Here is a 144,179-nt window from a genome sequence, read left to right as displayed (position 1 = left end):
CTCCAATATTGGTGAGTGTCTTAGAGTGAGACACACTCAACACTCCTCCAATATGGTGAGTGTCTACTAGAGTGAGACACACTCAACACTCCTCCAATATAGTGAGTGTCTTTAGAGTGAGACACACTCCAACACTCCTCCAATATTGGTGAGTGTCTTAGAGTGAGACCACTCACACTCCTCCTCCAATATAGTGAGTGTCTTAGAGTGAGACACACTCAACACTCCTCAATATTGGTGAGTGTCTTAGAGTGAGACACACTCAACACTCCTCCAATATGGTGAGTGTCTTAGAGTGAGACACACTCAACACTCCTCCAATATTAGTGAGTGTCTTAGAGTGAGACACACTCAACACTCCTCCAATATTAGTGAGTGTCTTAGAGTGAGACACACTCAACACTCCTCCAATATTAGTGAGTGTCTTAGAGTGAGACACACTCAACACTCCTCCATAATATGTGAGTGTCTTAGAGTGAGACACACTCAACACTCCTCCAATATAGTGAGTGTCTTAGATGTGAGACACACTCAACACTTCCTCCAATATTGGTGAGTGTCTTAGAGTGAGACACACTCAACACTCCTCCAATATGGTGAGTGTCTTAGAGTGAGACACACTCAACACTCCTCACAATATTGGTGAGTGTCTTAGTGTGAGACACACTCAACACTCCTCCAATATTGGTGAGTGTCTTAGAGTGAGACACTCTCAACACTTCCTCCAATATTGGTGAGTGTCTTAGAGTGAGGACACATCATACACTCCTCCAATATTGTGGAGTGTCTTAGAGTGAGACACACTCAACACTCCTCCAATATAGTGAGTGTCTTAGAGTGAGACACACTCAACACTCCTCCAATATAGTGAGTGTCTTAGAGTGAGACACACTCAACACTCCTCCAATATTGGTGAGTGTCTTAGAGTGAGACACACTCAACACTCCTCCAATATTGGTGAGTGTCTTAGAGTGAGACACACTCAACACTCCTCCAATATTAGTGAGTGTCTTAGAGTGAGACACACTCAACACTCCTCCAATATAGTGGAGTGTCTCTTAGAGTGAGACACACTCAACACTCCTCCAATATTGGTGAGTGTCTTAGAGTGAGACACACTCAAACACTCCTCCAATATTGGTGAGTGTCTTAGAGTGAGACACACTCAACACTCCTCCAATATAGTGAGTGTCTTAGAGTGAGACACTCTCAACACTCCTCCAATATTGGTGAGTGTCTTAGAGTGAGACACACTCAACACTCCTCCAATATTGGTGAGTGTCTTAGAGTGAGACACACTCAACCTCCTCCAATATTGTGAGTGGTCTTAGAGTGAGACACACCTCAACACCTCCTCAAATATTAGGTGAGTGTCTTAGAGTGAGACACAACTCAACACTCCTCCAATATAAGTGATGGTCTTAGAGTGAGACACACTCAACACTCCTCAATATTGGTGAGTGTCTTAGAGTGAGACACACTCAAACACTCCTACAATAGGGTGAGTGTCCTTTAGAGTGAGGACACACTCAACACTCCTCCATATAGTGAGTGTCTTAGAGTGAGACACACTCAACACTCCTCCAATATTGTGAGTGTCTTAGAGTGAGACACACTCAACACTCCTCCAATATTGTGAGTGTCTTAGAGTGAGACACACTCAACACTCCTCCAATATTGGTGAGTGTCTTAGAGTGAGACACACTCAACACTCCTCCAATATAGTGAGTGTCTTAGAGTGAGACACACTCAACACTCCTCCAATATAGTGAGTGTCTTAGAGTGAGACACAACTCAACACTCCTCCAAATATAGGTGAGTGGTCTTAGAGTGAGACACCACTCCACACTCCTCCAATATATAGTGAGTGTCTTAGAGTGAGACACACTCGAACACTCCTCCAATATAGTGAGTGTCTTAGAGTGAGACACACTCCACACTCCTCCAATATAGTGAGTGGTCTTAGAGTGAGACACCTCTAACACTCCTCCCCAATATAGTGAGGTGTCTTAGGTGAGAACACACTCAACACTCCTCCAATATAGTGAGTGTCTTAGAGTGAGACACACTCAACACTCCTCCATATATGTGAGTGTCTTAGAGTGAGACCCCTCAACACTCCTCAATATAGTGAGTGTCTTAGAGTGAGACACACTCAACACCTTCCATCCAATATAGTGAGTGTCCTTAGAGTGAGACACACTCAAACTCCTCCAATATTGGAGTGTCTTAGAGTGAGACACACTCAACACCCTCCAATATAGGGAGTGTCTTAGAGTGAGACACACTCAACACTCCTCCAATATAGTGAGTGTCTTAGAGTGAGACACACTCAACACTCCTCCAATATTGTGAGTGTCTTAGAGTGAGACACACTCAACACTCCTCCAATATTGTGAGTGTCTTAGAGTGAGACACACTCAACACTCCTCCAATATAGTGAGTGTCTTAGAGTGAGACACACTCAACACTCCTCCAATATTGTGAGTGTCTTAGAGTGAGACACACTCAACACTCCTCCAATATACTGAGTGTCTTAGAGTGAGACACACTCAACACTCCTCCAATATTGTGAGTGTCTTAGAGTGAGACACACTCAACACTCCTCCAATATAGTGAGTGTCTTAGAGTGAGACACACTCAACACTCCTCCAATATAGTGAGTGTCTTAGAGTGAGACACACTCAACACTCCTCCAATATAGTGAGTGTCTTAGAGTGAGACACACTCAACACTCCTCCAATATAGTGAGTGTCTTAGAGTGAGACACACTCAACACTCCTCCAATATAGTGAGTGTCTTAGAGTGAGACACACTCAACACTCCTCCAATATGGTGAGTGTCTTAGAGTGAGACACACTCAACACTCCTCCAATTAGTGAGTGTCTTAGAGTGAGACACACTCAACACTCCTCCAATATAGTGAGTGTCTTAGAGTGAGACACACTCAACACTCCTCCAATATAGTGAGTGTCTTAGAGTGAGACACACTCAACACTCCTCCAATATGTGAGTGTCTTAGAGTGAGACACACTCAACACTCCTCCAATATAGTGAGTGTCTTAGAGTGAGACACACTCAACACTCCTCCAATATAGTGAGTGTCTTAGAGTGAGACACACTCAACACTCCTCCAATATAGTGAGTGTCTTAGAGTGAGACACACTCAACACTCCTCCAATATAGTGAGTGTCTTAGAGTGAGACACACTCAACACTCCTCCAATATAGTGAGTGTCTTAGAGTGAGACACACTCAACACTCCTCCAATATTGTGAGTGTCTTAGAGTGAGACACACTCAACACTCCTCCAATAGTGAGTGTCTTAGAGTGAGACACACTCAACACTCCTCCAATATAGTGAGTGTCTTAGAGTGAGACACACTCAACACTCCTCCAATATAGTGAGTGTCTTAGAGTGAGACACACTCAACACTCCTCCAATATAGTGAGTGTCTTAGAGTGAGACACACTCAACACTCCTCCAATATAGTGAGTGTCTTAGAGTGAGACACACTCAACACTCCTCCAATATTGGTGAGTGTCTTAGAGTGAGACACACTCAACACTCCTCCAATATAGTGAGTGTCTTAGAGTGAGACACACTCAACACTCCTCCAATATAGTGAGTGTCTTAGAGTGAGACACACTCAACACTCCTCCAATTAGTGAGTGTCTTAGAGTGAGACACACTCAACACTCCTCCAATATTAGTGAGTGTCTTAGAGTGAGACACACTCAACACTCCTCCAATATAGGTGAGTGTCTTAGAGTGAGACACACTCAACACTCCTCCAATATTGGTGAGTGTCTTAGAGTGAGACACACTCAACACTCCTCCAATATAGTGAGTGTCTTAGAGTGAGACACACTCAACACTCCTCCAATATTAGTGAGTGTCTTAGAGTGAGACACACTCAACACTCCTCCAATATAGTGAGTGTCTTAGAGTGAGACACACTCAACACTCCTCCAATATAGTGAGTGTCTTAGAGTGAGACACACTCAACACTCCTCCAATATTGGTGAGTGTCTTAGAGTGAGACACACTCAACACTCCTCCAATATAGTGAGTGTCTTAGAGTGAGACACACTCAACACTCCTCCAATATAGTGAGTGTCTTAGAGTGAGACACACTCAACACTCCTCCAATATTGGTGTGTTTAGAGTGAGACACACTCAACACTCCTCCAATATAGTGAGTGTCTTAGAGTGAGACACACTCAACACTCCTCCAATATAGTGAGTGTCTTAGAGTGAGACACACTCAACACTCCTCCAATAGTGTGAGACACCCTCAACACTCCTCAATATTAGTGAGTGTCTTAGAGTGAGACACACTCAACACTCCTCCAATATAGTGAGTGTCTTAGAGTGAGACACACTCAACCTCTCAATATTGGTGAGTGTCTTAGTGAGACACACTCAACACCCCTCAACTATTAGGTGAGTGTCTTAGAGGGATACACATCTTCAAAAACTCAATATTGGTGAGTGTCTTAGAGTGAGACACACTCAACACTCTCCAATATAGTGAGTGTCTTAGAGTGAGACAACACTCAACACTCCTCCAATATTGGTGAGTGTCTTAGAGTGAGACACACTCAACACTCCTCCAATATTGGTGAGTGTCTTAGAGTGAGACACACTCAACCTCCTCCAATATTGGTGAGTGTCTTAGAGTGAGACACCTCAACACTCCTCCAATATTGGTGAGTGTCTTAGAGTGAGACACACTCAACACTCCTCCATATATGGTGAGTGTCTTAGATGTGAGATCACCTCAACACTCCTCCCAATATAGTGAGTGTCTTAGAGTGAGACACCTCAACACTCCTCCAATATGGTGAGTGTCTTAGAGTGAGACACACTCAAACACTCCCCAATATTTGTGAGTGTCTTAGAGTGAGACACACTCACAACTCCTCTAATATAGGTGAGTGTCTTAGAGTGAGACACACTCAACACTCCTCCAATATAGTGAGTGTCTTAGAGTGAGACACACTCAACACTCCTCCAATATATGTGAGTGTCTTAGAGTGAGACACACTCAACACTCCTCCAATATAGTGAGTGTCTTAGAGTGAGACACACTCAACACTCCTCCAATATAGTGAGTGTCTTAGAGTGAGACACACTCAACACTCCTCCAATATAGTGAGTGTCTTAGAGTGAGACACACTCAACACTCCTCCAATATAGTGAGTGTCTTAGAGTGAGACACACTCAACACTCCTCCAATATAGTGAGTGTCTTAGAGTGAGACACACTCAACACTCCTCCAATATAGTGAGTGTCTTAGAGTGAGACACACTCAACACTCCTCCAATTAGTGAGTGTCTTAGAGTGAGACACACTCAACACTCCTCCAATTAGTGAGTGTCTTAGAGTGAGACACACTCAACACTCCTCCAATATAGTGAGTGTCTTAGAGTGAGACACACTCAACACTCCTCCAATATGGTGAGTGTCTTAGAGTGAGACACACTCAACACTCCTCCAATATAGTGAGTGTCTTAGAGTGAGACACACTCAACACTCCTCCAATATTGGTGAGTGTCTTAGAGTGAGACACACTCAACACTCCTCCATATTGGTGAGTGTCTTAGAGTGAGACACACTCAACCACTCCTCCAATATTGGTGAGTGTCTTAGAGTGAGACACACTCAACACTCCTCCAATATTGGGTGAGTGTCTTAGAGTGAGATACACTCTAACACTCCTCCACTATGGTGAGTGTCTTAGAGTGAGACACACTCACACTCCTCCAATATGTGAGTGTCTTAGAGTGAGACACCTCAACACTCCTCCAATATGGTGAGTGTCTTAGAGTGAGACCCACTCAACACTCCTCCAATATAGTGAGTGTCTTAGAGTGAGACACACTCAACACTCCTCAATATTGGTGAGTGTCTTAGAGTGAGACACACTCAACACTCCTCCAATATAGTGAGTGTCTTAGAGTGAGACACACTCACACTCCTCCAATATTAGGGTTGAGTGACCCTCCCTCCTCCATATTTTTAAGAGTGGAGGGAACACACTCAACACTCCTCACTATAGGTGAGTGTCTTAGAGTGAGACACACTCAACACTCTCCAATATAGGTGAGGCTACACACTCAACACTCCTCAATATAGGTGAGTGTCTTATAGTGATGACACACTCAACACTCCTCCAATATTAGGTGAGTGCTCTTAGATGTGAGACACACTCACCACACTCCTCAATATAGGTGAGTGTCTTAAGTGAGACACACTCAACACTCCTCCAATTATTGGTGAGTGTCTTAGAGCTTGAGGACACTACTAACACTCCTCCAATATTAGGTGAGTGTCTTAGAGTGAGACCACACTTCAACACTCCTGCCAATATTGGTGAGTGTCTTAGATGTGAGACACATCTCAAACACTCCTCCCAATATTGGTGAGTGTCTTAGATGTGAGACACACTCAACACCTCCTCCAATATAGGTGCGTGTCTTTAGAGTGAGACCACACTCAACACTCCTCCAATATGGTGAGTGTCTTACGATGTGAAGACACACTCACACACTCCTCCAATATAGTGAGTTGTCGTGTCTTAAGTGAGACACACTCAACACTCCTCCCAATATTGGTGAGTAGTGTCCTTAGAGTGAGACTACTCTTCTCAACACTCCTCCTCAATAATATTGGTGCGTTGTCTTAGATTGAGACACCACTCAACCCACTCCTCCAATACTAGGTGAGTGTCTTCGATGTGAGACCACATCTCAGACACTCCTCCAATTATTGGTGAGTGTCTAGAGTGAGACACACTCAACACTCCTCCAATATTGGTGAGTGTCTTAGAGTGAGACACACTCAACACTCCTCCAATTATTGCGTGAGTGTCTTTAGAGTGAGACACACTCAACACTCCTCCAATATAGTGAGTGTCTTAGGAGTGAGACACACTTCAACACTCCTCCCAATATTGGTGAGTGTCTTAGAGTGAGACACACTCAACACTCCTCCAATATAGTGAGTGTCTTAGAGTGAGACACACTCAACACTCCTCCAATATAGTGAGTGTCTTAGAGTGAGACACACTCAACACTCCTCCAATATAGTGAGTGTCTTAGAGTGAGACACACTCAACACTCCTCCAATATAGTGAGTGTCTTAGAGTGAGACACACTCAACACTCCTCCAATATTGGTGAGTGTCTTAGTGTGAGACACACTCAACACTCCTCCAATATAGTGAGTGTCTTAAAGTGAGACACACTCAACACTCCTCCAATATAGTGAGTGTCTTAGAGTGAGACACACTCAACACTCCTCCAATATAGTGAGTGTCTTAGAGTGAGACACACTCAACACTCCTCCAATATAGTGAGTGTCTTAGAGTGAGACACACTCAACACTCCTCCAATATAGTGAGTGTCTTAGAGTGAGACACACTCAACACTCCTCCAATATAGTGAGTGTCTTAGAGTGAGACACACTCAACACTCCTCCAATATTGGTGAGTGTCTTAGAGTGAGACACACTCAACACTCCTCCAATATTGGTGAGTGTCTTAGTGTGAGACACACTCAACACTCCTCCAATATTGGTGAGTGTCTTAGAGTGAGACACACTCAACACTCCTCCAATATAGTGAGTGTCTTAGAGTGAGACACACTCAACACTCCTCCAATATTGGTGAGTGTCTTAGAGTGAGACACACTCAACACTCCTCCAATATTGGTGAGTGTCTTAGAGTGAGACACACTCAACACTCCTCCAATATTGGTGAGTGTCTTAGAGTGAGACACACTCAACACTCCTCCAATATTGGTGAGTGTCTTAGAGTGAGACACACTCAACACTCCTCCAATATTGGTGAGTGTCTTAGAGTGAGACACACTCAACACTCCTCCAATATTGGTGAGTGTCTTAGAGTGAGACACACTCAACACTCCTCCAATATTGGTGAGTGTCTTAGAGTGAGACACACTCAACACTCCTCCAATATAGTGAGTGTCTTAGAGTGAGACACACTCAACACTCCTCCAATATAGTGAGTGTCTTAGAGTGAGACACACTCAACACTCCTCCATATAGGTGAGTGTCTTAGAGTGAGACACACTCAACACTCCTCCAATATAGTGAGTGTCTTAGAGTGAGACACACTCAACACTCCTCCAATATAGGTGAGTGTCTTAGAGTGAGACACACTCAACACTCCTCCAATATAGTGAGTGTCTTAGAGTGAGACACACTCAACACTCCTCCAATATTGGTGAGTGTCTAGAGTGAGACACACTCAACACTCCCTCCAATATAGTGAGTGTCTTAGAGTGAGACACACTCAACACTCCTCCAATATAGTGAGTGTCTTAGAGTGAGACACACTCAACACTCCTCCAATATAGTGAGTGTCTTAGAGTGAGACACACTCAACACTCCTCCAATATTGGTGAGTGTCTTAGAGTGAGACACACTCAACACTCCTCCAATATTGGTGAGTGTCTTAGAGTGAGACACACTCAACACTCCTCCAATATTGGTGAGTGTCTTAGAGTGAGACACACTCAACACTCCTCCAATATTGGTGAGTGTCTTAGAGTGAGACACCTCAACACTCCTCCAATATTGGTGAGTGTCTTAGAGTGAGACACACTCAACACTCCTCCAATATTGGTGAGTGTCTTAGAGTGAGACACACTCAACACTCCTCCAATATTGGTGAGTGTCTTAGAGTGAGACACACTCAACACTCCTCCAATATTAGGTGAGTGTCTTAGAGTGAGACACACTCACACTCCTCCAATATTGGTGAGTGTCTTAGAGTGAGACACACTCAACACTCCTCCAATATAGTGAGTGTCTTAGAGTGAGACACACTCAACACTCCTCCAATATTGGTGAGTGTCTTAGAGTGAGACACACTCAACACTCCTCCAATATTGGTGAGTGTCTTAGTGTGAGACACACTCAACACTCCTCCAATATAGTGAGTGTCTTAGAGTGAGACACACTCAACACTCCTCCAACACTCCTCCAATATTGGTGAGTGTCTTAGAGTGAGACACACTCAACACTCCTCCTATATTAGGTGAGTGTCTTATAGTGAGGACACACTCAACACATCCTCCAATATTGGTGAGTGTCTTAGATTGAGACACACTCAACACTCCTCCAATATAGTGAGTGTCTTAGAGTGAGACACACTCAACACTCCTCCAATATAGTGAGTGTCTTAGAGTGAGACACACTTCAACACTCCTCCAATATTGGCTGAGTGTCTTAGAGTGAGACACACTCAACACTCCTCCAATATGGGTGAGTGTCTTATAGTGAGGACACACTCAACACTCCTCAATATTGGTGAGTGGTGTCTTAGAGTGAGACACACTCAACACTCCTCCAATATTGGTGAGTGTCTTAGAGTGAGACACACTCAACACTCCTCCAATATTGGTGAGTGTCTTAGAGTGAGACACACTCAACACTCCTCCAATATTGGTGAGTGTCTTAGAGTGAGACACACTCAACACTCCTCCAATATAGTGAGTGTCTTAGAGTGAGACACACTCAACACTCCTCCAATATAGTGAGTGTCTTAGAGTGAGACACACTCAACACCTCCTCACTATTGGTGAGTGTCTTAGAGTGAGGACACACTCAACACTCCTCCAATATTGGTGAGTGTCTTAGAGTGAGACACACTCAACACTCCTCCAATATAGGTGAGTGTCTTAGAGTGAGGACACTCTCAACACTCCTCCAATATTGGGTGAGTTGTCTTAGAGTGAGACACACTCCAACACTCCTCCCAATATTGTTGAGTGTCTTAGATGTGAGACACACTCAACACTCCTCCAATATTGGTGAGTGTCTTAGAGTGAGACACACTCAACACTCCTCCAATATTGGTGAGTGTAAGTGTGGTGTGGTAAGTGTGGCCGGGCAGGTGTAGAAGTGCAAGTGTGGCATGGTAGGTGTGGCAGGGTAAGTGTCGCATGGTATGTGTGGCAGTGTTAGTGTGCAAGGCAAGTACTCACCTAGTTGTACTCATCTAGTAGTGCTTGCGGGGGTTGAGCTCTGGCTCTTTCGTCCCGCCTCTCAACTGTCAATCAACTGGTGTACAAGTTCATGTGCCTGATGGGTTCTATCATATCTACACTTGAAACTGTGTATGAAGTTTACCTCCACCACGTCAATTCCTCATCCTTTCCATTTGTCAACTACTCTAACACTAAAAAAAATTATAATGTCTCTGTGGCTACTGGGAACTCATTTTCCACCTGTGTTTCCTAGTGCGTGTGCCCCTTGTGATAAATAGTCTGTCTTTCTCTACCCCATAAATTCCTTTGAGAATGTTGAATGTGGTGATCAAAACTCCCCTAACTCTTCTATCTTCCAGCGACGTGAGGTTTAATTCCCGTAGTCTCTCTTCGTAGCTCATACCTCTCAGTTCGGGTACTAGTCTGGTGGCAAGCCTTTGAACATTTTCCTGTTTAATCTTATGCTTGACTAGATATAAACTCCATGCTGGAGCTGCGTATTACAAGATTGGTCTGACATTTGTGGTATACAAATTTCTGAATGACTCCTAACACAAGTTTCTAAAATTCGTTCTTATATTGGACAATCTGGCATATGCCGCTGATATGAAACTGCCTCGTATGGGTCAATAGGCCTTTTGCAGTTACCTTTGTTCTTATGATGTTATCCTCTTGATATGAGCTTAAGAGGACAGGCATGGTGTGATATCAACCCCCAGGTCTTTCTCTCTCTTTGATTCCTGAAGAATTTCAGCTTCCAATTGATACCTTGTATCTGGCTTCCTGCTCCCTACATCTATATTCATTACATTACATTTGCTTGGGTTAAACTCTAACAATCCTTTGTTGAACCATTCCTTTAGTTTGTCCAGATTTTTTTTTGTCCTCCTCTGTCTTAATACCTCTCATAATTTTAGTATCATCAGCAAACCTTGAAAGAAATGAGTCTATACCCTCTGGGAGATAATTTATGTTTATCAGAAACAGGATACATCCGAGTACAGAGCCCTGCGAGATTCCACTGGTGACTTCACGCCAATCTGAGGTCTCACCCCTTAACTGTAACTCTCTGCTTTCCATTTCTTAGGTACTCCCTTTTCCACTGGAGGACCCTACCAAGTACTATCTGCCTCCTATTGCTTAGGTACTCCCTTATCCTCGATTGCATCCCTCCAGTTACTCCTACCTGTTTCATCAGCATATGCACTAGTCTCTTATCAAAGGCTTCCCGACAGTTCAAGAAAATGCAGTCTGCCCATCCTTCTCTTTCTTGCTTAATCTTTGTTACCTGAACATAAAATTCAATTAAGCCAGTGAGGCAAGATTTATCCCTCCCTCAAACCCATGTTGATGGTTTGTCACGAAGCCCCTTCTCTCCAGATGTGTTACTAGTTTTTTTCTCACGATCTTCTCCGTCACTTTTCATGCTATACAAGTTAAGGACACTGGCCTGAGGTTCAGTGCTTCTTGTCTGTCACCCTTTTTGTATATTGGGACTACATTAGTCGTCTTTCATATTTCTGATAGGTCACCCGTCTCTAGTGGCCTATTATATACTATGGAGACTGGCAATCAAAGTGCTTCTACACACTCTTTCAATACCTATGATGAGATTCCGTCCGGACCAACAGCTTTTCTTACGTCCAGATGCAACAGATGCCTCTTGATCTCGTCTCTTGTAATTTCGAACCCTTCCTAGGCTGTGGGAAATTTGGGGCTTGACTCTATTTATTTAATTATTAAAGTAATGAAATCAATTACGAAGGACCACCCGCTTTTAAAGTAAAGAGGGAAACTAATAAAATGTGATCATTAGAAATTCCTAGAGGAACCAGTGGCTATGGATAAATACTAGGAAATATAATCACTTGAATAATTAATGGGCTGTATAAATAATTTACTTGAATCAAAGCCTCAAACACCTACATTGGGGGGTTATTGCTAGAACTTCATATATGTCTAGGAACTAGTGTGGTTCGTACACCAGTTCATTGTGTAATAACCTAATCTTATGAAAAATTTGAGAATCAATAGTAAATTTGTCACCAATAAGAATATAGATCGTAAATAACAGAAATTAATAATTATAATAAGCACGTGTTACTTCCAGTGAACAGTACTCAATAATGACAATCAAATACAGATAATTTGAATAATAAAGAAATACGAAAAATTCTTAGCTTGAAGACGTTTTCAAAGACATCAGTTACGACTCATCCTCGGAATCTCCGGAATTCTTCGTAGAACACTGGGAGATGAATAACACGGGTAGAGTAACAGCTCGTGGAATTCCTCACACGCAAGCTGTAAATTAAGATATATTACGTAGCAATGTATTAGGCTACTAAATACCTATATTCAAGAAATTGGGAATGAAAGTAATAGAAAATTACTAACGTGTGTTTTATTTATGTCGCTCGGCGTGACGACAAGCTACCCTCCTATATACAATCTCTAATGATGCATCAAAAGGGAATTATATGTGTACTTAGCTAATAGGGCACTGTATAAGTTGAAGCTTGCCGAAACTCGCATCCCAGGCTCTAGCGTCACAATGGCGAACACGTGGTGGCTAGCTTGGCTTGGATGTCGACGCGCTTATCTGGCTGGTCATGATGGATTACGTAGAACAAATTGACAAGTTCCGGGCTGAATGTCAGGTTAAATTTTGCTGACGATTCACCACAACGTATCCTAGACTCTGACTCCAAACGAGTTGCTCAATTCCACAACAAGTCTTTACGCCGCACTCAGGCGCCTTCCTCTCACGCAGGCGTCTCCACACGATCTCTAATGGCGTCTCTCCCTCATTCGCCATACAAATTTTTCACCACAAATAATATTATTTCTCGCCGTTGTGGCTAAAATGCTTTGATAATGACGGGGTTATAATTCTAGGGAGCTAAATATTATTATTTTCTCGTCTTACGATGGTAAACGAGAAATGGAGATGATTTTAGTTCTCTCCATGGCATTCACGCGTGACGTTAAATTTATTACCAGATATCAGTTTTAACTAGAAACTCTCGATTTGGCATTATTTGGGAGTCATGTTATCGGTAAATAATTATCACACAGAACACTGTTGTTTTTAGAGAATCAAACTCAATTCTCTAACACACTGGATATAAATGTCTTTATTTTGGTAGAATCTGACGCAATACTGGTTTTTGGTTACATAAGAATTCTAGCATTATTGTACAGATACAATTATTAGTTCATGTGAACACTACTGTTAGTTAATTTTAGTTACTACAGTAATTAGTAGATTTTAGTAATAATTAATAATAATACAACAGTATTGTATTAGTGTTGGAAATTTCCAACATAACTCCGGGGGGAGATTTATCGGGTCGCAGTGTAATGTTGAGTACTGACATACCCATCCCAAAGGTAATATTAATATTAGTATGTTAGTACACACATAACGGATGTCCCGTATTTGTCAAGGACATACAAGAAACTTAAGTCGTGCAGATTTCATGTTAAATGGAACATGCTATTATGAATTATCTAAAGCTAATAACTAAGAAAGCTTACAATAAACTCTGTGACTGGTGTCGCTATGACATGTAATGTTTATGTTACTAAGTCTTAAAGTCTGTAAACTCTCAGATACTCTAGACGAAATGATGTTATTTATAGCCTATACAACAATTAAGAATTAAATCATACAATTCAAATAACTAAGAATGTACTGTGATGTGAATGTTATGCGTCATGGTGACTTGTAACTGTTTTGTTACTTGACATCACACCACAGTATCATCATGATTACTTAAATTGGATGGGAAGGTATTTGCTCTTGGTCAGAGCTATAATAGGCTTGTAGTTTCCGCTTGCATTGTTGAACAACTGCTCTAGTGGAAACATGTATTAAATATTGAAACATTAAATGGTTAAGTTATCGGTAATCAGGAACTCTCTAAAGCTTACAATAAACTCAACAACTAGGGTTGCAGTGACATGTAATGGTATATTATGTAGTTGCTGAATCATAGGTAAACTCAGAAAAAGTTCCTAAGAACTGATAACACTATTGTATAAGTTGTATTCTACATTATTATACAGTAAAGTATTATTTGGCCATTTAAGATCAAGGAGACTATGACACTACAGTAAGGTCACTGTCTAGTGTCGCTGTGACTTGTAACTATTGAGTTACTAGACAATAACATCACGCAGCATCATGATCACCCCAAAATCAAATGATGAAATTGAATTTAATGTGCACTGCCGTGCAGTAGTCATTCTAACTGATGGTACAATTTGCTAACTAATTAATTTGTTAGCAAATTTAAACTACTAACTAATTTGCTAACTAGCTAAGATAGTGTAAAATTAGAGAACTGAAAAGGTTTGTTCATTAAAATCAAGGAAAATTCTGAGTCGACAGTGAGATTAGTAGCCTAGTCATTCTGACTTATGAGTTAATTGAATTGCAGCTCATAGGCTTGACACTGTAAACTCATTAATACGAAATCAACCTTTACATGAAATGGAGTTTATTAAATCAGTCTCTATAAGTATAGTCAACTGTAATTAATTGTGAGTACAGACTAGGCTAGTACTCAGTTGACACTAACTAAAGTCCCTAAACCTACCTAAATAAATGGTTTAAATTTCTAACCTACCTACGTAAGGGACTAAGCTAATTGTGAGCAATAATGTACTCGAATTAACATTGTGAGCTGTATTGAGCTCATTAACAGGTTGAGCTATATTGAGCTCATTAACAGTTAACACAGTGAGCTATATTGAGCTCGTTAACAGGGTGAGCTGTATTAAGCTCGTTAACATGGGGAGCTATATTGAGCTCATTAAGCATGTTAACAGGGTGAGTTATATTGAACTCGTTAACAGAGTTAACAGGGTGAGCTGTATTGAGCTCGTTAACATGGGGAGCTATATTGAGCTCATTAAGCATGTCAACAGGGTGAGTTATATTGAACTCGTTAACAGGGTGAGCTATATTGAGCTCGTTAACATGGGGAGCTATATTGAGCTCGGTAAGCATGTTAACAGAGTGAGTTATATTGAACTCGTTAACAGAGTTAACAGGGTGAGCTGTATTGAGCTCGTTAACATGGGGAGCTATATTGAGCTCGGTAAGCATGTTAACAGGGTGAGTTATATTGAACTCGTTAACAGTGTTAACAGGGTGAGCTATAGTGAGCTCGAATTAACGAGGTAGAGTATTGCATCGTTTAATTATCATGGCGAGCAGTGCTCGTGGCATGGGGAACATCAAAGCGTTCAATTGTCATGGCGAGAAGTGTTAAGCTCGTATTCGCATGGGGAACAATAAGCACTCAATTGTTACGTTAATTCTAAGGTGAGCTATATTGAGCTTATGAAGCATGTAAATTAACAATGTTGATGTTTAATGATAATGCATTAAACAAAGGGAAACCTAAGATTGCTGGAAATTAAATTACTGCTACGATTAATCCTATTCAAGATAATTTGTAACATTTTCCCAACCTAAACGTTTCACGGGTTATTAGTTCTCTGTAGATTCACTTACGTATTGGTAAGTTTGCAAGTTTGTTCGTGCTGCGCTCCTACAATAATTAAGCAGAAACGAAAGAAAAACAACTCAAACAAAATTGATGCAAGTATTTATCACTAACTCTTAGTGCAGAAAACATTGTATTAAGAGGGTTTTCTTGGCAAACCTCAAGCGCAAGTATTGTGGACCAGTGGTCCTAGTGAATTTATAATTACAGAAGTTGCTTGATGACTTCATAGTATTACTAAATTCGGGAAATGCCAGTGGCAGTGAGTGCTAGATTCTCTAGCCTAACATTATTAATTACCTAGGAAGACTGAGTGTGGTCAATTTTTACTTGTCGAAAATAATTCTAGTTCTGCAGTGGATTCAATGGCTTGGTCGCTGTGACTTGTACTTGTTTGAGTACGGACCACTGGTTTTCCACTGAGAGCCATGAAACATCTCGGCGAATACTAATTGCATTACATTCAATCTGAGTTTATTACTCAGCTGTGTTACTCCTTTTAGCTTGCTGCTGGAGAATTGATTTACTGCTGACTAATTTGTTATTGTTGGCAGGCTTAGGCTTGTTCACATTCAGAACTTTACCAGTAAGTAAGTAGCCACCTGCAGATTGGAGCATATTCATGCCCAATCGTTTAACATGTCCAGTTATGAACTGGTAATAGTAGTCTGCTCCTACTAGTACATCCACATTGTTAAGGCGGTCAGACGTTAATTTGTTGTCAGCCAAATTAATTTCACGTTCCTGCAGGAAGTGGGCTGTGTACCCCAGACCCTTAATATTTAAGTCAAAAGGTATTTGATCTACAACAATGGCTTGGACAGCCTTGGCATGACTACCTAGTCGTACAAGCGGTTGAACTACTGAGTATTCATGGGTTCCTCGATTTATCATGAACCCTGACAAGTTTAATTTTACCTGTCTGATTGGTTGTAAATTGAGTGCCTCTGCTGCTTTCTGAGTTATGAAAGTTCTCTGTGAACCTTGATCAAATAGTCCACGTGTGGTGATCTTGGCCCTTTTGTTCTTTACTTGAAGTTGGGCAGTAAGCAAAGCAGCATCCACTTGAGATGCTTGTGAAATTATGCTGTACACATCTCGCACCTTGCAGCACTGTACTGGTGTAGATTCTCTACCTCCTATTCTAGGATTGACATAATTTGTCCTAACTAATTTGCACAGTGCAGCATGATGCTTGCCCCTTCTACACCTATTGCAGGTGTTCAGTGGGGCGTCACAGTTATTAACATTATGTGATTTGAGACACCTAGTACATTTGTGTAACTGTTTGAGTCGTCTGACTCTTGTGTCTCTATTAGGGTAATTGGTACATTTGTACAGAGAATGCTTTTGATTGCAAAACAAGCACATTCCCCCATCCTACAGCTCGTTTAGGGGTTACCGGTTTAGGTAAAACAGTACTTGCAGGTTGTGATGGTTTTGCTGCTTGCATTTGCTTGTTATTTATTCTCTTGTGAGTACTTGGTGTACTCTGGGGAGTCATTACTGGGCTCTTGGGAGTGCTCTTTGGACTATTTGGTCTCTTAGGAGCACCTGTGGAGTTATTGGGAGTGCTCTTTGGACTATTAGGTCTCTTAGGAGCACCTGTGGGGCTCTTGGGCCTTACTGATGAATCAGTGTTTGACTTATTGTTATTACATTGATTATTAGTACCCTTGTTACCAAGTGACAGTGTCACGTTAGGAGTTTCAGATAAGGTAACTGATGTGGGTACAGTTTTGGTGCATTCAGATGAGGCATGAAATGCCTGGTTTGCTGTATGATTACTCATATTGCGCAAACCTGCAAATATATCCTGCATTGACAGGGTATTACCATTCTGGTATACATATAACTTATTAAGTGTATCACCAGACAATTTTCTTTGGACGACAATTTTTGTCATCCACTCAGCAGTTGGGTGATCCACCTCTTTACTGAAGGAATTTAACAGTGACTCAAGCTGAAAACTAAAGGCTTGTAAAGAGTCAACTGATTGTTCTGGTGAAGATAAATCTAATAATTGGTGTACAAGGTTTAGAATAGTCTTCTCATTGTTAGCACTTACTTTAGAAGGCTGGTGTGAGCAATTGTGACCATTATTCGTGTTGCTTAAGGTTTCTTGCTTAGCCTCAGCTTTAATTACAGCTTCGGCTGCTGTTGCAGCATTAGCTTTATCATTTTCTGGTTCAGATTCACTGATCATTGCAGCTTCACTAAGAGTTTCATCTGTAGCTTCACTTGTTTCTCTGGGTTCCTGTGAGGAGCTAGTTAATTCAATAGCCTCCTGCATTGAATTTATAGAATCCAGGGAACATTGAGAAGAGCTGTCTGAAAATTGATCAGACTCTGTAAACAAATCATTACGTGAAGTTGTATTAGATGAGATGTTAGAAAATGAAAGTTGAACTTCAGTTGTTGATCCTGTATAGTGATCAGTATTGATTAGAGGATTCTCCTCATCTTGAGGTAGCTCAAGTATTTCATCTGAGCTGCGTGCTTGCTCGGATGTAGGTCTATGAAAGAACTGTTCTATCCACTCGGGAATATCTTGTCTCGCAAGCACCTTTTTATATCGGTCTAACCTGTCTTGAACGCTACGTTCATAGTCATCAAGATCAGATTCTGTCAGACGCAATTTGTCTGAGTCAGTATTACTGACCTGGAGTAAATTCCTATGAGACTCGATTACAGTCTTTATATAGTCATATTTTTGGTTAGCGTTCCTTGTGGAACTTACTAATCTAAAGACGTCAACTGGGTTAGTTTCTATACAGTTGTCACATCTGATAAGCAGTTCCCATAGGCGAACTTGAAGACATCTCAAGAATCTTGCATTCCTTTCTAGAGGAGTTATTCTTGTGGTAAATTTGAGCCTTATAGGGCTTATATAGCTACTTGTACAGCTATGGTGTCTGCTCCTTGATGTAGAGCAGGTATTATTATTGACAGCCTGGTATTTTCTTGAGGCTGGTTGTAATTTACCTCATTTAGAGGTTAGCTACCTACCTAATAATAAGTAACTAAGATTTGAGTGGTACCTTGGTCTCACTACAGGTGTTCCTCAGCTTAGCTCTTCAAAATCAGCCTCGGATGGGTAGTGAACTTACAGTAACACTCAAAGATGTACATAGAAATATGCAATAAATATAATTACACAATAAATGGTTAATCCCACCCTTGATAGGGTCAGCACAAAAATGAATAATATATATACCACTAACTAGCTCAAACCTAGTCGTGAGAATTTCTACTTAAGAAACTACAAATTTATTTAGTCTGTGTTTGTGCCAAATTCAGCACAATCACAGCCTAAATTGCTACCTAATAAAGGTTGGCAAAGATTATATTGTGGTGCAGTAATGTGCAAATAATTGTGCTGTATTTTTTTTTTTTATAGTTTATATAATATATACACTGGTAGAATTATGTGTATAAGAAATTAAATGAACACAAGAGAATTAATTGTGTTTGGCAAGTATTCTACTGCCGTAAATAATATCTAACTCCTGAATGTACTCCAAATTGTGGAATAAAATGTTATCAGGGTTAGTAATGATTAATTAGTATGGGATCAGCAATTTATATTAATATACTGGATCCTAAATGTTAATGAATCACTGACTTGAGTGAATTAGTAATTATGGAATGAATTCAGACTATAATGGACAGTCTGCTGACAGCCGTACATTGAAATATTTGTATAGCCCAAATAGTTAACACATAATTGGTGTTAGTGATTAATATACAAGTTATGAGCTGTTGCTCCTGGTGACCTAAAGATTCTTACTTCAGTATGAAGTGTAGGCCTAAGTGTTGTGGGCAATTAACTGTGTCCCACGAGTGCTACCTTATACATAAGGTATAAGTAGCAATGACTTGGTGTGACTTAGGCTAACCTGTGTTACGCTGTTGGTAGACACAATTAATTAAAATGGTTAGTCTAGACTACTTCACACATTGATTAGTTATTACTAATTAGTATGTATATTTATATTTTATGTTTATCTGGTTCGATAAGGACCATAATGTGGGACATTTGGGGCTTGACTCTATTTATTTAATTATTAAAGTAATGAAATTAATTACGAAGGACCACCCACTTTTAAAGTAAAGAGGGAAACTAATAAAATGTGATCATTAGAAATTCCTAGAGGAACCAGTGGCTATGGATAAATACTAGGAAATATAATCACTTGAATAATTAATGGGCTGTATAAATAATTTACTTGAATCAAAGCCTCAAACACCTACATTGGGGGGTTATTGCTAGAACTTCATATATGTCTAGGAACTAGTGTGGTTCGTACACCAGTTCATTGTGTAATAACCTAATATTATGAAAAATTAGAGAATCAATAATAAATTTGTCACCAATAAGAATATGGATCGTAAATATCAGAAATTAATAATTATAATAAACACGTGTTACTTCCAGTGCACAGTACTCAATAATGACAATAAAATACAGATAATTTGATTAATAAAGAAATATGAAAAAGTCTTAGCTTGAAGACGTTTTCAAAGACATCAGTTACGAATCATCCTCGGAATCTCCGGAATTCTTCGTAGAACACTGGGAGATGAATAACATGGGTAGAGTAACAGCTCGTGGAATTCCTCACATGCAAGCTGTAAATTAAGATATATTACGTAGCAATGTATTAGGCTACTAAATACCTATATTCAAGAAATTGGGAATGAAAGTAATAGAAAATTGCTAACGTGTGTTTTATTTATGTCGCTCGGCGTGACGACAAGCTACCCTGCTATATACAATCTCTAATGATGCATCAAAAGGGAGTTATATGTGTACTTAGCTAATTGGGCACTGTATAAGTTGAAGCTTGCCGAAACTCGCGTTCCAGGCTCTAGCGTCACAATGGCGAACATGTGGTGGCTAGCTTGGCTTGGATGTCGACGCGCTTATCTGGACGATCATTACGTAGAACAAATTGACAAGTTCCGGGCTGAATGTCAGGTTAAATCTTGCTGACGATTCACCACAACGTATCCTAGACTCTGACACCAAACGAGTTGCTCAATTCCACAACAAGTCTTCACGCCGCACTCAGGCGCCTTCCTCTCATGCTGGCGTCTCCACACGATCTCTAATGGCGTCTCTCCCTCCCCCGCGTCCCGAATTCGCCATACAAATTATTTATTACGAATAATATTATTTCTCGCCGTTGTGGCTAAAATGCTTTGATAATGTCGGGGTTATAATTCTAGGGAGCTAAATATTATTATTTTCTCGTCTTATGATGGTAAACGAGAAATGGAGATGATTTTAGTTCTCTCCATGGCATTCACACGTGATGTTAAATTTATTACCAGATAACAGTTTTAACTAGAAACTCTCGATTTGGCATTATTTGGGAGTCATGTTATCGGTAAATAATTATCACACAGAACACTGTTGTTTTTAGAGAATCAAACTCAATTCTCTAAAACACTGGATATAAATGTCTTTATTTTGGTAGAATCTGACGCAATACTGGTGTTTGGTTACGTAAGAATTCTAGCATTATTGTACAGATACAATTATTAGTTCATGTGAACACTACTGTTAGTTAATTTTAGTTACTACAGTAATTAGTAGATTTTAGTAATAATTAATAATAATACAACAGTATTGTATTAGTGTTGGAAATTTCCAACATAGGCTGCCAGGTTTACTGCCACCTCTTTTAGCGCAATGACTTCACGTGGTTCTATTGTGAAGTCCTCCTGGAACCTCTTTTTGAGTTCTTCACACCACTTTGTCATTCTCTGTGTACCTGTCCTCACCAGTTCTAAGTTTCATTGCCTGTCCTTCCACTGTTGTTTTTCTCTTGATGTGACTTTGGAGTAGCTTTGATTCGGTCTTGGCTTTATTTGCTATATCATTTTCATACTTTTTCTCAGCTTCTCTTCTCACACTAACATACTCATTCCTGGTTCTCTTGTATCTCTCTACTTTCTGGTGTTCTGTTATTTCGGAAGTTCCTCCACACCATTTTGTTCAGTTCCTTTGCTTCAATACATGTCTTATTAAACCATGGATTCTTCTTTCGTTTTTCTTTTTAGGCTGGGATAAACCTGTTTATTGCCTCCTGACACGTTCTGGGACATAGTCAATTATGTCTTGTACGGACTTAGTTCTGAATTCTGTGAGGCATATCCCTTAAGAATTTTTTCATCTCCTCATAGTTTCCCTTTCGATACGCCAGCCCTTTGTTTCCTAGTTCTTTTTTTGTGGAGATAACTCCTAGCTCTAACAGGTACTCAAAGATCAATATACTGTGATCACTCATTCCCAAGGAGGCTTCCAACTTATCTTCCCTTATATCCGACTGATAAGTGCTTATATCAGATCACGCATTGCTGGTTCATCTTTTCTCATTCTTGTCGGTCCCTTGATGTGTTGGCTCATTAGCGAAAGTTTCCTTTTGCCACATCCAGCAGCTTAGCTCTCCATGTATCTGGTCTTCCATGTGGGTCTTCCATGTTCTCCCAATCTGTCTTCCTGTGGTTGAAGTCTCCTACGATTAGTAATACGGATCTGTTTCTGCTAGCGACAGAAGCTGCTCTCTCTCTGCCATTTTAATGGTCATGCAGGTCGGCGTTCAATCCCCGACCGTCCAAGTGGTTGGGGCACCATTCCTTTCCCCCGTCCCATCCCAAATCCTTATCCTGACCCCTTCCCAGTGCTATGTAGTCGTAATAGCTTGGCGCTTTCCCTTGATAATTCCTTCCCTCCTCTTCCTACTCCTCCTCCTTCTCCCCTTTAGTTATATATTTAATTTTTCTATTGTATTCCTGTCCGGGTCTTCTGTCATTTGGTGGGGGGTTATATATATAACTTCTATTATAAGTAGTTATAGTAGTAGTCAACACACCACACCAGGGCCAGAGAATGTCAACACCAGTCGACTCACCACACCAGGAACCAACCCTGATGGGAGAGAGCTCCAATGGGCTCCTTTGAAGTACTCCTATTGGGAACTACAAGTGTGTCAAGGGAAATGTGGTAGGGTAAGTGTGGCAGGGAAAGTGTGGCATGGTAAGTGTGGCAGGATAAGTGTGGCAGGGTAAGTGTGGCAGAATAAGTGTGGCTGGGTAAGTGTGGCAGGGTAAGTGGTCTCTCTTTCTCATACTTATTTTAAAAAAGTATGAGAAAGAGAGAGAGAGAGAGAGAGAGAGAGAGAGAGAGAGAGAGAGAGAGAGAGAGAGAGAGAGAGAGAGAGAGAGAGAGAGAGAGAGAGAGAGAGAGAGACAGACAGACAGACAGACAGACAGACAGACAGACAGACAGACAGACAGACAGACAGACAGACACACACACAGACAGACAGACAGACACACAGACACACAGACAGACAGAGCGAGAGACAGACAGAGCAAGGGACAGATAGAGAGAACGAGAGAGAGAGAGCGAGAGAGAGAGATAGAGAGAGAGACAGACAGACAGAGAGAGCGAGAGAGAGAGAGAGACAGAGAGAGCGAGAGAGAGAGAGAGAGAGAGAGAGAGAGAGAGAGACAGACAGACAAACACAGACAGACAGAGACAGACAGAGAGACAATGATAGAGAGTGAGACAGAGATAGAGAGAGACATAAATAAAGAGAGAGAGAGAGAGAACCCCAGGACTTTTGAAGTGCTTACCTATCTTGAGGTTACCTTGAGATGATTTCGGGGCTTTTTTTTTAGTGTCCCCGCGGCCCGGTCCTCGACCAGGCCTCCACCCCCAGGAAGCAACCCGTGACAGCTGACTAACACCCAGGTACCTATTTTATTGCTAGGTAACAGGGGCATAGGGTGAAAGAAACTCTGCCAATTGTTTCTCGCCGGCGCCGGGGATCGAACCCAGGACCACAGGATCACAAGTCCAGCGTGCTTCATCTTGACAGCAGGGGCCGCAAAACTTTATATGAAGAACAAGTTCGCTCTCATCTAGAGCGTGCATCTATCTCCTGAATTGCCTGCCCTCCATCATTCATCAGACATTTAGACAAAATGGAGAGTCACGCAAGAAAGCTTATCTCAAGTCAATTCCGAATCTGCTGGAAACGGTCTGAACATTATGGCCGGTAAAACCGTCGTGACATTAGTGGTCTTACTGTTATGTACAAGGCCAACATCCTTAATGTTCCGAGTAGTGAAATTGAGGACTAGAGCGACGCGCGCCATCTGGCCAGGTGGGACCCCCGCGACTACGACGACGCGCACCATCTGGCCAGGTGGAGCACAAGGGGTTTTGGGGGATTTTCCCGGAAGTTGTGGCATGTCGGACGCGTGTGAGCGTCCGGTGTTTGGGTATGCGGTCAGGAAAGATGGGGGGTCATGTTGTTGGGGGTTTAGGAGAGCATGTGGGCTATGTGTGGTATGTGGTAGAGTAAGAAATTCGAGGATATGAGTGGAATATGTGGAAAGAGTAATTAAATATGTATGTGTGTTTGCCGTAGACTTAATCCGGTGTGTAGATAATAGTTTTGATTAAAGATGATAGTAAGTAAAGCTATGTAGAGGCTGAGTGTAGGTGTGAGGGGTCCCAACATAGGCGGATATGTTGTTTGGGGTGGGGGATGGATGAGGGAGGGGTGAGGGAAGGGTGAGGGGAGCTTCCCCTCGGTGTGAGAGTGCTTAGGGTCATTTGTGGTTTTTGACATCCATTATTTTCTTGGAGCTATGCACACAGCCGGAAGTGAGAGGAGGAGGGTAGCAGAGAGTAGAGTCCAGGAGGAGATGAGAGCTGCAGCAGGAGGGATGTGGTCCATTACCTTAATCGTTTTTCAATGTCTTCAGAATGGTCTGGAGATGTTCACCCCAACAGGTCTCTCCCAACACCGCGGATTCGTTAAGGAGCGACGTTCTTACTTCCGCCGCCAGCAGGTCCACACCTGTCATCGTCAATCACTCCCACCCCTCATCCCCTCCTCTCCCCATACCATCAGGGCCCCCCTCTCCCTCCCCTCCATTACCTTCTAGAGTGGGGCACCCCTCTCCCCCCACCCCTTACCTTCTAGAGTGGTACGGACCAGGACCACATACCGTCACATCGACCTGAGAAGTGTCACCACATGGTACATCACTTAGTAAACTCAGTCAAAGTCAGTAGGTTAGCGTTTTACTAAAAGTGGGAAACATTTTTTTGGCGGGGAGCGAGCCTGAGGTGTACCATCTCTCTCTCTCTCTCCATCTCCTGACACTCACACTGGGACATAGCAAAGGCGTGCCATGAGCACAACATACAAATTCCATCAAGAACTACCTACATGTTGCTAAACTGTCCAATCTCACACAAGGCAGTGATATGGGCAGTAAAGGCTTGCAGAGACACATAAAGGAGTCCAGGACTGAACCCCATAATTCATTTTTAGCTAAGCAAGTTACAATCATGACGAGCTAGTTACAAAATTCAATATAAGTCAACATATCGTCACGGGAGACGCGATCTCTACCTACAAATTGTTCTTGATAACTGTGATCACAACATCTGCTGGCCCAAAATAAATATCATTGAAATGTATGCGTGTCTACTCAATCTCCATCACCTCTTCTTCCTACACTAATTACTGCTGTGCAGACCTTGTAACACTCAACGGCGTTATCATAGCAAGACAATGTCACAGAATGTTCAAGACTCCTGAATGAGTGAAACAGCAATCCGTCTCGTTAGGGTCTAACCTTCGTGGTGGTTTGAGGCGTAGTGAGATGGACGAGGTACTGGGATGACCTTACCCTCTCCCCATCAACCCCCACCAAACCCCTTCCCCCTCCCAACCCCCTTCCAAGCCCAAACCATCAAGCATCACTTCACCCTTCCCAGACCGGATGTTCTGTGCAAAGCCTTTAGTATTATTTCTGATCATATGTGTAACCTTGTATCGCAACGTGACCAACATGGTATCATCATTCTTTGCTCAAATAGCATTTTTTAAGAATATCGAGAGTCATAAGCTGGTCTTCAATCTTATTATTATAACAAATCATAATTTGTTGTAAACACAACTGCATGGGATACACATAGCAGTCAGTGGTTTCTCTCTCTCTCTCTATTCAGATCATTTAATAGTTGGGGAAAAGTAACATCAATTCCTTTCTCCTACCACCGCTGTTCACATATCTTTTTTCATTTCACTTAGACTGACAGCGCACCAGAGGATGGAAGACTAATGTCAATTTTTCGAGCCCCCATCACTCTCACCCTTATAACCTTGTAACATAACACGACCAACATGATGACATCGTTCTTTGCCCAAAATATCATTAATGTAACGTGACCAATATTGTAACTTCGCTCTTTGCCCAAATATCATTTTAAGAGTAACGAGCAACTTTCTGTCCGATGTCTGAATATTGAAATGTGAACCGTGTTTACCCCTTACACTAACTCAGTAAGTCAAACACCAACACCAACAGTGGACTGAAGACTCTAATATGTTATGTGATAGACTGCTTCTCTCTCGAGTTGAGTCATTAGTGAAATACCCGGCTTCAGTTTGGTAGGACATAGCATCTACAGTTTCGTCAGGCTGACCTTATGCCATTAGTACTGTATGACAGTTTAGCTAGTTTAGTTCATTTATTATGCACCCCATACCCATCTTGCGGGCAGTATTGGAAAGGGTTACAGAGGCACATAATGGGCTCAGGGACTGAACCCCTCAATTCATTTAGCTAAGCAAGTTACAATCTTGATCAGATAGTTACAAAATTCAATATAAGTCGACCCTTCGACAATGGGTTCGAGACCGACCACAAGTACAGTTTCTAAATTAAGAACTGTCAATTTCACTTTGCCTCAGATCTACATGATCTTGTTGAAGATTTAGTTTTAACAAAAAGTGTAACACGAGAACATGAACTAATAGGGCTGAGATAGGAGGAAAGGCTTTGCGGAAGATAAAAGAGCTGAGGAGACATGTTCGCTATCTACATTTCTTCATGTGAGTTCATTTTAGTTTAAAGTTTTCCATCTTAAATTAAATACTACTATCATCATACATGTATCGACTGGCTCAGCCATTCAGTTTACAACTCAGTAAGTGTTTACTGAACGTGGAAATCACTTCATGTGTGATTATTTAGTTTAGTTTAAAGTTTTCCATCTTAAATTAAATACTACTATCATCATCATCAACAACGTATTGGATGTCTTAGACATTCAGTTTACAACTCAATAAGTGTTTACTGAACGTGGGAATCACTTCATGCATGTTCATTTTTTAGTTTAGTTTAAAGTTTTCCATCTTAAATTAAATACTACTATCATCATCCATGTCAGCAATTACTATTCGTATCATCAAAGTCCTTTCAGTCATCAAAGCAAGCAGAGGTGCCGCATAAACCACTAAAGATCTGATGTATGCAAGGTACATCATTTTGACAATTCTGTCACCGACCCGCCTTAGCGAGATGACTGTGCGCAACAGTACCCTAGCACTCTTAATAATTTTATTCAAGCACTGTTAACATAGCATAATGTAAGATTTTTTTTCACATTTCATATCGCGTGTGTAGATTTAGTTTTAACAAAAAGTGAAACACGAGGGCATGAACTAATAGGGTTGAGATAGGAGGAAAGGCTTTGTGGAAGATAAAAGAGCCGAGGAGACATGTTCCCTACCTACATTACTATTATTTCTTGCAGACCTGCAGACCTGACCAGAAAAGCAGTCAGTCAGTCACTCAGTCAAACATTTTTATAGTTAAAAGTTTTTCATCTTAAAAAACAGGGACTACTAGTCTTCATTTTTTTCTTCAATCAAATCAAATAGATGCGAGGGCTACTACCTATTGTTGTTGTCTGTCTGTCTGTCTGTCTATCGCTTGACTAGGTTAAGGACCGCAATATCCCACACCATACATGCTACGGGCTCTCACTAGTCAATAAACACAATTTTGTGTCATTTCTCTACTACATAGCACTCCGAATCATCTTTGCACATTTTAATTTTACATTGTCACGTGCACAGCCATCAAAGGGGAATCTCACTACTGCACGGATGTCGTGTGTGTGTGTGTTAAATAAAAGGTCCTTACATAGCTTATCATTTTCTTTGAGAAACTTATATGTGGTGATCATATCTCCTGAGTCCACACAAATAACCCACACCAACCTACATCCATATTGAGAAAGAGAGAGAAGGCAAACGTAGCTTGGTTATTGCATCTAGTTTTAAAAAGGGGTAAGAATAAGAAGAGTCATGTTCCATAAAATATACTTTACAGCATCCATTATTTATGTGCAATAAGAGGGAAACGGGATCCGCACATACAATTTCCAAGCATTACAACGTGTTACGGACCCGAGCCCAGCGTCCGAGCACGGAGCAGTGACGACCACGCCATCTGTAGGTCAGCTCCCGAAACCCCCTCCAAATGGACAGAGCCATCTAGTGAGGACGAGATATACCGGCCACAGGGCCTGGTTTCCCGCCTTGATCAGCTAGTAACGTAGCCGCTACTGACCTCTGGTGAGGTGACGCTTACCCAGCAAACAATTTTAGGTTGCCACAACATATCTGGAAAGTATTTGAAAGTATTGGAAACGTTTGTTTTATCGTATCAGATACGATATTGTGTGTGGACTTAAATAGGTTTCCAAAACTTATAACCAAGACATATGTATCTAACACTAATTTGAGATGTTGTGGCAACTTTACACTCCTAACATGAGTCATTCATAATCCATTCATATACCAATATGAATCTCTTATGAAAGGTTTGAGCCAATAATCTGAACCCTTTTCACATCTTTGTGTTTAAAGTAAAATTTCTTGAAATTAAATTATATTTTATATTATATTATTTTTATTATATTTTATATTATATTATTATTTTCAATTTAAATATTAAAACCAATTTAAGGGTAAAAAAAATCTAATAATTTATATTTCTTTTATTATTTACTAACAATTATAATTATTTAATAACGGAGAGAGGGGAGGCTGTACGGCGGACAGTGGCGGCGGTGGCGGATAGTGGCGGCGGCGGGCGGACAGTGGCGGCGGGCGGACAGTGGCGGCGGTGGCGGATAGTGGCGGCGGGCGGACAGTGGCGGCGGTGGCGGATAGTGGCGGCGGGCGGACAGTGGCGGCGGGCGGACAGTGGCGGCGGGCGGACAGTGGCGGCTGTGGCGGATAGTGGCGGCGGGCGGACCGTGGCGGCTTTGGCGGCGGTGGTGGACAGTGGCGGCGGGCGGACAGTGGCGGCGGCGGGCGGACAGTGGCGGCGGCGGGCGGACAGTGGCGGCGGCGGGCGGACAGTGGCGGCGGCGGGCGGACAGTGGCGGCGGCGGGCGGACAGTGGCGGCGGCGGGCGGACAGTGGCGGCGGCGGGCGGACAGTGGTGGCGGCGGGCGGACAGTGGTGGCGGCGGGCGGACAGTAGAGGCGGCGGGCGGACAGTGGTGGCAGCGGGCGGACAGTGGTGGCGGCGGGCGGACAGTGGTGGCGGCGGGCGGACAGTGGTGGCGGCGGGCGGACAGTGGTGGCGGCGGGCGGACAGTGGTGGCGGCGGGCGGACAGTGGTGGCGGTGGCAGACAGTGGTGGCGGTGGCAGACAGTGGTGGCGGTGGCAGACAGTGGTGGCGGTGGCGGACAGTGGTGGCGGTGGCGGATAGTGGCAGCGGGCGGACAGTGGCGGCGGGCGGACAGTGGCAGCGGTGGCGGATAGTGGCGGCGGGCGGACAGTGGCGGCGGGCGGACAGTGGCGGCGGTGGCGGATAGTGGCGGCGGGCAGGACAGTGGCGGCGGGCGGACAGTGGCGGCGGTGGCGGATAGTGGTGGCGGGCGGACAGGGCGGCGGCGGGCGGACAGTGGCGGCGGGAGGACAGTGGCGGCGGTGGCGGATAGTGACGGCGGGCGGACAGTGGCGGCGGGCGGACAGTGGCGGCTGTGGCGGATAGTGGCGGCGGGCGGACCGTGGCGGCTTTGGCGGCGGTGGTGGACAGTGGCGGCGGGCGGACAGTGGCGGCGGCGGGCGGACAGTGGCGGCGGCGGGCGGACAGTGGCGGCGGCGGGCGGACAGTGGCGGCGGCGGGCGGACAGTGGAGGCGGCGGGCGGACAGAGGAGGCGGCGGGCGGACAGTGGAGGCGGCGGGCGGACAGTGGTGGCGGCGGGCGGACAGTGGTGGCGGCGGGCGGACAGTGGTGGCGGTGGCAGACAGTGGTGGCGGTGGCGGACAGTGGCGGCGGTGGCGGACAGTGACGGCGGTGGCGGACAGTGGCGGCGGTGGCGGACAGTGGCGGCGGTGGCGGACACTGGCGGCTGTGTCTGGCGGTGGCGGGTGGCGGTGTCTGTGATGAGTGGTGGCGGCTGGCGGTGGTGGGTGGTGGCGGCGGTGGTGGTGGGTGGTGGTGGCGGCGGTGGTGGTGGGTGGTGGTGGGTGGTGGCGGCTGGTGGTGGTGGGTGGTGGTGGCGGCAGCGGCTGGTGGTGGTGGGTGGTGGTGGCGGCGGCGGCTGGTGGTGGTGGGTGGTGGCGGCGGTGGTGGTGGGTGGTGGTGGCGGCGGCGGCGGCTGGTGGTGGTGGGTGGTGGCGGCGGGTGGTGGGTGGCGGCGGCGGGTGGTGAGTGGCGGTGGTGGGTGGCGGTGGCTGGTGGCGGCTGGTGACGGGTGGTGGCGGGTGGCGCTGGTGGTGGGTGGTGGCGGGTGGCGGCTGGTGGCGGGTGGCGGCTGGTGGCGGGTGGCGGCTGGTGGCGGGTGGCGGCTGGTGGCGGGTGGTGGCGGGTGGCGGCTGAGTGGCGGGTGGTGGCGGCGGGTGGTGAGTGGCGGTGGTGGGTGGCGGTGGCTGGTGGTGGGTGGTGGCGGCTGGTGGTGGGTGGTGGCGGGTGGCGGCTGGTGGTGGGTGGTGGCGGGTGGCGGCTGGTGGTGGGTGGCGGCTGGTGGTGGGTGGCGGGTGGTGGCGGGTGGCGGCTGGTGGTGGGTGGTGGCAGGTGGCGGCTGGTGGTGGCTGGTGGCGGCTGGTGGTGGGTGGTGGCGGCGGGTGGTGGGTGGCGGTGGCTGGTGGCGGGTGGCGGCTGGTGGTGGGTGGTGGCGGGTGGCGGCTGGTGGTGGGTGGTAGCGGGTGGCGGCGGGTGGTGGGTGGTGGCGGCGGGTGGTGAGTGGCGGTGGTGGGTGGCGGTGGCTGGTGGCGGGTGGCGGCTGGTGGTGGGTGGTGGCGGCTGGTGGTGGGTGGCGGCGGGTGGCGGCTGGTGGTGGGTGGCGGTGGCGGCTGGTGGTGGGTGGTGGCGGGTGGTGGGTGGTGGCGGGTGGCGGCTGGTGGTGGGTGGTGGCGGGTGGCGGCTGGTGGTGGGTGGTGGCGGGTGGCGGCTGGTGGTGGGTGGTGGCGGGTGGCGGCTGGTGGTGGGTGGCGGCTGGTGGTGGGTGGCTGGTGGCGGGTGGCGGCTGGTGGTGGGTGGTGGCGGCGGGTGGTGAGTGGCGGTGGTGGGTGGCGGTGGCTGGCGGCGGGTGGCGGCTGGTGGCGGGTGGCGGCTGGTGGCGGGTGGTGGCGGGTGGCGGCTGGTGGCGGGTGGTGGCGGGTGGCGGCTGGTGGTGGCGGGTGGCGGGTGGCGGCTGGTGGTGGGTGGTGGCGGGTGGCGGCGGGTGGTGGGGGGTGGTGGCGGCGGGTGGTGAGTGGTGGTGGTGGGTGGCGGTGGCTGGTGGCGGGTGGCGGCTGGTGGTGGCGGGTGGCGGTGGGTGGTGGCGGGTGGTGGCGAGTGGCGGTGGGTGGTGGCGGGTGGCGGTGGGTGGTGGCGGGTGGTGGCGGGTGGCGGTGGGTGGTGGCGGGTGGTGGCGGGTGGCGGTGGGTGGTGGCCGGTGGCGGCGGGTGGCGGTGGGTGGCGGCGGGTGGCGGCGGGTGGCGGGTGGCGGCTGGTGGTGGCAGGTGGCGGTTGGTGGTGGGTGGTGGCGGGTGGCGGCTGGTGGTGGGTGGCGGCTGGTGGTGGGTGGTGGCGGGTGGCGGCAGGTGGTGGGTGGTGGCGGGTGGTGGGTGGGGGCGGCTGGTGGTGGGTGGTGGCGGGTGGCGGCTGGTGGTGGGTGGTGGCGGGTGGCGGCTGGTGGCGGGTGGTGGCGGGTGGCGGCTGGTGGCGGGTGGTGGCGGGTGGCGGCTGGTGGCGGGTGGTGGCGGGTGGCGGCTGGTGGTGGGTGGTGGCGGGTGGCGGCGGGTGGTGGGTGGTGGCGGCGGGTGGTGAGTGGCGGTGGTGGGTGGCGGTGGCTGGTGGCGGGTGGCGGCTGGTGGTGGGTGATGGCGGGTGGCGGTGGGTGGTGGCGGGTGGTGGCGAGTGGCGGTGGGTGGTGGCGGTGGGTGGTGGCGGGTGGTGGCGGGTGGCGGTGGGTGGTGGCGGGTGGTGGCGGGTGGCGGTGGGTGGTGGCCGGTGGCGGCGGGTGGCGGTGGGTGGCGGCGGGTGGCGGCGGGTGGCGGGTGGCGGCTGGTGGTGGCAGGTGGCGGTTGGTGGTGGGTGGTGGCGGGTGGCGGCTGGTGGTGGGTGGCGGCTGGTGGTGGGTGGTGGCGGGTGGCGGCTGGTGGAGGGCGGCGGCGGGTGGCGGCTGGTGGCGGCCAGCTGGGACACACCCTTCACCACTGAAGGTCTGAGCAGAACTAACCATATGTCTCTCTCACCCACCAGCCCAGTGTTGCCAGCTCGCGCTCTCAAAATGTTTCCTTCAAAGATTGTATATTATCTTTGAACAACAAGTTTGATTATCAAGGAAATAATGCATATATTATTGTCACATTAATACTGTGCAATATCTTATTACATTCCTGCTAAATAATTATAATTTGAAACAGGACAAAAAATCCAACATATATATATAAAAAACCAACATTAGAGATCACGAGGCCTAGGCCTCGCCTGTGACCACACATCCTGCCTCCCTGGCCTGCTACTCTCTCACACCTCACACTCTTAACTCTCTCATAATCACTCTCACTCTCTTACTCTGTCACTCTTACTCTCTGTCACTCTTACTCTCTGTCACTCTTACTCTCTGTCACTCTTACTCTGTCACTCTTACTCTGTCACTCTTACACTCTGTCACTCTTAATCTCTGTCACTCTTACTCTGTCACTCTTACTCTCTGTCACTCTTACTCTGTCACTCTTACTCTGTCACTCTTACTCTCTGTCACTCTTACTCTCTGTCACTCTTACTCTCTGTCACTCTTACTCTCTGTCACTCTTACTCTCTGTCACTCTTGCTCTCTGTCACTCTTACTCTCTGTCACTCTTACACTCTGTCACTCTTACTCTCTGTCACTCTTACTCTCTGTCACCCTTACTCTCTGTCACTCTTACTCTCTGTCACTCTTACTCTCTGTCACTCTTACTCTCTGTCACTCTTACTCTGTCACTCTTACTCTCTGTCACTCTTACTCTGTCACTCTTACTCTGTCACTCTTACACTCTGTCACTCTTACTCTCTGTCACTCTTACTCTCTGTCACTCTTACTCTCTGTCACTCTTACTCTGTCACTCTTACTCTCTGTCACTCTTACTCTCTGTCACTCTTACTCTCTGTCACTCTTACTCTCTGTCACTCTTACTCTGTCACTCTTACTCTCTGTCACTCTTACTCTCTGTCACTCTTACTCTCTGTCACTCTTACTCTCTGCCACTCTTACTCTCTGTCACTCTTACTCTGTCACTCTTACTCTCTGTCACTCTTACTCTCTGTCACTCTTACTCTCTGTCACTCTTACTCTGTCACTCTTACTCTGTCACTCTTACTCTGTCACTCTTACACTCTGTCACTCTTACTCTCTGTCACTCTTACTCTCTGTCACTCTTACTCTGTCACTCTTACTCTCTGTCACTCTTACTCTCTGTCTCTCTTACTCTCTGTCACTCTTACTCTCTGTCACTCTTACTCTCTGTCACTCTTACTCTGTCATTCTTACTCACTCTCAGTCACCCTTACCCATTCATACTCACTCTCTCACTCTTACTCTCATACTCTTACTCTCAATTACTCTTACTCTCAATCACTCTTGCTCCCAATCACTCCTACTCCCAATCACTCCTACTCTCAATCACTCCTACTCTCATTCTTACTCTTACTCTTACTCCCAATCACTCTTACTCTCAATCACTCTTATTCTCATTCTTACTCTTACTCTCACTCTTACTCCCAATCACTCTTACTCCCAATCACTCTTACTCTCAATCACTCTTACTCTCAATCACTCTTACTCTCAATCACTCTTATTCTCATTCTTACTCTTACTCACTTACTCCAATCACTCTTTACTCCCAATCTACTCTTACTCTCAATCACTCTTACTCCCAATCACTCTTACTCTCAATCACTCTTACTCTCCAATCACTCTTACTCTCAATCACTCTTACTCTCATTCTTACTCTTTCTCACTCTTACTCTCAATCACTCTTATTCTCATTCTTACTCCTACTCCCAATCATTCTTACTCCCAATCACTCTTACTCTCAATCACTCTTACTCCCAATCACTCTTACTCTCAATCACTCATTACTCTCAATCACTTTTACTCTCAATCACTCTTACTCTCAATCACTCTTACTCTCACTAACTCTCAATCACTCTTACTCTCACTCTAACTCTCAATCACTCTTACGCACTATTACTCACTCTTTCTCTCAGTCATCCTTACTCACTCTCATACTCACTCTTACTCTGTCACTCTTACTCTCTGTCACTCTTACTCTCTGTCACTCTTACTCTCTGTCACTCTTACTCTCTGTCACTCTTACTCTCCGTCACTCTTACTCTGTCACTCTTACTCTCTGTCACTCTTACTCTCTGTCACTTACTCTCTATCACTCTTACTCTGTCATTCTTACTCTGTCACTCTTACTCACTCTCAGTCACCCTTACCCATTTATACTCACTCTCTCACTCTTACTCTCATTCTCTTACTCTCAATTACTCTTACTCTCAATCACTCTTACTCCCAATCACTCCTACTCCCAATCACTCCTACTCTCAATCACTCCTACTCTCATTCTTACTCTTACTCTTACTCCCAATCACTCTTACTCTCAATCACTCTTATTCTCATTCTTACTCTTACTCTCACTCTTACTCTTACTCCCAATCACTCTTACTCCCAATCACTCTTACTCTCAATCACTCTTACTCTCAATCACTCTTACTCTCAATCACTCTTACTCTCATTCTTACTCTTACTCACTCTTATTCTCAATCACTCTTACTCTCATTCTTACTCTTACTCACTCTTACTCTCAATCACTCTTACTCTCAATCACTCTTACTCTCAATCACTCTTACTCTCACTAACTCTCAATCACTCTTACTCTCACTCTAACTCTCAATCACTCTTACTCTCATACTCACCCTTACTCTCAATCACTTTACTCTCACTCTTACTCATTCTGTCACCCTTACTCTCACTCTTACTCACTCTGTCACTCTTACTCACTCTCAGTCACTCCTACTTATACTCACTCTTACTCACACTTACACACTCTCTGGCACTCTCACTCACCTTCAGTCACTCTTACTCACTCTTACCCACTCTCGCTCACTCTTACTCACTCTAGTTAATAAGAACACGCCAATATAAGACAACAAAACGTTTTCAGATTCTTTCTCACCACTTTCCAGCAACTTTTATAATTTATATAAATTATCTTAGGGAATAATACATAAATTATATATTTAAACATGATATTAGTGTTTAGTGGAATGCATAAGGAGTCAAATTGTGTTAAAAAGAGCGATTTTTAGAAAATTTGGAAAACTATTTTTTTCTGTTCATATTATAACTAAATGGATTTTAAAGGTTTCACTCAGCCAATATATATCATTCACAATTTATTAATGAATTTTACAAAAAAACACCATAAATTTTATATTTAAACATGTAAAAACTATTTGTTTTACATTTGGAAGAAAATAATTGTAGAAAAACAATTTATAATTAAACCTTTGTGTTTGGATTTTTTGAGGAAAAGTTTCTCAAAGGCTCTCCTGCACCATTCTCAATGCAAATCATTCCCACACCTATGGGAAGAGATAGGCGAACGTTGTGTAGATGATTTGTGTTTGCTGGGTAGACAGCAACACCATCTACGGAGTGGATAGGTGGGCGTTTGTGTCTAAGCCTGTAAGTGAGGTGCCCTAGAGTGTAACTAGTACTGATGACGTGTCTGATTACAGAGTCGACCTGGGACTGCTGAATCGGACGGTGGATCAGTCTACCCAAGGCAGCCGAAGTATTTCCACGAGTTTGCTGCAGAAGCTGTGAGTCACCCCCCGGATGAACACTGTTGTGTTAGCCTGCCTGTGACGTGGCAGTTGAGGAATTGTCGTACCCGGGGCTGACGGGTGGAGAAGACTAGCCACTGGGGTGTTGTGGTGAGAAGAGTGATCTGTGGAATCACACGAGGCTCCTGCCTAGGGCTCGCAACCCTAGTATTGGTCGTGGAGTGGCCTACGCAGCATAGCTGATTGGAACCTGCCAGCTACAGGCTAGATTTGTAGTTGAATGCCTCCACGACGGCGCACCCAGTGGGACTGTGATTTGGCTGGCCTGTGGCCAGGGTAGACTCGTTTAAGGGAATCTAAGGATTCATCGTAAGGCCACAAGAGAACCAGGACTAAGCATCGTTGAGCACCGTGAAACCTCCTGAGTCTTCGGAAGAAGTCATTGTACATAAGTGTAGTCATAGTAACCGCGTGTGACGGTTTATATATTTATTTATGGTGGTGGTGTAATAATATATTTAAGTTTAGTGCCTTTGTCTCCCTTCCCCTTTAATTTACTTGCGTTACGGAACACACCACTTGAAAGCCACTACTAACTTGGGGCCGGATACCCAAACTCTAATAACATCAGAGAAAGAACCCAGTTGCGACCCAATAGGGCCGTAACACAACGCTATCGAGGTAAACATAACATAAAGGCAATAATGTAGTAGTAGTATGCTATTACTCAGCTAGTCAAAACTTAACATAACAGATATGATTTCACAGAGTTTTTAACCTTTGCAAGTTTTTCAATTTTTCTCTTCACTTGTGCTAAGTGAGTCAGACAAAATGTGACATTTCATTATTAGCCAGGCAATATGCTATTAGCTAGATAGTCAAAACATATAACACGCATTATTTCACTGGAATTTTTTCTAGCAAATATGCTTCCTTTAAGCAGTTCAACACATCAAACACCAGCAGTCTGCGAAATTCCCTTTAGTCAATAATCATCATTTACAGTATTTCTTGACTAAAATAGCACTCCAAAACATAAGTGGTCATTTTTATTCTCACTGCCGCACTTATAGTCAATAATTTGTTTCGCAGAGTGACAAGTTATGCCTAGTGACGAGATTTCACGGTGAGCATAGTTTAAGAGAGTTCACATTGTATTAATTATGGTCATGGATATGTTATGTTATGTTTATGAAGATCATTACTTCTTATTTTTAACCATTTTTCTTGCCCCAGCTTTTCAGTCTTCTCATATTCTTTTCAAATAAAGTTTGCTTACAGTTTTCCAGTAGATTGGCTTCACATTACATATATTAATCAATTTTCAAATTCAGTTCAGTTTCTTTTCAATATCACAGCTTTCTTGTTCCTCCGCCAGTATCTAGTTCAAGACCTCGTATTATCAATGTCATTAATACTACTATCATCAATCATGTATTGGATGTCTCAGACATTCAGTTAACAACTTAGTAAGTGAAAATCACTTCATGTGCGCTCATTTTAGTTTAGTTTAAAGTTTTCCATCTTGAATTGATACTACTATCACCAACTATGTATTGGATAGCTCAGGCATTCAATTAACAACTCAGTAAGTGAAAATCACTTCATGTGAGCTCATTTTTAGTTTACGATAAGGTTTTTCCATCGTGAAATACTATTATCACCAACCATGTATTGGGTGGCACAACCATTCAGTTTACAACTCAGTAACTGTTTACTGAACATAGATATCCCTCCATGTGACCTCATTTTTTAGTTTAAAGTTTCTCCATCGTAAATAAAAAATAAAATATTACTATCACAAACCTTGTATTGGCCGGCTCCGGCATTCAGTTTACAATTCAGTAAGTGTTTACTGAATGCATAATCGCTACATGTGTGGTCATTTAGTTTAAAGTTTCTCAATCTTAAAATATCACTATCATCATCAACCATGCATTGGCTGGCTTAGTCTTTCAGTTTACAACTCAGTGAGTGTTAACTGAACGTGGAAATTATCACATGTGTGAGCATTTAGTTTAGTTTTAAGTTTCACAATCTTAAATTACATACTATCATCAACCCCGTATTGGGCTCTTGGGCATTCAGTTATCCACTCGGTAAGTGTTTACTGAACGTCGAAATCATTTCCTGTGTGCCCATTTTTTACTTGAACCCGTCTCCACTCCAAACCAGTCGGGACCTAGGGTCCCGACTCGGACAGCAGGTCCGGTTTGGTCCGCAGGTCCAGTTCAAATAGCTTCGGCTATCACCTTTTTTTGTCCGGTCGAGATGGTTAAGTGGATTAGGGCGTCCTGTACATACCAGTTGCGTTGCTCCTGGCAGTATGGGTTCGAGTCACTTCTGGGGTGTGAGTTTTCAGTTGCATATAGTCCTGGGGACCATTCAGGCTTGTTCGCATTTGTGTTCCTCATGTGTGCCCCAAAGAATGAGGTTATTTAATAAAATGCTATGCCCAAGATTACCATCCGGGTGCCGGTGCAGGGGTGGTTCAAATAGCTTCGGCTATCACCTCCTTTTGTCTGGTCGAGATGGTCAAGCGGATTAAGGCGTCCTGTATATACCAGTTGCGTTGCTCCTGGCAGTATGGGTTCGAGTCACTTTTGGGGTGTGAGTTTTCAATTGCATATAGTCCTGGGAACCATTCAGGCCGGTTCGCATTTGTGTTCCCCAAAGAATGAGGTGATTTGATAAAATGCCATTCCCAAGATTACCATCTGGGTGCCGACATGGGGCTGGTTCAAATAGCTTCGGCTATCACCTTCTTTTGTACGGTCGAGATGGTCAAGCGGATTTAGGCGTCCTGTACATACCAGTTGCGTTTCTTCTGGCAGTATGGGTTCGAGTCACTTCTGGGGTGTGAGTTTTCAGTTGCATATAGTCCTGGGGACCATTCAGGCTTGTTCGAATTTGTGTTCCTTACATGTGCCCCAAAGAATGAGGTGATTTGATAAAATGCTATGCCCAAAATTACCATCCGGGTGCCGGCGAGGGGGTGGTTCAAATAGCTTCGGCTATCACCTCCTTTTGTCAGGTCGAGATGGTCAAGTGGATAAAGGCGTCCTGTACATACCAGTTGCGTTGCTCCTGGCAGTATGGGTTCAAGTCATTTCTGGGGGTGTGAGTTTTCAGTTGCATATAGTCCTGGGAACCATTCAGGCCTGTTTGCATTAGTGTTCCTCATGTGTTCCCCAAAGAATGAGGTGATTTGATAAAATGCCATGCCCAAGATTACCATCTGGGTGCCGACGTGGGGGTGGTTCAAATAGCTTCAGCTATCACCTTCTTTTGTCCGGTCGAGATGGTCAAGCGGATTAAGGCGTCCTGTACATACCAGTTGCATTGCTCCTGGCAGTATGGGTTCGAGTCACTTTTGGGGTGTGAGTTTTCAGTTGCATATAGTCCTGGGGACCATTCAGGCTTGTTTGCATTTGTGTTCCTCACGTGTGCCCCAAAGAATGAGGTGATTTGATAAAATGCTATGCCCAAGATTACCATCCGTGTGCCAGGGGGGGGGGGTAGTTCTAATAGCTTCGACTATCATCTCCTTTTGTCTGGTCGAGTTGGTCAAGTGGATTAAGGCGTCCTGTACATACCAGTTGCGTTGCTCCTGGCAGTATGGGTTCGAGTCACTTCTGGAGTGTGAGTTTTCAGTTGCATATAGTCCTGGGAACCATTCAGGCCTGTTCGCATTTGTGTTCCTCATGTGTTCCCCAAAGAATGAGGTGATTTGATAAAATGCCATGCCCAAGATTATCATCTGGGTGCCGACGTGGGGGTGGTTCAAATAGCTTCGGCTATCACCTTCTTTTGTCCGGTCGAGATGGTCAAGTGGATTAAGGCGTCCTGTACATACCAGTTGCGTTGCTCCTGGCAGTATGGGTTCGAGTCACTTCTGGGGTGTGAGTTTGCAGTTGCATATAATCCTGGGGACCATTCAGGCTTGTTTGCATATGTGTGTGTGTGTGTATATATTTATATATATATATATATATATATATATATATATATATATATATATATATATATATATATATATATATATATACATATATATATATATATATATATATATTGTGACGATAATCTCCTTCAAGAGATTGAGCCTGCTCTTCCCTCCAAAAATACGTCGCAACAAATATATATAACTACTATGGAAGAAAAGTCCAACAACGACAACAACACCAGCAAGGTTTGCCAGAGCGCAAAACGTATGCAGCCAAGAACACCAGCTCAGACTCAAACCGCCAAACTACCTGTCTTGCTGCCGGCTCCTCTGATTGGTCGCCGGTCGGGCTGCAACTGCACTCCACCCCCCCATACTACTTGATGTCTGGGGCCGCCACGACCTCAGTCCTCAGAATATTCCGTGCTTTCACAGAGTTAACACTTCTCCCTGCTAGACATAAGCTTTGGCGTACGTGTACTAAGAGAGGTGATAGCTTAAAGCCAATATTCCAGCACCTTTCATTTACTTTTATATTGCACTTCTTGTTATTTTGTCTTAACGTAACTTTTCATTGTGTCATTTAATTATTCTTATTATTTTGATTGATTGATTTTATTATACGAATTTGTTTGACCATTTTATTCATGTTTTATTTCTTTAACGTAATTAAAATTTCATTGTTAAAATTTATTTGTGTTTTGTGTGTCTTCTCCTTACCTTACCACAGACGAAGTTCCAGATTTTCTATTTTTTTTTAATACTATGTGACGAGGCCATACCCCTAGCTTTGAACAGCCGAACACCAACGCGTTACCGTCACATATTATATGGGGGCCTGTCCTGGGAGCTTCACTCAGGTACTGGTGCCAAGTGGTAATTTATGGTAAGCGTATTTAACTTTGTTAACGTAGCTTTACTATTTTTCATATTCAATTTCATTTTTATAAGGTGCGGTGTATTGTGCATTACGAGAGTAACATATAGTGAAGGTGAGACAACTTTGGATTACGTGGTGACTGTAGGCCTCAGTCATACTCTTAATTGGTCATCTCTCCCTCCGTGTTATTACTCGTGTTTACCATCTTTGTCCCTTGGATATTTCTCATTTTTGACAGATCATCATATTGGTACCCTGGTACTGTGGTCTGCCCCGGGTCAAGAGTACCCAATCTTCTGCAATCTGACTGTAGGAGGACAAAGAGGGCCATAGTTCCTCTAGCTCGAACTTTAGTTGCTGAATTGGGACCTCAGCAGCAGTTCTCGTCACCAGTTGACACCTCGCACCCCTACACGTCAGTCAGAGATGATGATACATACAACGGTAGGGAATTAGCTTATTTTTTCAGAGCACAAAAGTTCGCTAATTCTGTAAGTATCATATTAAATTCAGTAGGAAAAACTTGCTTTATGTCCTGTAGAGACTTGGCAAGGTATGCCTACATCCTTGGACTACCAATTTTACTTTTGAGGCAATTTACTGTTTCATTTGTTTTCGAAGCTCTGTTTCATTTGTTAGTAGGATTTTCTTGCCCTTATCCTCTTACATGAGTACCGGGTACAAGATTTCCTGCGCCCTTGATTTAATTTAATCATTTAACATCTTTTACTTAACTTTAATTGTTAAAGATCCCACAGGATAGGTACCAGTTGCCACGTTGTCCTGTTTCTGACATTCACTATTGAATATTCGTGTACCTTTATTTGCTAATTTCACCATGTTTCGTCTCCAAGCTTTCCGTGCAAATCCAGCAGGTGAAATAGGGACTTTAAGTCGTGCCAAGAGGACTGAATTACAAACTCTTGCACATGAGTATCAACTAGAAGTTCCCTACCAAGCCAACAAAAATGACCTATACAACCTGTTGCTGGATTACTATTTAGAGCAAGGTAAGATAGACTCTGAAACTCATGAAACTTACTATATTACAGATAAAATTGATTTGGCGACGATGAAACTCAAACTAGAGCTGGCCAAGATTGAAGAACGAACAGCTGCCATACGGAGGGAAGAACAAGAACGAGAAATCACCCTCAGAGAACGCGAAGCTGCTTTGAGGAGAGACGAACAAGAACGCGAGGCTGCTTTGAGGAGAGACGAACAAGAACGCGAGGCTGCTTTGAGGAGAGACGAACAAGAACGCGAGGCCGCCTTGAGGAGAGAAGAACACGAACGTGGAATCGCCCTCCAGGAACGTGAAGTTGCACTACTCCGTGAACGTGAGAGAGTACAGCTTGAAACCAAACAACGCGAGTTAGAGATGCAACGCGAACATGACAAGCAACAAGCGACTCTGGCTCTAGAGTGTCGTCAACGTGAAATCGCCTTGGAAACTTCACACTTCACTCAACGTCAGCAAGCTACTGCCAATCTTCCCGTCAGTTTTAATATATCACATGCAAGTAAGTTAATGCCATCCTTTGTAGAAGCAGAAGTTGATGTGTTCTTTACCACCTTTGAAACCCTTGCTAATCAACTCAGTTGGCCTGTCGACCAATGGGCCACACTTCTCAGAGTCCATCTTACAGGTAGAGCTGCAGTCACACTCAGTACTTTGGCGTCTGAGAATGACTACCACACTCTGAAACAAGCAGTGTTGGACGCCTACCTCCTCTCTACTGAAAGTTATAGAAGGAAATTCCGTACCCACCTGAAGGCAAGTACCACTACCTTCCTCGAGTTTGCTAACACGAAACGGAGGTATTTCATGAAATGGCTGGAAGCAGCACATGTCTCTACTTTTGCAGAACTCGTCAACCTGATGCTTGTTGAAGAATTCTTGAGACGTGTGCCGCCTCCTGTCCGCCTCTACTTAGCAGATAAAGAAGAAACCGACTACCTGAAGTGTGCTAAGTCGGCTGACACTTACAGCCTCATCCACCGGCTGACACCCGAACCATCCTCCAGTAAGAAGTCGTGGTACAGTTACGAGAAAGTGAGCCCCGATCTAGCTGGTTCACAACTGTACTGCAAGTATTGTAGACTCTATGGACATACCATAGACAAGTGTGGTAAGTCTCAATACAAGGGAACCACTGAACAACAAAAACCCAAACCAACTCCTCCTAAGTCCGGTAAGCCTGTGATGAATGTTGGTGTTAATGTTAATGATCTTTCCCTTTTCAGTAACCACCTGTATACTGGAACTGTCTCTGCCAACGGTTCAAATCCGGAGGGACGTTTCAAATTGAAGATCTTGAGGGACACAGCGGCTCTTCAATCGATCATCTTGAAGTCGGCTGTGCCCAACATCACCTACACCGGAGAAACTGTCTTCATCACTGACCTCACTGCTACCACTCCATACCCTCTCGCCAGAGTCCACCTGGATTGTCCCTACGTGAAAGGAGAAGTCCGAGTCGCCGTCAGGGAAAAGCCTTTTCCCATGCCTGGAGTGCAACTTCTCCTAGGCAACGACTTGGCAGAAGACCTGCAACCGACCAACCTGATCGTCATGGACAAACCCCAGGTGTGTAACTCTGTGCCAATAAACCCTATTCTAGAGTATGTTCCAGCAGAGGTTCAAGAGAGTGATGAAGTTTCTCCTCCGGTTCTCGTGACCACCCATGCACAAGCCGCACGTCCACAGCCAGCTGACTCTACTGCGACCGCTGTCCCTCAAGACCCTCAGAAACTCCCCCCGCATCTGACCAAGTTGGAGTTCCGTAAGTTGCAGAGGGAAGATCTTACTTTAACACCATTGTTTTTCCAGGCTGAGACTCAACCCGACAGTATTCCTGGGTTCTTCCTAGAGAACGACTTGCTCTACCGCAGATATAGACCCAGTAAACTGAAGGAGGAGGACGATTGGGCCAACATCGAACAACTTGTGATTCCCACCAGCCTGCGGCCCCCTATTCTACACCTGGCCCACGGAGCGTTCTCCCACTACGGCTTCAACAAGACTTACCATGGAATTCGTCAAGACTACTACTGGCCAGGTATGGTAAATAACGTCAAACAGTACGAAAAAACAGTGTCATACATGTCAGATGGCAGGCAAACTGAACATCTCCATTCCCAGAGCGCCACTGATTCCCATACAGGTGCCTGCGGAACCTTTCCACAGACTCATAATAGACTGTGTTGGTCCTTTACCTCGGACCAGTTCAGGTAACGCCTACATCCTAACCATCCTGTGTCCTACCACCAGATTTCCCATAGCAGTTCCAGTGAAGAACATCATGGCTGCTACGGTTATAAAACATCTATTGAAGATCTTCACTCAATACGGATTTCCCAGGGAGATTCAGAGCGACTGTGGTACCAACTTCACCAGTGATCTCTTCAAAAGGACACTGGAGGAGTTCAACATCAAACAGGTATTGTCCAGCCCCTATCATCCTGCTTCACAGGGTTCTCTTGAACGTAGTCATCAGACAATCAAAGCACTCTTGAAAAAGTTTTGTAGTGAAACCTCTAAGGATTGGGATAAGCAGATTGACCTTATAATGTGTATTTACAGAAGTCTCCCCAATGAGTCCCTAGGAGTATCTCATTATGAGATGCTCTACGGCCGTAAGTGCCGTACTCCCCTTAAGGCTTTCAAAGACTCTCTCAGAGATGCCACCTTCAGTGAGCATCAGAATGTGCCCCAGTTTCTTCAAAACCTTCAACACATTCTAGAGTGAGTCCACCGTTTTGCCCATGATAATCTATTGAAAGCCCAGGAGAAGATGAAAACTCATTACAACCAGACCAGCAAAGTACGAAAATTTAAGCCGGGAGACTTCGTGCTTGCATATTTCCCTATCCCAGGTTCACCTTTACAAAACAGGTTTTCAGGACCCTACCGAGTCAAAGAGTGCAGAAATAACAACAACTACGTCATAGAGACTCCAGATAGGCGGCGGAAGACCCAGCTGTGCCACGTCAACCTCCTGAAGCAATATAATGGTACTCCTCCCACTGTCCTAACTAACTGTTCTACCTTCACAGAACCCTACATCCACAGTGAGACCTTCCCAGCTTCTCCTCCCGAAAGCACTGACAAGGAGTCAGCGCTTTCTAATTCCGAAATCCTTAATGATCTTCCCAAATGCTTTCAGGATAATAATCGTGCTCCTTTGCCCTATTCTAATTCCACTCTCACCTCGTCAGATAAGCCCTTCATCCTCCATGTCGACGCCAATGGTACCGACATTGGTGGTGTCGTGATGCAGCAACGAGGCGAGGAGAACACACCTGTCAGCGACTACTGCTACAAGGAACTACGGAACAATTGGCAAGGAGCTACTCCTCCTCATCCTGAAGCTCCAGCACTTCACTCCACACCTGAAAAGTGCTCGGTCCACCATCAACACGGACCACACCACTCCACACCTGCAAAGTGCTCGGTCCACCATCAACACGGACCACACCACCCTACACCTCCTGCAGCACCTCCACTTCTCATCTCAACGTCTTCTACTATGGGCTTGCTAACTGCAGAAAATCCACCTGGAGACACGCTATACCAAGATTCCGACAACATCTTAGCCCATGATCTCTCCAGAGTTTATGAAGTAGAAGCGACTCCATCTATTACTCCACCACATAACGACGTACTTCTTCCAGAACCGCAGGCTTCGGGGGAGAGTTGTGACGATAATCTCCTTCAAGAGATTGAGCCTGCTCTTCCCTCCAAAAATACGTTGCAACAAATATATATAACTACTATGGAAGAAATGTCCAACAACGACAACAACACCAGCAAGGTTTGCCAGAGCGCAAAACGTATGCAGCCAAGAACACCTGCTCAGACTCAAACCGCCAAACTACCTGTCTTGCTGCCGGCTCCTCTGATTGGTCGCCGGTCGGGCTGCAACTGCACACCACCCCCCCCATACTACTTGATGTCTGGGGCCGCCACGACCTCAGTCCTCAGAATATTCCGTGCTTTCACAGAGTTAACACTTCTCCCTGCTAGACGTAAGCTTTGGCGTACGTGTACTAAGAGAGGTGATAGCTTAAAGCCAATATTCCAGCACCTTTCATTTACTTTTATATTGCACTTCTTGTTATTTTGTCTTAACGTAACTTTTCATTGTGTCATTTAATTATTCTTATTATTTTGATTGATTTATTTTATTATACGAATTTGTTTGACTATTTTATTCATGTTTTATTTCTTTAACGTAATTAAAATTTCATTGTTAAAATTTATTTGTGTTTTTTGTGTCTTCTCCTTATCTTACTACAGACGAAGTTCCAGATTTTCTATTTTTTTTTAATACTATGTGACGAGGCCATACCCCTAGCTTTGAACAGCCGAACACCAACGCGCTACCGTCACAATATATATATATATATATATATATATATATATATATATATATATATTAGTATATTTTGGTAGCAGTCTTTCCTGTAGACATATTTTATTAAATATGACCGAAAAAGTAAGATTAATAATTCTAACACGAATTTTCTCAATCTTTCGTACATTATGCTTCACTGTTGGAGGTAAATCAAAAATCACTTCTCCAAAATTCATTTTTATTTCTAGTCTGACGCGACACGGGCGCGTTTCGTAAAACTTATTACATTTTCAAAGACTTCACAAATACACAACTGATTAGAACTTGCATTTCCCTGATTTTATATCTACATTTGAGTGAGGTGGGAAGGGTGATGTGGCATTACATTTGAGTGAGGTGGGAAGGATGATGTGGCATTAGAGGATATTAATAGGGTATTAAAAGTATCAACACAAGACAGAACACGAAACAATGGATATTGAATAGAAGTGTTTGTAGAAAGCCTATTGGTCCATATTTCTTGATGCTTCTATATTGGAGCGGAGTCTTGAGGTGGGTAGAATATAGTTGTGCAATAATTGGCTGTTGATTGCTGGTGTTGACTTCTTGATGTGTAGTGCCTCGCAAACGTCAAGCCGCCTGCTATCGCTGTATCTATCGATGATTTCTGTGTTGTTTACTAGGATTTCTCTGGCGATGGTTTGGTTATGGGAAGAGATTATATGTTCCTTAATGGAGCCCTGTTGTTTATGCATCGTTAAACGCCTAGAAAGAGATGTTGTTGTCTTGCCTATATACTGGGTTTTTTGGAGCTTACAGTCCCCAAGTGGGCATTTGAAGGCATAGACGACGTTAGTCTCTTTTAAAGCGTTCTGTTTCGTGTCTGGAGAGTTTCTCATGAGTAGGCTGGCCGTTTTTCTGGTTTTATAGTAAATCGTCAGTTGTATCCTCTGATTTTTGTCTGTAGGGATAACGTTTCTATTAACAATATCTTTCAGGACCCTTTCCTCTGTTTTATGAGCTGTGGAAAAGAAGTTCCTGTAAAATAGTCTAATAGGGGGTATAGGTGTTGTGTTAGTTGTCTCTTCGGAGGTTGCATGGCTTTTCACTTTCCTTCTTATGATGTCTTCGATGAAACCATTGGAGAAGCCGTTATTGACTAGAACCTGCCTTACTCTACAGAGTTCTTCGTCGACTTGCTTCCATTCTGAGCTGTGGCCGAGAGCACGGTCGACGTATGCGTTAACAACACTCCTCTTGTACCTGTCAGGGCAGTCGCTGTTGGCATTTAGGCACATTCCTATGTTTGTTTCCTTTGTGTAGACTGCAGTGTGGAAACCTCCGCCCTTTTCCATGACTGTTACATCTAGAAAAGGCAGCTTCCCATCCTTTTCCGTCTCGTAAGTGAAACGCAGCACGGAACTCTGCTCAAATGCCTCCTTCAGCTCCTGCAGATGTCTGACATCAGGTACCTGTGTAAAAATGTCGTCAACATACCTGCAGTATATGGCCGGTTTCAAGTTCATGTCGACTAAGACTTTTTGCTCGATGGTACCCATGTAGAAGTTTGCAAACAGGACACCTAGGGGAGAACCCATAGCGACCCCATCTACTTGCTTATACATATGCCCATCCGGGCTCAAGAAGGGTGCCTCTTTAGTACAAGCTTGGAGTAGTTTCCTCAGAATACTTTCTGGCATGTCAAGAGGAGTACAGGCTGGATCACGATACACTCTGTCGGCTATCATTCCGATTGTCTCGTCCACAGGTACGTTGGTAAACAGCGATTCTACGTCCAACGAGGCTCTTATCCCTGTGGCCCGTGCGCCCCGCAGTAAGTCCACAAATTCCTTTGGAGACTTCAGGCTGAAGGCGCAAGGAACATAAGGAGTCAGCAGGCCGTTGAGTCGCTTTGCCAATCTGTACGTGGGTGTGGGTATCTGGCTAATGATTGGCCGAAGTGGGTTTCCAGGCTTGTGCGTCTTGACATTTCCATACGCATATCCAGGTTTATATTCCCCAATGATCTTTGGCAGGTGGAGCCCGGATTTCTTGGCGTTCACAGTTTCGATCAGTTTGTTGACCTTTGCTTTTAATTCGGCTGTAGTGTCCTTCGTTACCCTTTGGAACTTAGTTTGGTCAGAGAGTATGATGTTCATTTTCGCCAGATATTCGTCTTTTTTAAGAATGACATATATTGGCGACTTGTCACCTCTCCTGACAACTATCTCCTTGTTCTCACGAAGGCTTTTAGCTGCCGCTCTAAGCTCGGGGGACAGTATGGTGCTTCTGTATACAGAAGCACCATACTGTCCCCCGAGCTTAGAGCGGCAGCTAAAAGCCTTCGTGAGAACAAGGAGATAGTTGTCAGGAGAGGTGACAAGTCGCCAATATATGTCATTCTTAAAAAAGACGAATATCTGGCGAAAATGAACATCATACTCTCTGACCAAACTAAGTTCCAAAGGGTAACGAAGGACACTACAGCCGAATTAAAAGCAAAGGTCAACAAACTGATCGAAACTGTGAACGCCAAGAAATCCGGACTCCACCTGCCAAAGATCATTGGGGAATATAAACCTGGATATGCGTATGGAAATGTCAAGACGCACAAGCCTGGAAACCCACTTCGGCCAATCATTAGCCAGATACCCACACCCACGTACAGATTGGCAAAGCGACTCAACGGCCTGCTGACTCCTTATGTTCCTTGCGCCTTCAGCCTGAAGTCTCCAAAGGAATTTGTGGACTTACTGCGGGGCGCACGGGCCACAGGGATAAGAGCCTCGTTGGACGTAGAATCGCTGTTTACCAACGTACCTGTGGACGAGACAATCGGAATGATAGCCGACAGAGTGTATCGTGATCCAGCCTGTACTCCTCTTGACATGCCAGAAAGTATTCTGAGGAAACTACTCCAAGCTTGTACTAAAGAGGCACCCTTCTTGAGCCCGGATGGGCATATGTATAAGCAAGTAGATGGGGTCGCTATGGGTTCTCCCCTAGGTGTCCTGTTTGCAAACTTCTACATGGGTACCATCGAGCAAAAAGTCTTAGTCGACATGAACTTGAAACCGGCCATATACTGCAGGTATGTTGACGACATTTTTACACAGGTACCTGATGTCAGACATCTGCAGGAGCTGAAGGAGGCATTTGAGCAGAGTTCCGTGCTGCGTTTCACTTACGAGACGGAAAAGGATGGGAAGCTGCCTTTTCTAGATGTAACAGTCATGGAAAAGGGCGGAGGTTTCCACACTGCAGTCTACACAAAGGAAACAAACATAGGAATGTGCCTAAATGCCAACAGCGACTGCCCTGACAGGTACAAGAGGAGTGTTGTTAACGCATACGTCGACCGTGCTCTCGGCCACAGCTCAGAATGGAAGCAAGTCGACGAAGAACTCTGTAGGGTAAGGCAGGTTCTAGTCAATAACGGCTTCTCCAATGGTTTCATCGAAGACATCATAAGAAGGAAAGTGAAAAGCCATGCAACCTCCGAAGAGACAACTAACACAACACCTATACCCCCTATTAGACTATTTTACAGGAACTTCTTTTCCACAGCTCATAAAACAGAGGAAAGGGTCCTGAAAGATATTGTTAATAGAAACGTTATCCCTACAGACAAAAATCAGAGGATACAACTGACGATTTACTATAAAACCAGAAAAACGGCCAGCCTACTCATGAGAAACTCTCCAGACACGAAACAGAACGCTTTAAAAGAGACTAACGTCGTCTATGCCTTCAAATGCCCACTTGGGGACTGTAAGCTCCAAAAAACCCAGTATATAGGCAAGACAACAACATCTCTTTCTAGGCGTTTAACGATGCATAAACAACAGGGCTCCATTAAGGAACATATAATCTCTTCCCATAACCAAACCATCGCCAGAGAAATCCTAGTAAACAACACAGAAATCATCGATAGATACAGCGATAGCAGGCGGCTTGACGTTTGCGAGGCACTACACATCAAGAAGTCAACACCAGCAATCAACAGCCAATTATTGCACAACTATATTCTACCCACCTCAAGACTCCGCTCCAATATAGAAGCATCAAGAAATATGGACCAATAGGCTTTCTACAAACACTTCTATTCAATATCCATTGTTTCGTGTTCTGTCTTGTGTTGATACTTTTAATACCCTATTAATATCCTCTAATGCCACATCATCCTTCCCACCTCACTCAAATGTAATGCCACATCACCCTTCCCACCTCACTCAAATGTAGATATAAAATCAGGGAAATGCAAGTTCTAATCAGTTGTGTATTTGTGAAGTCTTTGAAAATGTAATAAGTTTTACGAAACGCGCCCGTGTCGCGTCAGACTAGAAATAAAAATGAATTTTGGAGAAGTGATTTTTGATTTACCTCCAACAGTGAAGCATAATGTACGAAAGATTGAGAAAATTCGTGTTAGAATTATTAATCTTACTTTTTCGGTCATATTTAATAAAATATATATATATATATATATATATATACATGGGGTGTGAGTTTTCAGTATATATATATATATATATATATATATATATATATATATATATATATATATATATATATATATATATATATATATATATATATATATATGTGTGTCTATCACGAAAATAAACACGTGATTAAGAATGTGACAATGTCAGACCACGAAGGAAAAATGAAACAGGAAATTTCCTTAAGTACTTTCGTATATTAACCTTCTGAAGATGTATATAAGACCTTCTGAAGATGTATTTAATATACGAAAGTACTTAAGGAAATTTCCTGTTTCATTTTTCCTTCGTGGTCTGACATTGTCATATATATATATATATATATATATATATATATATATATATATATATATATATATATATATATATATATATATATATATATATATATATATATATATATATATATATATATTATATATATAGTGCTTGTGTCAGGCCTCATGTAAACTGTCTATAGTGATTGTGTCAGGCCTACTGTGAACTGTCAATAATAATTAAATAATTATGTCAGACCTGTGAACTGTCTATAGTGATTCTGTCAGGCCTCGTCTTAACGGTCTATAATGATTGTTCCAGTCTTCCTGTAAACTGTCTGTAATAGCGGATGAGGAGTCACACTAACGTGTCTGAAAAATGTTAACCAAAGCACACACTAGAAAGTGTAGACACGACGAAGTTTCGTTCCGTCCTGGACCATTATCAAGTCGATTTTGATGAGAGGAACGAGGCAATGGCGCAATGAATAGGCAGGAGAGTGGTGAGAAGATGGAAATCATAGAGGAAGAAATAGCAAGGCAACAGGAACGGAAGGTAAGGTGTAAAAAAGGTGGGTAATATTAGGAATAAGAAATCGTAGGAGAAAACAAGGGAAGGAAACAAAAGGAAGATCAAAGGAAGAGTTAGGCTTATGTTAGGTCACGTTTGCTAGAAATTTTAGAGCTTTTGAGTATAACAGCAACAAAGCCAGGACTCAGGTTCATGTTGGGTACGTTGTGTATCAGAGCCGATTCAACGAGACGGCGTCTGTGTAGAGTAGAGGCAGGAAAAATTATTTTGGATGAAGACCAATCAATAGGATGGTTAGCATCCCTAGCATGACAGAAGAGAGCATTGTTTGTGTCTGCAGATTTAACACTTCTTTTGTGTTCCTTAAGTCTGTCATTAAGTGTGAAACAGAAGGAGCAGTGTGAAATAAACTGCTTCGAAGAGTGTTAGTTTGTCGAAAGGCGAGCTTTATGTCAAGAGGACGAAAGATATTAGTAAATGTCTATAATAATTGTGTAAGGCCTTCTGTAAACTGTCTATAGTAATTATGTCAGGCCTTCTGTCAACTGTCTATAATAATTGTGTCAGGCCTTCTATAAACTGTGTATAGCAATTTGTCAATCGTCCTATAAGTTTTGTATAGTGACTGTGTCATGTGTCATGTAAATTGAGTATGGTTTTTGTGTATGGTTCCTGAAAACTGTGTATAGTAATTGCGTCAGTGTTTCGGTAAACTAAATGTGGAGTTTGTCAGGAGCTCCTGTAAACTCCGTATAATGATTGTGTCAAGGCTAATGTAATCTGTGTATAGGGACTGTATCAGGGTTCCATTAACTGTGCATAGATATTGTGTCAAAGTTCCTGAAAACTGTGTATAGTGCTTGTCACAGTTCATTTAAAGCGTGTTTACTGTTTACTTCAGGACTCCTGTAAACTATGTATAGTAATTAAGCCTGGCATCCTGTATCATGTGTATAATGATTTTGTCATGGGCCTTGTAAACTATTCTCAGTGGTTCTGTCGGGGCTCCTGGAAACTATGTGTGTGATGCTTGTGTCACGTCTCCTGTAAACTGTGTATAGTAATTTTGTGTGAGCTTCTGAAACTGTGTAGTTATTATATGAAGACTCCTGTAAAATCAGTATGGTGTTTATGTCTGGAGTCCTGTAAGCTCAGTATGGTGCTTGTATCAGGACTCCTGTAAACTGTATATAGTGATTGTGTTAGGTATCCTGTAAGCTGTTTATAGTGATTGTATCAGGGTTACTGTAAACTGAATATGGCTTTTAGTAACAGGGCTCCTGCAAATAATCTTGGGTGCGTGAATCAAGGCTCCTGTAAACTGTAGATGGTGTTTGTTGCAGGGTTCGTGTAATCAATGGTACTTGTGTCTGGGCTCCTGTAACCTCGATATTACTTGTGGTAGGGCTCCAGTAATTTCTGGATATTATTTGTGTAAAGGCTCCTATAATTTCTGGATATTATTTGTGTAAGGGCTCCTATAATTTCTGGATATTATTTGTGTAAAGGCTCCTATAATTTCTGGATATTATTTGTGTAAAGGCTCCTATAATTTCTGGATATTATTTGTGTAAAGGCTCCTATAATTTCTGGATATTATTTGTGTAAAGGCTCCTATAATTTCTGGATATTATTTGTGTAAAGGCTCCTATAATTTCTGGATATTATTTGTGTCAAGGCTCCTGTAATTTCTCGATATTACTTGTGTCAGGGGCTCCTGTAAATTGCATATAATAATTGTCATGGCTTATCTAATCTAGTCCGCAGAATTACCCAAAGCTACCCAAAGCCTCCTAGCATTACGTAAGTAATGAAGAAATATGGTATACTTCTTCAATGTGCATTATTATTTCTTCATTATTTCTCCTTACTTAATGATGGTGCTGAATATAGTATACACAACAAATATTTGAACTCTGAAATAATTTCATTTCATAACTAAGGCGAAAATATGTGGCAGGTGACGCCATAGGTAGTCAACTGTCCAAGGCACACTGTTATGGCGCGACTTATGCAAGATATATTTTTGCCTGGAGAGTAATTGCTGATATATAGGCCTCCTGTACACAGTGATCCTATCGTCACACTTCTCTTCCCATATAGTCGCAAATTTAATTCGTAATATTAACTTGTAAAATTCATATTAACAATAGTATTTAGCATAAATTACCACAAAACATTTAGGATTTACTAAGAAAATGTATCTGGAAGTTAAATTAACTTCATAGGACAATGGTATGTGTTCGCTCTTTAAACTATTATGTACTGCAATGTACTGTCTATAATGATTGTGTCTATAATGATCTGATCTCTCTGATATATTGCTTAATTAATATAGATTCACATATAACGCTTATATCTTGATGTTAGCAGAAAGACAGGGATAAAATCGTTTTGTAAATCCATCACAGGGATTATATCTTATGAGAGAGAAAAGAGATTCATATTTTTAAAGAAGGTTTCTTTGCCGACGCTCTCCCTGTCGATGGGAACTATGACCTTTCGAAGATCAATGTTACTTCTATTTAGTACTGAAATAAATGCAAGTAATCTATGTCATCAGAAAGGCAGAAATATAAGCTACATCTTAAATCCTTTGCCATAAATATAACTGATGTGAAAGTGAAAATTTATGCCGTTTTAAAGTTACTTGATGGCCCGCTCTGGGAGTGAAAAGCTCTACACACCAACAATCAATTGAGTAATTAACTTGCATATATGCTAATTAACCTTAAAGATCCATATGTCTGAAGAAAAACAGAGATGTAGAAGTTAATGAGAAATTAGCATTTCAAGAAATATATGTTAAGTGAAAGGCAGGATATGGTTTAATAAACAGTACAACACAATCTTACCTTAGTTTACCTGAGAGAGCCACTTACACTAATAGCCTCGACGAGGACAGGAAGTTGGCGGCTTGTCGAAGGTCCCTCCCCATTTGCCTTGATGATCCTTTCCAGCTGTACTTAAAAAGTTAACAGAGCTTTGGCATTTACGGCTTCGGTGGGTAGGCGGTTCCAAGAATTACTAACCTTGTGGGTAAAAATCTCTGTCCTACTTTGTTGCTTGTTGAACTTGAAACCGTTGTTTCTTGCTTATATTACATCTTACCTTTTGAAAAAAAATTCCGGATCAACTTCCTCCAAATTGTTCGTTATTTTAAGTTTCAATAAGATCCGCCCTGTCAATCTGATCAATAAGATCCGAAATAATCCACAGGAGCTTGGTTTGCAGTGTTGTTACCTGTGCTCCTCAACCATTCCTGATATGTGAGTTGACTTAGCTCTAGAATCATTTTTGTTGTCCAGTGTTGCATTTTCTCCAGAGCAGCTATAACCTTCTGAAGATGAGGTCTCCATGCTTGAATACAGTAATCCAATTGGGGGCGCATCAGAGATTTATGCAATTGAATCACAATCCTTTTTTTTCTTGAAGTCTTGATTATTCTAAGTGCTTGGTTAGTTTTTTTTACGGCTGCCTCTACCTGCTGTTTAACTTTCATTGAGTGGTGGATTTTTACTCTGAGATTTTTTTTTCATCTATCTGATGTAAAGTAATGGCGTTAATTTGGTAGTAGAAATAATCTTATAAAATTTTGTCACCTTAATACACAAAACAGAAGGAAAGAAATGCGTACTAACCTAGTTTTACTCACGTAGTTGTGCTTGCGGGCTCTTTGGTCACGCCTCTCAACTGTAAACTGTTGTACAGATTCTTGAGATTACTGGGTTCTATCAAATCTACTTTTGAAGCTGTGTATGGAGTCTGCCTCCACCACATCATTGCTTAATGCATTCCATTTGTTAACTACTCTGACACAGAAAAAATTATTTCTATTATCTCTGTGGCTCATTTGGGTACTAAGTTTTCACCTGTGTCCCCTTGTTCGTGTTCCACCCATGCTAAAGAGTTTGTTTTTGTCCACAATATCCATTGGCCCGAGACTGTTCAACATGCTTCCACTACACATAAGGGGCATAACTGGCAGACCCATCACAGTGTTCAAGAGAGATCTCAATAAGTACCTCCAAAGGATACCTGATCAACCAGGTTGTGATTCATGCGTCAGGCTGCGAGCAGCCGCGTACAACAGCCTGATTGACCAGTCCAGCAACAAGTAGGCTATGTAGACGACCGGGCCCTCGGGATGCTAAGCCCCGAAAACACCTCAAGGTAAAGTAACCCTGTCAATTCCCCTGAGATTTTTGTAGGTGGATATCATGTCTCCCCTTACTGTTCTGTTTTCAAGGGACGTGAGGTTTAGCTCCCTTAGCCTTTCCTCGTAGCTCATACTTCTCAATTCTGAGACTAGTCTGGTGGACTACCTTTGAATCTTCTCTAACATTGTCTTGTGTTTAACTAGGTATGGACTCCAGGCTGGAGCTGCATATTCCAGGATTGGTCTGACATAAGTGGTATACAAGATCCTGAACGATTCCAGAGACAAGCTTTTAAAGGCAGTTCTTATGGTGGCCAATCTAGCATATGCCGCGGATGATATCATTTTGTTGTGAGCTTCTAGGAACAGGTTCGTTGAAATCAACCCCCAGATCTTTCTCTCTATTTGACGCTTGCAGGATACCACCTTCCTGATGGTACCTTCTGTTCTGCCTTCTGTTCCCTTCACCTAGTTTCATTACTTCACACTTTCCTGAGTTGAACTTTAGTAGCCATTTTCTAGACAATTCCTCGAGTTTGTCCAGGTCATCCTGTAGTCTCAGTCTATCTTCATCTGTCTTGATTCTTCTTATAATTTTTGCATCATAAGCAAACATTGCTAGGAATGAGTCTATACCCTTTGGAAGATCGTTAACATATATTAGAAACAGGATGGGGGCCAAGTACAGAGTCCTGTGGGACGCCGCTGGTGACATCTCGCCACTCTGATGTCTCCCTCCTCACAGCTATTCGCTGTTTCCTGTTGCTTAGATACTCCCTTATCCACTGAAGCACCTTACCTTTTATTCCTTCTTGTTGCTCCAACGGTTGTAACAGCATTTTATAGGGTTCTGTGTCAAAGGCTTTTTGACAGTCCAAGAAAATGCCCACCCTTCTCTTTCTTGTCTAATTTTTGTTACTTGGTCATATAATTATATTAAGCCTGTGAGGCACGATTTACCATTACTGAACCCAAGCTGGTGGTGTGTTACAAAGCTATTTATCACGAGATTCTCTATGAGCCTTTTTCTCGCTATCTTCTCCATCACCGTGCATGATATACAAGTTAAGGAGAATGGCCTGTAATTAAGTGGCTCGTGCCTGTCCCCCTTTTTGTATATTGGGACTACAATAGCTGCCCTCCAGCTTTCCGGTATGTCTCCTGTTTCCAGTAACCTGTTATACACCATAGAGAGTGGCAATCTTAGTGCTTCTGCACCTTCTTTTAGTATCCACGGTGAGATTCTGTCAGGCCCAGCAGCCTTTGTCACATTCAGTTCCAACAGATACCTTTTGACCTCATCACTGGTGAGGTAAAATTCCTCCAAGGTTGCTTGGTTTGCCGGCTCATCATTTAGTGCAGGGGGGCTTCTCCTTGTTCTATTGTGAAGACCTCTTGGAATCTCTTGTTGAGTTCTTCACACACTTTGTCATTCTCTGTGTATCTGTTCTCCCCTTTCCTCAGTATCATCACTTGTTCCTTCGCTGCTGTTTTCCTCCTGATGTAGCTGTGGAGCAGCTTTGGTTGGGTCTTAGCTTTATTCGCAATGTCATTTTCATACTCTCTCTCTGCTTCTCTCCTCACTCCAAAGGTACTCATTCCAGGCCTTCTAGTATCTCTCCCTGCCTTCTGGTGTTCTGTTATTCCTGTAGTTTCTCCATGTTCTTGTACACAATTGCTTTGCCACCTTACATTCCTGACTGAATCATGGATTCTTCTATTTCTTTTCATTTTCTTCTTTAGGGCCGGGATAAACCTGTCTGCAGCTTCCTGGCACTCCTGGGTGACGTAGTTCATCATAATCTGTTCAGTCTTTTTTTATGAGTTCTGTTTCCCATGGCATTCCCATTAGGAAGTCCCTCATCTCGTCATATTTTCCTCTTCGGTAATTTAGCCTTTTCCCTTCCAATCCCTTCCTTGGATAGGTTATCCCTACCTCTACCAGATACTCAAATGTCAATACACTGTGGTCACTCATTCCTATGGGGGCTTCAAATTTTATTTCCCTTATTCCTGACTCATTCAAGGTAAATATGGTCGAGTCTAGCTGGTTCGCCATTGCCTCTCATTCTTGAGGATCCCTTAACATGTTGGCTCAGTATGTTCCTTGTTGCCACTTCCTAGAGTTTAGCTCTCCATGTATCTGTACCTCCATGTGGGTCCCCATTCTCCCAGTCTATCTTTCCATGGGTTGAAATCGCCTATGAAACAGAAATATTATTTCTATTTCACCCTCTTTCCCACGAGTGTAGTTTCTGTCTCACCCACGCTCCCAGGAGTATAGTTTCTGTCACACACACGCTCCTAGAAGTACACTTTCCGTCTCATCCACTGTCCCATGATTTCTGTCTCACCCACATTCCCAAGAACGTTGGTGAGTTTCTGTCTTATTGTCTCACCCGTGCTCCCAGGATTATAGTTTCTTTCCCACCAACGCTACAGGAATATAGTTTGTCACACCCACGCTCCTAAGAGTGTAGATTCTGGTTCACCAATGCTTCTCATTTTCGCTCACAGGATTATAGTTTCAATCTCGCCCTCACTTGTAGTATGTTCCTGCCTTACCATGCTCCCAGGAGCATAGTTTCTGTCTCCTCCATGATCCCATGATTATATCTTCGGTTTCACTTATGCTCTCAGCAGTAAATTTTTTTCTCAACAACGCTACTACGAGTATAGTTGCTGTCTCACTCACGCTCCCAGGAGTATAGTTTTTTGTCACCCGTGCTCCTAGGCATATTGTTTCTGTGTCACTAACGCTCCCAGATGAATAGTTTCAGTCTTAACCACGCTCACAGAAGTATGGTTTTGGCCTCACTCGCTACTTCCAGAAGCATTCCCCTTGGTGTAGTGGTAAAACGCTTGCTCTCCGCTTTGCAAGCGCTTTAGCCATGGTTCATATCCTGACTGGGGAGGATTTACATGGTGCCAATCCTTAGCTGTAGCCTCTGTTCACCCAGAAGTGAATGGGTGCCTGGTTGTTAAACGATTCGGCTGGTCACATTCCGGGTTAAATTAGGATTAAGGAACTCCCGAAACGCTATGCGTGATAGTGACTGTACACTAGTGCAAGAACTCTTGTATATATCTAAATACAAATACAAATAGTAAAACAAATATTATTTATTTCTGTTTCACCAGCGCTCCCACGAATATTGTTTCTGCTTGACCCACGCTCTCAGGGGAATAGTTTCTGTCCCCACATATGCTCCCAGGATAATAGTTTCTGTCTCACCCACGCTCCCAGAGCCCAATTTCTGGCTCACCCACGCTCCTTGAAATATATTTTCGATCTCAATCGCGCTTATAGAAGCATATTTTGTCTCACCCGTGCTTACAAAACCATAGTTTGTCTCACCAAGGCTCCCTTGAGTATAGTTTCTGTCTCACACACGCTCCCAGGACCATAGCCTCATCCACGCTCTGAGGAGTATAGTTTGTCTCACTGCGCTCCCAGGAATATAGTTCCTGGTTCACCCACGATTCCAGGAATATAGTTTATATCTCACACGCGCTCCCAGGTGTATAGTTTCCGTCTCACTCGCCTTCACAGGATTAGGGTCTAGGTCAAACACGCCCCCAGGAGTATAGTTTCCGTTCCATCCACGCTCCCAAAAGTATAGTTTCTGGGTCACGCTCACTCCCAGGAGTACAGTTTCTTTCTCACCCACGCTCCCAGAAGTATTGTTTCATTTTCACTGACGCTCTCATGAGTGTAGTTTCAGTTTCACCCACGTTCACATTAGGATAGTTCCTGTAACACCCGCGCTTCTTGGAGTACAGTTTCCATCTCACCCAACCTCCTAGGAGAATAGTTTCTCTCTCATCCACGCTCCTATGAATATAGTTTCTTTCTCACACGCGCTCCCAGAAGTATAGTCTCTACCTCACTCACGCTCTCACTAGTATAGTTTCTGTATTACCCACTCTCCCAGGAGTATAGTTTCTGTATTACCCACTCTCCCAGGAGTATAGTTACTGGTTCCCCCCACAATCCTATGTGTATACATACAGAAATCACAATAGCGTTGTTACGGACCATTCGTAACCGGGTTCCTTTACACTCTATGATTCTGCTCAAGTTCAGAAGACTCCTAACCTTGATGGATAAATAATGTAATGTTTAAGGTAAATAAAAATAATAACACTTAAAATTAGCCGTTATTATTACCCATCACCATAATAATTTATATAAGTTGCTATGTGATGTCATCCGGAGCGGCATCACTAGCCCTCACGCCAGCTAGCTTCCCAGATGACGGACACTATATGCCTCTAATGAGGTTTTCACCGTACCACTAGCCCTTATGCTAGCTGCAGTCATGGAGACGCCTTCAAGGGCTCCCCCTCCGTAGCGCACTTGACGGTATGCTCAATTAGTGAAGTCAACAACGCTCAACTAGCCCCAATAGCTAGTACCTCCAGGAGTGAAGTCCACAGCGCTCAACTAGCCCCACTGACTAGCACCTTCCAAGAGTGAAGTCCACAGAGCTTAACTAGCCCACTTGGCTAGCACCTTCAGGTCGACCCAAGTACTCTTACACTCTCCTGGGTTCACTGACTTCCATTGCTTGTCCCTAGTTGGTCATCACCTTCAAGCCCTGCCGACAAGAAAATGGGGAACTACGATTAATGGGAGGTCTGAAAATGGACTCTGTTGAAAATTGAGTCTAAAATAATCTCTGTCTTATTTAGGTCCTCAAATGGTCTCTGTCATATTTTGGTCATAAATGGACTCTGAAGAAAATCAGTCTTCAAATGGTCTCTGAATAATTTTTGGTGTTTAAACGGATCTCTGTTCAATTTCGGTCTTTTACAGGTGAAAAAGCTCTAAATGGATACAAAACTAAAAATCATGGCTAAGATGTCTGTTTTCTTTAACAAAACTTCTATGAACATATTCTCTGAAAATGGTCGTTTTTCTAAATTTTGGTCATAAACTCATAAATAAACTCCTATGATAATATGAACTCTAAAATATTTTCATAAAACTGAACTCTGAAAATTTTTAAATTTTCCCTATATGAACTCTTAACAATCTTATGAAATTATTTTCCTCATAAGAACACTTAATAAACTTTCATGATCGCTTTATCCGAAAATGGTCTTTGGAAAATGCGCGATTTTGAAAACAAACTAAAATTATCCTGGAACCCCCGACGCCCAACACACGATTTTTAAAATTACCTGGAAATCCGTGTCTAGATCCGCTTTTTTTCCAAAAACAAAAATCACTGCTGGGGTGTCATCCCTATGTCCGGGATGATCCCAGACGCGTCTTAGTCGATTGCACCACGACATGGTCAAAGAATTGCAACCGGGAGTGCTACTGCCCTCACACAGATCCCGCAGACACTAACTCCGAGACACTAACCGGGGTTTTGCACAATTCCCCCAAGCACCCGGGCTGTGTCAACATGCTGTTTTACCTCTTTGCCCTTACTTCAATACATACAGAAATCACAATAGCGTGATACATGAATGTATCACGATGATACAATATCAATGTATCAATAGCGTGATGTATTACGCTATTGTGATTTTTGTGTCTATTGAAGTATGAGCGAAGGGGTAGAGCAACTTGTTGACAGAGCCCAGGTGCATGGGGGAACTGTGTAACACCCTGGTTTGTGTTTCGAAGAGGCTGCGGGATCTGTGCGAGGGCAGTAGCAATCCCGGTTTCAATTCTTTTACCATGTTGTGGCGCAATCGATTATATAAGGCGCATCTGGGATCATCCCGAACGTAAGTTAAACCCTCAAAACAGCCCTTGTGGATTTGTTCAGTGTGTACTGTTTTTGTCTCACTCGAGTTCACAGGATTATAGTTTCTAGGTTACATACTCTCCCTGGAGAATAGTTTCTGCTCCCACCCACGCTCCCGGTGGTATAGTTTCTGTCCCATTCACGATCACAGAAGTATAGTTTCAGCTGCCCTATGATCGCAAGAGTATAGTTTCTGGCTATCTTACAATCCAAGGTATATAGTTTCTGTCTCATTCGTGTTCCCAGGATTATAGTTTCTAGGTCACACACGTTCCCCCAGGGGCATAGTTTCCGTCCCACTCTCCCAAGCTCCCAGGGGCATAGTTTCCGTCTCACCCTCCCAAGCTCCCAGGGGTATAGTTTCCGTCCCACTCTCCCAAGCTCCCAGGGGTATAGTTTCCGTCACACCCTCCCAAGCTCCCAGGGGTATAGTTTCCGTCCCACTCTCCCAAGCTCCCAGGAGTATAGTTTCCGTCCCACCCTACCAAGCTCCCAGGGGTATAGTTTCTCTCTCATCCACACTCCCAGGAGTAGAGTTTCTGGTTTACTCTAGCTCCCCATGTGTACAGTTTGTGTCTCTCCCACGCTCACAGAAGTGTAGTTTCTTTTTCATCAACGCTCATTGTAGTATAGTTTCTGTCTCTCCCCGCTCCCAGGTATATAGTTCCTTTCTCACCAGTACTCCCTGGAGATTAGTTTTTGTCTCACTAGTACTCACAGGAGTATATTTTTTGTCTCACCCACGCTATCTGGAGTATAATTTCTGTCTCATGCATGCTTACTCCTAGGTGTATTCTTTCTGTCTCAGCCCACGCACCCAGATATATAGTTTAATTCTCACCGACGCGCCCGTGAGCAGAGTTTATGTCTCGTGCTTCTAGGAGAATCGTTTCTGTCTTACCCATACTACAATGAATGCAGTTTCTGTCTCACCCACGCTGCCAGTAGTATAGTTTTTTTCTCGCTCACGCTCTCAAGAGTGTAATTTCAGTCTCATCCACGCTTCCAGAAATATAGCTTCTTCCTCACCCACGCTCCTAGACGCATAGTTACTGTCTCATCCGCTAGTTGTATAGTAATTGATAGTATAATTGTATAGTCATCAGATAGTTTCCGTCTCACGCTCCTAGGATTAAAGTTGCTTTCTCACTCACGCTTCCAGAAGTATAGTTTTGGCTTTATCCACGGTCCCATGATTATAGTTTCTGTCTCATTCACGCTCTCAAGAGTATATTTTCTTTCTCACCCACACCCCCAGGGGTATAGTTACTGACTCCCTCTTTCCCAGGATTATAGTTTCTGACTCACACCCTCATTCGGAGTATAGTTTCTATCTCACCCACACTCCTAGGAGGATAGTTTCTGTCACACTTACGCACACAGGAGTAAAGTTTCTATCTCACAACGCACCCATAAGTATAGTTTCAGTCTCACTCGCCCAACCAGAAGTAAAGTTTCTGTCTCTCTCACGCTCTCAGGAGTATAGTTTCAGTCTCGCCCACTCTTCGATGAGAATAGCCTCTGGCTCATCCAGCCTCGAGTCATAGGTATGTTATTCAGAACTGGCCCTAATAGTCAAGCCAACGGGAAAATGGGTTAACAACATTAAAGAAAACCATCACAAAATGTACGTCTTTACTATATATACACATATGTACAGCACATAACACCGCAGGTGTGACTTTCACACAGGGCATACCAAAGAACTTCTGAAATCTTCTTTCCCAACGAGTGCACTTCTATCTTCCAGCGTACAACACACATGGTACCCTCCCTGAGAGCTTTATATCCGGTACTCATGCTGGCAAGTCCACTTTTATCAATAAATTATTGACCAGTTCTCCACAGTATCATCACAAAATCAAAACATCACTATCACCCGCCGGGCAACGCTCTGGCAGGGGGGCCGCCGGCAACGCGCTGGCAGGGGGCCGTCGGCAAGGCGCTGGCAGGGGGCCGCCGGCAACGCGCTGACAGGGGGCCGTCGGCAAGGCGCTGGCAGGGGGCCGCCGGCAACGCGCTGGCAGGGGGCCGTCGGCAAGGCGCTGGCAGGGGGCCGCCGGCAAGGCGCTGGCAGGGGGCCGTCGGCAACGCGCTGGCAGGGGGCCGTCGGCAAGGCGCTGGCAGGGGGCCGCCGGCAACGCGCTGACAGGGGGCCGCCGGCAACGCGCTGGCAGGGGTCGCCGGCAAGGCGTTGGCAGGGTGCCGCCGGCAACGCGCTGGCAGGGAACCGCCGGCAACGCGCTGGCAGGGGGCCGCCGGCAACGCGCTGGCAGGGGGCCGCCGGCAACGCGCTGGCAGGGGGTCGCCGGCAACGCGCTGGCAAGTGGCCGCCGGCAAGGCGCTGGCAGGGGGCCGCCGGCAACGCGCTGGCAGGGGGCCGTCGGCAAGGCGCTGGCAGGGGGCCGCCGGCAACGCGCTGGCAGGGGGCCGAAGGCAACGCGCTGTCAGGGGGTCGCCGGCAACGCGCTGGCAGGGGCCGCCGGTAACGCGCTGGCAGGGGGCCACCGGCAACGCGCTGGCAGGGGGCCGCCGGCAACGCGCTGGCAGGAGGCCGCCGGCAACGCGCTGGCAGGGGGCCGCCGGCAAAGCGCTGGCAGGGGGCCGCCGGCAACGCGCTGGCAGGGGGCCGCCGGCAAAGCGCTGGCAGGGGGCCGCCGGCAACGCGCTGGCAGGGGGCCACAGGCAACGCGCTGGCAGGGGGCCGCCTGCAACGCGTTGGCAAGAGGGCCGCCGGCATCGCGCTGGCAGGGGGTCGCCGGCAACGCGCTGGCAGGGGCCGCCGGTAACGCGCTGGCAGGGGGCCGCCGGCAACGCGCTGGTAGGGGGCCGCCGGCAACGCGCTGGCAGGGGGCCGCCGGCAACGCGCTGGCAAGAGGGCCGCCGGCAACGTGCTGGCAGGGGGCCGCCGGCAACGCGCTGGCTGGAGGCCGCCGGCAACGCGCTGGCAGGGGGCCGCCGGCAAAGCGCTGGCAGGGGGCCGCCGGCAACGCGCTGGCAAGAGGGCCGCCGGCAAGTCGCTGGCAGGGGGCCGCCGGCAACGCGCTGGCAAGGGGCCGCCGGCAACGCGCTGACAGGAGGGCCGCTGGCAAGGCGCTGGTAGGGGGCCGCGGGCAAGGCGCTGGCAGGGGGCCCCCGGCAAGGCGCTGGCAGGGGGCCGCCAGCAACGCGCTGGCAGGGGGCCGCCGGCAAGGCGCTGGCAGGGGGCCGCCTGCAACGCGTTGGCAAGAGGGCCGCCGGCAACGCGCTGGCAGGGGGTCGCCGGCAACGCGCTGGCAGGGGCCGCCGGTAACGCGCTGGCAGGGGGCCGCCGGCAACGCGCTGGCAGGGGGCCGCCGGCAACGCGCTGGCAGGGGGCCGCCGGCAACGCGCTGGCAGGGGGCCGCCGGCAACGCGCTGGCAGGGGGCCGCCGGCAACGCGCTGGCAGGGGACCACCGGCAACGCGCCGACAGGAGGGCCGCTGGCAAGGCGCTGGTAGGGGGCCGCGGGCAAGGCGCTGGCAGGGGGCCGCGGGCAACGCGCTGACAGCAGGGCCACTGGCAAGGCGCTGGCAGGGGACCGCCGGCAACGCGCTGGCAGGGGGCCGCGGGCAAGGCGCTGGCAGGAAGCCCCCGGCAACGCGCTGGCAGGGGACCTGCGGCAATGCGCTGGCAGGGGGGGGCCGCCGGCAACACACTGGCAGGTCTCCAGCAATAAACTGGCAGGTCTCCAGCAGCACACTGGCAGGTCTCCAGCAACTTACTGGCAGGGGACCTCCAGCAACACACTGGCTGGCTTCCTCTAAAAAGTTTCAACCATAAAAAGTCTTAAGATAGGGGACAGACGGATTGATTCCATCTCATAACTCAACTGGGGGCCATCTTGGGATACGTGGTCCAATCAACAATACTTCACTGGTTATCCCAGACGAATCACAGCCTCCACCTACGCGGCCTACTTGTTCCCACTGGAACAAGTCATGAGTTCAGGACTGCCCTGGTTGAACCGATTATTGTCGACCATGATACCTAACACATCACTTCAGAGGAGTTAAAGTCGTATAGTAAGAAGAAAACTACACAGGTGTCAGTAAGATCACAGCCTTCCACCGGGGAACTGGAAATGGGGTCGGGTGTGCTCATCAGATGGTGTTGACATCGCAACACACTTGCTCCCAAGAGAATAGTTTGTTTCACCCACGGTCCCGGGAGTAAAATTTTTGTTTTCACGCACACTCCCAAGAGTACAGTTAGATATCTTAGTTCATCAAACTTATTCTTAGAGACATCTAAAGTTAATCTCGATCATCAAAGTTGTTCTCTACATTATACAAGTTATTTGCTAAGTAACCTTTCGTTCGTCAGAAATGCTTTCTAAGACATCTTCGCCCATCAAAGTTAATCTCAGAGATATCTAAAGTTATTCTCAGAGACATAAAAGTTATTCTCAGAGACATCTAAAGTTAATCTTGGTCATCAAAGTTAATCTCTATGTCACCTTCGTTATTCAGAGAAGCTTTCTGAGACATCCTCATTCAACAAAGCTGTCCTCAGAGCCATCAAAAAGTTAAATACAGTCATCAAAGTTAATCTCTAAGTAACCTTCAGTTCATCAGAGAAGTTTCTAAGATATCTTCGTTCATCAAAGTTATTCTCAGAGACATCTAAACTTATTCTCAGAGACATCAAAGTTATTCTCAGAGTCATCAAAACTTATTCACAGAGCTACCAAAAGTTATTTTCAGAGTCATCATAAGTGTTGCCAGAGTCATCAAAGGTATTCTCAGAGTCATCTAAGGTAATTTCTAACTCACTCTCGTTCATCAAAAGTTGTTCTATAAGACATCAAAGTCATCAAAAGTTATTCTCTGAGCAATCAAAAAATACTACTCATGTTCTCAAAAGTTATTCTCAAAGTCATCAAAGATATTCTCAGAGTCATCAAATGTAATCTCTAACTAACCTTCGTTCATTATAGTCATTCTCTAAGTCATCAAAGTTGTTCTCTACCCACATCAATATTGTTCTCCAAGACATAAAAGTTAATCTCAGAGTCGTCAAAAGTATTCTCAGAGTAATCAAAGTTATTCTCAGAGCTAGCAAAAGAAGTTAATCTCAGTCATCAAAGTTATTCTCAGAGCTAGCAAAAGTTAATCTCAGTCATCAAAGTTGTTCTCTAAGTCACCAAAGCTATTTCAGTGTCATCCAAGGTAATCTCTAACTCACCTTCGTTCATCAAAAGTTGTTCTCTAAGACTCCTTCGTACATCAAAGAAACTCTCCTTCTTCCATCAAGTTATTCTTAGGACGTCAATGTTGTTCCCTAAGACATCGTCAGTCATAAAATTCCTCTCCAAAATGTAACTAGCTTTTTATATCAATCTTGCACTTCTGTTAAAATATATTTTCTTAGACACTTTACCTTTAAAACTGTTCTCTGTACAACACTGCATATAATTGCCTAACCTATCCTCCCCACCCAGTGTTACTTACCTAACAAAACGTTCCTAAACCTAACCTAGCTTTCATAACCTAACCTAACTAACCAACCCTAACCTAACCTAACTAACCAACCCTAACCTAACCTAACTTACATAACCTAACCTAACTTAACCTAACCTAACTTACCTAACCTAACTAAACTAAGCTAACCTAACCTAACTTACCTAACCTAACCTAACCTAATTTACCTAACCGAGCTTACATATCCTAACCTAACTAACCAAACCTCACCTACCTATCCTATCTTAAAAAACCCGAACCGAACTTAACATAACTTACCTTACCTAACCTATCTTAACCTAACTTACCTATCCTAACTTAACTTGCAAAACCCAACCCAACCTAACCTAACTTACCTAACCTAGCTTACCTACCCTAACTTACCTAACCTCGCTTACATAACCTAACCTAACCTAACTTACCTATCCTAACTTAACTAACCTAACCTAACTTAACTTGCATAACCTAACCTATCCAAACCTAACTTACCTATCCTAACTTAACCTAACTTACATAACCTAGCTTATCTAACCTAACTTACCTAACCTAGCTTACATAACCTAACCTAACCTAACTTACCTATCCTAACTTAACTAACCTAACCTAACTTAACTTGCATAACCTAATCTAACCTAACTTACCTAACCTTAGATACCTTACCTATCTTAATCTAACCTAACTTACCTAACCTAAAATAACTTAACTAACCTATCCTTACCTAACCTAACTTGCATAACCTAACTTACCGTAACCTATTTTAAAGTAAATTACCTAACATTACCTTACATACCCAAACTGACGTAACCTAACTTACCTAGTCCAACCAGACATGATCTAACTTACATAATTATTCCTGCTTGTCTTTTGTGTTTTGTCAGTGTCTCATATTCATTTGTTTGTTTCAATAGTTAATTTCTCAAATGGTCATTTATGCATTTCAAGTGCTATTTGTTAAAGATTAGGTATTTAAGCATTTCAAAGGATTTTTGTTACATATGGGCATTTGTTCGTTTCAAGGGTTAATTTCTCAAATGGTCATTTATGAATTTCAAGTGGTATTTGTTATATATGGGCATTTACTCGTTTCAAGGGTTAATTTCTCAAATGGTCATTTTTGCATTTTAAGGGTTATGCTTTAAAGTTCATCAAGTTACTCATAAGTTGTATTTATTATGTTTGTTATAATTGTTCTCATTCCCACCTCTTGTGATCTTAGTGTATTTATAAGGTTTTTTATCATATGTTCTTATTCCCCACCCTTTAACCTAACCTTTCAGATATAGTTTATTTGTTTATTGTGCTTTTGATGTATTTGTTGAATATATTATCCTTATCTTAACCTTTCAAATGTAGTTTTCTTTCTCCTTTTTGTATATTTTACCCAAACCCACCATCCCACTTAACCTTCCTTCCTTCTTCTACTTTGTTTTTCCTACTCCTTCTCTCCCACTTTTTCTCTCTATTTTCCTCCTTCTATCCCCCCTTTTTCTCTCTATCTTTCTCCTTCTCTTTCCCTTCTATCACTCTCTCTCATTCTCTTATTTTTCTTTTTCTCAAATTCAAGTCTTAATGCTCCCATGCTCTCACTCTCCCTCATTCTCTTTCTTCCTCCGACTCGCTCTTACTCCTTGCTCCCACTCCCTTGCTCTCTTTTTTTTTCTCAATTTCAAGTCTTAGTAGATCTGATTCTGTAAAACTGTACTTATATTATTACTAAGATAAAGAATAAACTTATATGTGAAAACAAAGTAAAAGAAGGAAGGAAGGTTAAGTGGGATGGTGGGTTTGGGTAAAATATACAAAAAGGAGAAAGAAAACTACATCTGAAAGGTTAAGATAAGGATAATGTATTCAACAAATACGTCAAAAGAACAATAAACAAATAAACTATATATGAAAAGTTAGGTTAAAGGGTGGGGAATAAGAACAATTATAACAAACATAATAAATACAACTTATTAGCAGCTCGATGAGCTTTAACGCATAACCCTTAAAATGCAAAAATGACCATTAAAGAAATTAACCCTTGAAACGAGTAAATGCCCATTTATAACAAATAGCACTTGAAATGCATAAATGACCATTTGAGAAATTAACCCCTAAACGAACAAATGCCCATATATAACAAAAATCCTTTGAAATGCTTAAATACCCAATCTTTAACAAATAACACTTGAAATGTATAAACGACCATTTGAGAAATTCACTATTGAAACGAACAAATGCACATATATAACAAAAATCCATTGAAATGCTTAAATACCCAATCTTTAACAAATAGCACTTGAAATGCATAAATGATCATTTGAGAAAATAACTAATGAAACAAACAAATGAATATGAGACACTGACGAAACACAAAAGACAAGCAGGAATAATTATGTAAGTTAGGTCATGTCTGGTTGGACTAGGTAAGTTAGGTTACGTCAGTTTGGGTATTTAAGGTTACGATAGGTAATTTACTTTAAGTTAGGTTAGGTTAAGTTAGGTTATGCAAGTTAGGTTAGGTTAAGTTAGGTAAGGATAGGTTAGTTAAGTTAGGTTAGGTTAGGTAAGTTAGATTAGGTTAAGATAGGTAAGGTAAGGTACATTAGGTTAGGTTAGGTAAGGGGCCATAGTACCAGGATATAAGAAATTGTTGTAGGGTATTCATAATTTATTATCCTGATACATGTGAAAGGTGCTGCACCTAGGCCAAGTTTCAGCATCTCAGCCTAAATAGAAACGGAGAAAAAAAATAAAAAAAAGAAGAAGAATTTTTCAACCATGTTCAATTGATTTCACAGCCCACAATTGTGAACCAAAATCATTGATACGACACTCAGCTATGACCTTACTATATAATAAAGATTTGCATGTCACATCATTATCCCAGATGTATTTAGTGCAATAATACAGATTTATAAAAGTTTCCCAAAAACGTATGCAACAAAATGAAGTGTATCATTATTTATAACATCAATAAATCTACGTAGATAAGAATAATGACATGCGTTTATAGAGGCGTAAACTCTACATATAATGTGCAAGTTTCATGTAAATTGAATAATAAATAAAGGCTGTGAAACCAGATCTAATTGTAAAAGTTGGAGTTGCGTAGCGCGCGCGACAAGTTACTCTACTCGCGGTCACTCGTGACCGCGAGTATGAGCCAGCTCGTACCTTCTATGGAGAGCTCGCATGCATCTAGCTTTCAATGCTTTCCTCTTGTTCGTTTGGTAAGTCATATTGCAGTACAAATAGCAATAATAGCATGAGTTCTGGGAGATATTGTGAGAGCGCGTCAGCGATATATCCTCTCTCCAAAAGAGACACAGAGTCAATGAGGGGCCTGAGCCACGTACCACCCTCTCTCTCTCACGATACTGTTGCCACTGAGTGAGTTTATATTCATTTTATGCATAACATGTTATTTTCAACGCTATTACGAAAAATAAGACTTTTACAACATAAGATACAATACCCCGCCGCGAACCAGATTCACGAAAGTTGCAGCGGGAAATTTGACTCTAATTACGTTATTTTTCAAGATATCATTAAGCGGTTTGGACCACAGTGTTGCCAGAACGTTGTAGTATTTTTCGTAATTTATCGTAAATATTCCATTTTTCTTCGGATTTTCGGTTGATATGGCCCCTAAGTTAGGTTAGGTTAGGTTATGCAAGTTAAGTTAGGTTAGGTTAGTTAAGTTAGGATAAGTAAGTTCGGTTAGGTGAGTTAAGTTAGGATAGGTTAGTTAGGTTAGGTAAGCTAGGTTAGGTAAGTTAGGTTATGTAAGCTAGGTTAGGTTAGTTAGGTTAGGTAAGCTAGGTTAGGTAAGTTAGGTTACGTTAGGTTATGCAAGTTATGTTAGGTTACATTAGGTTAGTTAAGTTAGGAGAGGTAAGTTAGGTTAGGTTATGTAAGCTAAGTTAGGGTAGGTAAGCTAGGTTAGGTAAGTTAGGTTAGATTATGCAAGTTAAGTTAAGATAGGTAAGTTAGGTTAGGTTAGGTTAAGATAGGTTAGGTAAGTTAGGTTAAGTTCGGTTCGGTTAGTTAAGATAGGATAGGTAGGTTAGGTTAGGTTATGTAAGCTCGGTTAGGAAAGTTAGGTTACGTTAGGTAAGTTAGGTTAGGCTAGCTTAGTTAAGTTAGGATAGGTAAGTTAGGTTAGGTAAGTTAGGTTAGATTAGGGTTAGTAAGTTAGGTTAGGTTATGTAAGCTAGGTTAGGTTTAGGAACGTTATGTTAGGTAAGTAACATTAGGTGGGGAGGATAGGTTAGGTAGGTTTATGCAGTGTTGTACAGGGAACAGTTTTAAAGGTAAAGTGTCTAAGAAAATATATTTTAACAGAAGTGCAAGTTTGATATGGAAAGGTGAACTAGTTACATTTTGGAGAGAAATTTTATGACTGACGATGTCTTAGAGAACAACATTGATGTTTTAGGAATAACGATGGAACAAGGAGAGTTTCTTTGATGAACGAAGGAGTCTTAGAGAACAACTTTTGATGAACGAAGGAGTCTTAGAGAACAACTTTTGATGAACGAAGGTGAATTCCAGATTAGCTTTGATGACTCTGAGATTAACATTGATGAACAAAAGTGAGTTAGAGATTACCTTTGATGACATTGAAATAGCTTTGGTGACTTAGAGAACAACTTTGATGACTGAGATTAACTTTTGCTAGCTCTGAGAATAACTTTGATTACTCTGAGAATAACTTTGATTACTCTGAGAATACTTTTCACGACTCTAAGATTTACTTTGATTTCTTAAAGAACAACATTGATGTGTTGAGCAACTTAGAGAAAAACTTTGATGACATAGAATGACTATGATGAACGAAGGTGAGCTAGAGATTACCTTTGATGACTTTGAGAATAACTTTTGAGAACATGAGTAGTATTTTTTTATAGCTCAGAGAATAACTTTTGATGACTTTGATGTCTTATAGAACAACTTTTGACGAACGAGAGTGAGTTAGAGATTACCTTAGATGACTGAGAATACCTTTGATGACTCTGGCAACACCTATGATGACTCTGAGAATAACTTTTGGTACCTCTGTGAATAAGTTTTGATGACTCTGATGTCTCTGAGAATAACTTTGATGTCTCTGAGAATAACTTTAGATGTTTCTGAGAATAACTTTGATGAATGAAGATATCTTAGAATGGAGGATGGAGGGGGAAGGGCTTAGGATTTTTGAGGGTACATTCGTCTTATACTGCGTGGTGGTTACATAGATCTTTTCTTAAGGATTTTAGGTACTTGGTTTACGGTGGAGTATGTCAGGTGTGCTGCTTTGGTGTAGGTGCTTTGTTCATGGTGGGTGTGATTGTGTGTGTACTCACCTAGTTGTACTAACCTAGTTGTGCTTGCGGGGGTTCAGCTCGGGCTCTTTGGTCCAGCCTCTCAACCGTCAATAAACAGGTGTACAGGTTCCTGAGCCTATTGGGCTCTATCATATCTACACTTGAAACTGTGTATGGAGTCAGCCTCCACCACATCACTTCCTAATGCATTCCATTTGTCAACCACTCTGACACTAAAAAAGTTCTTTCTAATATCTCTGTGGCTCATTTGGGCACTCAGTTTCCACCTGTGTCCCCTAGTGCGTGTGCCCCTTGTGGTAAATAGCCTGTCTTTATCAACCCTGCCGATTCCTTTGAGAATCTTGAATGTGGTGATCATGTACCCCCAACTCTTCTATCTTCCAATGAAGTGAGGTTTAATTCCCGTAGTCTCTCCTCGTAGCTCATACCACTCAGCTCGGGTACTAGTCTGGTGGCAAACCTTTGAACCTTTTCCAGTTTAGTCTTATGCTTGACTAGATATGGACTCCATGCTGGAGCCGCATACTCCAGGATTGGTCTGACATATGTGGTATATAATGTTCTGAAAGATTCCTTACACAAATTTCTAAAGGCCGTTCTTATGTTAGCCAACCTGGCATATGCTGCTGATGTTATCCTCTTGATATGAGCTTCAGGGACAGGTCTGGCGTGATATCAACCCCCAGGTCTTTCTCTCTCTCTCTGACTCTTGGAGTTTTTCATCTCCCAGATGATACCTTGTATCTGGTTTCCTGCTGCCTACCCCTATCTTCATTACATTACATTTGCTTGGGTTAAACTCTAACAGCTATTTGTTCGACCATTCCTGCAGCTTGTCCAGGTCTTCTTGAAGCCTCAAGCTGTCCTCCTCTGTCTTAATCCTTCTCATAATTTTGGCGTCGTCAGCAAACATTGAGAGGAATGAGTCTATACCCTCTGGGAGATCATTTACGTATATCAGAAACAGGATAGGTCCAAGTACAGAGCCCTGTGGGACTCCACTGGTGACTTCACGCCATTCTGAGGTCTCACCCCTCACTGCATCTCTCTGCTTCCTATTGCTTAGGTACTCCCTTATCCACTGGAGCGCCCTACCAGTTACTCCTGCCTGTTTCTCCAGCTTATGCATCAACCTTTTATGGGGTACAGTGTCAAAGGCTTTCCGGCAGTCCAAAAAAATTCAATCTGCCCATCCTTCTCTTTCTTGCTTAATCTTTGTCACCTGATCGTAGAATTCTATCAAGCCTGTAAGGCAAGATTTACCCTCCCTGAACCTATGTTGATGAGTTGTCATGAAGTCTCTTCTCTCCAGATGTGTTACTAGGTTTTTTCTCACAATCTTCTCCATGACCTTGCATGGTAAGCAAGTTAAGGACACTGGCCTGTAGTTCAGTGCCTCTTGTCTGTCACCCTTTTTGCATATTGGTACTACATTAGCAGTCTTCCATATTTCTGGTAGGTCTCCCGTTTCCAGTGACCTACTATACACTATGTAGAGTGGCAAGCAAAGTGCTCCTGCACACTCTTTCAATACCCATGGTGAGATTCCGTCCGGCCCAACAGCTTTTCTCACATCCAGCTCCAATAGGTTCTTCTTGACCTCATCTCTTGTAATTTCGAACCTATCCAAGGTCACCTGGTTTGCTGCCACCTTTCCTAGCGCCGTGACTTCTCCTTGTTCTATTGTAAAGACCTCCTGGAACCTTTTGTTGAATTCTTCACACACCTCTTTGTCATTCTCTGTGTACCTGTCCTCGCCCACTCTAAGTTTCATCACCTGTTCCTTCACTGTTGTCTTCCTCCTGATGTGACTGTGTAGTAGCTTCGGTTCGGTCTTGGCTTTATTAGCTATATCATTTCATACCTTTTCTCAGCTGCTCTTCTCACACTAACATACTCGTTCCTGGTTCTCTGGTATCTCTCTCTCTACTTTCTGGTGTTCTGTTATTACAGAAGTTCCTCCATGCCTTTTGTTCAGCTCCTTTGCTTTCATACATTCCCTATTAAACCACGGATTCTTCCTTTGCTTCTCTGTTTTTTCCTGTCGGGCTAAGACAAACCTGCTTACAGCCTCCTTACATTTTTGGTTGACATAGTCCATCATGTCTTGTACGGACTTGGTTCCGAGTTCTGTGTCCCAATGTATATCCCATAGGAATCTATTCATCCCTTGTGTGCGTGTGTGTGTCTGTGCATGTTCTTTTTTTTTGGGGGGGGTTCCCTCTGGTGGGTGTTTTTGGGGGTCTGTGTGTGTCTAGGGGTGGGTTGTGTGCGGGTGCTCATGTGTTGTCTTTGGGGTTTTGTGTGTGTGTTTTGGTATCTTAGGTTGTCTGATTGTGTGGCAGGTGTTTGTGTAGTGTGTGTATTGTGGTATGCGTGTGCTGGTGCAGATGTGTGGTATGTATATCTCTTTCTTGTTGCTACAGTGTGTGTAGGTGTTTTTTCTGTTGGCAGCTGGCCCATCCTCTGTATGTGGGGGTCGGGTTTGTGTGCTGTGCGGCTGTGTTGAGTGTGTGGCCTTTTGTATGATGGCAGTGTGTGTCGGTTCGCTAGTTTTATGTGCTTTCTGTTATGTGTCCTGTTGGCACGCCCCGTCTGGGTGGTGCGGGGATTTTCCATGTGTGTGTTCCTGTGTAACTTTATACTGTTTTGTTTGCGTTTTTACATTTGTGTTGTATTGCTCTGTTCGCCATGTTTTCTGTGGTTCATTGTTACTTTTTTTTTTTGGGGGGGGGGGGCTGTGTTACTTTGTATGTTTTGTGTTGTGTTTCTGTATTATGGTGTTTGTTGATGTGTGGTGTGGAGCTTCTGCTTCGTTTTATTTGGTGCTTCGGTGCCTTTTATTTTACATTTACTTTTGGTTTACAATTAAAAGAAAAAACTTGGACGGTCTGAGACTGAACGCCGACCTACATAAAGCGAGATCGTTGCTCTACCGTCCAGCCCAGGTGCCAAGGTGAAAGGGTATGCGCCCAACTATTTTTGTCCCGCCCGGGATTCGAACCAGAAAGTCTCGATTTTGCGTCGAGAACGAACCCGACTGTACTACCTGGACCATTAATTCACCTTCACTACCGGGACCATTAATTCACCTTCACTACCGGGACCCTTGATCAATTCACAAAGTCTTGTGAACTATGTGAATGTGATTCACATAATTTAATTAATTAACAATTAAAAATATAATAAAAATGAATTAATTTAATCAATTCACATCGATACACAAATCTATGTGAATTGAGAATGTGATTCACGTGGAGGTTCACCGTTAACAAGGTAATGAGGAGTTGCTGCACTTGTACATAGACACAAAATAACCTGTAAGTGTAGATCTTGTTAATGTTGATATTGATAATGCTTGGTGGGGTGTTGTAGAACTTGACCAGAATCGAACCGTCGGAGAGAATATTTAACTTAAATTTAGCAAAGGGACGGACTATTGTCTATTTGAATTTAGCATAGGGACGGACACCAAGACTTAGTGCTGTGAACCTTTGGATAAGTGGCAGGGCTCCTTTCTGTTCAAGCGCGGCTGATTGGCCTTCTATGTTGCTGTCGGCTGCAGCAGTTTTGTGATGGCATGTGTGAAAGGGGTTTGCCGGAGGTCACTGTCCGCATGTTTGGAGTTTGCTCGGCAGATGGACTCTGCAACGCCTGTGTGAAGTCGTTATCAATGACTTCTATATCAAGATAGATTACCTCTGTGTGATTTTGAAGTTACGGAACGGAAGGGTGATTTTGAAGATTGGGAACTCCTCGATGTTACGATGCTTCATGGAGTCGCATGTACGTAGGAAAGGCCGGTACTTGGCAGTGTAGGGAATGTGAAAATTGGAGACGCTGGGAAGTACACTTAAGCGTTGAATATGAGATGGACCCTTTGAGATGCAGATAGCGTGCTGAAGGTGGCACTCTCCCAGTATGGTAGCGTCCTAGATATTCATCTGCATTGGTTTACATCGGAGCCTGCAAGACTTCTCACGGGCCAGAGAATGGTGGTAATGAAAATAATGAGGGGATCCTTTCATCACTGAAGATCGCTGGCTGTATGGTACATACTTTTTACCAGGGTCAGGAACGGGCATGTTTTAAGGGCGGAATGCCCGGAGACATGGCTGCTTTGTGTCGAGTTGCCCCAGAAGATCGGGCGAATGTGTTTTCAGAAGATGACTTTCCGCTGATAAAGGAACTGGGTCACAAGATAATAATGGGAAGGTTGGCGAAGCTGTGAAGAAATCAGGTAATGATCCTGTGAAAGAGGGCTGTGTTGGTAGAGTTTTTAGGCCGGCCCAGTCGCCAGTCACTGGTATCGTTGAGAATAAATCTCGACACTCGTGTGTAGTACCGACACTCTGGTGTGATATTTGCTGGTTGTGATTAAGGTAGGTTGATGTTACCAAGATGGTGACTTTGTTTTCTAGAGGTGAATTGCAACATCGAAAAAGTGAACAATTGCGACGAGAGACGCTCGAAAATATGCCACAGAATAGAAAGTATATGGCTGGGGGCTCAGGTGCTGAGGGAGATTTGGTTCAGAAGTTCAAGAAAAGAAGAGAGGGTCCCTCTCTCTTGGTTCAGGAGAGAGAGAGACTCTCGTCCCTCCCGGCTCCTCTAGAAGTAAGGGAGGGTGAGAAGTTAGGTGTGTCCACTGCTGTGGTTAATGTTGAGGCATTTGAGGTTGACATATGTCGGGAGGTTGGAGTGAGTGAGCGTTTATGTGAGGATTGCACGGTGATTGTCTATCGGAATTGCTCTTTGATTGTCTATGGGGATTGCTCCCGGAAGTTAGTGAAGGGTGTGCTATATCGTTATTCAGGGTTTTATGGTGATGGAGAGGCTGATATGGATGGATGGAAAGCAGATTCAGGGTCTGGTGTGGTGGTTGTGCAAAGTGGGGTAAAGGGCGGAGATGGTGGTGATGCAGAAGGTGGCGGTTTAAGAGTCAGCTGCTTGGTTGTTTGAATTATGGTGGCGTAGTATCGGTGTTTCACATTGAATGTATACTGTCAGTGTGACGCCCGGAATCAAGATCTCTTGAGTGTGTTCTTCCGGTCCCCTCTCTCTCTTGATGCTCAATAGGTATAGGAACACAATGTTAGTGACTTGAACCGTTTACGATAGTTATCACAATTCTTTCAACTGGCCTTTCAGGTGTAGCACCAGTTGAAGAGAGGAGTGTTGTTTAAGAGTCTACCTAGTTCTGGGATGATTTTTATTGTTGGTGTTGAACTTTCTCTAAAGCAGAAACGGTTTACTGGAAATGAGGTCCCCTGTTTGGATACAATAGTTGAAATGAGCATCAGAGACTTAAACAGTTATAGAACTACTTACTTTTTCTTCATGTCAAAGGTGCTCTTGACTATTCCTAGGGTTTGGTTGGTTTTTAGTGACTAGTGGATTCTGACTCCAAGATCCTTGATTTAATCAATCTTCGGCAAGGAGGTACTATTGATGATTTAGTAGATTTTCGGGGGTCATTTTTATGCCCCAAATGCAAGGCCTTGCACTATTTCATATTAAAAAGAATTTTCCAGTCTTCCGATCATTTGTGGAGTTCACGTATATCTCTGTAAGGTTTTTGTAAGGCCTCAATTTAACTTTCAATTCCCTCATTTCTATAAGTCCAACCCATGATCCTCTTCAAATAGTAGTTGTCGTAACTATGCGGACCACCATATATATTGTATTAACACATTGGACAATTAGGTAAAAGAATTTGGTACAATTCACTTTATAGAGTCCAGAAAATAAGCTAAAATACAAATCTTAAATATTCCTAGGCCTAGTATATCACACATATATCTACTCAATTAGACCTCTTACAGCATGTGGCCTAGAATGGTTAGGTTAGACTACGTTTTGTTAGCAACACAAATACGAAACCTTTTTTTTTTGCTTATACAAATTTAGTAGTACCAAATTTTACTGTCTAACTGTCCAGTATGTCAAAATATGTACAATTATCCTCGTCGTTACTGTAAGTACTATCTAAACAGGTGGATGGGCTACATAAAACTTAAAAGTCATCTACAATTATGATAAAGTGGCTTGTAATATTCTCGTCTATGTGACTCATGAATATGAGAAAAGGGGTTCACCCCCAATAACCTTGCGGCACCCCACTCACTACATTCCTCCAGTTAGATATATTTCCATTTAACTCAAAGGCAGGGATAGATAGCTGAAAATATCGATTGATAGATAGGTGGATGGATAGATAGGTGAATAAATTGATGGATAGATAGATGGATATTGTGACGTTGTCCCACCCTACGTCTTTCCTATCCCGGCGTAAAGAGTCATATCTCTTCGACCCGCACGTTCTCTGATGCTCAGGGAACATTTTGGTGTATATAAAGGTATTCAAAGTATTCAAAGTTCAGCTCAATTCCAACGCAATGTCACACAAAATAATTAAATCAAAATGAAAATAAATTAAAATCTATGAAAATTCAATTTATCAATGAAATAGGAAACACTGAAATGGAATCGTAACATAATTGGTTTAGCATGTGTTGGTCTAATGTCCAACAGATGGAACTGTTTTTCAAAAACGCATGTTTTTTGCCTGTCTCAGGGGTGGCATCTATATAGAAGGTATATAAAAAGACGCGCCTTTTCGAATGCAACATTGTGTTCAAATTTCAAAGCAATCGGTAAAGAACTTTCGAAGATTACAGTGTGTGTTGCTCTTACATTCAACAGATGGCGCTGTTTAAAAAAAAAATAATGTTTTTTCCTGTCACAAGAAATATTGATATTGTATATTGTAGACATATAAAAAGATGCGCCTATTCGAATGCAATGTTGAGTCAAAATTTCAAAGCAATCGGTAGAGGTTTCGAAGATTTCCCTCACATGAAAAACACAGTTTTTCAGAAAACGCATGTTTTTTTAACGTCACAGACGTGACATCTATTTAGTATGTATATGAAAACGTACTCGGATGCAAATGGAACGTTGTGTGAAAATTTCAAAGCAATCGGTGAAGAACTTTCGGAGATTAGCGGTTATTTACAAACGAACATTTCCATTTATATTTATATAGATAATGATCTTGGGTCAGATTCGTTCAGAAGAGGACGAGGGCTATGATAACTATATATGCAGAACTTCAATATATTGGTTAACAGGACTGACAATACAGCATCATTTAAATCTATTTATAGTTACTAATCTTCCAGTTTAAATTAAATAGAAATCTCTAAATATTACAAGCAAAATGTTATGATCTAAGCTGAGGCATAACCTAAAGTGACAATATAACACCATGAAAACGTCAAGCCTAACATTAATACAAGTATAATGCAAGAGTTAATACCGCTAGGAATATGTCAAGCTCTCTCTTAATACATATATAATGTAAGTGATAGTATTACTAGGAAAATGTCAAGCTTAATCTTTATACAAAATTAAAGGTTTGGATACACAAACTAAAAACTCCACAAATTTTTAAAAGATTATCTTATGGTGGTGTTCTGTTCTACCTTTATTGTGTGCTGTTTTTCATTTATTGTGGGCTGTTCTCCATTTATTGTGCCTTTTTTCTGCATGTCTTGTGCATTGTTTTGCATATCTTGATACGTTCATGTCAGTTGGGCCATCTTGAGGTTGATAGTCGCTGGGAGATCACTGTGGAGTCAAGGTGTCAACTCGTCCAAGTGAGCTAAAGCATCTTAGGGTGTTTTCCCTGCACCGGTTCCAAGCACTCTTGATAGATGAAAATATTCTGGACGTGTGTAATGCTGGTTTTGTTAAGGAATGTTTCACAGCGCCTCTACTGGCTGATCTAACCACTTGGGCTGGACGGTATAGCGACGGTCTCGCGTCATGCGGGTCGGCGTTCGATTCCCGACCGTACAGGTGGATGGGCACCATTCCATTTCCCCCGCCCCATCCCAAATCCATATTCTGACCCAAGTGCTATATAGTCATAATAGCTTTGCACTGTCACCTGATAATTCCCTAATTCTATTGGCTGAAATCATTTCATAGATAATATGAAAATGCTCTTACATAAGGCTTCTATTGCGTGCCCTACTGCAGTATGCCCTTCTGCCCCTCTTCCAACGTACCCTTTGTTCCTCCTGACCTTAGTTTATGCACTCCTTGTGCACTTATGCACACCTTATGCACTTATGCACCTATGCACACAGCCAACAACACAACACTTGTTGCCCCTGCGACACTCCTGGTCATAATGACACTCATCGTGGTATTGAGTGCAGACCCTTCCGAACGAGTTGGGATCCGGACAGCTTTTCCTGTGGGAAGTTTTTATTGGAAGATGGAAATGGAAGAAAATGGGTTATGGAAACTGATAATTAGGTTGCATTAAATTAATACTTAATCGAGCGAATAAGTGAAATGCGTTTAATGATTTTTTTCTCAAGCGTTGCCATCTCCAATATAGAACATTCACTGCTGGAAGATTTGGCAAGGAAATCAAGTTATTACAAGGACTTGTGATCGTTGAATTCTTTCAAGTTTAGGTCAGACATACATATGAATGTATTTGGGAGGATATAAATAGGATATGCCTGGAAATAGTCGTCACTTGGACTATTTACTGTGGTGGACTGTATACTCCTCCTGAGGTTGATAGGCCATAAGACCAAAACTATACTCGCTAGTTCATCAGGAAGCTATTGTGGTGACCTTGCGGGATTATGTGGGTAAAGTTAATATTTCAGTAATTTATCTTACCTTTAATGGACTGAATAAACGGTTTGTTATGTGTTCCACTCACCTCCACAGGGTTTTAATTTATTAGTGTCATATATTATTAATTTAGAATTAGTCCATTCAGTACAGAATTGTTTAATTAAACCTAAACTTAAGTATTTTGTCTGCTCAGTTGACCGAAGATAACTCTAATGTTATTTAACGTTTTAAGGATCAGCATTTTTCCATTGACTCCTACGTCCTGTATGTATGATTGTTACTGAATGGGTTAAATATTATTTGTGAATTAATAATTACTTGATTATGGTTTAGTTCATGTAAATTACTAAAATAATAGTTAGAACGAGACTATCTGAGCTACAAGTGTGTGACGCCCCCGGGGTGGTGAAGCGAGTCACCCACGATGGTTACTGTCGGCTGGTGTGGCACTCTGGAACGTGCCAATAACCTCGGACACCACCTGCCACCAGTTGTAACATTATGCTCACAATATTAATGTGTGATTACTTGTGTGTTGTAACACTAAAAACATAGTGTTTAATAAAGAGGTGAAACACACTGGTGTGTTGTATTCATGTATTATAACCAGCCCAACCTCTCCCTTACTCCCAGGATGTACTAACTGCCCAGATGATATAGAACCAAAAGAGCTAGAGGACTTAATGTTTGAACGAGGGTCAGAGAGGAACTGTTTCCGTCCTGGACGTGTAGAACGACTGTAAACTAACAAGCTGAGCTATAGTTACAGTGTAAAATCATCCACAATTTAAGCTTCAGTTCACCCCGTGAACAACGATGAACAATGAACAATGGCATCGAACCATCCTCATTTACCCACCTCCAGCGGGAGAGAGAAGAGTTTCATGTTTTATAATTAATCGAATCACAAAGCCGCTCCTTTGGTGAGCACACTCACGTAGACACTCACGGGGCCAAAGTACAAAACAGGCACACATGAGGGCAAAGTACTCACATGACGCTCGCTGGAACCAAGTACTAACTAGAAACTCACGGAGACAAAGTACCAACCAAGGCACTCAGGGGGGCAAAGTACTCATCTGGCACTCAAGGGGACTAAGTACCAGCCAGGCACTTATGGGGGGGGGCAAAGTACTCACCTGGCACTCACTGGAAGAAAGTACCAAACCAGGCATTCATGCGTACATAATACAAATCAGGCACTCATGGTGGCAAAGTACAAACCTGGCGCTCATTGGGGTAAATTCCCAACAAGGCACTATCGGGAGCAAAGTATCAAGGTACTCACGGGAGGAAAGTATCAAGGTACTCACGGGAGGAAAGTATCAAGGTACTCACGGGAGGAAAGTATCAAGGTACTCACGGGAGGAAAGTGTCAAGGTACTCACGGGAGGAAAGTATCAAGGTACTCACGGGAGGAAAGTAACAAGGTACTCACGGGAGCAAAGTATCAAGGTACTCACGGGAGGAAAGTGTCAAGGTACTCACGGGAGGAAAGTATCGAGGTACTCACGGGAGGAAAGTATCAAGGTACTCACGGGAGGAAAGTATCAAGGTACTCACGGGAGGAAAGTATCAAGGTACTCACGGGAGCAAAGTATCAAGGTACTCACGGGAGGAAAGTATCAAGGTACTCACGGGAGGAAAGTATCAAGGTACTCACGGGAGCACAGTATCAAGGTACTCACGGGAGGAAAGTATCGAGGTACTCACGGGAGGAAAGTATCAAGGTACTCACGGGAGCAAACTACAAACCTGGCACTCACAGGGGTAAATTACCAACCAAACACTCAAGGGGTCATACAAAGGAACAAAGTACCACCAACAAGACACTCATGGGAAGTCTAACTAATACAAAGTGCCAACTAGACACTCAAGGGATCACGCAAAAGGATAAAGGGTCGACCAGACACTCAAGGGCTCACACACGAGAACAAAGTAAGAAACAGACACGCAAGGAGTAACACAATTGGACAAAGTACGACCAGACCCTCAAGGGGCTCGCACACAGGAACAAAGTACCAACCAAACACTCAAGTGGTAACACACACGGTTAAGAGACTACATTACAGGCACCATGAAGATGGGAGGACCAAGAGTAGTATTAGCAGTGATATATAGCCCTCCACCAAACAACAGAAGACCCAGGCAAGAGTATGACAGAAACAACATGGCAGTCAACACTATAACTGAGAGAGCATCCACTGCTGCCTGTAGAAATAGCTCCCATTTTCTCGTCATGGTGGACTTCAATCATGGAAGGGTAGACTGGGGAAACAAAGAACCACATGGGGATGAGGAAACATGGAGAGCTAAACTGTTGGAAGTGGTGACAAGAGGCGTTTTAAGTCAGCATGTCAGGGGACCCACAAGAATGAGAGGCAACGATGAACCAGCGAGACTCGAGCTAGTCTTCACTCTGAATGTCTCCGACATAAGGAAATCGGTTTCAAAGCCCCCGTGGGAATGAACGATCACTGTGTAATGTTGTTTGAGTATTTGATCGAAGAAGGGTTAATGTACCCAAGGAAGGGCCCAGAAAACAAAAGAATGGCATTCCGAAAGGGCAACTAAGATGAGATAATTCCTAACAGATATAACTTGAGAAACATATCTTAGAGGAAAGACGGCCCAAGGCATGATGGACTACATCACACAAAAGTGTAAGTAGGCAACAGACAAGTCGTCCCAATCCAAAAGCAAAGAAATGAAATGCAGACGAGAAACTCATGGTTTAATCAGAGGTGTAAGCTAGCAAAGCAACTAAGTACAAGTGCGTGGAGAAACTGTATAAATAATAGGACACTAGTGAGCATTGAAAGATACCAGAGCGCCATGAATGAATACGTCAGGTGAGAAGAGAGGCAGAAAAACAATATGAAAATGACATAGCAACAAGGCAAAGACTCAACTTAAATTGCTGCACAGCCCATCAGTAGAAAAACATCAGTGAATGAACAGGTAATAAAACTGAGGATAGGGGTAGACAAATTGATTACAAATGACAAGAAAGAGTGCGAGGAACTCAATAAGAATTCCAGGAGATTTTCACAGTAGAGCAAGGGGACGTCCTAGAGATAAGAGAGGGAATATCTAACCAAACACCACTAGATTAGTTTATGATTACCAGTGGGAAGATGAGGAAGCATCTGCTAGAGTTGGAAGTGACAAAGGCTTAGCTATAGGCCCGGATGGAATCTCACCCGGATGAAACATCTAGAGCAGACGAACTTTGTATAACAACATCAGCATGGGTTCAGGAATGGCAGATCGTGCCTTACAGGATTGATTGAATTGTATTACCAGACAACTAAAATCAGGCAAGAAAGAGAGGGGTGGGCAGATTGCATATGTTTGGATTGCCAGAAAGCCTTTGACAGAGTACCCTATAAGAGACCTGTGCACAATCTGGAGATGCAGGAAGGATGAAAGGAAAGGTACTCCACTGGATAGGGGAGAACCTAAGCAACAGAAGACAGCTAGCCACTGTGAGGGATCAGGTCTCGGAGTAGCGTGGGGTCACCAGTGGAGTCCTTTAGGGATCAGTTCTTGGACCTATACAGTTCCTGAAATAGGTAAATGATCTTCCAGAGGGAATAGACTCGTTCTTCTCAATGTTTGTTGATGACGAAAAAATTATGAGGAGGATTAAGACAGGATGATAGTAGGAGGCTACAAGATGACCTAAACAAACTGAAGGAATGGTCCAACAAATGGCTACTACCGTTCAACCCAAGTAAATGTAAGGTAATGAAACTAGGCAGAGGAAATAGGAGGCCAGACACTGGATACCGAATTGGAGATGAAGTCCTTCACGAAATGGAAAGAGAGAAAGAGCTAGGAGTTGATATCACGCCAAGCCTGTCACCTGTAGACCACATCAAAAGAATAACATCGGCGGCGTATGCGAAGCTGGCTAACATCAGAACCTCCTTCGGAAATCTGAGTAAGGAATCATTCAGAACTTTGTATACCACGTATGTAAGGATAAGCATCTCAAATCCTGGAGTATGCGGCCCCAGCATGGAGCCCGAACGTTTTCAAGCACAAGACGAAGCAAGAAAATGTTCAGAGGTATGCCACTAGGCTAGTCCCAGAACTAAGAGGCATGAGTGACGAGGAAAGGCTGAGTGAACTGCACCTCACGTCGCTGAAAGAGAGAAGAACTCGGAAAGACATGATCACCAAATACAAAATTCTCAATGGAATTGACAGGGTACAAGGATGAATTATTTAACACGGGTTGTACATGCACAAGAGGACACAGGTGGGAGCTGAGTACCCAAAAGAGTCACAAAGACATTAGAAAAAAACTTTTTTAGTGTCAGAGTTGTTAGTAAATGGAAAGCACTAGGAAACAATGTGGTGGAGGCTGACTCCATACACAGTTTCAAATGTAGATATGATAGAGCCCAGTAGGCTCAGGAATATGTACACCAGTTGATTGATGGTTGAGAGGCGGGACCAAAGAGCCAAAGCTTAACCCCCGCAAGCACAACTAGGTGAGTACACGAGAACAACGTACCAAACAGAAACTCAAGGATCACTAACACGGACAACGTGCCAATCAGACACTCAAGGAACACTAACAAGGGCAACATACCAACCAGACACTCAAGGATCACTAACACGGACCACGTGCCAATCAGACACTCAAGGAACACTAACAAGGGGAACATACCAACCAGTCACTCAATGATCATTGAAAAGGACTACGTACCAACCAGACACTCAAGGATCACTAACAAGAACAACATACAAACAGTGTACTTACCCAGGGTGAGCGGTTTTTCCCACAACAACAATCTGATAAAACAACAAAACATTTAATATTAATTAATATGTCTCGTATAACTGCAAGTAATTTCAGATGATTTTATAACTTTAACATTTGTTAATTGTTTTCAAAGTCCATCTGGTCATACTTACCCAGTCTCTCTCCCAAAGTCTTGTCCAACCTCTAGTCCAGTCTCTCGCCCAGTGTATTGTCCAACCTCTAGTCCAGTCTCTCACCCAATGTCTTGTCCAACCTCTAGTCCAATCTCTCACCCAATGTCTTCTCCAACCTCTAGTCCAGTCTCTCTCCCAATGTCTTGTCCAACCACTGACTTAGTCTCTTGCTGAATCTCTTGTCCAATCTTTTGCACAATCTTTTGTATAACCTTTTACATGGTCATTTGCATAACCTTTTCCCTCACTTTCTTGTCCCCTTTCATACCTAATCTCTTGAATAATCTTTTCCGTAATCTCTGGCTCAACCTCCTGCTCAATTTGTTGTCACTCTTTTGTTCATTCTATTACTCAATCTGTTGGCTCAGTCTCTTGCAAAATTTTATACCCAGTGTCTTGCTCAATCACTTGCCAATAAATTTCTTAATCTCTAGCTCAGTCTCTCAACTAATTTCTTGCTCATTTGCATAATCCAATCTCTTGTTCAATCGGGTAATCAATCTCTTCCACGATAACTTCAACCAATCTCCTGCTCAATCTGATGATCAATCTCCTGGCCAATCTTTGGCTCAATCTCTTGCATATTTTTTTTGCTTTCTCAGTGGTATAGTGCTGTACCACTGAACTATCACACCACAAATTTGAGTATTGTTCGACTGAACCATCACTCCACAATGGTTGGCTGCTGTACCACTGAACCACCACTCCACAATAGTTGGCTGCTGTACCAATGAACCATCACTCCACAATGGTTGGCTGCTGTACCAATGAACCACCACTCCACAATGGTTGGCTGCTGTACCAATGAACCACCACTCCACAGTGGTTGATTGCTGTACCACTGAACCATCACTCCACAATGGTTGGCTGCTGTACCATTGAACCACCACTCCACAATGGTTGGCTGCTGTACCAATGAACCATCACTCCACAATGGTTGGCTGCTGTACCAATGAACCACCACTCCACAATGGTTGGCTGCTGTACCAATGAACCATCACTCCACAATGGTTGGCTGCTGTACCACTGAACCACCACTCCACAATGGTTGGCTGCTGTACCACTGAACCATCAATCCACAATGGTTGGCTGCTGTACCACTGAACCATCACTCCACAATGGTTGGCTGCTGTACCAATGAACCATCACTCCACAATGGTTGGCTGCTGTACCACTGAACCATCAATCCACAATGGTTGGCTGCTGTACCAATGAACCACCACTCCACAATGGTTGGGTGCTGTACCACTGAACCATCAATCCACAATGGTTGGCTGCTGTACCAATGAACCACCACTCCACAATGGTGACTCCTGTACCAATGAACCACCACTCCACAATGGTTGACTGCTGTACCAATGAACCACCACTCCACAATGGTTGGCTGCTGTACCAATGAGTCATCACCCAACAATGGTTGACTGCTGTACCACTGATCCTTCGCTCCAGAGAGCTGACTGCTGTACCATTCAACTCTTTCAATCTGTCGTCACAGAAAGAGTATTGGATGCACTGCCACACAGGATAGGTGTGGGAAAGCCTAGCTCTAAATATTAATAATAATCAATTTTAATTGAATACAACGATAGCTTCGAAGGACCACCTCTTTTTATACAAAAAAGAGGAAAAATAAATAAAGGAATCTGAAAATATAATCCAGGAATCAGTGTCCTAAGGATCTAGATTAATTCAATAAAATATTAAGAGAGCATTAAATGAACTGTAGTTATAATTAATTAAAGAGCTACCTTAACACATAAATCTGCGAGGTTACATACTAAAAGATAAATATATCCCTAGTATTATTCCGACGCTGGTAATTCGTCAGAATAATTATTGAATATTAGTTAAGTAAATAGTTGCATGAATTAATAAATGCAGATTTCTATCAGAGCTTTTCTTCACTGTCGAGGGTAATTATGAAATTACCTCTCCAAAGTTCATTACCATTCACAATGCAATTTATGGTTCAATACCATAAATAAAAATGTGAAAATGAACTTTGGAGAGTTAATTTTTCAATTACCCTTGACAGTGAAGAAAAACGTAAGATATATTGAGAAGATTTGTCTTAGAATCATTAATCTTACCCTTTCGGTAATATTTAACAACATATCTTTACAAGAAAGACTGCTACCAAAATATACTAATATGTATATATATATATATATATATATATATATATATATATATATATATATATATATATATATATATATATATATATATATATATATATATATATATATATAACATTAACAATTGTGTAACTAGCTTCAAAAGATTGCCACTTGCTTAGCTAAATGAACTATGGTGTTCAGTTCCTGAACCCATTATATTCCTCTGTAACCCTTTCCTTTATAGGGAAAGGATAGGGGATCTATAACCACTTAAAGGAAATGGGTATGGATCCCCTCAAAAGAATGGTTTTAGAAACCACTGCCACTCACATGATTGGTATGGAATTCAGTACTGTTCGCAGGACGGGTATGGGATTCTCTACTGCTCGCAGGATAGGTATAGGGTTCACTACCGCTCGCAGGATGGGTATGGGGTTCACTACCGCTCGCAGGATGGGTATGGGGTTCATTACTGCACGCAGGATGAGTATGAGGTTCATTAATGCACGCAGGACGAGTATGGGGTTCTCTACTGCTCGCAGGATAGGTATGGGGTTCACTACCGCTCGCAGGATGGGTATGGGGTTCATTACTGCACGCAGGATGAGTATGAGGTTCATTAATGCACGCAGGACGAGTATGGGGTTCTCTACTGCTCGCAGGATAGGTGTAGGGTTCACTACCGCTCGCAGGATGGGTATGGGGTTCTCTGTCGGTCGCAGGATTGGTATAGATTCACTACCGCTCGTAGGATGGGTATGGGAGTTCACTACCACTCGTAGGATGGGTATAGGGTTCACTACCACTCGCAGGATGGGTATAGGGTTCTCTGCCGGTCGTAGGAGTGGTATAGATTCACTACCGGTCGCAGGATGGGTATGGGGCTCACTACCGCTCGCAAGAAGATTATTGGATACAATACAATACACAGGAAGGGGATAGTGTCTAATACTACTCACAGAATTGGCATGGGGTTCACTACCGCTCACAGAATGGGTTGACCAAGCCACACACTAGAAGGTGAAGGAGCGACATTTCGGTCCGTGCTGGACCATTTTCAAGTCATTCTCAAGTCATCTACATATTTCAGCCACGTTATTATGACTCCTCATCTCCACAGAATGGTATTGGATGCATAATAAAAGACTCATAGGATGCATAAGTCAACAAACACTATTAAATTATATTGATTGATTCTTTCATTATTATGTACCCCCATACCAATCCCGTGGGCAGTGGTGGAAAGGGTTACAGAGGTACATAATGGGTTCAGGAACTGAACACCATAGTTCATTTAGCTAAGCAAGTGACAATCTTTTGAAGCTAGTTACACAATTGCTAATGTTATATATACGTGTACATATATATTCAGTCATTTACACAAATACATATACACATCGATAACCGTTTTTATATCACAAGTGATTCAACAAGAGGCTCACAACAGTCACTATACAAGGCACTTTACATATATGGTGAGTCACACAGTTACAAGTCTTACTCTACACCCACCCAACTGGCCGACAGCTTTACAGTTATGTGAAGGCTGCACTTACAGAAAACAAATTTTGGATACTTAGCTAAGATTCCCAGCAGTTCATTATTGTGAATAAAGTACATACACATTTCTTGCACTCCACTGATGGTGGAGTCCAAGAAATGCAAACTCTCAAGAAATGCAACACTGCATTTCTCGAATTTTTAACATTCCTTTATACTTATACTTATTATAATACTTATTATACCATTATTATTAAATCATATTGTGATTGAATACTGACCTTGTCCCACAGGAACCAAGGTATTAAAAAGCTCCACTCACCGTCAGCAACAGAGCTGAGAGCAGCAAGAACTTCATCGTGACTTCTGCTGGAGAGGTGAAGGTGTTGACGACTGCTTGAGAGGAGGTGATACTGACCAAGACCTGTGGCAGGTGAATGGTTCAGTAGGTGTTGCTGGCGGGACACGTGTGGCTGGTGTGGGGTTCCCCGGGCGCTTAAGGATATATTGAGAGATGTTCCCCAAGGAGAGCGCTGGCACCTCTCACAGTTTCCTGGGTCCTCGCTGCGTAAAAACTGAAGCTGTGTTGTCAAGCCGGAGCCGCAGCTAACCAGTCCTGGACGACGAATATTATGACTCGTTTCCTTAACACATTGGTCGACCTGGCAACCTCTGGGTTCCTGAAACACTGCTGAGTCTCTCCAGAACGTGTTCCTCTTTCCCAACACTGATTACCTCACACTGCATACCTAACTTTGTTTATATAGCAGTCTTACCCTAACAGTGCTTATAGCAGTGTTACCCTAACAGTGCTTATAGCAGTGTTACCTAACAGTGCTTATAGCAGTGTTACCCTAACAGTGCCTATAGCAGTGTTACCCTAACAGTGCTTATAGCAGTGTTACCCTAACAGTGCTTATAGCAGTGTTACCCTAACAGTGCATATAGCAGTGTTACCCTAACAGTGCTTATAGCAGTGATACCCTAACAGTGCTTATAGCAGTGATACCCTAACAGTGCTTATAGCAGTGTTACCTAACAGTGCTAAAAGCAGTGTTACCCTAACAGTGCTTATAGCAGTGTTACCCTAACAGTGCTTATAGCAGTGTTACCCTAACAGTGCTTATAGCATTCTTTGTATGATAGTGCTTATATATCAGTGTTAGCCTAACATTGTCCATTTTGCTGTACTCACCTAGTTGTGCTTGCGGGGGTTGAGCTTTGGCTCTTTCGTCCCGGCTATCAACTGTCTATCAACTGATGTACAGGTTTCTGAGCCTACTGGGCTCTGCCATATATACAATTGTATGTGTACAATTGTATTATACTGTATATGGAGTCAGCCTCCGCCACATCACTGCCTAATGCATTCAATTTGTTAACTACTCTGATACTGAAAAAGTTCTTTCTAATGTCTCTGTGGCTCATTTGGGTACTCAGCTTCCACCTGTGTCCCCTTGTTCGTGTACCGCCCGTGCTAAAGAGTTTATCTTTGTCCACACTGACAATTCCCCTGAGAATTTTTTAATAGACTATCATGTCTCCGTCTTACTATTACGTCTTCCAGGGACGTGAGTTTCAGCTCCTCTAGCCTTTCCTCGTAGCTCATACCTCTCAGTTCCGGGACCAGTCTGGTGGCATACCGCTGAATCTTCTCTAACTTTGTATTGTGTTTAACTAGGTATGGACTCCAGGCTGGAGCTGCATATTCCAGGATATATATGGCATAAGTGGTATACAGGGGCCTGAACGATTCCTAACATAAGTTTCTAAAGCCATTTCTTATGTTGGCCAGTCTAGCATGTGCCGCTGAGGATATCCTTTTGATGTGAGCCTCTGAGGACAGGTTCGGTGGGATATCAACCCCCAGATCCTTCTCCCTATTTGACTCTTGTAGGATTTCACCTCCCTGATGGTACCTTGTGTTCAGCCTTCTGCTCCCTTCACCTAATTTCATTACCTTGCACTTTCCTGAGTTGAACTTTAATAGCCATTTTCTAGACCACTTCTCTAGGCTGTCCAGGTCCTCCTGTAGTCTCTGTCTATCATCATCTGTCTTGATTCTTTTCATAATTTTTGCTTCCTCAGCAAACATTGAGAAGACTGAGTCTATACCCTTTGCAAGATTGTTTACATATATTAGAAACAGGATGGGTCCAAGTATAGATCCCCCCCCCTCACAGTTACTCGTTGTTTCCTGTTGCTTAGATACTCCCTTATCCACTGGAGCACCTTCCATTTTACTTCTGCCTGTTGCTCCAACTTTCGTAACAGCCTTTTATGGGGTACTGTGTCAAAAGCTTTCTGACAGTTTAAGAAAATGCAGTCTGCCCACCCTTTTCTTTCTTGCCTAATTTTTGTTGTTTGGTCATAGAATTCTATTAACCCAGTGAGGCACGATTTACCATTTCTGAACCCATGCTGGTGGTACATTACAAAGTTATTTCCCTCCTGATGTTCTACGAGCGTTTTCCTCACGATCTTCTCCACCACCTTGCATGGTAAACAGGTTGGGAAAGCTGGCCTGTAATTCAGTGCCTCTTGCCTGTCACCCTTTTTGTATGTTGGGACTACATTAGCTCTCTTCCAGCTTTCCGGTAGGTCTCCTGTTTATAGTGACTTGTTATACACCATAGAGAGTGGCACGCTTAGGACTTCTGCACCTTCTTTTAGTATCCACGGTGAGATTCTGTCAGGCCCAACAGCCTCTGTCACATTCAGCTCCAACAGATTCCTTTTGACCTCATCACTATTGAGGTCAAAATCCTCCAAGGCTGCTTGGTTTCCTCCTCCTCCACATTTAGCGCATTGGCTTCTCCTTGTTCTTTTGTGAAGACCTCCTGGAATCTTTTGTTGAGTTCTTCACACATCTCCTTGTCATTCTCTGTGTATCTATTCTCCCCTTTTCTCAGTTTCCTCACTTGTTCCTTCACCGCTGTTTTCCTCCTGATGTGGCTGTGGAGCCGCTTTGGTCGGGTCTTAGCTTTACTCGCGTAGTCATTTTCATACTGTCTCTCTACTTCTCTCTCTCACTCTGAGGTACTTATTTCTTGCCCTCTGGTATCTCTCCCTGCTCTCTGGTGTTCTGTTATTCCTGTAATTTCTCCATTTTCTTTTACTCACTTGCTTCGCTACCTAACATTCCTGGTTGAACCATGGATTCTTCTGTTGCTCCTAGCTTTTCTCCTTTTAGACCGGGATAAATCTATCTGCAGCTTCCTGGTATTTCTGTATGACATAGTCCATCATATCCTGTATATTCTTCTCTCTGAGTTCTGTTTTCCATGATATTCCCCCTTAGGAAGTTCCTCATCTTCATATTTTCCTCTTCAGTAATACAGTCTTTTCCCTTCCGATCCCATCCTTGGATAGGATATCCGCCTCCACCAGATACTCAAATGTCAATATACTGTGGTCACTCATTTCTATGGGGGCTACAAATTTGACTTCTCTTATTTCTGACTTATTCAAGGTGAATATAAATTCGAATGTAGCTGGTTTGCCATTGCCTCTCATTCTAGTGGGTTCCCTGACATGCTGGCTCAGAAAGTTCTTTGTTGCTACTTCCAAGAGTATAGCTCTCCATGTTTTGCACCTCATGTGGGTCCTTATTCTTTCAGTCTATCTTTCCATGGTTGAAATTGTTCATGATTAAGACTCTGGAGCCATTCCTGCAGGCAACTGAAGCTGCTCTCTCTATTATATTATTGGTTGCCATGCTGTTCCTATCACACAACATCATCAACAACATCATATGTCTGGGTCTTCTGTCATTTAATGGAAGGTTGTAAATGACTGCCACTATTATCCTCGGTCTACCCATTGTCATAGTTCCTGTTATGTAATCTCTGAAACCGTCAGAGCCCGGAATTTCCATCTCATCAAAGCTCCAGTCCTTCCTTATCAGCTGGGCCACTCCTCCACCTCCTCTCCCTTCCCTAACTTTCCTTACTATATAGTAGTCCTTTGGAAACAGAGCATCTTTTATGACTCCTGACAATTTTGTTTCCATGAATCCTATTGCATCTGGGTTTTTTCCTGCACCCTTTCCGTCAGTTCACTTGCTTTATTGGTAATCCAATCGATGTTTGAGTACATTACCTTGAAGCTTACTTTCCTATATCCATTTTCACCCTCCCTCCCTATAAGTGTAGGAAGTTGATCCACGGGCATTTCTACTTGGGTAGGGTCCTCCTCCTCCTGTAGAGAAGTTGCCAGTGGTTCAGGAGGAGGTGAGGTGGAAAACAAAAGGCTTAAGTCTTGCCTTGGTCTGTTTGGGACAGGAAGAAGTCGTGAGGGGGAGGGGAAAAGTAGTACTTGGGGTTGGGGGGCAGGGATTGCTTGAGGTGAGGGCCTGCCCTCCTATGGAGTAGTTAACAGGGGTTTGGGGGGAGGCGGGGTGGGGGATGGAGGGCCTAATTCTTGCCAGGGCCTGCTTGTGGCAGGAGGAAGACCAGGGGATGGGAAGGTATAGGATACTCGGGGTAAGGAGGAGAGGGAGGATTTGGGTGATATGTGTGTACTCACCTATTTGTGCTTATGGGGGTTGATCTCTGGCTATTTGGTCCTGCCTCTCAACTGTCAATCAACTGTGTATAGGTTCCTGAGCCTACTGGGCTCTATTATATTGACACTTAAAACTGAATATGAAGGCTGCCTCCACCACATCACTTCCTAATGCGTTCCATTTGTCAACCACTCTGACACTAAAAAAGTTCTTTCTAATATCTCTGTGGCTCATTTGGGCCATCAGTTTCCACCTTAGTCCCCTAGTGCGTGTGCTTGTGTTAAATAGCATGTTCTTATCTACCCTATTAATTCCTTTGAGAATCTTGTACGTGGTGATCATATCCCCCTAACCCTTCTGTCTTCCAGCGACGTGAGGTTTAATTCCTGTAGTCTCTCCTCATAGCTCATACCTCTCAGCTCGGGTACTAGTCTGGTGGCAAACCTTTGAACCTTCTTCAGTTTAGTCTTATGCTTGACTAAATATGGACTCCATGTTGGAGCTGCATACTCCGGGATTGGTCTGACATATGTGGTTGTTACGACCCTGGGTTCCTTAGTTGGAAACCAGAGGTCAAAGTGAACTCTAAATAATTACTATACATTCATAGAATTGGATCATGTGAGAAGGATATTTAATTACAATAACATTTATATTATGGCTCCTTAAAACTGGGGGTATGCCTTATTCCCGTCGCCCTTGCCAAACGTAAGATGAATCTTGTTTCTCACAGAACATTCAGACTCTGAGCTCGTTGTTGATTAAATATAATAATGAACTAGTTATCAGCTATTCTTAGAACAAATAAAGTAACTAGTAACGAAGGCCGGTGAAGACTTGTATTGTTTGAAGCTGCACGATCAACTAGGTAGCTTCCCGGCAACAACACCATGAGAGAGCTCAAGGACTAAGTGCTGGTTCCTCCTCCTCTGGCCTAGCTGTGCTTGTGGCAACATCTTTCCTTTGTGGCTCTGTCTCCATTCTCTTCCTCCCTCTCACTTTCCCTTACCTTAGTCTACAGTGATTCTCTAAGGTAAGTATAACCCTGTGTAACCGGTCTCTGGCAAAAGTTGTAGTTATTGAGTATTCTAAGCCAGTGTTTTGGGCATCCCTAAGTGTATTGTGTTGTGACTAGGGTACCACGTGGGGCTTAGCTACCCCAGGCTGCTTCAAGCCTTTCATGTGCCTATATTCAAGTAGACTTTACCCTAGTTTTGCCCAAGTGTAAGCCTTGTATCCTGCCTATGTGGACCAAGGTAGTTAACGTAAGATAGTGTGGTAAAGTGTTGTTATTATAGTAATGTATATGGGGGGTTGTTAGAGGGTTTAATAAATAAGTTACTTTCTGAGGTGTATCCATTAATCCTGTTGAATTGGTGTAGATGATTGTATACTAGACAACAGACCTGTAGTCTAAAGCCTTGAAGCATTAGCAGGAACCTATGTTCCTTGGGGGCCGGGCCTATCTACCCCACTGTTTTTGTTACATCTTGATTCTAGCTATTGGCCCTCTCAGTAATACCTCATACCCCCCATAACAAGTAACTTTTTCATAACAGTGGTATACAAAGTTATGAATGATTCCTTATACAAGTTTCTTAATGCCGTTCATATGTTGGCCAACCTGGAATATGCCGCTGATGTTATCCTCTTTATACGCACTTCTGCAGGGGGACAGGTCTGGCGTGATATCAACCCCCAAGTCTTTCTTTCTCTCTCTCTCTCTCTGACTCTTTGAAGAATTTCATCTCCCAAATGATACCTTGTATCTGGCCTCCTGCTTCTTACAACTATCTTTTTTACATTACATTTGTTTGGGTTAAATTCTAACAACCAAATATTCAACCATTCATTCAGTTTGTCTAGGTCTTCTTGAAGCCTCAAGCATTCCTCCTCTGTCCTTCTCTTCCTTCTCATAATTTTGGCATCGTCAGCAAACATTGAGAGGAAGGAGTCTATACCCTCCAGGAGATCATTTAAGTATATCAGAAACAGGATTGGGCCGAGTACAGAGCCCTCTAGGACCCCACTGGTGACTTCACGCCAAACTGAGGTCTCACCCCTCACTTTAACTGTCTGTTTCCTTTTGCCTAGGTACTCCCTTATCCACTGAATCACCTTACCAGTCACTCCTGCTTCTCTCTGAAAACTTATGTACCAGTCTCTTATGGGGTACTGTGTCAAAAGTTTTCCGACAGTCCAAGAAAATGCAGTCCCCCCATCCTTCTCTTTCTTGCTTAATCTTTGTCACCTGGTCGTAGAATTATATTAAGCCAATAAGGCAAGATTTACCTTCCCTGAACCCATGTTGGCGATTTGTCACGAAGTCCCTTCTCTCCAGATGTGTTACTAGGTTTTTTCTCATGATCTTCTCCATCACCTTGCATGGTATAGAAGTCAAGGACACTGGCCTGTAGTCTGTCACCTTTTTTATATATTGGGACCAAATTAGCCGTCTTCCATATTTCTGGTAGGTCTCCCGTCTCCAGTGACTCCAGTATGGAGAGTGGCAAGCAAAGTGTGTGTGTGTGTGTGTCTGTATTCATCTAGTTGTGTTTGCGGGGGTTGAGCTCTGCTCTTTCGGCCCGCCTCTCAACTGTCAATCAACTGTTACTAACTACTTTTTTTTCCTACAACACACACACACACACACACACCAGGAAGCAGCCCGTGACAGCTGACTAACTCCCAGGTACCTATTTTCTGCTAGGTAACAGGCGCATTAGGGTGAAAGAAGCACTGCCCATTGTTTCTCGCCGGCGCCCGGGATCGAACCCGGTACCACAGGATCACATGTCCAGCGTGCTGTCCGCTCGGCCACTGGCCCGTGTGTGTGTGTGTGTGTGGAAAAAAGCTAGTTAGTAGTTAGTAATAGTTGATTGATTGACAGTTGAGAGGCGAGCCGAAAGAGCAGAGCTTCACCCCTGCAAGCACAATTAGGTGAATGCAACTAGGTGTATACAATAGACAGAAATACAGATATTCCATCATTTAGAGATATATACAATGCTTCGCTGATGTATAATTGATGTCTATTGTCTATATCTGTCGTCTGTGTTTCTCAGATAACGTAAAGAAACACAACACAGATAACCAAGAGGAACCCTGCACAGATAACCAAGAGGAACGCAGCATAAATATCCAAGAGAAACACAGCACAGATAACCAAGAGGAACGGCACAGATAACAAGACGAACAGCACAAAAAAAAGGAACACAACATAGATAACCAAGAGAAACACAGCACATATAACCAAGTAGAACACGGCACACACAAAATAAGAGGAACACAACACAGAGAACCAAGAGGAACACAGCACAGCTAACCATGAGGAACACAGCACAGATAACCAAGAGGAACACAGCACAGATAACCAAGAGGAACACAGCACAGATAACCAAGAAGAACACAGTACAGATAACCAGGAGGAACACAGTGCAGATAACCAGGAGGAACACAGTGCAGATAACCAAGAGGAACACAGCGCAGATAACCAAGAGGAACACAGTGCAGATAACCAACAGGAACACAGCACAGATAACCAAGTGGAACACAGCACAGATAACCAAGAGGAACACAGCACAGATAACCAAGAGGAACACAGCACAGATAACCAAGAGGAACACAGTACAGATAACCAGGAGGAACACAGTGCAGATAACCAAGAGGAACACAGTGCAGATAACCAAGAGGAACACAGTGCAGATAACCAAGAGGAACACAGTGCAGATAACCAAGAGGAACACAGCGCAGATAACCAACAGGAACACAGTGCAGATAACCAATAGGAACACAGCGCAGATAACCAAGAGGAACACAGTGCAGATAACCAACAGGAACACAGCAGAGATAACCAAGTGGAACACAGCACAGATAACCAAGAGGAACATTGAGAATAACCAAGTGAGAATGCTGGGAATGAAAATGTTAGGGAGGGAGAATTTTAGGAAAGAGAACGTTAGGAAAGAGAATGCTAGGAAGTGAGAATGTTGGGGAGTGAGAATGTTCGGGAGAGAGAATGCCAGGAAAGAGAATGTTAGGGAATGAGAATATTGAGAAGAGAGAATGTTATGTAGTGAGAATATTAGTGTGGGAGCATGTTATGTAGGGAGAACGTTAAGGAGTGAGAATGATTTGGGAGTGAAAATGTTTGGTAGGCAGAATGTTTGGGAGTGTTACGGCCACTATGGGTCACAACCGGGTTCTTTGCTGGAGGAACCAAAGTATCCGACCCCAAGTCAGTAGTGGCTTTCAAGGAGTGAGCTTGGTAATGCAAGTAAAAAAAAACAAGGGGGGAGTTGAAAGGAATATGACAGTTCATCCTTTATCAATATATTCACATATTATCACTTTCCCATCACCTTAAATAGAATCATAAACGAAGTATTACTACACTGATATATATACATGTGTCGCTCTCATAGGACACTAAGCGCTCCTCGATGCTCATACAATGCAGCCTTGTCAACTTCCGTGTTAGCTCAACACACAGTACCGTCCTCAACCAGTACTGGGAAACACCAACGAGTCTACCCTAACCATGGGCCAGACTATTTACAGTATCACTAGGTGCTCCTTGTGAATGCCCACAATTACTCTCCAGCCTGGTGCTGGCAGAGAATATCAGCCTCGCGCTGCTGGGCTTCTACACGAACAAATACAAGGGTAGCAAACCCCTGGCATGAGCTTCTTGCAACTAGCTAGTTACACTCCTCCGTAGCACCTCACTGTCGGTCGTCTCTTCCTCTAGCCAGTCCCGGGATACGCCGAATTCTGTCACTGCCACTTCACAGGCAGACAGCAAAAACTACTCAGTTCCTCTTCGGCGGCAGCTCACTGCTCACGTAAAGCAGAATGGAGTAGAGATATAATAGGGTAGATTTATTATCTTCGTACCACTGCAGTCCTACGTCGCCTCTGTGGACTCATGGTTCAACCTTGACGACGAGCGGATGTCTGAACACCTCCGCCTGGGAGCCGCCACTTCACGTCCTGTTTCCGCGTTTTGGCTTTGTTACTGCCGTTTGGCATTCCTTTTCACCAGTCCAATTGTGCGACGCCTGGCGCACATATCGCCTTGGTTCACGGGATTGTTGATAGATTTTTTTTTGTGTGTGTGTGTTTGTCTGGTTCTCCCGGCGGGGTGACGGTGTTCGGGGGCCGGCTTGGCCGAGAGGTGCCGGGGGTTGGCGGGTCTTGGTTGGTTCCTGGTGTGCCCTCAGTCGTGGTGGGCGGCTGGCTTCTGCTCTGCCGAAGGACACTGGATGACGTTTTGCATTTTAGTTGGGGGCCGAGTTTTGGTTTTGCTACCTGTTGTTCTCTGTGTGGGGCGGGGCCGGTGCTTGTCACCCTGAGGGACTCTTGGGGCTCCCCAATCATCTGCCCGTCTGTGCGTTTATATGCCGTATTAGTTTATAGTGTTTGGCATCACTTGTTTTGCGATTTGGCTTCGCGATTCACACATCACGGGTACGCCAGGGCGCATCCGATCCCACGACCGTCGTCGCCCCTAAATCAACAACAACAACAACGTCGCCTCTGTGGATACTGACACGTCATCAGTAAACTGGCCGGTACTTGTGAAACTAGGACATGCCACTTACGGACTCTGACATTGACATGCAACTGATATCATAACAGATGGCGCTTATTTCGAGGCGCCACCTCACCAAAAGTCAGCTACAGCGACTCTACGGGCTGACCAGGGCAGGAATCTAGAGTCTCTTGCAGGTATCATTCTGCCACCGCCAGTTGGCGCCGTCAATTTTGTGGGGGTTTCGGGAGCGGACTCACAGATGGCGTTGACGTCGCTGCTCCATGCTCCGACGATGGGGTCGGGTTAGTAACAGGAGGGAGAATGTTAGGGAGGCAGAAAGTTTGGGAGTTAGAATGTTAGTGAGGGAGAATGTTGGGAGAGTGAGAATGTTTTGGGAGTGAAAATGTTTAGGAAGGAGAATGTTAGGAAGTGAGACTATTTAGGAGTGAGAATGATAGGGAGGGAGAATGTTAGGGAATGATAATTAGGGAGGGAGAATGTTAGGGAGTGATAATTAGGTAGGGAGAATGTTAGGGAGTGATAATTAAGGAGGGAGGACGGGAAATATTCCAGCCAGGGTTCACAACGGAGTAGTCGCGAGATTGGCTCCACGGCAACACAAGACCTTTGTGCATGATTCTTTGAAAACAAATTTGTATAGATATTCGTAGCATTAAGTAAGTATTCCGGGAGTTAATCTCCTGTTGTGATTTACATCATGGAGAAGGTCAGTCGTTGGCCAGAGTTATCTTACTCCTGAATCTCCTGTTCACCTTGCAGTAAGTAGTGACCTTGGAGATAGGCTACTGTTGTTGGTTGCGTCCTGGGGAACGTGAGTCACCTCCCTACAATGACCTCGATAACCCCGAAGGTCACAAGCCCACTACGGGCTCACCATAGCCCGTGCTACTTGGGACTTTTGTTTCGAGTTGCTGAATCTTAACCAACAACAACAACCTAACAAGTTTCCCTGACCATGAATGTAATTGGCATTTATCAGAGTATTTATTCTGTGGCTTTCTGCATATGCTCGTGTGTGTAGGAACCCTGCCTGAACCTTAACAATAATGTCAACACTATTTACTCCTCAAACACTGGCGAGATTTCACACTAGGAAAATAGTAAATTTCCTGGACGACAATCATCAAAACAAGACAGGTTGGCCACCACCTGGGAGGATATAATCTGCTGTGTTCCTCTTGTTTTTCTGTGCTGTGTTCCTCTTGGTTGTCAATGTTGTGTTGCTCTTAGTTATGTGTGCTGTGTTCCTCTTGGTTATCTGCGCTGTGTTTCTCTTGGTTTCTCCTCTTCCTCCTACTTGTGGGCGGAGTTTAGCTCCCAGATTCGCAATAAATACCCAGAGAACTGTACACTGGAGAGGATACCCCCAGCATCAGCAGGGAACAGAACAGAACAGACAGAGAGGCTGGACGATTGAACAGCAGCCAGTCAAGGCTGGCAGGCTGGGTGGGGACTCTGCCTGTCAACCCCTTCCTCCCCCTCTCTATTCAAATTAGGCTCAGACCCTTGGTGAGTAAACGTTAAGGTGACTTATTTCTTGTTTTCCAAACTTAACATTTTGTGTGATTTCAGGGGCAGTCAGTTGTAGTATTCTCGAATTCTTGTGAGGGTGAATCACATTGTATATTAATCTTGACAACATTAACATTAAGTTAAATTGCTTGAATTATGATACTTATCATCTATATAAATAAAAATGGTAATGTTCGTTTGTTCAAAATCGTTAATCTCCGAAAGTTCTTCACCGATTGCTTTGAAATTTTCTCACAATGTTCCATTCGCATCCAAGCGGGTTTTTATATATATTCTATATGAATGTTACATCTGTGACGGGGAAAAAAATGCCTTTTTTGTAAAACTGTGTTTTTTATTTGTTTTCATGTGAGGGAATCTTCAAAATCTCTTTCTTCACCGCAATTGATTTCAAAGCAATCTTCACCAATTGCTTTGAAATATTGTGACTACGTTGCATGTGTATAGGTGCATGTTTTTATATACCTATTATATACATGCCTCACCTGTGACAGGAAAAAACATGCTTTTTTGAAAAACAGTGCCATCTCTTGGATGTAAGAACAACACACTCTATAATCTCTGAAAGTTCTTCACCAATTGCTTTAAAATTTTGACACAACATTCCATTCGAATACACACGTGTTTTTATATACTTACTATATAGATGACACACCTGTGAAAGGTAAAAACAGTTTTCTTTTAAACAGTGCCATCTGCTGCACATAATCGCAACTCACATACAATACGAAATATGTTGTGTTTCCATGTCAATGTTTCTGATTGCAATGAATTTCAAAGAAATTGAATTTTCAAAGATTTCAATTTATTTGCATTGGGATTTTATTATTATGTGTGACATTGTATTGGAATTCAGCTGTGTTGTTTACCACACTGTTCATTTAGTGAATATAAGTGCAGATGACACACCTGTGACAGGTAAAAATATGGTTAAAAAAAAAAGTGCACATAAGAGCAACACATGCTATACTATATATGTTACGATTCCATTTCAATGTTTTGGGTTTCATTGATAAATTAAATTTTCATAGATGTCTATTTATTTTCATTTTGATTTAATTATTTTGTGTGACATTGTATTGCAATTGAGCTGTGTTGTTTACCATATCGTTCATTTCGTGAGTATAGTTTATTTTTTATTTTTTCGTTGTTTTTCATTTCGTTTTTTAATTTTTTTCTTAATTCATGGGGAATGGTAGTGAGGACGAGGGGATAGTGAAGGGGGTAATGATGGGGAGGATGAGTGGATAGGGAGTTGGGGCTGATGGGGATGAGGGGACAGGGGAATGGTGAATGGTGGGGAAGGGGACAGATGAGTAGGAGGATGGTGGGGAGGACGAGGGGACAGGGGAGTGGGAACTGGTTGAGAGGACGCGTGGATGGGGGAGTGAGGAATTGTTGGAAGGGCGAGGGAACGAGGGAGGGGGAATGGTGGGGAGGACTGGGAGACAGGGAAAGGTTGCTGTGGCTAAGTAACGCACATGCGTTGCTGAGCCACAGCAATGCGTGGCCGGGTACAGCTAGTGTTAAATAAGTACTTGATTAACTTACTTTTTAATCTGACTTTAATTGTGTTCCATAGATCTTGGATTTTTCTGATATATTGCAAACTAGAGTTTGGAGCACTCTGATCTTACCGGTTTAAAGATTATGGGTATATGCTTACAGCAGATGTCTTTGATACATTCCTAACAGTTAATAACAGCTTAAAGTACAGACAAGTTCCATTCCTTGTCTAATTTGTACTAAGTTTAGAATGGATGGTGGCAGCTACTTTCTTCAACTACTACTTCTAACTATGTACCTTCTACTTCCCTCAGTGTTCCTATTCTCTTCCTCTCTCTAACTTTCCCTTTCCCCTGACCACTCCTTCCTTTCTCCTCCCTCCTACCTCTCTACCTGACCCCTCCTCGCTACTCCCATACTCCTTCCTCTTACCTCCCTCACCCTTTCTCTTCCTCCCTCGCCCCAAACATCCACCCATTACTTTATTATTCTTTTCATTTCATCATTCATTTTCCGACCCCCCGGTATAATGTTAGCGAATGTGAATATTAGTGAGAGAGAGTGTTGGGGAGTTAGAATCTTAGGGAGTGAGAATGTCAGGAAAGGACAAGGTTTGAATTTGCACCGAAAATGTGTGCAGTGACTACCAGCTGATGAGAGGGGGAGGAGCGCCCCGCCATGGGGCGGAGTTCCTGAGCTCATGGTACGAGAGACGGATGCATCACTGTGCTCTCCAGATAGACGCCATATTTGTGCTTATAACCGCAGAATTGTCTCACTCAGAGGTGCAAATTGTACAGCAGAGTCGTGCCGTCAAACGAATTGCTACATATCGAGCTGTTGCATTCTCCAAGGACGCGTCCCGGTTGTATCTAAAAATCATTTATTTTGTTGTGAGCTCCTAACATTAGAATTTCAACCGAGATAAGAGGCATAATTTACTGAAAATCCCAGAAAGCCTCTCTCATTTCCTTAGGTATAATTTCCTATGCTATATTATTAATATATTAGACTGTTGCAGTTGGTACAGTGTAATTCCCCGGTAGATCTACATTGGCGACGTAGGAGAGTGTTCTACCGGTTTCAACATATTGGAGTTTTGGCCTGGAGTACAGGACGCAGTGACCCGGAGTCAACATTTACTGCATAACCCACATGATGACTACTCTAGTGTTATTGCTGGTCTAGGAGGAAATCTTCAGTCCACAGTACAAAAGTCATTGGTAGCTGAGGATATATCCCCAACGACCTAACAGCACTTGGTGGTAAGCTTGGGCATAGATATTTCACCGAATCATCTCACTTTGTGGGGCCATGTGAACAACACAAATATGAACATGCTTGAATGGTCCTCAAGCCAATATGCAACTGAAAACTCCACACCCCAGAAGGATTCGAACTCAGACGGCCAGGAGCACTATGCACCTTGGCGTACCTGGTATGCCAAGGTTCATAGCAGAACAGGAACCATTCAAGTTTGTTCGCACTTGTGTTGCTCACATGGTAACACAAAGTGAGGTTATTCGATAAAATATCTATGCCCAAGCTTACCGCCAAGTGCTGTTGGGCCGTTGTGGATATTGCCTCGGCTACCAACGACTTTTGCACTGTCATGGTGGGGTCGAGTGGTTAAGGTACCAGGTATGCAAAGGCATGCACAAACACACACACATACACACACACACACACACACACACACACACACACACACACACACACACACACACACACACACACACACACACACACACTGTGTGTGTGTGTGTCCTTTCCAGCAGTTGGCTAGTGGAGCGTGCCGCCTCCTGTGAGGTGGCTGCTTTCATGGCCACCTCCATCACTGCAGTCATTACTTCAGAGTTATTTTTTTTTACCGGAAATACTAAAAAAAAATAACTCTGAAGTAATGATTGCAGTGATGGAGGTGGCCATGAAAGCAGCCACCTCACAGGAGGCGGCACGCTCCACTAGCCAACTGCTGGAAAGGAACAGATCAGTGGTTGCTGTGGGTATTAAAGAGCAGGAAGGATCCAATAGGACAGAGTGGAATGACAAGGACAAAGCAGCAGTGAATGAAGTACTAAGGGCACTAGACATGGAAGGGGCTGAGCATAGCATTGAGAAGGTTTTCAGGCTAGGCTGGTACAACAAAGACCGAGACCGAATGATAAAGATAGTGTTTGCAAACGAAAACACAAAAGTGAAGATCCTATCAAGGAAGAGTTCCCTGAAAAACGTGGGATAATTCAAAAATGTATTCCTCCAGAGAGACATGACAAGGGAGGAGATAGCCGTGGCGGCAGAAGCAAGGAAGAGGCGCAGGGCGAGAGGGGAAAACCAGGAAGTCACAGCTCCCAACACAACACCCCCAGAGGCGAGGGGGGAACCCACAACCAGCTACCCAGTAACACCAGAAGGGAGGACAACCCCGCCCCCCTCCTCTGCATAGAAAACCCCCTACCCCAAACCCTCCCTGCCCCCACTCAAATGTTCAGCCAAATCTCCCTTTCCCCACACCCAATCCCCACCCTTCTACCCCTCCCCTCCTCCCGAGTCCTCCCTCCCCCCTTTCCTTCCCGTCCTCCCTCCCCTTTCACCCCATACCCTCCCTGTCCCTCTCCCTTCACTGAATCCCCCGCCCCTCATCCCAATATCCTCTGAGACCCTGTTATCCACCTCACGGGTCCTCACACCCATGGCACAGCCTCCCCTACCAGCAGAACACTCACCAAGGAGGCGATTTGAGAAGGGACAGAAGAAAGTGAGCCTCAAAGCGATGTACACTAACATAGATGGAATTACAAATAAAGGAAATGAGCGTGGAGAACTGGTACTAGAGGAAAACCCAGACATAATAGCCCTCACAGAAACAAAGATCACGAAAACGATAACAAATGCAGTGTTCCCACAGGACTATTATGTTATGAGGAAAGAGAGGGAAGGAAGAGGTGGGGGTGGTGTAGCTATGCTGGTAAGAAAAGGCTGGGATTTTGAGGAGATGGATATTCAGGGCTGTGAAAGTTTCAATGACTACATAGCAGGTACTGTAACAAATGGAGGGAACAAAATTATAGTCGTAGTCATATATAATCCACCACCAAATGACAGAAGACCTAGACATGAATATGATAGAAACAACATGCCACCATTAACATAATAGAAAGAGCAGCTTCTGTTGCTAGCAGGAATGGATCTGGACTACTAATTATGGAGGACTTCAACCATGGGAAGATAGATTGGAAGAACAGAGACCCACATGGAGGACCAGAAACATGGAGAGCTAAGCTGCTGGACGTGGCAACAAGAAACTTTCTAAGCCAGCACATCAAAGAACCAACAAGAATGAGAGGAGAAGATGAACCAGCAATGCTCGATTTGATATTTACCCTAAATGAGTGGGATATAAGGGTAGTTAAGATGGAAGCGCCCTTGGGAATGAGTGACCACAGTGTATTGAAATTTGAGTACCTGGTAGAGCTAGGACTTATCTCCCCCCAAAAAGAACTAGGAATCAAAAGGCTGGCATACCGAAAGGGGAATTATGAACAGATGAGAAGTTTCCTAAGTGAAATACCTTGGGACACAGACCTCAGAGACAGGTCTGTACAGGGTATGATGGACTATGTTACCCAAAAGTGTCAGGAGGCAGTAAACAGGTTCATCCCGGCCCAAAGGGAAAAATCCGTGAAGCAACAGAAGAATCCATGGTATAATAGGGCATGTATGGAAGCGAAGAAACTGAACAAAAAGGCGTGGAGGAACTTCCGGAATAACAGAACACCAGAAAGCAGAGAGAGATACCAGAGAACCAGGAATCAGTACGTCAGGGTGAGAAGAGAAGCAGAGAAAATTTTTGAAAATGATATACCAAATAAAGCCAAGACCGAACCAAAGCTACTCCACAGTCACATCAGAAGGAAAACAACAGTGAAAGAACAGGTATTGAAACTTAGAACAGGCGAGGACAGGTATACAGAGAATGACAGAAAGGTGTGTGAGGAACTCAACAAGAGGTTCCAGGAGGTCTTCACAATAGAACAAGGTGAGGTCACTGTGCTAGGAGAAAGGGAGGTAAACCAGGCGGCCTTGGAAGAGTTCGAAATTACGAGAGAGGAGGTCAAGAGACACCTGCTGGATCTGGATGTTAGAAAGGCTGTTGGTCCAGATGGGATCTCACCATGGGTACTGAAAGAGTGTGCAGAGGCACTTTGCTTGCCACTCTCCATAGTGTATAGTAAGTCACTGGAGATGGGAGACCTACCAGAAATATGGAAGACGGCGAATGTGGTCCCAATATACAAAAAGGGCGACAGACAAGAGGCACTGAACTACAGGCCAGTGTCCTTGACTTGTATACCATGCAAGATGATGGAGAAGATCGTGAGAAAAAACCTGGTAACACATCTGGAGAGAAGGGACTTCGTGACAAATCGCCAACATGGGTTCAGGGAGGGTAAATCATGCCTTACAGGCTTGATAGAATTCTACGATCAGGTGACAAAGATTAAGCAAGAAAGAGAGGGCTGGGCGGACTGTATTTTCTTGGATTGTCGGAAAGCCTTTGACACAGTACCGCATAAGAGGCTGGTACATAAGCTGGAGAGACAGGCAGGTGTAGCTGGTAAGGTGCTCCAGTGGATAAGGGAGTATCTAAGCAATAGGAAGCAGAGAGTTACGGTGAGGGGTAAGACCTCCGATTGGCGTGAAGTCACCAGTGGAGTCCCACAGGGCTCTGTACTCGGTCCTATCTTGTTTCTGATATATGTTAATGATCTCCCGGAGGGTATCGATTCATTTCTCTCAATGTTTGCGGACGATGCTAAAATTATGAGAAGGATTAAAACAGAAGAGGACTGTTTGAGGCTTCAAGAAGACCTAGACAAGCTGAAGGAATGGTCGAACAAATGGTTGTTAGAGTTTAACCCAACCAAATGTAATGTAATGAAGATAGGTGTAGGGAGCATGAGGCCAGATACAAGGTATCATCTGGGAGAGGAAATTCTTCAGGAGTCAGAGAAGGAAAAAGTTTTGGGGGTTGATATCACGTCAGACCTGTCTCCTGCAGCACATATCAAACGAATAACATCAGCGGCATATGCCAGGCTGGCCAACATACGAACGGCATTCAGAAACTTGTGTAAAGAATCATTCAGAACTTTGTATACCACATATGTCAGGCCAATCCTGGAGTATGCAGCCCCAGCATGGAGTCCATATCTAGTCAAGGATAAGACTAAACTGGAAAAGGTTCAAAGGTTTGCCACCAGACTAGTATCCGAGCTGAGAGGTATGAGCTACGAGGAGAGACTACGGGAATTAAACCTCATTTCGCTGGAAGACAGAAGAGTTAAGGGGACATGATCACCACATTCAAGATTCTCAAGGGAATTGATAGGGTAGATAAAGACAGGCTATTTAACACAAGGGGCACACGCACTAGAGGACACAGGTGGAAACTGAGCGCCCAAATGTGCCACAGAGATATTAGAAATAACTTTTTTAGTGTCAGAGTGGTTGACAAATGGAATGCATTGGGAGGTGATGTGGTGGAGGCTGACACCATACACAGTTTCAAGTGTAGATATGATAGAGCCCAGTAGGCTCAGGAATCTGTACACCTGTTGATGGACGGTTGAGAGGCGGGACCAAAGAGCCAGAGCTCAACCCCCGCAAATACAACTAGGTTAGTACAACTAGGTGAGTACACACACACACACACCCAAACACACACACACACACACACACACACACACACACACACACACACACACACACACACACACACACACACACACACACACACACACACACACACAAGGCTATGTGGGGCCTATGGGGCCTCGTAGCCTGGTGGATGCACGCAGGACTCGTAATTCTGTGGCGCGGGTTCGATTCCCGTACGAGGCAGAAACAAATGGGCAAAGTTTCTTTCACCCTGAATGCCCCTGTTACCTAGCAGTAAATAGGTACCTGGGAGTTAGTCAGCTGTCACCGGCTGCTTCCTGGTGTGTGTGTGTGTGTGTGTGTGGTGTGAAAAAAATAAAGTAGTTAGTATAGTTAGTAAACAGTTGATTGACAGTTGAGAGGCGGGCTGAAAGAGCAAAACTCAACCCCCGCAAACACAACTAGGTGAATACAACTAGGTGAATACACACACACACACACACACACACACACACACACACACACACACACACACACACACACACACACACACACACACACATGGTATAATAGGTATGTATATAATAGAATCCACGGTATAATAGGGCATGTATAGAAGCGAAGAAACTGAACGAAAGGGCGTGGAGGAACTTCCGGAATAACAGAACACCAGAAAGCAGAGGGAGATACCAGAGAACCAGGAATGAGTACGTCAGGGTGAGAAGAGAAGCAGAGAAAAGTTTTGAAAATGATACAGCAAACAAAGCCAAGACCAAACCAAAGCTACTCCACAGTCACATCAGAAGGAAAACAACAGTGAAAGAACAGGTATAGAAACTTAGAACAGGCGAGGACAGGTATACAGAGAAAGACAAAGAGGTGTGTGAAGAACTCAACAAGAGGTTCCAGGAGGTCTTCACAATAGAACAAGGTGAGGTCACTGTGCTAGGAGAAAGGGAGGTAAACCAGGCGGCCTTGGAAGAGTTCGAAATTATGAGAGAGGAGGTCAAGAGACACCTGCTGTATCTGGATGTTAGAAAGGCTGTTGGTCTAGACGGGATCTCACCATGGATACTGAAAAAGTGTGCAGAGGCACTTTGCTTGCCACTCTCCATAGTGTGTAGTAAGTTACTGGAGACGGGAGACCTACCAGAAATATGGAAGAAGGCGAATGTGGTCCCAATATACAAAAAGGGCGACAGGCAAGAGGCACTGAACTACAGGCCAGTGTCCTTGACTTGTATACCATGCAAGGTGATGGAGAAGATCATGAGAAAAAACTTGGTAACACATCTGGAGAGAAGGGACTTCGTGACAAATCGCCAACATGGGTTCAGGGAGGGAAAATCTTGCCTTACAGGCTTGATAGAATTCTACGATCAGGTGACAAAGATTAAGCAAGAAAAAGAGGGCTGGGCGGACTGCATTTTCTTGAATTGTCGGAAAGCCTTTGACACAGTACAGCATAAGAGGCTTGTACATAAGCTGGAAAGACAGGCAGATGTAGCTGGTAAGGTGCTCCAGTGGATAAGGGAGTACCTAAGCAATAGGAAGCAGAGAGTTACGGTGAGAGGTGAGACCTCCGATTGGCGTGAAGTCACCAGTGGAGTCCCAAAGAGCTCTGTACTCGGTCCTATCTTGTTTCTGATATATATAAATGATCTCCCGGAGGGTATAGATTAATTTCTCTCAATGTTTGCGGACGATGCCAAAATTATGAGAAGGATTAAAACAGAAGAGGACTGTTTGAGGCTTCAAAAAGACCTAGACAAGCTGCAGGAACGGTCGAATAAATGGCTGTTAGAGTTTAACCCAAGCAAATGTAATGTAATGAAGATAGGGGTGGGAAAAAGGGCACCAGATACAAGGTATCATCTGGAACAGGAAATTCTTCAGGAGTCAGAGAAAGAAAAAGACTTGGAGGTTGATATCACGCCAGACCTGTTCTCACAAGCTCATATCAGGAGGATAACATCAGCGACATATGCCAGGTTGGCTAACATAAAAACGGCATTTAGAAACTTGTGTAAGGAATCTTTCAGAACATTATATACTACATATGTCAGACCAATCCTGGAGTATGCGGCTCCAGCATGGAGTACATATCTAGTCAAGCATAAGACTAAACTGGAAAAGGTTCAAAGGTTTGCCACCAGACTAGTACCCGAGCTGAGAGGTATGAGCTACGAGGAGAGACTACGGAAATTAAACCTCACTTCGTTGGAAGACAGAAGAGTTAGGGGGGATTATGATCACCACATTCAAGATTCTCAAGGGAATCGACAGGGTTGATAAAGACAGGCTATTTAACACAAGGGGCACACGCACTAGGGGGCACAGGTGGAAACTGAGTGCCCAAATGGGCCACAGAGATATTACAAAGACCATTTTTAGTGTCAGAGTGGTTGACAAATGGAATGCATTAGGAAGTAATGTGGTGGAGGCCGACTCCATACACAGTTTCAAGTCTAGATATGATGGAGCCCAATAGGCTCAGGAACCTGTACACCTGTTGATTGATGGTTGAGAGGCAGGACCAAAGAGCCAGAGCTGAACCCCCGCCACAACTAGGTAAGTACAACTAGGTGAGTACACACACATACACACACACACACACACACACACACACACACACAAAATGGAAAATGGAAGATAGGGAAATGGGACAGGAGTCATTGCTGTAAACAACCGATAGCTGGAAAGGCGGGATCCAAGAGTCAATGCTCGATCCTGCAAGCACAAATAGGTGAGTACAAATAGGTGAGTACACATACACACACACGCAAATCTGGAGTATGCAGCCCCAGCATGGTGTCCATATCTAGTCAAGGATAAGACTAAACTGGAAAAGGTTCAAAGATTTGCCACCAGACTAGTACCCGAGCTGAGAGGTATGAGCTACGAGGAGAGACTGCAGGAATTGAACCTCACTTCGCTGGAAGACAGAAGAGTTTGGGGACATGATCACTACATTCAAGATTCTCAAGGGAATTGATAGGGTAGATAAAGACAGGCTATTTAACACAAGGGACACACGCACAAGGGGACACAGGTGGAAACTGAGCGCCCAAATGAGCCACAGAGATATTAGAAAGAACTTTTTTAGCGTCAGAGTGGTTGACAAATGGAATGCATGTGGTGGAGGCTGACTCCATACACAGTTTCAAGTGTAGATATGATAGAGACCAATAGGCTCTGGAATCTGTACACCTGTTGATTGACGGTTGAGAGGCGGGACCAAAGAGCCAGAGCTCAACCCCTGCGGACACAACTAGGTGATTACAAGTAGGTGAGTACACACACACACACACACACATATATATATATATATATATATATATATATATATATATATATATATATATATATATATATATATATATATATATATATATATATATATATATATATGTCGTATCTAGTAGCCAGAACGCACTTCTCAGCCTACTATGCAAGGCCCGATTTGCCTAATAAGCCAAGTTTTCATGAATTAATTGTTTTTCGACTACCTAACCTACCTAACCTAACTTTTTCGGCTACCTAACCTAACCTAACCTATAAAGATAGGTTAGGTTAAGTTACAAAACAAATGTACGAAAGATTGAGAAAATTCGTGTTAGAATTATTAATCTTACTTTTTCGGTCATATTTAATAATATATATATATATATAAATATATATATAAATATATATATATAAATATATATATATATGTAAATTGATCTCATACATAATGAAATGGGTAGCTTTATCATTTCATAAGAAAAAAATTAGAGAAAATATATTAATTCAGTAAAACTTGGCTTATTAGGCAAATCGGGCTTTGCATAGTAGGCTGAGAAGTGCGTTCTGGCTACTTGGTACGACATATATATATATATATATATATATATATATATATATATATATATATATATATATATATATATATATATATATATATATATATATATATATGCGAGCAAGCCTGAATGGTCCCCAGGACAATATGCAACTGAAAACTCACCCCCCAGAAGTGACTCGAACCCATACTCCCAGGAGCAATGCAACTGGTATGTACAAGACGCCTTAATCCACTTGACCATCATGACCGGACATAATGAGGTGATAGCCGAAGCTATTTGAACCACCCCACCGCCGGCACTCGGATGGTAATCTTGGGCATAGCATTTTACCAAATCACCTCATTCTTTGGGGCACACGTGAGGAACACAAATGTGAACAAGCCTGAATGGTCCCCAGGACAATATGCAACTGAAAACTCACCCCCAGAAGTGACTCGAACCCATACTCCCAGGAGCAACGCAACTGGTATGTACAAGACGCCTTAATCCACTTGACCATCACGACCGGACATAATGAGGTGATAGCCGAAGCTATTTGAACCACCCCACCACCGGCACTCGGATGGTAATCTTGGGCATAGCATTTTACCAAATCACCTCATTCTTTGGGGCACACGTGAGGAACACAAATGCGAACAAGCCTGAATGGTCCCCAGGACAATATGCAACTGAAAACTCACACCCCAGAAGTGACTCGAACCCATACTCCCAGGAGCAACGCAACTGGTATGTACAAGACGCCTTAATCCACTTGACCATCACGACCGGACATAATGAGGTGATAGCCGAATCTATTTGAACCACCCCACCGCCGGCACTCGGATGGTAATCTTGGGCATAGCATTTTACCAAATCACCTCATTCTTTGGGGCACACGTGAGGAACACAAATGCGAACAAGCCTGAATGGTCCCCAGGACAATATGCAACTGAAAACTCACACCCCAGAAGTTACTCGAACCCATACTCCCAGGAGCAACGCAACTGGTATGTACAAGACGCCTTAATCCACCTGACCATCACGACCGGACATAATGAGGTGATAGCCGAAGCTATTTGAACCACCCCACCGCCGGCACTCGGATGGTAATCTTGGGCATAGCATTTTACCAAATCACCTCATTCTTTGGGGCACACGTGAGGAACACAAATGCAAACAAGCCTGAATGGTCCCCAGGACAATATGCAACTGAAAACTCACACCCCAGAAGTGACTCGAACCCATACTCCCAGAAGCAACGCATCTGGTATGTACAAGACGCCTTAATCCACTTGACCATCACGACCGGACAAAATGAGGTGATAGCCGAGGCTATTTGAACCACCCCACCGCCGGCACTCGGATAGTTATCTTGGGCATAGCATTTTACCAAATCACCTCATTCTTTGGGGCAACACGTGAGGAACACAAATGCGAACAAGCCTGAATGGTCCCCAGGACATATGCAACTGAAAACTCACACCCCAGAAGTGACTCGAACCCATACTCCCAGAAGCAACGCATCTGGTATGTACAAGACGCCTTAATCCACTTGACCATCACGACCGGACAAAATGAGGTGATAGCCGAAGCTATTTGAACCACCCCACCGCCGGCACTCGGATAGTTATCTTGGGCATAGCATTTTACCAAATTACCTCATTCTTTGGGGCACACGTGAGGAACACAAATGCGAACAAGCCTGAATGGTCCCCAGGACAATATGCAACTGAAAACTCACTAATGAGTTTTCGTACGACCGGACATAATGAGGCTATCACCTCATTATGTCCGGTCGTGATGGTCAAGTGGATTAAGGCGTCTTGTACATACCAGTTGCGTTGCTCCTGGGAGTATGGGTTCGAGTCACTTCTGGGGTGTGAGTTTTCAGTTATATATATATATATATATATATATATATATATATATATATATATATATATATATATATATATATATATATATATATATATATATATATATATATATATATATATATATATATATATATATATATATACATATATATATATATATATATATATATATATATATATATATATATATATATATATATATATATATATATATATATATATATATATATATATATATATATATATATATATATATATGTATATATATATATATATATATATATATATATATATATGTATATATATATATATATATATATATATATATATATATATATATATATATATATATATATATATATATATATATATATATATATATATATATATATATATATATATATATATATGCAACAATGATCACAAAAACACTGATCCAAGTATGCAGAATAACCACATGTGAAAAATAGAACATGCTTAACGCGTTTTCGGCTAATTCGCCTTCATCAGAGCAAAGTAGAATGAAGATAAGATTGCTGATCAGACCTTTATATCCGCCTGGGCAGATCACCTGACCACCAAAAATAAGTGGAGGAAAGGAATTATAAGAAAGAAGGATACTGCAGAAGGCCTATTGGCCCATACGAGGCAGCTCCTATTAATATCTCCAAGTGACATACGTGTTAAATGATTGCCATATTGTTTTGACGTGCTATATTGAGGCTTAAATAGGGATCCAACTTGTACATACCGGGGCTCACATTAAGGCTGTTTTTACAATGTTTGATCAGAGCAGACTCGATCACGTTTCGTTCAACAAAATCCTTACTTTTAACAATACATTTTGCCCCTGTGAAGTCGATAGAATGATTACATAAACTGGAATGTAATTACAATGCACTGGATTGCTGGGCTGTACGAATAGCATATGAATGCTGTTTTAAACGCGAGGAAAGAGATTTACCTGTCTGGCCGATGTAAACACATGCACACTCATTACAAGGGATGGAATACACACATCCTGCTACAGACGAGGGCGAGTTTTTAATTAACATGGACTTAACTGTATTATCATTTTTGAACACTAGATTAATATTAAGGTTCTTCAGGGCTGGGGCAAGATTTACTAGACCCTCAGAATATGGTAATACCAACGAATTTTTCAGTTCTGGTTTAGACTTAGTAGTCTGTTTGTAGAAAGTCCAAAGCAAAAAGGTCAAGCAAAAAGGATATATATATATATATATATATATATATATATATATATATATATATATATATATATATATATATTGTGACGGTAAAGTGTTGTTGTTCGGCTGTTTCAAAAGCTAGGGGCAGGGCCTCGTCACATTAGAGAAAAAAAAAGAGAAAAGCTGGAACTTTCGTCTGTGGTAAGGTAATGGGAAGACACACAAAACACAAGTAAATTTAACAATGAAATTTTAATTACGTTAGAAAAACAAGACATGAATAAAGTTAAGCATAAAATATAAAAGGTAAGTCAACAAACAACATAATATTAATAATCACTGGCAAATGAAAAGTTACGTTAAGACAAGAGAGTTACAGTGATAGCAAAATAAATATGAATGGAGCTGGAATATTGGCTTCGAGCTGCCACCTCCCTTAGTACACGAAAGCCAAGGCTTAGTCTACCAGCGAGAGATGTCAACTGCAAGGAGCACTGAGATATTCTGACAATACTGGGCCACTGCAGCCCAGACATCAACTTGTGGCGGAGGGCGGAGGGCAGGTGCGACGGGACACCAGCCAATCAGCGACAGGCAGGCAATGGACAAGCAGTTTGCCGGTTTACGGTGGCGGTAGGTAGCAGGTGTGCCAGTGTGCTGGATACGTTTTGCTCTCTGGGCAAAATGTTTTGGAGATACTTGCTGTACGTATCTTCTATATTATCTTTTGTTACGTACTTTGAAGGGAAGAGCAGGCTCAATCTCTCTTGAAAGAGATTATCGTCACAATATATATAAACATATATATATATTTATATATATATATATATATATATATATATATATATATATATATATATATATATATATATATATATATATATATATATATATATATATATATATGTGTGTGTGTGTATATCACGAAAATAAACACGTGATTAAGAATGTGACAATGTCAGACCACGGAGGAAAAATGAAACAGGAAATTTCCTTAAGTACTTTCGTATATTAAATACATCTTCAGAAGGTCATTTTACAGATCGAGTGATGGGTATAAATAGGCAGGAGAGAGTGGTGAAGTAAGGTGAGGTACAATACTTGGACAACGCAGAAGGCCCATTGGCCCATCAGATGCACCCAATTGGCCCATCCGATGTAGCCCAATGGCCCATCTGATACAGCAGACATACAAGCATAATGCATAGGTAATTATAACATAAAGAGGTAAATATATAGAATAAATTAGTGAGACAAATGTTTTTCAATGATTCTACTTAAATCGCCCTTTAGCTGATCTATTAGAAATGGATCTAAGTTATATAGACCACTGCTAATATTCAAATTACTTTCTTTGGTGATCTGTATCAAAGCGGATTCAATTATGTTTCTGTTATAGGTGCTTTTACAATTTGTTATTGAAGACGCACTCTCCCAATCAATTTGGTGAGCTTTTTCTGACAAATGCACAAACAAAGCATTAGATAATTGGCCATGTCTTACAGAGTATTTATGTTGCGATATTCTACATTTTAAATCTTTAGATGTTTGCCCGACATAGAACTTATTACATTCCTTACAAGGTATTTTATAAATGACGCAATTATCACTACGAGGGCTGTTCCTTACTAATAGCTTACCAACAGTGTTTTCGTAGCTAAACATTACATCTATATTAAAAAGTTTCAAGGCCTTGACAATATTCTCAAACCCAGAGAAATATGGTAAACATAACACATTCTTTGGGCGAGTCCTTTCACTGCATACATTATTATAATATGTACGACGAGCTTTGTTACGACAAACTTCCAAAAAATTTCAGTGGGTAACAAAGCTTAAGACCAGTCGAATCAATATTCTTAAATTCTTCATCTAAGAATTCTGGACTCACAACTCGAAGAGCTCTTAAATACATTGAAGAAAAAATATCCCTTCTGATGATGTATATATATATATATATATATATGCGAACAAGCCTGAATGGTCCCCAGGACATATGCAACTGAAAACTCACACCCCAGAAGTGACTCGAACCCATACTCCCAGAAGCAACGCATCTGGTATGTACAAGACGCCTTAATCCACTTGACCATCACGACCGGACAAAATGAGGTGATAGCCGAGGCTATTTGAACCACCCCACCGCCGGCACTCGGATAGTTATCTTGGGCATAGCATTTTACCAAATCACCTCATTCTTTGGGGCAACACGTGAGGAACACAAATGCGAACAAGCCTGAATGGTCCCCAGGACATATGCAACTGAAAACTCACACCCCAGAAGTGACTCGAACCCATACTCCCAGGAGCAACGCAACTGGTATGTACAAGACGCCTTAATCCACTTGACCATCACGACCGGACATAATGAGGTGATAGCCGAAGCTATTTGAACCACCCCACCGCCGGCACTCGGATGGTAATCTTGGGCATAGCATTTTACCAAATTACCTCATTCTTTGGGGCACACGTGAGGAACACAAATGCGAACAAGCCTGAATGGTCCCCAGGACATATGCAACTGAAAACTCACACCCCAGAAGTGACTCGAACCCATACTCCCAGAAGCAACGCATCTGGTATGTACAAGACGCCTTAATCCACTTGACCATCACGACCGGACAAAATGAGGTGATAGCCGAGGCTATTTGAACCACCCCACCGCCGGCACTCGGATAGTTATCTTGGGCATAGCATTTTACCAAATCACCTCATTCTTTGGGGCAACACGTGAGGAACACAAATGCGAACAAGCCTGAATGGTCCCCAGGACATATGCAACTGAAAACTCACACCCCAGAAGTGACTCGAACCCATACTCCCAGAAGCAACGCATCTGGTATGTACAAGACGCCTTAATCCACTTGACCATCACGACCGGACAAAATGAGGTGATAGCCGAGGCTATTTGAACCACCCCACCGCCGGCACTCGGATAGTTATCTTGGGCATAGCATTTTACCAAATCACCTCATTCTTTGGGGCAACACGTGAGGAACACAAATGCGAACAAGCCTGAATGGTCCCCAGGACATATGCAACTGAAAACTCACACCCCAGAAGTGACTCGAACCCATACTCCCAGAAGCAACGCATCTGGTATGTACAAGACGCCTTAATCCACTTGACCATCACGACCGGACAAAATGAGGTGATAGCCGAGGCTATTTGAACCACCCCACCGCCGGCACTCGGATAGTTATCTTGGGCATAGCATTTTACCAAATCACCTCATTCTTTGGGGCAACACGTGAGGAACACAAATGCGAACAAGCCTGAATGGTCCCCAGGACATATGCAACTGAAAACTCACACCCCAGAAGTGACTCGAACCCATACTCCCAGAAGCAACGCATCTGGTATGTACAAGACGCCTTAATCCACTTGACCATCACGACCGGACAAAATGAGGTGATAGCCGAGGCTATTTGAACCACCCCACCGCCGGCACTCGGATAGTTATCTTGGGCATAGCATTTTACCAAATCACCTCATTCTTTGGGGCAACACGTGAGGAACACAAATGCGAACAAGCCTGAATGGTCCCCAGGACATATGCAACTGAAAACTCACACCCCAGAAGTGACTCGAACCCATACTCCCAGAAGCAACGCATCTGGTATGTACAAGACGCCTTAATCCACTTGACCATCACGACCGGACAAAATGAGGTGATAGCCGAGGCTATTTGAACCACCCCACCGCCGGCACTCGGATAGTTATCTTGGGCATAGCATTTTACCAAATCACCTCATTCTTTGGGGCAACACGTGAGGAACACAAATGCGAACAAGCCTGAATGGTCCCCAGGACATATGCAACTGAAAACTCACACCCCAGAAGTGACTCGAACCCATACTCCCAGAAGCAACGCATCTGGTATGTACAAGACGCCTTAATCCACTTGACCATCACGACCGGACAAAATGAGGTGATAGCCGAGGCTATTTGAACCACCCCACCGCCGGCACTCGGATAGTTATCTTGGGCATAGCATTTTACCAAATCACCTCATTCTTTGGGGCAACACGTGAGGAACACAAATGCGAACAAGCCTGAATGGTCCCCAGGACATATGCAACTGAAAACTCACACCCCAGAAGTGACTCGAACCCATACTCCCAGAAGCAACGCATCTGGTATGTACAAGACGCCTTAATCCACTTGACCATCACGACCGGACAAAATGAGGTGATAGCCGAGGCTATTTGAACCACCCCACCGCCGGCACTCGGATAGTTATCTTGGGCATAGCATTTTACCAAATCACCTCATTCTTTGGGGCAACACGTGAGGAACACAAATGCGAACAAGCCTGAATGGTCCCCAGGACATATGCAACTGAAAACTCACACCCCAGAAGTGACTCGAACCCATACTCCCAGAAGCAACGCATCTGGTATGTACAAGACGCCTTAATCCACTTGACCATCACGACCGGACAAAATGAGGTGATAGCCGAGGCTATTTGAACCACCCCACCGCCGGCACTCGGATAGTTATCTTGGGCATAGCATTTTACCAAATCACCTCATTCTTTGGGGCAACACGTGAGGAACACAAATGCGAACAAGCCTGAATGGTCCCCAGGACATATGCAACTGAAAACTCACACCCCAGAAGTGACTCGAACCCATACTCCCAGAAGCAACGCATCTGGTATGTACAAGACGCCTTAATCCACTTGACCATCACGACCGGACAAAATGAGGTGATAGCCGAGGCTATTTGAACCACCCCACCGCCGGCACTCGGATAGTTATCTTGGGCATAGCATTTTACCAAATCACCTCATTCTTTGGGGCAACACGTGAGGAACACAAATGCGAACAAGCCTGAATGGTCCCCAGGACATATGCAACTGAAAACTCACACCCCAGAAGTGACTCGAACCCATACTCCCAGAAGCAACGCATCTGGTATGTACAAGACGCCTTAATCCACTTGACCATCACGACCGGACAAAATGAGGTGATAGCCGAGGCTATTTGAACCACCCCACCGCCGGCACTCGGATAGTTATCTTGGGCATAGCATTTTACCAAATCACCTCATTCTTTGGGGCAACACGTGAGGAACACAAATGCGAACAAGCCTGAATGGTCCCCAGGACATATGCAACTGAAAACTCACACCCCAGAAGTGACTCGAACCCATACTCCCAGAAGCAACGCATCTGGTATGTACAAGACGCCTTAATCCACTTGACCATCACGACCGGACAAAATGAGGTGATAGCCGAGGCTATTTGAACCACCCCACCGCCGGCACTCGGATAGTTATCTTGGGCATAGCATTTTACCAAATCACCTCATTCTTTGGGGCAACACGTGAGGAACACAAATGCGAACAAGCCTGAATGGTCCCCAGGACATATGCAACTGAAAACTCACACCCCAGAAGTGACTCGAACCCATACTCCCAGAAGCAACGCATCTGGTATGTACAAGACGCCTTAATCCACTTGACCATCACGACCGGACAAAATGAGGTGATAGCCGAGGCTATCACCCCAAGATAACTATCCGAGTGCCGGCGGTGGGGTGGTTCAAATAGCCTCGGCTATCACCTCATTTTGTCCGGTCGTGATGGTCAAGTGGATTAAGGCGTCTTGTACATACCAGATGCGTTGCTTCTGGGAGTATGGGTTCGAGTCACTTCTGGGGTGTGAGTTTTCAGTTGCATATGTCCTGGGGACCATTCAGGCTTGTTCGCATTTGTGTTCCTCACGTGTTGCCCCAAAGAATGAGGTGATTTGGTAAAATGCTATGCCCAAGATAACTATCCGAGTGCCGGCGGTGGGGTGGTTCAAATAGCCTCGGCTATCACCTCATTTTGTCCGGTCGTGATGGTCAAGTGGATTAAGGCGTCTTGTACATACCAGATGCGTTGCTTCTGGGAGTATGGGTTCGAGTCACTTCTGGGGTGTGAGTTTTCAGTTGCATATGTCCTGGGGACCATTCAGGCTTGTTCGCATTTGTGTTCCTCACGTGTTGCCCCAAAGAATGAGGTGATTTGGTAAAATGCTATGCCCAAGATAACTATCCGAGTGCCGGCGGTGGGGTGGTTCAAATAGCCTCGGCTATCACCTCATTTTGTCCGGTCGTGATGGTCAAGTGGATTAAGGCGTCTTGTACATACCAGATGCGTTGCTTCTGGGAGTATGGGTTCGAGTCACTTCTGGGGTGTGAGTTTTCAGTTGCATATGTCCTGGGGACCATTCAGGCTTGTTCGCATTTGTGTTCCTCACGTGTTGCCCCAAAGAATGAGGTGATTTGGTAAAATGCTATGCCCAAGATAACTATCCGAGTGCCGGCGGTGGGGTGGTTCAAATAGCCTCGGCTATCACCTCATTTTGTCCGGTCGTGATGGTCAAGTGGATTAAGGCGTCTTGTACATACCAGATGCGTTGCTTCTGGGAGTATGGGTTCGAGTCACTTCTGGGGTGTGAGTTTTCAGTTGCATATGTCCTGGGGACCATTCAGGCTTGTTCGCATTTGTGTTCCTCACGTGTTGCCCCAAAGAATGAGGTGATTTGGTAAAATGCTATGCCCAAGATAACTATCCGAGTGCCGGCGGTGGGGTGGTTCAAATAGCCTCGGCTATCACCTCATTTTGTCCGGTCGTGATGGTCAAGTGGATTAAGGCGTCTTGTACATACCAGATGCGTTGCTTCTGGGAGTATGGGTTCGAGTCACTTCTGGGGTGTGAGTTTTCAGTTATATATATATATATATATATATATATATATATATATATATATATATATATATATATATATATATTTATACCCATCATATACCCATCATTATTTATACCCATCATTATTTATACCCATCACTCGATCTGTAAAATGACCTTCTGAAGATGTATTTAATATACGAAAGTACTTAAGGAAATTTCCTGTTTCATTTTTCCTCCGTGGTCTGACATTGTCATATATATATATATATATATATATATATATATATATATATATATATATATATATATATATATACATAGGCTACACAGGGGTAAGACCTCAACATGTGAAGGAAATAGTGAACCCTGTTCTTGGCCCAGCTGCAGAAGCGCTCCTGACAGAAATCACAACGTATGTCAACAACTGCCTCGCCGGGTTAATCCCTGATGAAATCAAACCATTCTTCTTTGGTGCATCCCTATGTGCCCTGAAAAAGAAGGGGGGAGGGATCAGACCCATTGCCGTTGGTAATACCCTTCGCCGCCTAGTTGCAAGGGCTGCTGTCAGAAGTATCCGAATGGAAGCAGCCACCATGCTGCAACCCAACCAGCTGGGGTTTGGAGTCCCCCAAGGCTGTGAAGCACCGGCTCATGCTGCACGAGCCTACATTAGCTCTCTTACTGAAGACCAGGCAGTAGTAAAATTAGATTTTAAAAACGCTTTCAACTCGGTCAAAAAGGGAAGCAATCCTCACTGCAGTCCAGGAACATTGCCCAAGCATTCTCCCGTTTGTGTCAGCAGGCTACAGCAAAGACTCAACCCTCCTGTTTGGCAAACATAAAGTCACCTCAGCAGAGGGAATTCAATCGGGTGACCCAATTGCACCGTTCCTCTTTTGCATAGCGGTTCGAGAAATTACAACCAGACTGCCCAGTGAGCTCAACATCTGGTTCCTGAATGATGGCACACTGGCAGGCACACAAGATTCCCTGCTAGAAGACCTACAGCTGGTGAAGACACGGGGGGAGTCCATGGGTCTCGGTCTTAACCCCTCCAAGTGCGAAATTATTGCATCCAATGAAGTAATCATTAATCTGATGATATATATCTGATGATATATATATATCCCTTCTGATGATGTATATATATATATATATATATATATATATATATATATATGTCGTACCTAGTAGCCAGAACTCACTTCTCAGCATACTATTCAAGGCCCGATTTGCCTAATAAGCCAAGTTTTCCTGAATTAATATATTTACTATAATTTTTTTCTTATGAAATGATAAAGCAACCCTTTTCTCTATGTATGAGGTCAATTTTTTTTTATTGGAGTTAAAATTAACGTAGATATATGACCGAACCTAACCAACCCTACCTAACCTAACCTAACCTATATTTATAGGTAAGGTTAGGTTAGGTAGCCAAAAAAAGCTAGGTTAGGTTAGGTTAGGTAGGTTAGGTAGACGAAAAAACATTAATTCATGAAAACTTGGCTTATTAGGCAAATCGGGCCTTGAATAGTAGGCTGAGAAGTGCGTTCTGGCTATTAGGTATGACATATATATATATATATATATATATATATATATATATATATATATATATATATATATATATATATATATATATATATATATCATCAGAAGGGATATATATATATCATCAGATATATATCATCAGAAGGGATATACATATACATATATATATATATATATATATATATATATATATATATATATATATATATATATATATATATATATATATATATATATAAAATAGGAAGGGAGTACCACCTCTAGCTGGAAGAAGGGGGACCCATAGCCTCGGAGGAAACCACGCATAACGCATTAGAGGGAATGTTTAGATCCCCTCCAATACAGTTTCTGTGTGCTTTTCTCCTACCACCCCCTTCCTTGAATATTTTTTGTGCTTTATTATGCATTTGATGGTTACAAGATATACATTGGTTGATACAAAAATAATAATGCAAAAAGGTGCTTAAAGGTTATGGATCTCTTGAAGAACACAACAATGGGAAACATTGATGAATGTCACAGACGGGTTCGATCATTGTTGCAAGTCAAACACTTCTTCGAATTCCTCTGAAGTTGGACTAGTGCCCAAGACGCAACAGGCATTTCCCCTCTGAATCGCAACACTGAGGCGCTGGAACAAGAAACTTTTTGCTCTCTGGTCTTTTGTAGCGCTGATCAATTTGTCCCCCAATTCCTTCAGGAACTTCAATGTATATATATATATATATATATATATATATATATATATATATATATATATATATATATATATATATGTCGTACCTAGTAGCCAGAATGCACTTCTCAGCCTACTATGCAAGGCCCGATTTGCCTAATAGGCCAAGTTTTCCTTTAACAATATATTTTCTCTAATTTTTTTCTTATGAAATGATAAAGCTACCCATTTCATTATGTATGTGGTCATTTTTTTTTATTGGAGTTAAAATTAACTTTGATATATGACCGAACCTAACCAACCCTACCTAACCTAACCTAACCTATGTTTATAGGTTAGGTTTGGTTAGGTAGCCGAAAATTTAGGATAGGTAGTCGAAAAACAATTAATTCATGAAAACTTGGCTTGTTAGGCAAATCGGGCCTAGAATAGTAGGCTGAGAAGTGCGTTCTGGCTACTAGGCACAACATATATATATATATATATATATATATATATATATATATATATATATGTCGTACCTAGTAGCCAGAACGCACTTGTCAGCCTACTATGCAAGGCCCGATTTGCCTAATAAGCCAAGTTTTCATGAATTAATTGTTTTTCGACAACCTAACCTACCTAACCTAACCTAACTTTTTCGGCTACCTAACCTAACCTAACCTATAAAGATAGGTTAGGTTAGGTTAGGTAGGGTTGGTTAGGTTCGGTCATATATCTAGGTTAATTTTACCTCCAATAAAAAAAAATTGACCTCATACATAATGAAATTGGTAGCTTTATCATTTCATAAGAAAAAATTAGAGAAAATATATTAATTCAGGAAAACTTGGCTTATTAGGCAAATCAGGCCTTGCATAGTAGGCCAAAAAGTGCGTTCTGGCTACTAGGCACAACATATATATATATATATATATATATATATATATATATATATATATATATATATATATATATATATATATATATATATATATATATATATATATATATATATATATATGTCGTACCTAGTAGCCAGAACTCACTTCTGAGCCTACTATGCAAGGCCCAATTTGCCTAATAAGCCAAGTTTTCATGAATTAATTGTTTTTCGACTACCTAACCTACCTAACCTAACCTAACTTTTTCCGCTACCTAACCTACCTAACCTAACCTAACCTAACTTTTTCCGCTACCTAACCTAACCTAACCTTTAAAGATATGTTAGGTTAGGTTAGGTAGGGTTGGGTAGGTTCGGTCATATATCTACGTTAATTTTAACTCCAATAAAAAAAAATTGACCTCATACATAATGAAATGGGTTTCTTTATCATTCCATAAGAAAAAAACTAGAGAAAATATATTAATTCAGGAAAACTTGGCTTATTAGGCAAATCGGGCCTTGCATAGTAGGCCGATAAGTGCGTTCTGGCTACTAGGTACGACATATATATATATATATATATATATATATATATATATATATATGTCGTACCTAGTAGCCAGAACTCACTTCTCAGCCAACTATTCAAGGCCCGATTTGCCTAATAAGCCAAGTTTTCACGAATTAATATATTTACTATATTTTTTTTCTTATGAAATGATAAAGCAACCCTTTTCTCTATGTATTAGGTCAATTTTTTTTTATTGGAGTTAAAATTAACGTAGATATATGACCGAACCTAACCAACCCTACCTAACCTAACCTAACCTATATTTATCGGTAAGGTTAGGTTAGGTAGCCAAAAAAAGCTAGGTTAGGTTAGGTTAGGTAGGTTAGGTAGACGAAAAAACATTAATTCGTGAAAACTTGGCTTATTAGGCAAATCGGGCCTTGAATAGTAGGCTGAGAAGTGCGTTCTGGCTATTAGGTACGACATATATATATATATATATATATATATATATATATATATATATATATATATATATATATATATATATATATATATATATATATATATATATATATATTCCTGAATATATATATATATATATATATATATATATATATATATATATATATATATATATATATATATATATATATATATATATATATATATATATATATATGTGTCGTACCTAGTAGCCAGAACGCACTTGTCAGCCTACTATGCAAGGCCCGATTTGCCTAATAAGCCAAGTTTTCATGAATTAATTGTTTTTCGACAACCTAACCTACCTAACCTAACCTAACTTTTTCGGCTACCTAACCTAACCTAACCTATAAAGATAGGTTAGGTTAGGTTAGGTAGGGTTGGTTAGGTTCGGTCATATATCTAGGTTAATTTTACCTCCAATAAAAAAAAATTGACCTCATACATAATGAAATTGGTAGCTTTATCATTTCATAAGAAAAAAATTAGAGAAAATATATTAATTCAGGAAAACTTGGCTTATTAGGCAAATCAGGCCTTGCATAGTAGGCCAAAAAGTGCGTTCTGGCTACTAGGTACGACATATATATATATATATATATATATATATATATATATATATATATATATATATATATATATATATATATATATATATATATACATATATATATATATACATATATATATATATATATATATATATATATATATATATATATATATATATATATATATATATATATATATATATATATATATATATATATATATATATATATATATTTATATATATATATATATATATATATATATATATATATATATATATATACATATATATATATATATATATATATATATATATATATATATATATATATATATATATGTATAGTATATGTATATATATATATATATATATATATATATATATATATATATATATATATATATATATATATATATATGTATATATATATATATATATATATTGTTCCCATTGCTTCTGAGACACTCGGCGCCTGGGGTAAAAGTGCTACCAGTTTTTTGAAGGAACTGGGTTCTAGGCTCATTGAAACAACAAGGGAACCGAGAGCTGCAAGCTTTCTTTTCCAGCGCCTCCGTGTGGCAATACAGAGGGGAAATGCGCACTGCATCCAGGGTTCCTGCCCGCCATCTGAGGAGCTGGAGGAACTCGACAACCTATGATAACCATCTTTGTAACCCATATGTAACTCCTTTTTTGTAACAAAGTTCAAGTAAAGTAAATATATATGTGTACATAAAAAAGAATGGCGGTGGTAGGAGAAGATAATATTAGTGTTCAGTGAGAAACCACAAGGTCTCCTCTGAATACTTTTTATTTTCTTCTCCGAGGCTATGGGTCCCCACATTGGCACCAGAGGTGGTACCCTCACAAACTTTTTTTATATGTATATATATATATATATATATATATATATATATATATATATATATATATATATATATATATATATATATATATATATATGCACAGACTACCCAACAATATTGTGCCACGATGACCAACAATACTGTGCCACTGTTACCAACAATACTGTGCCACTGTGACCAACAATACTGGGCCATTGCGATCAACAATACTGAGCCACTGTGACCAACAATACTGTGCCACTGTGACCAACAATACTGTGTCACTGTGACCAACAATGCTGTGCCACAGTGGCCAACAATATTGTGCCACTGTGACCAACAATACTGTGCCACTGTGACCAACAATACTGTGCCACTGTGACCAACAATACTGTGCCACTGTGACCAACAATACTGTGCCACTTTGACCAACAATACTGTGCCACTGTGACCAACAATACTGTGCCACAGTGATCAACAATACTGTGTCACAGTGATCAACAATACTGTGTCATTGTGACCAACAATACTGTGCCACCAATACTGTGCAACTATGACCAACAATACTGTGCCATTGTGACCAACAATACTGTGCCATTGTGACCTACAATACTGTGACCAACAATACTGTGCCACTGTGACCAACAATACTGTGCCACTCTAACCACAATACTGTGCCAGTATGACCAACAATACTGTGCCATTGTGACCAACAATACTGTGCCATTGTGACCAGCAATACTGTGCCATTGTGACCAACAATACTGTGCCATTGTGACCAACAATACTGTGCCATTGTGACCAACAATACTGTGCCACTGTGACCAACAATACTGTGCCACTGTGACCTACAATACTGTGCCACTGTGACCAACAATGCTGTGCCACTGTGACCAACAATACTGTGCCACTGTAACCACAATACTGTGCCAGTATGACCAACAATACTGTGCCATTGTGACCAACAATACTGTGCCATTGTGACCAACAATACTGTGCCACTGTGACCAACAATACTGTGCCACTGTGACCAACAATACTGTGCAATTGTGACCAACAATACTGTGCCACTGTGACCAACAATACTGTGCCACTGTGACCAACAATACTGTGTCATTGTGACCAACAATACTGGGCCAGTATGACCACCATTGCTGTGCCATTGTGACCAACAATACTTCACAGTTTGTGTCTATGTATGTGCGTGTGAGTGTGTGTGAGTGTGAGTGTGTCAGTATTCACCTAGTTGTACTCACCTAGTTGTGCTTGCGGGGGTTCAGCTCTGGCTCTTTGGCCCCGCCTCTCAACCGTCAATCAACAGGTGTACAGGTTCCTGAGCCTATTGGGCTCTATCATATCTACACTTGAAACTGTGTATGGAGTCAGCCTCCACCACATTGCTTCCTAATGCATTCCATTTGTCAACCACTCTGACACTAAAAAAGTTCTTTCTAATATCTCTGTGGCTCATTTGGGCACTCAGTTTCCACCTGTGTCCCCTAGTGCGTGTGCCCCTTGTGTTAAATAGCCTGTCTTTATCAACCCTGTCGATTCCCTTGAGAATCTTGAATGTGGTGATCATGTCCCCCCTAACTCTTCTGTCTTCCAACGAAGTGAGGTTCAATTCCCGTAGTCTCTCCTCGTAGCTCATACCTCTCAGCTCGGGTACTAGTCTGGTGGCAAACCTTTGAACCTTTTCCAGTTTAGTCTTATGCTTGACTAGATATGGACTCCATGCTGGAGCCGCATACTCCAGGGTTGGTCTGACATATGTGGTATATAATGTTCTGAAAGATTCCTTACACAAGTTTCTAAAGGCCGTTCTTATGTTAGCCAACCTGGCCTATGCTGCTGATGTTATCCTCTTGATATGAGCTTCAGGGGATAGGTCTGGCGTGATATCGACCCCCAGGTCTTTCTCTCTCTCTGACTCTTGAAGTATCTCGTCTCCCAAGTGATACCTTGTATCTGGTCTCCTGCTTCCTACCCCTATCTTCATTACATTACATTTGCTTGGGTTAAACTCTAACATCCATTTGTTCGACCATTCCTGCAGTCTGTCCAGGTCTTCTTGAAGCCTCAAGCTGTCCTCCTCTGTCTTAATCCTTCTCATAATTTTGGCGTCGTCAGCAAAAATTGAGAGGAATGAGTCTATACCCTCTGGGAGATCATTTACGTATATCAGAAACAGAATAGGTCCAAGCACAGAGCCCTGTGGGACTCCACTGGTGACTTCACGCCATTCTGAGGTCTCACCCCTCACTATAACTCTCTGCTTCCTATTGCTTAGGTACTCCCTTATCCACTGGAGCGCCCTACCAGTTACTCCTGCCTTTTTCTCCAGCTTATGCATCAATCTTTTATGGGGTACTGTGTCAAAGGCTTTCCGACAGTCCAAAAAAATGCAGTCCGCCCATCCTTCTCGTTCTTGCTTAATCTTTGTCACCTGATCATAGAATTCTATCAAGCCTGTAAGGCAAGATTTACCCTCCCTGAACCCATGTTGATGGGTTGTCACGAAGTCTCTTCTCTCCAGATGTGTTACAAGGTTTTTTCTCACAATCTTCTCCATCACCTTGCATGGTACACAAGTTAAGGACACTGGCCTGTAGTTCAGTGCCTCTTGTCTGTCACCCTTTTTAAATATTGGTACTACATTAGCAGTCTTCTATACTTCTGGTAGGTCTCCCGTTTCCAGTGACCTACTATACACTATGGATAGTGGCAAGCAAAGTACTCCTGCACACTCTTTCAATACCTATGGTGAGATTCCATCCGGCCCAACAGCTTTTCTCACATCCAGCTCTAATAGGTGCTTCTTGACCTCATCTCTTGTAATTTCGAACGTTTCCAAGGTCACCTGGTTTGCTGCCACCTCTCCTAGCGCCGTGACTTCTCCCTGTTCTATTGTAAAGACCTCCTGGAATCTTTTGTTGAGTTCTTCACACACCTCTTTCTCATTCTCTGTGTACCTGTCCTCGCCCACCCTGAGTTTCATCACCTGTTCCTTCACTGTTGTCTTCCTCCTGATGTGACTATGTAGTAGCTTTTGTTCGGTCTTGGCTTTATTAGCTATATCATTTTCATACCTTTTCTCAGCTGCTCTTCTCACACTAACATACTCGTTCCTGGTTCTCTGGTATCTCTCTCTACTTTCTGATGTTCTGTTATTACGGAAGTTCCTCCATGCCCTTTTGTTCAGCTCCTTTGCTTTCATATATTCCCTATTAAACCACGGATTCTTCCTTTGCTTCACTGTTTTTTCCTGTTGGGCTGGGACAAACCTGCTTACAGCCTCCTGACATTTTTGGGTGACATAGTCCATCATGTCTTGTACGGACTTGGTTCCGAGTTCTGTGTCCCAATGTATATCCCATAGGAATTTATTCATCTCCTCATTGTTTCTCTTTCGGTACGCCAGCCCTTTGTTTCCCAGTTCTCTTTTGGGGGTGATAATTCCTAGCTCAACCAGGTACTGAAAGCTCAATACACTATGATCACTCATTCCCAAGGGGGCTTCCAACTTAACTTCCCTTATATCCGCCTCATTTAGGGTAAATATCAGATCAAGCAAGGCTGGTTCATCCCCTCCTCTCGTTCTTGTCGGTCCCTTGACGTGTTGACTTAGAAAGTTTCTTGTTGCCACATCCAGCAGCTTAGCTCTCCATGTGTCTGGGCCACCATGTGGGTCTCTGTTTCCCCAATCTATCTTTCCATGGTTGAAGTCTCTCATGATTAGTAGCCTGGAACCGTTCCTGCTAGCCACAGAAGCTGCTCTCTCTATTATATTGATGGTGGCCAAGTTGTTTCTATCATATTCCTGTCTGGGTCCTCTGACATTCGGTGGGGGGTTATATGTCTACTACTATAATTTTCTGTCCTCCAGTTGCTATGGTGCCTGATATGTAGTCACTGAAACCTTCACAGTTCTGAATTACAATCTCTTCGAAACTCCAACCTTCTCTTAGTAGCAAAGCTACACCACCTCCTCCTCTCCCTTCTCTCTCTTTCCTCACTAAATAGTAGCCTTGTGGAAACACTGCATTTGTTATGGTGTTTGTTAGTTTTGTTTCTGTGAGTGCTATTATGTCTGGGTTTTCTTCTAGTGCCCGTTCTCCGAGTTCACTTGTTTTATTAGTAATTCCATCTATGTTAGTGTACATTGCCTTGAAGCTCACTTTCTTCAGTTCATTTTCTTGTCCCTTTCTTGGCGAGCATTCAGTTGGTGTGGGAAGCTTTTCAGTGGGTGAGATGATCTGTAAGGTGGTTTGCAGGGTTTCAGGGGAGTTTGGGGTGAGGGGTGGGGGTTTCATGGAAGGGGGGGACAGGTAGGGTGTGGGTTAAGGAGATAGGGTGGACATGGAGGATACGGTTTGAGGAGGGATAGGGAGGGTATGGGATGAAGGGGGAGAGGGGACAGGGGGGAAAGGTGGGAGGGGGGACATGATGGGAATGGGGAAGGGATGACAGGGTAAGAATGGGGTAGGGGGGGAGGGAGGGTTGGGTGGGGGCAGGTAGGGTGAGGGGAAGGGAGGGTTTCTATGCAGAGGGGGGTGGTGTGGTTGCCCTCCCCTCTGGTGTTGCTGGGATGCTGGTTTTGGGTTCGCCTCTTGTCTCTAGGACTGTTGTGTTGGGGGCTGTGATTTCCTGGTTTGCTTCCTCCCTGCGCTTCCTCTTTGCCTCTGCTGCCCTGGCTCTCTCCTCCTTCGACCTGTCCCTCTGCAGGAATACTTTCTTGTATCTCTCCACATGCTGCAGTCGATTCTTCCTTTCGAGAATATCCTCCTTCGTGGTTTCGTTTGTAAACACCACCTTTACAAGTCGGTTTCTGTCCTTGTTGTACCAGCCCAACCTGAAAACCTTCTTAATGTTTCGTTCAGCCCCTTCCATCTGTAACCCCTTCAGTAGCCCCTGTACTGCCTCTCTATCCTTGCTATTCCATTCTTGCCTGTTGGATCCTTCCTGTTCTTTGATGCCTACAACTACCACTGATCTTTTCCTCTCCAGCAGCTGAGTGGTGCATCTTGCTGCTTCCTGTGAGGTGGCTGCTTGCATCGCTACCTCCCTCACTGTGTCCATTGCTTCTGAGCTCTTTTTCAGTATGTCTGCAAATGTTTCAGGGACAGAGGCATTTCCTTCCAATGTAATATTCCCCCCTTCCCTTTGGATGATAATCTGATGCTCGGTCTTTTTATTTTTTTCTGTGAGGGATTTGATCTCCCTTGCTGATGTCAGCTCACTTTGCAGGTTGTTAATTGTAATCCTCATTTCCTGCATCTCCTTCCTGAATTCCTCCAGAACTTGGGTTAACATGTCCCTCATTTGATCAATTTGGCTGTTCCCTGTGTGTGTCCCTGTTGCGTCCACCTGCCATTTTGCCCTTGTCAAGAGAGAGAGAGCATGAGAGAGAGCAAGAATAGTCCTAGTGTGAGTGGGTGTGGTGGTGGGAGGGGGGTGGTGTGTTTTGGGTGATTGGGAGTGGTGGGGGGGGGAGTGTGTTGGGAGAGTGAGATGAGGGGTTAAGTGATGGGTGAGGTGTAGTCTTCAGATTACGGCGGGAGGGGGAGGATTAGCGGCTTATCTGGGTTCCCAGTGAGCTCACAGTTGTTGTCCCTGTTACCTGTCTACCACGATTGTATTATTACGATTGTATTATTGAATGGAATGCAATAGTGTCAATGATATGATATTATATAAACCTTGTACACTGTTGGAGACTTATGAGAGACACTTACCAGCCAGCCCCCCACAAGCACTCTAGGTGAATACACGGCGTGTCGTCGGTAATCCTGTGAGGTCTTCAGGTCTCCACATGGGTCCCAGCTGATGCGACTGATGCTTCCTCAAGAAGTCGATCTTCACTAGCTATCTTCTCTAAATTCACTAAGATAATTCACGACGAGATGTGATCAATGTGTTGCATTACAATGCCACTGTTCAATTTACACGGTCCCGATTCTCACTGCACAGTACACCCGCTCCCTTGAACCCTATTGTTCCCTGGTTAACGCGGACCGCTGACCTTACACGTCTGCTCACGATCAAAGCTGACCCAAGACTCAGTGCGAGTGTCCGGGTGAGTGTGTGTCCGTTTATACCTGTAGGTCCACGAGGCCATCTGTGTCCCCTCAAATGATCTCCATTATCACAGTTTGTGTCTATGAATGTGTGTGTCCGTGTGTGTGTGCGGGGGGGGGGGGGTGTATCAATGTGTCAGTGTCTTTGTGTCCGGATGAGTGTGTGTTCGTTTATGTGTGGTTTGAGTTCTGGAATAATTTGTTCACCCCCCCCCCCCAATTCATCCCTAATCCCCACCGTGGGTTCGAATCCCAGGTGTAAAGACCTGCCCTAGGTCTATTGAGCCAAGATAACCATTCGTGGGCCCAACAGATTTCACCCTGATTTGATTGATTGTTGCCGCAGGAGGCGGCTAGTTTATTGTGCACCCCATACTCATCCTGTGAGCGGTAGCGCAAAAAGCATTACAGAGGGCACAAAAGGTCTTTATCAGACCTCATCTTAGATTATTACATAAACAATTTCATCTATCCTTCACACCTTATAGTTACAATGTCAGCTAGTTATAGAGAACGTGCTATTTCAAGAGCTATATATTTACAGTAAGTCATTATATATTAATGGTTGGTCTTATCGCTAATACATAATAGTTGGACTAATGAAGATAGTTATAGGGTAACTTCTGTTTATTATTAGTCTTCACAATACACTCTTGTTTCTTCATATCATATGTCGTTTATCTACAGGAAGCGAAATATGAATACAGTGCAAGGATTTCAGGAAATTTATCCATGGTAATAAGACAGGTTGCCATATCATACAGAGTGAGCTTAGATTTATATCTAAATGGTTCAATTTTACTACAATCCAAGATATAGTGTTCGAGTGTGTGTGTCCCTGTCTTTGTCCACACACTTTACACTTTACTTCATCTAGATCCCTATACAAGCCGAACTGCCAGAGATACTTGTAGCCAAGTCTTATACTAGCTGTGACAACATCTGTTAGTCTACTTACTTTGTTACTTGCCCCATACACATATTTTACTTCACAAATTTCATTGTGATGAACAATGGACCTGCCAGTTCCAGTTTGCACAGTTCTACTTTCTTCAAATCCATCCAGGAGTTCTCGTCTAATGACATTTTTAAGGGACCTATTTGATAACTCAAAATTCCGTTCAATACTGTCTTTATGTACTGCAACCTTAGCAAGAGCGTCAACTTTGCCATGTTCCTGCAAGCCAATGTGAGAAGGAATCCACAACATTTTTATATTTACTCTCTTGCTAAGTATTCTTATATATCTACGTCTAGCTTCCAAGACAGGCACGTTTTTACTTGATTGCAAACTGTTTATTGCTCGTAGTGAAGAAAGGGAGTCGGAAATAATTAAGCTGTCTACTTCAGTGTTGTCAATAATTTCGAGTGCTACCAACTTGGCTTGCATTATGGATGCCCAGTTACTAATTCGGATATTCCTTTGAATTGTGCTGCCATCGGGCTGATGAGCAATAACAGCACTTCCTGCCCTCCATGTAGCTGTATTGAGTGATCCGTCAGTGTATATGGTCTGTGCTATGTTGTTTTCAGCTTGTATATTGTGAATGCGTTCTATGGTGCTTAATTTAGCAGCAAGCTGAGCATGAGGGTTGTTTGTGATTAGTTTCTTGGAGGGGTATGCAGGGGTCAGGATGTCAAAGGGTACTATCTGCCAGGGTGGAAGGAAGTGCTGTACTCTTTCATCTGTATATACATTGTGCAGTTCTTTGAATCCATTTAGACTCGCTGGTGCCATTTCGTACGTGTTCTAACAGTTCAACTGACACAATGTTGTTTTTGTTATCACGCAGAAGCTTTAGTCCCATCATAAGAGTAATTTCAAATTTTATGTCTCGAATGCTAAGGATATTTAATTCTTTCTGCATGTTGAGAACTTTAGTAGTTATAGGACAGCCAAGTATAATTCTGAGTGCTTCATTTTACATTTTTTCTAGTCTATCAATACTTTTGCCATTTTGCAGGACCAAAGCTGGTGCATGATAGTCTATCAGAGACCTTATATATAGAGACCTTATATGCCGCTGATGATATCCTTTTGATATGATACGATGTGATATCAACCCTCAGATCTTTCTCTCTAATTGACTCTTTCAGAATTTCACTTCCCAGATGGTACCATGTGTTCAGCTTTCTGCTCCCATCGCCTAATTTCATTACTTTATACTTTCCTGAGTTGAACTTTTGTAGCCATTTTCTAGACCATTTCTCCAGTTTGTCCAGGTGGTCCTGTAGTCTGGCTATCTTCATCTGTATTGATTCTTATCATAATTTTTGTATCATCATCAAACATTGAGAGGAATGAGTTTATACCCTCTGGAAGATTATTTACATATATTAAAAAGAGGATGGGTCCAAGTTCAGAGCCCTGTGGGACTCTGCTGGTGACATCCTGCCACTCTGAAGTTTGCCTCCTCACAGTTACTCACTGTTTCCGTTTCTTAGATTCTCCCTTATCCACTCGAGCACCTTACCTTTCACTCCTGCCTGTTGCTCCATCTTTTGTAACAGCCTTTTATTGGATACTGTCATAGGCTTTCTGACAATCCAAGAAAATGCAGTCTGCCCAATTCTCTCTTTCTTTCCAAATTGTTCTTGCTTGGACATAGAATTCTTTTAAACCGGTGAGGCAGGATTTACCCTCTATGAACCCATGCTGGTGATGTATTGTTGTAATCCACAAGTTAGTAGGAATTATTAGCTAGAGGATCATTACTACAACACTTAACGAATGATGATTGGAAGTACATGTTAAGTAGACAGACTATGGATCACATATCTAAGAAAGGTCAATGGATTAAGTCCGAAGCTGTTTAGCCAAATTAATAATTCCTGGAAAGAGGAATTATTCTTCATCAGGCTTCTAAGATCAAGGTTACCGCTCTAGGGATAAGGTTAATCGGATTATACCTTCCTTGAGAGGAAGTGGGGCGTGGAGCGTATTGGTGAAATGTTTGAGGCCATGGTTGGCTAAAGTCAGTCTGATTGTGGGAGTTGAACTGAGAAGTCCTCTGGATCTCCGTTTGCGGCAGCAGCGAAGTGTAGCAGACAGCTATGCGAGAACCTGATGTGATCTTAGTGACCAAGTTAAGTCTGCAGTATGTGAGTATTGAATGTAAGACTAACCGGGTGTGGAGCGTTGAAGTAATCATTCCGTATTAGGGACTTAGGCGGAAGTAACGAGTGTGGGTGGTGATCGCGGAGGTCAAGTGGTCTATGGGTATTGGAAGTGTATTGACCTAATAGAGTATGTTAATATGTTATTATTTGTCAGAGTCTATTCTTTATAATTAAATGACACAACCCGACGGCCTTTAAATACATTTCGATATGTCCCTTCATAGTGTTCCTGGTTTGGTTGGTGAGGGAATGGTAGGGAATTGGTAGACGACATATTTGGTGGCAGCGCAAACAGGTTTTGGAACACTTTGCGAGATGAAGGAAGTGTGGTTCTGGTTTAGTTGGTGAGGGAATGTTCGGGAAATGGTAGACGTCGGGTTGTGGTGAGAATGGTGGTTACTAGACGGAGGAAAGAAGGGACAGGTGAGACCAGGTCAGAGGAGTTAGTTAATTAAAGGGACTAGACCATTGTGGGGCACATGTGGGGTTTATTTCTTTCTTTCCAGATTCCCGCAACGAGAGACGGCTAAGAGGCAAGTCTGAACCACTGAAGCATCGGAATCCAAAACAAGTGCAGTGTTCGTAGTGCGGATTATACGGTGTTCGTAGTGCGGATTATACAGTGTCCGTAGTGCGGATTATACAGTGTTCATAGTGCGGATTATACAGTGTCCGTAGTGCGGATTATACAGAGTAGCGAGGTAAACTAGCGCGGGTGAATGTGGGCCAGCGTGGGCCATGTGCGGCCATGTGCGGGCCAAGCGATGGGTGGGCCAAGCGAGCCGCACCATGGAGTTTGTTTTTATATCGTCGGTAAGGTGGTAATAGTGAGAAACCGTTGCTAAGGACAAATCAAGCGTGAAATCTACGTAATTTGAAGTCAATTAAATATCATGTAAAGTGTAGATCGAATATTTTAAATATTATTAAATATTACTTAAAGATTTGAGCGATTTCCGGCGTTGTCAGACGTAAATACAGAAAACAGACGCAGTGAATTATGAACGCCTAGGCATAGCGAGTGACGCGTAATTTGCCGTCTGGGGTTCGCCGTCTAGTGTACCCTGGAGAGGGCCATGGAGATTTTTAGTGGGTGCAGGTAGCATTATGGAGAGTGTTACCTTGGGACACGGGGAGCGTGTCCCGTTGGTGGGGGTGTGTGGCGCGGGAGTAGTGCATGGTTGTGTATTGGTGTTTGGACGCCAAGTGTAGTGCATGGTTGTGTATTGGCGTTTGTACGCCGGGGTGTGTAGTGTAATGCACGTGTAGTGGCTTATTAAACGCCAGCGTAATGTATAGTATTTACTGTAGTGAAATGTGCATGTTTTGACTGTGGATATCATGGATGTAGTATAGTGCATGACATTGTTGGGATTGTAGCGCCAAGGTGTAGCATGTGTAACATTACTGGTTGTTGTAACACCGGGTGTTATGTTGAGGGCGTTGGGGACGCCGTGTGTTGTGTTGAGGGCGTTGGGGACGCCGGGTGTTGTGTTGAGGGCGTTGGGGACGCCGGGTGTTGTGTTGAGGGCGTTGGGGACGCCGGGTGTTGTGTTGAGGGCGTTGGGGACGCCGCGTGTTGTGTTGAGGGCGTTGGGGACGCCGTGTGTTGTGTTGAGGGCGTTGGGGACGCCGGGTGTTGTGTTGAGGGCGTTGGGGACGCCATTGGGTGGTGTAGTGTAGTGGCGTTTGGACGCCTGGTATGGAGTGTGGTGTTGTGGAGTATATGGTGGCGCAGGGGCGCCAGGTAGTGGTCGGTAAGGTGAGTATTGGCGTAGCAAGGTCGGTGCGTTAGGACGCAGGAAGTGGTTGTGGGGATGTGTGGCGTTATAATGAGGTCATCAGTGGTTGGGATGACCAGAGGTGATGGTGTGTCGGAGTGGGTAAGTCTTATGGATAAGATGAAATGTGGATAATTGCAGGAGTTGGTGGCTGCAGTAGGCGAGCCAAGTCGATATATCTAGCAAGACTCATAAAAGACTAATCAAATTTCATTATTTTTATTAAAATTTTCATTAATTAAGTCGGAATGGGTAAGTCTTATGGATAAGATTGCAAGGTAGAATTTCAAAATTTCAGGTGTTGGTGGTTGCAGTGGGCGAGTCAAGTAGATATACTAATTTCTTATTAATTAAGATGTTACAGGAATCTCGCTAGAGGCGAGCCAGTGGCAGTATGATGCTTTAGTGACATTAGTTGTGAAATTATTTTAATGAGGGATTTATTGTGATAATGTATGTGTATGTATATACTGTATATTACCTCATCGGCACCATTACTGAGTGTTAGGCTTGAGAAGGTCCCCCGGGATCATGTCACAGAGCTTCAGGTAGAGTAGAAGGGAAGCCATGAGGCTACACTCAGTAATTCTAGAAAAAAAAAGGGGGAGGAAGTGAAGCCAACGTGACGTTATAGGCGAAATTCGCCCCCTGACATCAAAGCAGGGATAAGGGCCAGCTGCAATGGTTTTGCAGCTGCGCTCAGGCTATATACGGGGAGAGAGTAAGGAGCCGAGGGGGTTATGTAATAATGGGATCGAGCCAGGGGGCTCCGAGGGAATATTTTGTAGGTACAGCGGTCGGGAAGGTGTGAATACGGGTGGACACACTCTGGGCAGATGGGCCTAGAGTAGTGTGCTACAGCTGTGGTGAGCACAGCAAGGAAGGAAGACCAGAGAGCGGTGAAGTATCTACAGCGTTCTGGTGTTGGTGCCCTGGAACGAGATGGCAGCATAGACCCGAGGGAACATGTCCCTGGGATAGGAATCTCCGTTGCTCTGGAGGCCAGGATCACGTTAGCTCAGAGCAACGATGGGACATTGACAACACTCACCAGGCTGGACAGCCTGGGTTTTGTCTGGGTCATGGAGGATCTATGACCTAGCAACCATGGGACACGAAGACAAGAGAAGTGATGCTGCCAATTGTGGAGGAGGCCAGTGAAACATTGTGTGACCATTGTAAGCCCTTATGTCAACAGTACAAGGCAAGATGTTAAGTTGTTAGTAACTTATTACTAAGGATGAAGAACCTTAGATATATATGTGTGTGTATATATTAATGACTAGTGTCATTTCTGTTTAAGTGCCAGCATTCTGGTCCATGTAATTTTATGGTTATGTTTGTATGTAATTATATGTCAGCAGTTTAGGTATATGTGCATTGTTGGAGATGGGAAAAATTATTACAGACTATTTTACCTGTGCTATGATGTGAATATAATGTATATGTTGGAGAAGTGTTGTGAGTCATCTCGGGGAAAATTTTAATTTATTTCATCGTGTGTATAATGAACTTATCGGATGATTTTTTAGTTGTACATATATGGTGGGTGCATCCTCCAGGTCCTTGCACTAATGGAACCATTGCAATGATGCATATGGGGACATATGCGTATTTAAGGAGGGGAGTGGTGTTGTAATCCACAAGTTAGTAGGAATTATTAGCTAGAGGATCATTACTACAACACTTAACGAATGATGATTGGAAGTACATGTTAAGTAGACAGACTATGGATCACATACCTAAGAAAGGTCAATGGATTAAGACCGAAGCTGTTTAGCCAAATTAATAATTCCTGGAAAGAGGAATTATTCTTCGTCAGGCTTCTAAGATCAAGGTACCGCTCTATGGATAAGGTTAATCGGATTATACCTTCCTTGAGAGGCGTGGTGAAATGTTTGAGGCCATGGTTGGCTAAAGTCAGTCTGATTGTGGGAGTTGAACTGAGAAGTCCTCTGGATCTCCGTTTGCAGCAGCAGCGAAGTGTAGCAGACAGCTATGCGAGAACCTGATGTGATCTTAGTGACCAAGTTAAGTCTGCAGTATGTGAGTATTGAATGTAAGACTAACCGGGTGTGGAGCGTTGTAGTAATCATTCCGTATTAGGGACTTAGGCGGAAGTAACGAGTGTGGGTGGTGATCGCGGAGGTCAAGTGGTCTATGGGTATTGGAAGTTTATTGACCTAATAGAGTATGTTAATATGTTATTATTTGTCAGAGTCTATTCTTTGTAATTAAATGACAAAACCCGACGGCCTTTAAATACCTTCCATATGTTCACTCATTGTGTTCCAGTACAAACCTAGTGGTACGCCTCAAGGGTCTGGGGTGTGTAGGAGTACACGGTGGTAGTAACGGTTGCTGAGGCAAGGTGTTATGTGTTGTGTAATCGCTGTGTTCGGAATGAACCGGGATTCAGCGTCACGACAGTGTTACTAAGCTATTTCCCTCCAGATACTCTATGAGCCTTTTCTTCACGATCTTCTCCATCACCTTGCATGGTATACAGGTTAGGAAACTGGTCTATAGTTCAGTGCCTCTTGCCTGTCACCCCTTTTTCTTAATAGGGACTATATTAGCTGTCTTCCAGCTTTCTGGTACATCTCCTGTTTCCAGTAACCTGTTATACACCATAGAGAGTGGCACTCTTACTGTTTCTGCACCTTCTATTAGTACCCATGGTAAGATTCTGAAAGGCCCAACAGCCTTTGTCACATTCTGCTCCAACAGATTTATTTTGACCTCATCACTGGTGAGGCCAAATTCCTACAAGGTTTCTTGGTTTGCCTCTTCCTCATTTAGTGCACTGGCTTCTCCTTGTTCTATTGTGAAGACCTCCTGGAATCTCTAGTTGAGTTCTTCACACACCTATTTGGCCCATATTTAACCCATGTCAATATGGGTTAAAACAATTAGGTGTTTGCAAGTGAAACTGTTTTCACAGTTTCATTACTTGTTCCTTCCCTGCTGTTTTCCTCGTGGTGTGGTTTTGGAGCAGTTTTGGTTGGGTCTTGACTTTACGTATGATGTCATTTTCATACTGTCTCTGCTTCTCTCCTCACTCTGAAGTACTCATTTCTTGCCCTCTGGTATCTCTCCCTGCTCTCTGGTGTTCTGTTACGTGTAGTTTCTCCATGTTCTTGTACTCAATTGCTTCGCTACCTTACATACCTGATTAAACCATGGATTATTCTTTTGCTTATAATTTTTTTTTTTTGGCCAGGATAAATGTGTCTGCAGCCTCCTGGTACTTCTGGATTACATAATCCATTATATTTTGTACAGTTTTCTCTTTGAGTTATGTTTCCAATGGTATTCCCATTAGAAAATTCCTCGTCTCGTCATGTTTCCCTCTTCGGTAATTTAGTCTTTTCCCCTCCAATCCCATCCTTGGATAGGTTATCCTTGTCTCTACCATATACTCAAATGTCAATATACTGTGGGCACTCAATCTCATAGAGGCTTCAAATTTGACTTCTCTTATTTCTGACTTATTCAAGGTGAATATCAGGTCGAGTCTAGATGGTTTGTCATTCTTGTGGGTTCCCTGACATGTTGGCCCAGAAAGTTCCTTGTTGCCTCTTCCAAGAGTTTAGCTCTCAAAGTATCTGCACTTCTATGTGGTCCCCATTCTCCCAGTCTATCTTTCCATGGTTGAAATCGCCCATGGTTAATAGTCTGGATCCATTCCTGCAGGCACCTGAAGCTGCTCTCTCCATTATATTATTGATTGCCATGTTATTCTTATCGAACTCCTGTCTAGGTCTTCTGTCATTCAGTAGAGGGTTGTAAATGACTGTTATTGTTATGTTAGGTCCACCCATTGTCATAGATCCTGTTATGTAGTCTCTGACTAATTCACGGCCCGGAATTTCCATCTCTTCAAAACTCCAGTCATTCCTTATCAGCAAGGCCACTCATCTTCTTCTCCCTTCCCTCTCTTTCCTTACTATATAGTAGTCCTTTGGAAACACAGCGTTTGTCATGACTCCTGACAATTTTGTTTTTGCGAGTCCTATTACATTTGTGTTTTCTTCCTGCGCCTTTTCCGCCAATTCACTTGGTTTATTGGTAATCCCATCGATGTTTGAGTACATTACCTTGAAGCTCACTTTCATATATCCATTTTCACCCACCCTCCCCAGTAGTGTAGGAAGCCATTCCATGGGCATGGTTACTTGGGTAAGCTGATCCTCCTGTGGGGTAGTTACCAGGGGTTCAGGGGAGTGGGCAGTGGTGTATGTATGTAGGGCTTAAATCTTGCCCAGGCCTGCTTGCGACAGGAAGAAGTTCTGGGGGTGGGGGAGCAGGGAGTGCTCTGGGTTGAGGGGCAGACAGTGCTCGGGGTGAGTGTTCGTCCTCCTGTAATGTAGTTAACAGGGGCTTCAGGGGAGGTGGGGCGGGGGATGGAGAGCTTAGATCTTGCATGGGCCTGCTTGGAGCAGGAAGAAGACCAGGGGGATGGGAAGGCAGGGGATGCTTGGGGTATAGGGGGGGTGAAGAAGGATTTGGGTGTTATGGTGAGCATTGTGTAGGGGAAAGGGAAGATTTGTGCTTAGGGATGGGGTGGGTGGGAGCTCCTATTGGGTGGGGAAGTTCCAGTCCAGTCTGGGTTTCCTGAATTACTGGATTGAGGTTCCCCACTCCCCTCTGGGATTGCTGGGTTGGAGGCTGAGGTTCACTGGCTCCCTTCCCTCAGCCTGCACCGTTTCCTTACAATTGTGGCTGGTATTATCTCATCCCTTGTCATGTCCCTCTGAAGGAATAGCTTGTTGTATTTCCTTACATTTTTCAGTTTGCTCTTCTTTACTAGAAGGTCCAATTTGGTGGCCTCGTTCCTGAAAACTTCCTTGATCAATCGATTTTTGTCTTTGTTGTACTGGGCAACCCAGATTTTTTTTTTATGTCTTGTTGAGCACCTACCATTCCTATCTCCTTTAGTATCCCTGACATTGCAGCTTAGTCAATAGCCCTCCATTCCTCCTGCTTGGGACCTTCTTGTTCCTTAATACCTACCATGACTACAGCTCTTTTTCCTTTCCATTAGCTGGCTCGTGCATCTTGCTGCCTCCTGTGAAGTTACTACTTTCATTGCCACTTCTTTGATTGTAGACATGGCTCTTGGGCACTTCCCCAGCATTTCAGCAAAGGTGGCCCCCCCATTGTAGAGGCCACTGTTACATCCCCTGCTAGCTGGGGGTTGGTTGGCTGGGCCAGAGTCGGAGGAGGGCTTGTTTTTATTTTTTTTATTTATCTCCTCTTGTGCTTTACTGAGTTCCATCTGCAGTTAATTAAGGTTTCCCTCATGTCTTTATATTCCTCACTGATTTCCCTCCATACACGAGCAGTCATCTCCATGCATGACTCGCCCTTTTCCTCTCCTCCAACTGTGGAGAGGAACCAAGAAAACAGGAACTGTTTTCTTACTATCTTGCTTTATCCCTTTTTTGTTCCCCAGGGTTAGTGTTAATCTACAATGATCAGTGTGTGTGTATTCACCTAGTTGTGCTTGTGGGGGTTGAGCTCTGCTCTTTCGGCTCGCCTCTCAACTGTCACTAACTATTAACTATTTAATTTCCCCCCCCCCCCCCCACACACACCCCACCCAAGAAGCAGCCAGAAACAGCTGTCTAACTCCCAAGAACCTATTTGCTGCTAGGAAACAGAACAGGCACATCAGGGTGAAAGAAACTCTGTCCATTTTGTTTCTGCCATCACCGGGGATCGAACCCAGACCAAAGGATTATATGTACAGCGTGCTATCTACACAGCCACCGGCGCCCACAGGTATTCACCTAGTTGTATTCACCTAGCTGTGTTTGCGGGGGTTGAGCTTTGCTCTTTCGGCCCGCCTCTCAACTGTCAATCAACTGTTTACTAACTACTTTTTTTCACACCACACACACACACACCCCAGGAAGCAGCCCGCTGACTAACTCCCAGGTACCTATTTACTGCTAGGTAACAGGGGCATTCAGGGTGAAAGAAACTTTGCCAATTTGTTTCTGCCTCGTGCGGAGATCGAACCCGCGCCACAGAATTACGAGTTCTGCGTGCTATCCACCAGGCTATGAGGCCCACAGGTGAGTGTGTGTGTGTGTGTGTGTGTGTGTATTCACCTAGTTGTACTCACCTAGTTGTGTTTGCAGGGGTTGAGCTCTGGCTCTTTGGTCCCGCCTCTCAACCGTCAATCAACAGGTGCACAGATCCCTGAGCCTATCGGGCTCTA

At 43.4% G+C, this 144,179-nt stretch overlaps 1 protein-coding gene and 1 long non-coding RNA gene across 2 annotated transcripts; one reads left to right on the top strand and one right to left on the bottom strand.

Moving 5' to 3' along the window:
- Positions 1 to 59,494: 59,494 nt before the first annotated feature.
- LOC138355582 (uncharacterized) lies at positions 59,495 to 89,677 on the bottom strand. Its single transcript, XR_011223976.1, has 3 exons — positions 89,466 to 89,677; positions 85,348 to 85,379; positions 59,495 to 59,947 (listed from the first exon to the last, which is right to left on the bottom strand). It is a non-coding gene; the product is annotated as an uncharacterized lncRNA (long non-coding RNA).
- A 1,003-nt stretch (positions 89,678 to 90,680) lies between these two features.
- On the top strand, positions 90,681 to 97,438 carry LOC138355688 (ring-infected erythrocyte surface antigen-like). The gene is made up of 3 exons (XM_069311012.1): positions 90,681 to 90,714; positions 96,933 to 97,157; positions 97,212 to 97,438. Exons 1-3 carry the CDS (start codon positions 90,681 to 90,683, stop codon positions 97,436 to 97,438), a joined length of 486 nt encoding a protein of 161 aa, XP_069167113.1.
- Positions 97,439 to 144,179: the final 46,741 nt, after the last annotated feature.

The sequence above is a fragment of the Procambarus clarkii genome, chromosome 68 (assembly GCF_040958095.1).
Source record: "Procambarus clarkii isolate CNS0578487 chromosome 68, FALCON_Pclarkii_2.0, whole genome shotgun sequence".
Classification (NCBI taxonomy): Eukaryota; Metazoa; Arthropoda; class Malacostraca; order Decapoda; family Cambaridae; genus Procambarus; species Procambarus clarkii.
This window is presented reverse-complemented; position numbering and strand designations above follow the sequence as displayed.

Coding starts and splice junctions, on each gene's coding strand:
- LOC138355688 (XM_069311012.1), top strand. CDS start 90,681: ATGTCTCCGTCTTACTATTACGTCTTCCAGGGAC. Junction 90,715..96,932: donor CTATTACGTCTTCCAGGGAC/GTGAGTTTCAGC, acceptor ACACAAAATAAG/AGGAACACAACACAGAGAAC. Junction 97,158..97,211: donor AGATAACCAAGAGGAACACA/GTGCAGATAACC, acceptor AACACAGCACAG/ATAACCAAGAGGAACACAGC.